General features: G+C 33.6%; 1 protein-coding gene across 1 annotated transcript in view; it reads right to left on the bottom strand.

The window, feature by feature from the left end:
• Positions 1-2,641, bottom strand: part of LOC139896691 (autophagy-related protein 13b) — a 4,178-nt gene extending 1,537 nt beyond the window's left edge. The window contains exons 1-3 of the mRNA XM_071879325.1: positions 2,328-2,641; positions 866-2,234; positions 1-167 (exon numbers count right to left, since the gene is read on the bottom strand). The exon at positions 1-167 is cut by the window's left edge and continues 18 nt beyond it. Of these exons, the coding sequence (XP_071735426.1) occupies positions 1-167; positions 866-2,221 (1,523 nt within the window). The 5' untranslated portion in view covers positions 2,222-2,234; positions 2,328-2,641. The remainder of the gene's footprint in view (positions 168-865; positions 2,235-2,327) is intronic.
• Between the last annotated feature and the right edge of the window lie 141,538 nt (positions 2,642-144,179).

Genomic DNA, 144,179 nt, shown 5'->3' with positions numbered 1-144,179 from the left:
ATGTCGTCGTAATCCACTACGAAGGGACCTGAAAAATCAGAGTCATCATAACTATCTTCAAACGATGGCCTACTAAAGCTTCTAGGAGAAGATTTAAGTGGAGGGCTGTTGGACGAAATCTTCATAGCAGATGGCCTTGGAATATCTTCTTCACGCAGGGATATCAACTATACCAAGTAAAAAACATAGTAAGCCCTTCTGATACATAATATCGTTACAGATTATTAAGATAACCAATTAAAAAAAGATAAGGCTTGAACAACGAAATATCCTTCATTTACCAAGCTCCTATATATGTGGCCTAGACAACTAACTTAATGACATGCATTTGAAATTTTGCATGTACACATGAAACTGATTGTGTGACAATACATAATCACCATCTTGTTATCAGCATGTTATAAAACAGGTAATAAGCATTCTTATATTTTAATGAAGCATTTGAGTTTGAACTATAAAAAATATATCTTTATCAACTGTAAAACAAGTCATTGTAAAACACTTGTCATAGCATTTCATAAACCATTGTTGTACGCAGTTAGAATAGGGTAGTGATATATCCACCATCCAAATTAATGAATCCACCAAAAACATGCATTAACATGTTGTACAGTGCAACTTGTGAATGCATATTTTTGGTGGATTTAACAATTAGGATGGTGGAAAAGATTATTTATAGTATCAGCAACAATGAAAATGTGAGCAAACAGGGTTAAATAAAGCATCTTTACAATTCTTAAATAAAGAGCGTTGATGCAGCAGGTGTGAAACTGATTATCCACAGTAGAAAGTAACATCATGACAAACAGAATTACACAACCATAAATATTTTGGTATCGAATCAAGAAATAGATTACTAAACTACCTTCCCAGAACTAGCAGCAGTCGGAGGCATATCCGGGTTTCTCTCAACTAAAGAAAGACTACGTCTTGTACTTTTATAAGGAGACGAATACGGTAAAATTGTCTTATTTGAAGATAAAGGCACATCCCCAAGCCTAGATGCAGGTATATGAACAGGAGCACTATCAGACCGTAACAGAACCTTCAACATATTGTTTCCAACAGGTGGTGAAGGCGATGGAGATGGTGAAAAGTTAGGGGAAGACAAATACTCATCATAACCCATATCTTTAGCATGAACTTGAGCCGGTTCTAATGGCGAGTAACGTGAACTAATAGGTGGACGCTGACTACCAAATTTCGAGTGCAAAGTACGCGACTCTGAATACGTAGGCGAAGGAGAAGGCAAAGCCGAAGGTGGAGACGCCCTGCTGACATCATAACTCCAACTATGACGTCGTCCAAACGGTGATGTAGATGGCGAATATTGTGGCATTGGAACTGATGGTAATCGTTTTAACGGATCAGCTAAAGGACTACCAACGTAATCTGGTATAAACTGTGGGGACATTGGTGTCGATGACTCGGAAGTTGTGTCTGAAATTGATGGAAGATACATTAATGAAATGCAAATCTTACCACATGAGGTATCCACAGGTGTGAACATATATGGCTGCATTTCAGCCTCGTCCCTACGTAAAAGTGGCTCAACATGAGATGACACCCTGTGAATTAAACTAAATGTTCGAATCTGCCCTGACGAGTTTATCTCACGAAAAATTTTGTAAGCAGGCAAAAGCCTAACGGTAACATACAACGACCTTAACAGTAAAATTGATTTCTTGTACAATGAATGCGAGCTCGTTGAACTAGACCTTTTACTCCCTGTAGATCCTTCCTTACAACCTTTCCTACTTTCATACTGCACAATCCATCTCTCAATAACTTTCTCACTTGTTCCATCACAATTAAACTCATCAGAATCTGATTTCCACACAATCGGAAACCGCTCTTTAGCCGATAAGTTTCGTTCAAGTGGTAATCTAGGTGAACCAGTCATGTATTCCCAATTAACAGGTCTCTGAACTAGCACAACATCAACAACCATCGGTTCGAGATTACTCTGCCGCCAGAAATCGATGTTTTCGAGGGCGGCAGGGCAGTCTCTTAGGGCTAAATTGAACCACTTATCTCTAGATCTCATACTAGAAGACGATGAAGCTGATGAAGACGGTGAATGCAACATTTGCTCACCGCTAAAATTCCTAGAAGACACAAAAGGACATCTAGATTCAAGTATTATATGTAAGCTTTTAGCAAAGAATTCAGTTATTATTTGTTCCATTTTTGCAGGTTCGGAGTGTGGATTACTCGCCATAATCACAAATTTTCTGTTAATAAAACAACAGATCAATCATTCGCATAAACTGATTATAACCTAAAATCAAACAAAGTGATGAAATAAAGTAAATGAATAGACGTACGTAACGGAAGGTTATTAGTATATGGATGAACAAACCCTAGATTATTGTAAAAAACAGTAAATTCAAGGGTTTAACGGAGTAGTAAAATAAGGAAGTTAGTTATAGAGATAGAAGTTGTATGTATATGTACAGATGATACGATGATTTAAGGCAAAAGCAGTTGTAGTATCTGGAGGAGGATCCAAAGATTCATCTGAAGGAGGAGAAGACTCCATGAGAGTAGAAAAGAAAGAAGATTGAATTTGGGGGTTGGGAGATCAGGGAAGTTAGTTGGGCCCACAGTTTGTGTGTAAATATCAGAATTGTGAATAATAATGTATCATTGTAATGTATGTATATCTCTATCCACTTAACGATTTTTTTTAATTTAAATTTCAATCATTGAGGTAAGATTTTGTGATTAAAAAAAAAAATATATGAAACTAAATCAAAAAGATCAGTATAATATAAGTATTATAGATATAGATATAGATATAGATAGATATATAACTAGTTGTTGAACCCTCGCTTCATGCTGGAGGTTCGGTTTTCAATGTATTTTATTGCGTTTAGTTTGTAAAATTATTTCGTGGCTAAAGAATGATGTCGTTGAAGCGCAACTCGAGTCGAACTAAAAGGTATAACCCGTGAAATATTTAAATGTTATTTTAAATTAATAATATATGTCCATCTCCGCGTTTAGCTATGTAATTATCGACTTTTAAAAATTTAACGCAAAATCAATGTGTATGAAAAGTACCCCAAATATTTAGCGTTTTTTAAAAAGCGTCCCTTTTGCTTATAGTTAGTGACATTGTGTTCCTAAAACTATTTCGAGTTTAACGATGGTGTTGGAAAAATTTAACTCGTTGCGAGCGAGAAGATATGACCCGTTGAATATTTGGGTGGAGTTTGTTTAAGATTTTTTATGAAAATAGTTATTTGACACTTTACCCCCCTGTTTGGGGGGTCGATTTGAATATTTGAAAAAGTGTGGGGGTGTTGTTGGTGAAGTGAAATATAATTAAAATTAAAAAAGGTGAAAGGACGAAAATGCCCTTAATTACTATTCACCATGTTTGTGTATTAGACAGTACAATAATAATAATAATAATAATATGGTGTGGACTTTATTACACAAACATAATTAATTTGCCATAAAATTATTCACAAAATACAACAACAAACAACGGAAAAAAAAGTGCAAAGGAAACAAACAAAGAATGATTGATAAAACAACTATTGAACAAGCTAAACATGAAACATATCGGTTTAGAACCAGAAAGTCCAAACATCACCTAACTAGACTTCATCCACAACGAATATCCAAAATCAACGGTAAACTCACCACACCTTTACACAACCCGAACCACGCAAACTACTTCTAAGAAACCATGTACACCATGACGTTTCTAATTAGCAGATAATAACAAATTAGAGGTAATCAGTTTGTGAGTTTTGACTGTTACAATTTAATGTATATATTATTTTCTGTAAGATATGACAATTACTTATCTTTTATTCTAGAGTAGATGAAGAATTATTTACATCCCTTTCATAAATTATATACGTGAGATTGATTATTGTTATTATTATAAGTTATGACATGAAATTATATGTGATATGAAAGTTTCTAGGTCCTTAATTTACTTTAATTTGATGATTTAATGAATATTTTTAATTCTTAATTTCAAATACTAACCATTAAGGCTAGATTTTTTGAATTATTTCTTTTTTAAATAACAAGATTAAATTAAAATAGATCTAATGATCTAGTTACCACACAATTGATATAAATCTAAGTGGATTTGTTTGAGTAGATTCCACGATTTACTCACAACAACTTATTGAGTAATTTCTTGATATCCATTTTTTATAATTGTAACATATAGAAGAACCGTAGTAATTAGAAATGAATGAAAATTAGAAATGAATGAAACTTCCTTTTTTGTGTATTTAACTATTAATTTGTTCTTGTATCTTTAGTTCATTGGTTGCGTAGTTGGTATTAAACGGTGTGGACATGATCACGCACGTGCAAATCAACATCCCAAATAAAATTAGTCTGTCTTTTCGTATGATTGGAACATCGAAACGAAGTTGAAAGACTTGCAAACAAGTACACACAATAGTTAAGTGACCAAGATACATATTTTAAAAAAGTATTTTGGCTTTTAGGAGCAAGTTGCAAGTTGTAACCACATCTTTATGATTTATGATCCAAATTATTCCAAAGAAAAATTAACTAAGGAATGGTAATGTATACATTTAAGCATATACACACACCTTTATAATAGTGAAATTATAACCGTTCGTTTATAATGTGAGAATGTTAGAAGATTTAATTATATATAATGAGTGACAAAGATATATTTAGAATTAAGATAGATGTTGAAGACCCCTCGCCTTCGTTGAGCGTATTTCAAAACCTCCCAAAAAGTGCACTTGAGGAGTTTAGTGGCCACGCTTGTACCTGTACGGCTCTTTCTTTCACCTTGAAAACCGAGTTGGAGTCTGGAGCGCTTCTGCCCCTCATCCTCTACTCCTAAACGAACAGTTAACATAATATGGTCATAGATCTTAGGTTGTAACTTGATCAGGCCCTGACCCTGCCAACCAAGTCAAAATAAAAAAGAAAGAAGAGAACGAAAAGAGAACTTCGTATTTTGGTCTTGTCGATATGCCACTGCCTGTTTACTAAGATCATCATAGATTATTAATGTGTGCATTCCATTATCGCGGAAATATTCCCCCATGGCACAGCCAGAATATGGGGCCAGAAATTGCAGAGGAGCAGGATCCGAAGCTGTGGCTGCTACAAGAATGGAATATTCCATAGCATTCGCTTCTGAAAGAATTAGTGCTGCAACAATGTTATAAACCGACACTTTGACATCCCAAAATTCTAAGTTATGTATATTGTTAAAAGGACTAGTCTTGCAAAGTCATGTATGTTGATGGTTAGTTAGAGAGAAGGACCACTTAAGCTAAGTAGTGATGGGGAGGGACCTATGTTGCTAACTTGTGAAAGTTAATATACATAAATTAGGTAGTTGAAGCTTCTAGCTCATGTGAGAAGTAAAAAAAAAAAAAAAAAAACTATAGAGCAGAAGGTAAGAACGAGGTTGATGAACAAGATGATATAGGGTTTCAAGATTTGGGTGATTTAGTCTCATGCAACCCGAATATAAGCAATTAGGAGTATGCTAGTCATGGTGGAAGCAAGGAAAAGACCTATCATCATCCTCTTTGTTCAATTTCAAGTTAAGCTTTTGAGGAAGAATTTAAGGTATGACTTGTATACTTGCATTTAAGCTATGTTTATGCTTAGTTCATATGTATTCCATGATTTATTGTGTAGTTCATGCTTGTATGGACTAAAATACGAATTCAAGGGTTAAGGTATATGTCAAAGTGGTTTTTTGGAAAGAAATGGAAGTATAATGTTGAATTATGATGGGTTTATAGTATGATTATGTATAAATACGATTTTATGATGTTGTAGCATATGATTATAAGCTTAAAGATGATGAATTATGGAAAAGATGATTAATTAGACTATGAAATGTGTTAATATGAACTTATGCACACCAAGTGTTTGTTTAAATGCTTGAATGAAAAAGTAATATGTGTTTAGAATAAAAGGTTAATAAAAAAAAATGAGACTAGTTGAATTATGTAAGTATAAAGAAGTTAAAGCGAAATTGGAGTAAATACTTAATGATGACTTGAAATTTTGTAAGTGTAAGAAATGAATTTTAACTATGAAGCTTGGATTATTGTGAGAAATTGTGTTTTGTTAAAGTGTGGTAATAAATTTTTAGTTGTATTATGATTAAATGTGTATAAGATGATTAATTTAAAAATAAGACTTTGATAGTAGTTATGTGAAGAGTATGATTATGTTGATATGGAATGAATTGAAAACGAGTAGATATGGTAATTGGTAAAAAGTGTATGTTTTGAGCTTGCAAATGGTTTTATGTACATAAGGTTTTTAATGAAATGTTTGAATGAAGAACCTTGGTTGTTAAAAGAAAATGGACATAAAGCCTAAATATTATGAACGAGGATGTAAATGGGTAGGCATTATGAGTTTGAGTTATGACGAGTTCATTATATAGGATTAACTTGATGTTGAAATGAATGCTTAGTAATAAGCATACGATTGTTCTAAGTAGCATATGTGATAGGTGCTAACTAAGGAAAGGATTTACACTTGGATGCAACTCTCCAATTGGAAAAGGTGAGTTTATAGGGGGTAACTTGGGCGGGTCAAGAGTGGCTTAGCGCACTCGAATTTGCATCCGTGCAAGAGGGTGATGACTAAGTGCAGTAGATGATTAGCTTAGACACGATTACTAGCTTTGCCTAGTAGTGGTGTCTATGATTTGATGATTAGCTTAGAAATAGTAATTAGGCGTGCCTAATGATTGTGTCTATGATTTGATGTAGCTTAGATATGATTGTTAAGTTGCTTAACAATCATATCTATGGATGTGTTTGTGACAACCCGAAAATTTCCGACCAAATTTAAACTTAATCTTTATATGGTTTCGACATGATAAGTAAGTCTATTAAACCGAGTCTCAAAATTTATGAACTGTTTACATTGATTCATTTAACCATTGACTACTCTCGATGATTCACGAATTATTGTCTGTAAATATATATATAAATATATATATAAATATATTTATAAATATAAATGTAAGAGTATATATAATACTTTACATAAATAAAAATACACTTTAATTAATTAGGATTAAAAATGTAAAATTAATAAACAGAATAATTAAGTAAAATTAAAATGATTATATATATATATATATATATATATATATATATATATATATAAACATGTATATGATATTATTATGAAACTATATGTATATATATGATTCCTATTAATATTAATAATTAGTACTATATTGTAATATATATAAAATATATAAAAATTCAATGTCTAATAAATGTTGTCATAGGATATATAATATAATTAATCAATTGTATTATATTAAAGTACAAGTTTGAATATAATTGTTATATTAATATTACTATCATTATTATTATTTTTAATATTGATATTAATATTATTAATATTATTATTTCTAAAATAAAATATTTATATGTGTATATATATATATATATATATATATATATATATATATATATATATATATATATATATATATAAAATTTGATATGTATAAGTGATTATGTTATTATTACAATTAATATTATTATTATCATTAATAATATTAATATAATTATAACTAATAAGATCATTATTATTTTTATTATTATTATCAATATTAGTAATTAAATTTATTAGAATTATCATTATTGATATTATCATGTTATTAATTATTATTAGTCACTTTATCAATAATATTAATAATATTATTATTAGCATTATTATTAATTGTATTAATATATTTACACTTATTAATTAACAACATTTAAGGATCAAATATATTTATACTGATATATATATATATATAAAAATGTACAGATATTTATATATAAATACATATTCAGATATATAATACTGGTATATATAGATAAATAGATATATAAATTGATATATAAAATCAAATATACATAAATATATATATAATATAGTTATATGTACAGTTATGTATATTATAGTTATAAACACATATACACAGATAATACGTATTTGTTTATACATCACAATCACATTTGGATTATTTATCTGATATGAAAATCTTAGAATTGTACGAATTAATTATAAAATTATATATCTGTTCTTAAATTCTTCATTCTCTGTTGCAAATTGTACAATTGGTCGACTCAATCAAGCTACAAAACAAAAAAAACTAATTGATCCGGTTACACTGTAATGATATTTATTAATCCCTATCTGATACTCTTCAAATGCAATTCGAACTGCATCTATAAAATCAAATAAAAGTTCAAGAAACAGACATCGTACCTCTGTTATTCATATTTTCAACCAAAATTCGAATTCGAGTTTTATCTCAAAATCTATTAATGCAATTCCATTAGAAATCCTTCATTTAAACATCCTGGAAAGTTTCAAATTCCAATTTCTAATATTGAGTAAGAAGTTTGAGGTCAAAGTTAATTTTTAAAAAGTCAACTGATTTGTTTTTTTAGAAATTCGAATTCATGTCGATGTATATGAATCAATTGATGATTCATAAAGTTTCTAGGAATGTTTTACAATCTAATTTGTGTTGAAACTTTAGTCTAAAAATGTCCAGATTTTAAAAATGCAAGTGGAGTTCTTGAAGTTCCAAAACGAAGCTGCTGCACATGTAATTTAAATTCGTTTTCTGTTTTTGTTGAACAAAAATACTCACAAAACCTTGTTTATGTTTCGGTTGTAAATTCAAAACGATATCAATGTATTTCTATTATAATGGTTTGAACTACAATTGATTTGTTTCTCGGATGAAGAAGATGATGAATATAGTAAATGGGCTAAATAGAATTATAGTGTAAATAAAATTAGAAAAACCGATGGCAGATGCGTGGTGTTGTGTGTTAGGGAGTTAGCGGGAGGTCACGGGTTCGAGCCCGGTTCGAGGCATTATTTTTAAAACAAGCTTGGAGGTAGTTTTTGTAGCGACCCGACCAAATCGTCATTGACGGCGCCGTCTACTTAGGTCCCGTTACGTGGTCATAAGTCTTTAAAACAACGTTTGACCAAAAGGTATGTCGCATTCATTTCAAATGTAAAGGTTGTTCAAGTTTACAAGAATAGTTCCACCACAAGTTGCGATACAAAGTTTTAAGTACAAATGAAACTTATGCGACACAATTTAAAAGTATCCAAAAGACACGACGAGGAGCCATTGTTCCTTCAAGACACAAGAATATCATTGATTAGTATTCTCAATAATACTAACCGTGATATAGAATAAAGATAAAGAGAAGTTTTTCCTCGACTCGCCTTAAATTCTTTATGTCATAATGTCGGAACGTTCATATGAGTCACCGTAATATAATCCCGGAAATTATATTACCCTGATTCATATGTGCATTCGACATCATTTCATATAGTCAAGGTGGCGCGTCAATCAAATTAAACAACGTGAGATTAAGATGAACTAAGAGTAGATATGAGTAGAAGCGTTCGAGTATAAATGCACAAGTAGTCAAGTAATTCCTACTTCAAGTCTATATGCCGGTTGTAGTCTAGACTCACCAATGTACCCTATGACTCGAGGTTGACACCAATGAACTCTAAATCCCTACAACCAACGCTCTGATACCATCTGTAGCGACCCGACCAAATCGTCATTGACGGCGCCGTCTACTTAGGTCCCGTTACGTGGTCATAAGTCTTTAAAACAACGTTTGACCAAAAGGTATGTCGCATTCATTTCAAATGTAAAGGTTGTTCAAGTTTACAAGAATAGTTCCACCACAAGTTACGATACAAAGTTTTAAGTACAAATGAAACTTATGCGACACAATTTAAAAGTATCCAAAAGACGCTCCATGTATGCATATATACTCGACATCCAATGCAAGTATCAAAATAATGAGCGGAAGCATGTATCATGTATCGTTCAAGGACCTGAGAAAAACATAGAAATCTGTCAACGAAAACGTTGGTGAAATCATAGGTTTAAGTAAGTAAGTACAAGTGAACCACAAGATTTGCATCAATGAAATAATAGTAATACATTCCAAAAGTTTGTTTCACGAGCACCCAATTATCAATGCTTAACATTTCTCCCATTGAACCCCATCACTTAGTGCTAGAACATACACTGTTTCTCGAAAATATATTTCATTCGTAAACGGTAGCGAACCGTTTGAATGAGGGTTTGTCAAACCCATATGGATCCATACAACATAAGTTCTCGCTTACACCCGGCAAGTGTAACTAATGATAATCGAATTGAGGATTTTGTTCTAAACTCGTATGTAGAATGTTTGTTTTCCTGTACTTGTGTTCACTTAGTAAAGAAATGTTTATGTTTTCTCATCCCAAATGTAAGTTCAAAAAGAGTAAAAGTGGGACTATGATCTCACCTTGAGTGCACGAGTAGTAAGGTACTTCGACAAGTAAACGTGTGCAAAGAACAATGCTAGTCTTGACCTAAACAATAGGTTTGTATCAATAACGGTAAACACAATAGGTCAAAGATGTTCAATTAGTCCTATGGCTCGTTAAGACTCGATCATAATAGCATGTGAATCAAATTGTCATGTTTCATGCAAGGTACAAGTATAAAAACATGTTAGAACGATTGCACAATTATTTGGTTAAGTTTGATTAAAAGTCAACTTGGTCGGGTCAAAGTCAACAGAAAAGTCAACGGGGTCGGGTTGGGTATCCGACAATTTTTCTAAGTTATATAATCATATATGAGCATGTTGGCCAAATTTCATGTTAATCGGAGGTCCGTAGCATAGCAAACATTTTTATGTCAAATGACCAAAGTAACAGCCAGTTTTAGCACAATGGGACGGCGTCCCAAATTGCTAGACGGCGTCCCGGTTTTAAGGTTGGGACGGCGTCCCGAGAAGCTAGACGGCGTCCCGGTTTTAAGGTTGGGACGGCGTCCTGAGTTTCTGGACGGCGTCCTGGTTGGTTTCCAGGCCCTGTTTGCTGCAACTCTAAGTGCACGAACCAACAATCAAACCAACCCAAATTACAAACCGCAAACAATTAGAACATGTATTTTATATCACCGGAAAGGTAATTTGACGAGGAAAACACCTAGACACATTTCATCAAGCAATTCAACACTTACACACCCCAAAACCTCATTTAAACGTCCATAATCAAAGTTCAAGTTCCAAATATGCATTTCATGATTCGGGCAACCGAATTACATGAACAATATGCCGTTTCGAAGGTAATTAAGCATACAACACAACCTAACACTTACAACTAACATTCCATGTCATTCAAATCATTAAAAGTCCATTTTAAGTTCGTGAAACCTTAACCTAAATTCACCAAATTTCATAATCAAGTTTAGGAGGTTTCATTAATCGAACTATACATCATAATGAAGCTAGTAACACTAGAAACACAATAAAACATGCACTTTAACAATCTAACAACATTTGATCATCCAAAATCAAGGATTTAGCAAGTAATTTTCATATTGAACTAGTTACACCAAAAACAACGAATCGAGCATACAAATTACATACACGACATCACAATGAGCCATAGACGCTAATTAACAACTTTATAAGTCAAGAACACGAATTTAAAGAAATCTAGTGTTTTAGAAATGTTACCCAAATGAGGTGAAGTTGGTACCAAAACGAAGAGGATGAAGAGAGGATCACGAATATGTAATTTATTTTGTTGTAAGCCTCCTAGATCGAATTTAGATGATGATTGAATGAATTTGGAAATTGGGTGTGTTCTTGCTAGAGAGAAAGAGAGAGAGAGAGAGAGAGAGATGGTTGAATGGTGGTGATTGGGGTAGACTAGGTGACCTAGTCAACTAGTTTGCCCCGTGTCAATTTTAGTCCCTCGAGTTTGTAGTCGGGTGCGGAAAATACCTAAACGGAATATTTTAAAACGCGTATTAACGGGAGATGTTATAGACATGTAACGGAGTTTAAATTAGTATAACGGAAAAGAAAACGGAAAAAGGCGGGATGTTACATTACCTACTCCTTAAAAGAAATTTCGTCCCGAAATTTAAGTAGGCGTAGTAATCGTTGTTTCTTTCTCGAGATCTTGCGTTTCCGAATTCACGAATAGATGAGGATACTTCCTTTGAATTTGATCTTGTCTTTCCCAAGTAAACTCGGGTCCTCTTTTGGCATTCCAACGAACCTTGACAATCGGGATTCGGCTTTGTTTCAATGTCTTGACGGAGGTGTCCACAATTTCAACCGGTTCCTCCACAAAATGAAGTTTGTCATCAATAGTAAGTTCTTCGAGAGGGATGACGATATCGGGTTCGGCAAGACACTTTTTCAAGTTAGATACATGGAAGGTAGGATGAACGGAACTCAGTTGAGGCGGAAGATCTAAACGATAAGCAACGGTTCCAATACGCTCCAAGATTTCGAAAGGACCAATATACCGCGGATTTAGCTTCCCGCGTTTCCCAAAACGGATTACACCCTTCCAAGGTGCGACTTTTAACATTACTCGGTCACCGACTTGAAATTCAAGATCGTTGCGTCGTTTGTCGGTATAGCTCTTTTGACGACTTCGGGCCGTCCTAAGCCTATCTCGGATTTGAACGATTTTCTCGGTGGTTTCGTGAATGAGTTCGGGTCCGGTGATTTGCACGTCGCCTACCTCGGCCCAACAAAGAGGTGAACGACATTTGCGGCCATATAGTGCTTCAAAAGGTGCGGCTTTAATACTCGCGTGATAACTATTGTTATAAGAGAACTCGGCGAGAGGTAAGTGCTTGTCCCAAGCTTTTCCGAAATCAACCACGCAAGCTCGTAACATGTCTTCTAAGGTTTGAATTGTACGTTCGCTTTGTCCATCGGTTTGAGGATGATATGCGGTGCTCATGTCTAAACGCGTTCCCAACGCTTCTTGCAATGTACGCCAAAATCTAGAAACGAAACGGCCATCTCGGTCAGAGATAATCGATAATGGTACACCGTGTCGGGCTATGATCTCCTTAATGTAAAGTTGTGCAAGTTTCTCCATTTTGTCCGTTTCTTTCATGGCAAGGAAGTGTGCGGATTTGGTGAGACGGTCAACAATAACCCAAATGGTATCATAACCGCCCGTCGTTTTTGGTAGCTTGGTGATAAAATCCATCGTTATCCTTTCCCACTTCCATTGCGGGATCTCGGGTTGTTGAAGTAATCCGGACGGTCTTTGGTGTTCGGCTTTGACTTTGGAACATGTCAAACACTTGGAAACATAAGTAGCTACGTCCCTTTTGATGTTCGGCCACCAATATAGTTGTTTAAGGTCGTGGTACATCTTATTGGCACCGGGGTGAATCGAGTATCGTGACTTATGGGCTTCATCTAAAATAAGGCTTCGTAGATCCCCATAACTAGGCACCCAAATTCTTCCGGCGAAATATCGGAGTCCGGTTTCTTTAACTTCGAATCGAGAGGTGAGGACGTTTAAGTGTTCGAGAGAGATGTTTTCATCCTTGAGAGCCTCATCTTGGGCTACCCGAATTTGGCTATTAAGGTTGGTGTGAATGGTGATGTTTAAAGCTCGGACACGGAGAGGCACCGCTCTTTCTTTTCGACTTAAGGCATCGGCCACTACATTTGCCTTCCCGGGATGGTAACGAAGCTCGCAATCGTAATCGTTTAAGGTTTCAATCCACCTTCGTTGTCTCATGTTTAGTTGCTTTTGATCGAAAATGTGTTGAAGGCTTTTGTGATCGGTGAAGATAGTACTCTTGGTTCCATAAAGATAGTGTCTCCACATTTTAAGTGCAAAGACAACGGCTCCGAGTTCGAGATCATGTGTCTTATAGTTTCGTTCATGAATTTTGAGTTGTCGAGAAGCATAAGCAATGACTTTCGTTCGTTGCATCAATACACACCCAAAACCATGTTTCGAGGCATCGCAATATACAACAAAGTCATCATTGCCTTCGGGAAGTGACAAGATAGGAGCGGTGGTTAGCTTCGTTTTCAAGATTTGAAACGCGGATTCTTGCTCGGTCGCCCAAATGAATTTCTTTCCCTTGTGAGTCAATGCGGTTAGAGGACGTGCAACCAAAGAGAAATTTTCGATGAATCTACGATAGTACCCGGACCCAAAAATTGACGAATGTGAGTAGGAGTAGTAGGAGTCTCCCATTTGCTAATGGCTTCGATTTTCGTTGGATCGACTTTAATACCTTGGTCACTTACAACATGACCAAGAAATTGAACTTCCTTCAACCAAAATTCACACTTGGAGAATTTGGCATAAAGTCGTTCTTGTCTCAAGAGTTCAAGCACAAGTCGGAGATGTTGTTCGTGCTCTTCTTCATTTTTAGAATAGATCAATATGTCATCGATGAACACAATAACGAATTTATCGAGATACGGTTTGCACACGCGGTTCATAAGATCCATGAACACCGCCGGTGCGTTAGTGAGACCAAATGGCATGACAAGGAATTCATAACTACCATAACGAGTTCGGAAAGCGGTTTTGGAGACATCTTCCCCCTTAACCCTCAATTGATGATAACCCGAGCGGAGATCGATTTTCGAATATACACAAGACCCTTGTAGTTGATCAAAGAGGTCATCGATGCGAGGAAGAGGATATCGGTTCTTAACCGTCAATTTATTTAGTTCACGATAATCAATGCACATTCGTAGGGATCCGTCTTTCTTTTTAACAAACAAAATCGGAGCGCCCCAAGGTGAATGGCTAGGTTGGATAAAACCTCGATCAAGTAGTTCTTGGATTTGACTTTGCAATTCTTGCATTTCAGATGGAGCGAGTCTATATGGTGCACGTGCTACGGGTGCGGCTCCCGGAATAAGATCGATTTGGAATTCAACCGGTCGATGAGGCGGAAGACCCGGCAATTCGTCGGGAAATACATCGGAATAGTTACTAACAATTGGCACATCATCGATGTGCTTCTCATCGGACTCGACTTTCTTAACGTGGGCAAGGATCGCAAAACAACCCTTACGGAGCAGTTTTCTAACTTTAAGGCACGAAACGAGGTTGAGTCTGTTGCAACTCTTATCGCCATAAACAATCAAAGGTTCACCATTCTCGATAGGAATTCGGATTGCGTTAAGATCACAAAGAATGTGAGATTTCGTTTTGACTAACCAATTCATACCGATTATTACATCAAAGCTTCCTAGTTCCATGGGTATCAAATCAATTTCAAATTCCTTACCCAAAATGTTTATCGTACACCCCCGGTAATATGTGTCGGCACTTAATAGTTTCCCGTTAGCCACTTCAATGGTATAAGTGGTATCTAATGGAAGAGGTGGAGTGCTAAAAGAATGAGCCAAAGTCTTGGATACAAAGCATTTATCGGCACCTGAATCGAATAAGCAAGAGACATAAGAATTGTTGAGAAGAAACGTACCCGTGACTAGTTCAGTGTCATCCCGGGCTTCCTCGGTGTTGATGTTGAAAGCTCGGCCGCGCGTGTTGGGGTTATCTTTCTTCTTTGGGCATGCATTTCTATAATGACCTGTTTGACCACATTCGTAACAAGTGCCCGTCTTTGGTGCATTGGGCCACTTTCGAGCAACGGGAGTGGCACTTTTACAATCGTTGGCCTTATGACCAACTCCTTAGCACCGGTGGCAAATTAACTTGCCACATTCACCAAAGTGATGTTTGTTGCATTTGTTGCAAAGAGGTAGATTCCCGGCATAACCCTTCTTGCCGTCGGAAGTGAAAGATTTCTTGGCAAAGTTGTTGTTGCTTGATTGGGGAGCTTCCCATTTTCTTTTGTTGCCGCCCGATTTATCCTCGGCCTTAGGTGCCGGAACTACGATTTCGTCAACCGTTTCAATTAGTTGGCGAGCCATGTTCATAGCGGCTTGATGAGTAGTGGGTTTGGATGACATCACCCCTTGTTTGATGCTTTTTGGAAGACCGAGCATGTAGAGCTCAATCCTTTGAGATTCGGGGTTAACAAGAGTAGGACACATCAAGGATAGTTCGGCGAAGCGTTGATTATAAGCTTTAAGATCGTTTCCGATCGCTTTCAAAGCTCTTAGTTCTTCCTCAAGCTTTCGAGTTTCTTCGCGCGGAAAATATTCAACAATCATCTTTTCCTTTAGATCGGCCCAAGAGAGGGCATGAGCTTCATCGGTACCCACCGATTGAACATAGGTGTTCCACCATGTTAGAGCAATTCCGGAGAAAGTGTGAGTGGAGTATTTGACCTTGTCTTGGTCCCGACAACCGCTTATGCTAAAGACGGCTTCCGTTTGCTCAAACCATCGGGTGAGCACGACCGGTCCCCCGGTTCCATCAAAAGTGTGAGGTTTGCACCCCATGAAAGCTTTATAGGAGCATCCCTCGTTTGAGTTTCCGGCTCCATTGTTGTTGTTGTTGTTGTTGTTGTTGTTGTTGTTGTTGTGGTTGTTATTATTATTGTTGTTGGATGAGTGACCGGCCATGGCCGCATCTACGGCGGTAGCTATCATCCATTCGAGAGCTTGTTCGGGAGTTTCATTGCGGCGTACACGACGAGGAGCCATTGTTCCTTCAAGACACAAGAATATCATTGATTAGTATTCTCAATAATACTAACCGTGATATAGAATAAAGATAAAGAGAAGTTTTTCCTCGACTCGCCTTAAATTCTTTATGTCATAATGTCGGAACGTTCATATGAGTCACCGTAATATAATCCCGGAAATTATATTACCCTGATTCATATGTGCATTCGACATCATTTCATATAGTCAAGGTGGCGCGTCAATCAAATTAAACAACGTGAGATTAAGATGAACTAAGAGTAGATATGAGTAGAAGCGTTCGAGTATAAATGCACAAGTAGTCAAGTAATTCCTACTTCAAGTCTATATGCCGGTTGTAGTCTAGACTCACCAATGTACCCTATGACTCGAGGTTGACACCAATGAACTCTAAATCCCTACAACCAACGCTCTGATACCATCTGTAGCGACCCGACCAAATCGTCATTGACGGCGCCGTCTACTTAGGTCCCGTTACGTGGTCATAAGTCTTTAAAACAACGTTTGACCAAAAGGTATGTAAAATTCATTTCAAATGTAAAGGTTGTTCAAGTTTACAAGAATAGTTCTACCACAAGTTACGATACAAAGTTTTAAGTACAAATGAAACTTATGCGACACAATTTAAAAGTATCCAAAAGACGCTCCATGTATGCATATATACTCGACATCCAATGCAAGTATCAAAATAATGAGCGGAAGCATGTATCATGTATCGTTCAAGGACCTGAGAAAAACATAGAAATCTGTCAACGAAAACGTTGGTGAAATCATAGGTTTAAGTAAGTAAGTACAAGTGAACCACAAGATTTGCATCAATGAAATAATAGTAATACATTCCAAAAGTTTGTTTCACGAGCACCCAATTATCAATGCTTAACATTTCTCCCATTGAACCCCATCACTTAGTGCTAGAACATACACTGTTTCTCGAAAATATATTTCATTCGTAAACGGTAGCGAACCGTTTGAATGAGGGTTTTTCAAACCCATATGGATCCATACAACATAAGTTCTCGCTTACACCCGGCAAGTGTAACTAATGATAATCGAATTGAGGATTTTGTTCTAAACTCGTATGTAGAATGTTTGTTTTCCTGTACTTGTGTTCACTTAGTAAAGAAATGTTTATGTTTTCTCATCCCAAATGTAAGTTCAAAAAGAGTAAAAGTGGGACTATGATCTCACCTTGAGTGCACGAGTAGTAAGGTACTTCGACAAGTAAACGTGTGCAAAGAACAATGCTAGTCTTGACCTAAACAATAGGTTTGTATCAATAACGGTAAACACAATAGGTCAAAGATGTTCAATTAGTCCTATGGCTCGTTAAGACTCGATCATAATAGCATGTGAATCAAATTGTCATGTTTCATGCAAGGTACAAGTATAAAAACATGTTAGAACGATTGCACAATTATTTGGTTAAGTTTGATTAAAAGTCAACTTGGTCGGGTCAAAGTCAACAGAAAAGTCAATGGGGTCGGGTTGGGTATCCGACAATTTTTCTAAGTTATATAATCATATATGAGCATGTTGGCCAAATTTCATGTTAATCGGAGGTCCGTAGCATAGCAAACATTTTTATGTCAAATGACCAAAGTAACAGCCAGTTTTAGCACAATGGGACGGCGTCCCAAATTGCTAGACGGCGTCCCGGTTTTAAGGTTGGGACGGCGTCCCGAGAAGCTAGACGGCGTCCCGGTTTTAAGGTTGGGACGGCGTCCTGAGTTTCTGGACGGCGTCCTGGTTGGTTTCCAGGCCCTGTTTGCTGCAACTCTAAGTGCACGAACCAACAATCAAACCAACCCAAATTACAAACCGCAAACAATTAGAACATGTATTTTATATCACCGGAAAGGTAATTTGACGAGGAAAACACCTAGACACATTTCATCAAGCAATTCAACACTTACACACCCCAAAACCTCATTTAAATGTCCATAATCAAAGTTCAAGTTCCAAATATGCATTTCATGATTCGGGCAACCGAATTACATGAACAATATGCCGTTTCGAAGGTAATTAAGCATACAACACAACCTAACACTTACAACTAACATTCCATGTCATTCAAATCATTAAAAGTCCATTTTAAGTTCGTGAAACCTTAACCTAAATTCACCAAATTTCATAATCAAGTTTAGGAGGTTTCATTAATCGAACTATACATCATAATGAAGCTAGTAACACTAGAAACACAATAAAACATGCACTTTAACAATCTAACAACATTTGATCATCCAAAATCAAGGATTTAGCAAGTAATTTTCATATTGAACTAGTTACACCAAAAACAACGAATCGAGCATACAAATTACATACACGACATCACAATGAGCCATAGACGCTAATTAACAACTTTATAAGTCAAGAACACGAATTTAAAGAAATCTAGTGTTTTAGGTGAAGTTGGTACCAAAACGAAGAGGATGAAGAGAGGATCACGAATATGTAATTTATTTTGTTGTAAGCCTCCTAGATCGAATTTAGATGATGATTGAATGAATTTGGAAATTGGGTGTGTTCTTGCTAGAGAGAAAGAGAGAGAGAGAGAGAGAGAGATGGTTGAATGGTGGTGATTGGGGTAGACTAGGTGACCTAGTCAACTAGTTTGCCCCGTGTCAATTTTAGTCCCTCGAGTTTGTAGTCGGGTGCGGAAAATACCTAAACGGAATATTTTAAAACGCGTATTAACGGGAGATGTTATAGACATGTAACGGAGTTTAAATTAGTATAACGGAAAAGAAAACGGAAAAAGGCGGGATGTTACAGTTTTCATTTTTTTATTGTTGTTGTTATTATTATTATTATTATTATTATTATTATTATTATTATTATTCTTATTATTATTATTATTATTATTATTATTATTATTATTATTATTATTGTTATTATTGTTATTGTTATGTTATTATTATTATTGTTATTATTAGTATTATAGTTATTATTACTTTATGTATAAGTATTATGAATTTTATCATTATTATTATTACTGATACATGTATTATTATTATTATGATTATGACTATTATTATTATTATTAACATAAGTATAATTATTAATAATATCATTATTATTATTAATATCCTTATAAGTATTGTTATTATTAGAATTTTTATCATTTTGATCAATTACTATTATTATTACGACTATAGTTACAAATAAGATTATCGTTAATATTAAGTATTAAAAGGTTATGAACTAAAGTCATATGATATTGAATAAGTAAGTATGTATATAACTATAAAATTTATATTAATTAGGATATGAATAACATAGCTATGATCATGAAAATTTATAAACGGAGTATTTATATATATGTACGTACAGACATAAAACCGTTAGAATCTTAGGATATTAGTATATTATGAAGAATGTTATGAAGTAAAAGTATTATAATTAAGTTACGATTTAGGTAATATAATTAAGCTTAAAAAAATTATGATTTAAAAAGTATTGTTACAAAGGTTAATTCGAAACTTCGAATATGAAAATTATATTTTGCTAAATAATATTAAGCGTATATATAAATTTATGGATTTAAAAACTATAGATAAAATTATGATTTAAATGAGCTATTAATACTACCGTTAATAATAATTAGTATTATTATTATTATCGTCACTTTTAATATTATTACTAGTATCATAATTATTATTAAAATAACTATTAGATATATAAAATCATATTTAAAAACAGATAACCTGTAACATCCCGCATTTTTCCGTTAAATTATTTTAACGCCCGTCTTTTTTCTTTTTAAATAATACCCTTCGTATCTAGATTCGTATCCTTTGTTATGTAACGTTTTAAATATTCTCGTTATCGGATTTCAATATCTCCCGTACTCCCGTGTAACTTAAAATAAATCGTTTGGTTATATCCCGCACCCGATTTGAACTCGAAGGACTAAAGTCGCCAAAGGGTCAAACTAGTGACTAGGTCAACTAGTCTACCCTTCTCCTCCATCCATTCATTTCACCTCCTTCTTCCTTTTTGATACTTTCAAACTCTCTCAACATTCAAACCTTAAATCATCATCCAAATCCGTTCAAGCGAGCTTCAATCCAAACAAACTACATATTCTTGATCCTCTCATCATCCTCTTCGATTTGATGCTAACCACTTCGATTTTGGGTAACATTTCTTAAACACTAGATTTCTTTAAATTCGTGTTCTTGACTTAAAAGTATGTTAATTGGTGTCTATGGCTCATTGTGATGTCGTGTATGTAATTTGTATGCTCGATTTGTTGTTTTTGGGAGTAACTAGTTCATTATGAAAATTGCTTGCTAAATCCTTGATTTTGGATGATCAAATGTTGTTAGATTGTTAAAGTGCATGTTTTAAAAGTGTTACTAGTATCTTTAGCTTCGTTTTGATGTATAGGTTGATTAAGGAAACATCAAACTCTTGACTATTGATTTTTGTGAATTTTCGTTAGAGTTTGATAGACTTTAAATGAACTTTTGATGATTTGAATGCCATGAAATGTTGTTAGTAAGTGTTTAGTTGTATTACATGTTTCATTACCTTCAAAACGGCATATCATATGTATAAATTGGATTCCCGAAACTTGAATTGCAATTGATGAACTTGAAACCTTGTTTTGGAACGTTTAACGAACTTTCGACGAGATTTTTGTTGTCTAAAATGATAAATTTGATTTAGGAAATGTATCTAGTTGTGTTCCTTGTCGAAAGAGCTTTCTGGTGATATAAAATACATGTCTTGATTGTTTGCGGATCATAAACTAGGATTGATTGAAGTTTGGCTCGTGCCTTGTGTTTTCTGCAAACAGGACCTGTAAGCCTTTTGGGACGCCCTCCCAACCACCTAGACGCCGTCCCACCCTTCATATTGGGACGCCGTCCTGACAATTGGGACGCCGTCCCACTCTTCATATCAGGACCCCGTCCTGATTTTTGGGACACCGTCCTGATACACTAAAATGGGCTGTTTGCTTTGATCTTTTGACGTAAAATGTTTGCTATGCTACGGACCTCCGATTAACATGAAACTTGGCCAACATGCTCATATATGATTATATAACTTAGAAAAATTGTCGGATACCCAACCCGACCCCGTTGACTTTTCCGTTGACTTTGACCCGACCAAGTTTGACTTTTTGTCAAACTTAACCAAATACTTATGCAACCTTTCTAACATGATTATTTACTTGTAACTTGCATGAAACTTGACTAGTTGATTCACATGTTAATATAATCGAGTCGTAACGAGCCATAGGACTAATTGAACATCTTTGACCGTTTGTGCTTACCGATATTGATATAACCTATATGTTTAGGTCAAGACTAGCTTTGTCTTTGCACGCGTTTACTTGTTGAAGTACTTTATTAACTCTCGCGCTCAAGGTGAGATCATAGTCCCACCTTTTCAACAACTTTTATACTTTTAAATCGTGGGCTGAGAAAACATATACTTTGTTACATCTTGTACTACTTACTTTTATGTTTTGAACACAAGTGTGAAAACAAACATTCCACGTGTGAGTTAGAACAAAAATGCCTCAATTCGATTATCATTAGTTACACTTGCAGGGTGTAAGCGAGAACTTATATTGTGTGGCCATACGGGTTTAACAAACCCTCATTCGGACGGTTCGCTACCGTTATGCGGATGAAATATATTTTTGTGTTTTAGTGTGGGTTCTAGCACTGTGTGATGGGGTAACGTTGGTTAAGTTTTGATAATTGAGTGCTCGCGTATAACAACACTTTTGGAATGCAAATGATTTGGATAATCTACGTTATGGAAATACAAAATCTTGTGGTTCAAAAACAACGTTTAATACTTACTAAACCTATGATTTCACCAACGTTTTCGTTGACAGATTCTTCTATGTTTTCTCAGGTTTTGAATGCTTAGTGATACATGCTTCCGCACTCTTTTGATACTTGCTTGGATGTCGAGTATACATGCATTTTGGAGCATCTTTTGAACTTATTTAAACTGGGTCGCATAGCTTTCATTTGTACTTAACGTTGTAACTTAACTTGTGGTCAATTATCTTTGTAAACTTTGAAATAATCTTTACACTTGAATGGATGCGACATATTTTGGGTCAAACGTCTGTTTTAAAGACTTATGACCAGGTAATGGGACCTACGTAGTCGACGCCGTCACTTGACGATTTGTCGGGGTCGCTACATAACCTAACTCTATTATTATATTTTTAATAAGTATTAAGTAATTATTCAAGATATATAAAATAAATATATCTAAGCTACTTATTAAACATGACATATGAATCATTAAATATAACAAGTATATTAATATTATTAATATCTGAACTTGTTATATGTTTTAATACATATATGAATGATATAGGTTCGTGAATCCGAGGCCAACCCTGCATTGTTCAGTTGTTCAATGCCGTCATATGTATTTTTACTACAAAATACAGTATTGTGAGTTTCATTTGCTCCCTTTTTAAATGCTTTTGCAATATATATTTTTGGGACTGAGAATACATGCCCTGCTTTATAAATGTTTGACGTAATAGACACAAGTACTTAAAACTACATTCTATGGCTGGATTATTAAACCGAGTATGCCCCTTTTTAGTCTGGTAATCTAAGAATTAGGGAACAGACACCCTAATTGACGCGAATCCTAAAGATAGATCTATCGGGCCCAACGAGCCCCATCCGGGTTACGGATGCTTTAGTACTTCGAATTTATCATGTCCGATGAGAGTCCCGGAATGATGGGGATATTTTATATGCATCTTGTTAAGGCCGGTTACCAGGTGTTCACCATATGAATGATTTTTATCTCTATGCAGTTTTTGCGAAATGCCTGATATGAGATGATGTTTATGAAAAATGGAAATAAAAATCTTGTGGTCTATTAAAATTATGGAAATGATTGATTACGATAAACTAATGAACTCACCAACCTTTTGATTGACACTTTAAAGCATGTTTATTCTCAGGTATGAAAGAAATCTTCCGCTGTGCATTTGCTCGTTTTAGAGATATTACTTGGAGTCATTCATGACATATTTCAAAAGACGTTGCATTCGAGTCGTTAAATTCATCAAGATTATTATTAAGTCAATTATAGTTTGATATATTATGAAATGGTATGCATGCCGTCAACTTTCGATGTGATGAAAGTTTGTCTTTTTAAAAATGAATGCAATGTTTGTAAAATGTATCATATAGAGGTCAAGTACCTCGCGATGTAACCAAATGTAATGTATTCGTCCAGATGGATTAGGACGGGTCCCTACAGTGTTAGCTTAGACATATATTTATATCTATGTATGATGTATGTTAGCTTAGACACGATTACTAGGTCGTACCTAGTAAGTTGTGTCTATGGAATGTTAAGATCGGATCTGAATAATCAAGTGATGAATGCTACAAGGGTGCTAGTTCCGAGAGAACTACACAATTGAAATGAGATATGATTGATTTAAGGTCATAAAGACAACCTTCGGGTTAAAAAGGACATGGTTATGTTCGTGTTATGTTTATGATTATGTTATGCCATTTTACTTTCCTTTAACTCACTAAGCACTGTGTGTGATAGGTTCTTATGCAACTAGAAGGTAAACGACCGACATGGGTTTAGAGGAGCTTTGGCATATAGTGAGTGGTATGCAAGTCTTTCCTTTGAACCTAGCTTTATGGTAATTGCTTAGTAACGCCTCGAGTATTTGAACATTTTGTATGATTATGTTAAATCATGTTATGGACCAAGCGGTGTGCTTAAGTTGTGTAAGGGGTATTATGTGACCGAGATCTACTTTAAGATCATTTTATGTATAAAAATGTTGTACTTACGTTTAAAAACGGGTCATGAATTGTTATGCTTTGGTCTTATGTTGCATAAGCTTAAATTGGTCAAAAAATGGGATTTTGAAGTGAAAATGTGATGGGCGTCGAAGTACACATAAAAAATGAATTAAATACTCTAGACTAGCTAGAATAAGTAGGATTCGTTCGGGAGATTGTGGTTAAAAGAAATCAATTCTTAGAGTTGACTAATTAAAAGACTTTAAATGACTAGACTTAAACTTATGAGGTTTAAGCAAAAAGCATGAAACTAGTAATTAATACTGATTGGCTGTGATTAATAGTAAAAAGCTTCATCCCTTTCAAATCCCAATCGGTACAATTCATTCAAACAAGTATTAAGCTTTATCAAGTTTTCATATAACTCACATAGACATACGTTCTTCAATTTATCAAAAACACTATCTTGGGCACTTTCATGTAAATCATATAACTTTTCTTTATCCCTAACTTAATCAAAACTAAATCGATGTAGAACAAATTATCAATTCACAATGATAAGTCTTACAATACTTGAATGAAATCATAAATACACCAATGGAAGGAATAAATAAGAACTTATCCGAACATATTGGTGATGATGAACATGATGAATGGATGATGAAGCATGATGAACAAGCCTTTGATCCTTGAAAAGATGTGAATTTTGGTGTTAAGTTTAGGTTTTGTAGCTCAAAAACTGATGGAAAAAGTGTCCAATTAGTATTCTAAGGTTCCCTTTATATAGGGATTGAAAAATTTGTTCCCAAAGCAAAAATCTCTCAAAATCCGGGTGCAGTAAAATTGCACTGACGTAATTTACGCTGGCCTGGCGTAAATTATGCCACCATGTGAAATCCGGGCGTAATTTTACGCTGCAAAGTGCACTTTTTTCTGATCTCATTCAAAGCCTGGCTTAAAAAGCTGGCATGATTTACTCTGGTGTGGCGTAAATTACTCCAGTGTTAAAATGCTATTTTTTTTCTACTTTTTGCGAAATCGTCTTCAATTACCATTATTCACCAAAAACTCATACATTTTTCCATTAGTTTCCAAATACCTCTAACTTTTGTCTTTTGTAAACCATAATACGCGTAAAATATGGAACGATCAACTCCCCCACACTTTCCTTTATTTGTCCTTAAACAAATCTTCAACTCAAAACAATCTCTACCAATTGATAAGTCTTCATAAGCATATGTAGAATCAAACAATACTTAAACTCAATATGAAACATAAAATCCACCAACATGGCTCCCACTTGCTATTTCCCAACTTTAAATCTTCAACTTACATAATGAATATGATAACAGCATCTCATCTTGAACAAATTACATCATAATAAGGAAGTCAAAGTACCTCAACCTCGTAGTCTTCAAATAAACCAAAAGACAAGTGGGGGCCATTCGTCATACGAACTAGAGTTTGTACATGACAAAAGAACCATGGCACAAGTTACATACTACGCTCTAGTTGTTATACTAGAAGCGTTACCGTTAATTCCATCTTTGTTGTAAAAAGTGGGAGTGCCGGGATATCCGAGGATATCCCTTTGGTTCTCCCTGTGTTTTAGGATGGTGACGCTCATCCCATGTCCCAACAACTTCTGCGGTGCCTCTCGGAGCAGGTTGGACAATCGAAGGAGGGTCGTGGAATTTAAGTCCTACGTGACTTATAATGAGAGAAAGTTTTATGGATTTGGCCCCATCGAGCTCTAGTTTTGTGGTATTATACGCCTCAAGTAAGGCTCTCGTTTAAGAATATTTACTCAACCCCAAAACTGGCTTTTTTTGTAGTAAACTGTGGGTTAAGGCTAAGTGTCACCCACAGCTATCCTGGTTTGGACAACGACACGAAACAACTTCAAGCACTAGCATTTGGTACCGGTATCGAAACAAGATGTGAATGAACAGGAAATGACATTTTGTACTCGCCAATTCATTGGTAAAAAGCTGCACTAAAAAGTGCTTTTGAAACATAAATCAGAAAACTTTACTTCCTCGTTTGGATGGACTTGAAACATCTGGCAGGTATAAAACACCTTGGTGAAATACAACTAAGAAGTCTTTACTTCTTAACTTTGAAATCCAACTTAAATCAAAATTTTGAAAATTTTTGCTCAAATTAGATGTTTTAGTTTTTTTAAGAACCGCATAACCGCCAAGTCGTTTTTCATAAATTTAATACCCATTAAAAATACATGCCACTTCACTAACTTTATAACTCTCTCAACAATGTCACGCTTGGTTTTTTATGAAATTATGATTAAAAATTTTTCATCTGTAATAATCATAATGTTTCACTCAATTTAAGTTCCAAACTAACATCATTTACCTCAAAAAAATTTAATTTCCCTCTCCCCCACACTTAAACCATGCTACGCTCTCGTATTCATATTTATGACCATTATAAGTATATGTGTGAAAATGAGAAAATAACAAAATATATTAACTGGGTATTACTCGTCCACCATTTAGTAGTCATATAATGCTCATTAGATCAACTCAGCATCTCAACTTTGAATTTCATTCCTTCCTTCCATTACAACTTATAAAAAGAAAACAAAAAGAAAACGTAAAATCCTAACTAGTCCACTTTCGTAGGGAACACGATTGAACTTAGCATGTGCAGCAAGCCTTTAAACCACCTGATTCCCTCGGGTGGACGAGTTTTATCTCGTGAAGTCTTGCAGTGAACATACCCAGAAAATTCATTTAACTAAAAATAAAATAGAAAAAAGTAAAAATAAAATAAATAAGACTTACAAACGCTATACATAGTTTGTGCAGTTTTTATTTCCGAGTCGTGCACGCGACTCTTTCTCCACTTCAGCTAATTCCAGGATTGTAGAAGGTTCCTCCTTTTCTCACTTTGTGAGAACCTTCACTATCTCTTTCCTCATCTCAGAATTCAACCAAACGTCATTCTTCTTAGCCACATGCATTAACTCAAACAATTTCCCTTTTTCTTTAGGAGACAAGTTACACACAAGACGGTTGGTTAAGCTTTCATCCCCCCTACTCCTAGCATCATGGACCCGTCTATGTAATTTCCTCATGGAACGATCAAGCACCGGTTCATCCACATATTCCTTACACTCACTATCATGCCTCAAAAAACTATGTGGCGGGTTTACACTATCTCCCCCACACTTAGGACTTTCAAGATCCTCTAAATTGGAAAACACCTCATAATCAACTTGAGAATTCACCTTTTCATTCTTATTCACTTTGATCTTGTGACCTCCAAACCGCTCAACAAGTTGTTCTACGGTTCTCCCCATTACTTTGACTACTTTTCCATCGGATTCTTCAGACTTTTCAAGTGTATCAACAGACACATTCCCAACACACATATCCTCCATTTTGTTACCACTAGATGCATGCTCATTTAATTTCCTCATGGATGGTGGTTGGTACTGCTCAAACATCTTCGGATACCAATGTTCCATCTTATAATCTTTCTCAATAAATGTGGACACTGCCATCACGGTTTCTTTCATCGGTAACAAACAAGTGGTGCTAATAGACGAACTCAACTTGGTTTCAAGAACTTGACTCAAAATTTTCAATTCCCGCTCAAGATTTTGTATTGACTTTTGTTGACTCATCAAAATTTCTGCATTAGTTCTTATTTACCCAAGAACTTTTAGCCACCGACTTTTCTCTTTCAAGATCTTACCCTAATTTCTTTCCGATCAAGAACATCTCGTTTTTTTACTTCTTATCTTGTGTTTTCTCTTTCCGTTGAAGATTTCATTACAAAAATTAGTATATGTTATATATATTTTTCTTTTCTCTCGAGATTATTATTCCATTCTAATTTATTTATTTCCTTTTATTTCCAAATCTTAATCATGATCATTATCATAATATAAATTTCACAAATCTTACTGTATCCTCTATTTTTCTTACTTCTATGTTTAATTTGATCCACAACTTTCCTTTTTTTACTAGTTGACAATTCCATTCTTTTATACGGAAAAAGAGTTATCAAGTCACAATCAAGACTTGTCCTCCACATGAATAAATTGGCTATATTTCGTTAATTTTTATGAGTGTTTGTATCATTACAATTTGAATTTGTGTTTGCATTTCATTTTGAGCTTCTACTTCTCTCATCGCTCCAACTGCAGGGGTGTATTAGCTAATATATTTCAATTAGGTTATTGTAAAGGACTTGACTTAATTGTATAATGGGCTCAGTCTATTAGTGTTTCAGCATTATGATTTATCTATCCGACGATTATTTATGAAATTTAAAAGATACATGTAAAATACATGTTCGTTCCAAATGTATAGAAAAATTTCAGTTTTAGCCACGGATTTTCAAAAAACTTTAAAATCATTTAGATAATAACTGAACTTCCCATGTCACTAACTTGGTTATTGGGATAAACTAGGTTGGGATCAAAATTAGGGTTGGGAGAATCATTATTGTTTATGGCATTTGAGAGTAGGTTGGGAGAATCATCATTGTTTATGGCATTTGTGAGTGGGTTGGTATTGCTCATTTTGATATCACGGTCAGCATATCTTCGTTGTTGGTCTGCTTTTCTCTTTTGTACTTCCCCACCAGCAGATCTCTTACTCGAGCCCGAGTAGTTGGACTCGACAGAGAATTTATTGTTTCGGTTGACTGTGCAACATGGAAAACCCCATGAATTTTTCTTTTTTAATGATTCTTTTTTCTTACTTCTGTTGTTTGAGATGGTTGTAGAACTCATGGTTAAGCTCTAGTAAAAAGAAAATGGAAATTTGGGTATCGAGTGAAGTGAATTGAAGAAGTTAGTGTACTACGTGAAGTTATTATCCATATATATATAGAAAAGAAAAGTTAATGTTTGGTCCTTCAACTTTACACAAAACAAATTTTGATGGTACCTAAAGTTTATATCAATTATAGTTGGTCCCAAAATTTTTAAAATAATACATGTCTGGTCCTAAACATTAACAACGTTACACACTACTAGAAAATCTGGAATTAGCTACGGCTTTTTGACGACCATTATTTTCGTCCCTATATACCGAATGATTTCCGACGACTTTTCAACAAAATACAAAAAAATTAATTTAACACACATTAGCGACAGTTTATCAACGGATTAACTATGTCATCGCATCCGTCAGCAATCCGTCCATAAATATAATGTTTTGTGACGGTTTACCGATAAATTATCTACGATCACACATCCTTCTATAAACATAAATATTAGGGACCGATTTCCGTCGATTATTTATGAAATTTAAAAGGTATGTAAAATACATGTTCATCCCAAATGTATAGAAATATTTCAGTATTAGCGAAGGATTTTTAACAAACTTTAAAATCATATATATATATATATATATATATATATATATATATATATATATATATATATACACACACACACACACACACACAAGAACTTTTGGTATCAGAGCTTTTCTTATTTACCCAAGAACTTTTAGCCACCGACTTTTCTCTTTCAAGATCTTACTCTAATTTATTTCCGATCAAGAACATCTCGTTTTTTTTACTTCTTATCTTGTGTTTTCTCTTTCCGTTGAAGATTTCGTTACAAAAATTAGTATATCTTATATATATTTTTCTTTTCTTTCAAGATTATTATTCCATTCTAATTTATTTCTTTCCTTTTATTTCCAAATCTTAATCATGATCATAATCATAATATAAATTTCACAAATCTTACTGTATCCTCTATTTTTCTTACTTCTATGTTTAATTTGATCCACAACTTTCATTTTTTTACTAGTTGACAATTCCATTTTTTTATACGAAAAAAGAGTTATCAAGTCACAATCAAGACTTATCCTCCACATGAATAAATTGGCTATATTTCATTTATTTTTATGAGTGTTTATATCATTACAATTTGAATTTGTGTTTACATTTCATTTTGAGCTTCTGCTTCTCTCATCGCTCCAACTGCGGGGGTGTATTAGCATATATATTTCAATTAGGTTATTGTATAGGACTTGACTCAATTGTATAATGGGCTCAGTCTATTAGTGTTTCAGCATTATGATTTATTTATCCGACGATTATTTATAAAATTTAAAAGATACATGTAAAATACATGTTCGTTTCAAATGTATAGAAAAATTTCAGTATTAGCCTCGGATTTTAAAAAAACTTTAAAATCATTTAGATAATAACTGAACTTCCCATGTCACTAACTTGGTTATTGGGGTAAACTTGGTTGGGATCAAAATTAGAGTTGGGAGAATCATCATCGTTTATGGCATTTGAGAGTGGGTTGGGAGAATCGTCATTGTTTATGGCATTTGTGAGTGGGTTGGTATTGCTCATTTTGATATCACGGTCAACATATCTTCGTTGTTGGTCTGCTTTTTTCTTTTGTGCTTTCCCAGTAGCAGATCTCTTACTTGAGCTTGAGTAGTTGGACTCGACAGAGAATGTATTGTTTCAGTTGACTGTGCAACATGGAAAACCCCATGAATTTTTCTTTTTTGATGATTCTTTTTTCTTACTTCTGTTGTTTGAGATGGTTATAAAACTCATGGTTAGGCTCTAGTAAAAAGAAAATGGAAATTTGGGTATGAAGTGAAGTGATTGAAGAAGCTAGTGTACTACGTGAAGTTATTATCCATATATATAGAAAAGAAAAGTTAATGTTTGGTCCTTCAACTTTACACAAAACAAATTTTGATGGCACCTAAAGATTATATCAATTATAGTTGGTCCCAAAAATTTTAAAATAATACATGCCTGGTCCTAAACATTAACAACGTTACACACTACTAGAAAATTTGGAATTAGCTACGGCTTTTCGACGACCATTATTTCCGTCCCTAAATACCGACTGATTTCCGATGACTTTTCAACAAAATACAAAAAATTAATTTAACACACATTTGCGACAGTTTATCGACGGATTAACTATGTCATCGCATCCGTCAGTAATCCGTCCATAAATATAATGTTTTGTGACGGTTTACCGACAAATAATCTAAGACCACACATCCTTCTATAAACATAAACATTAGGGACCGATTTTCGTCGATTATTTATGAAATTTAAAAGGTATATAAAATACATGTTCATCCCAAATATATAGAAATATTTCAGTATTAGCGACGAATTTTCAACAAACTTTAAAATCATATATATATATATATATATATATATATATATATATATATATATATATATATATATATACACACACACACACACACACACGCACGCACGCACACACAAGAACTTTTGGTATCAGAACTTTTCTTATTTACCCAAGAACTTTTAGCCACCGACTTTTTCACTTTCAAGATCTTACCCTAATTTCTTTCCGATCAAGAATATCTCGTTTTTTTTTACTTCTTATCTTGTGTTTTCTCTTTCTGTCAAAAATTTCATTACAAAAATTAGTATATCTTATATATATTTTTCTTTTCTTTCAAGATTATTATTCCATTCTAATTTATTTCTTTCCTTTTATTTCCAAATCTTAATCATGATCATAATCATAATATAAATTTCACAAATCTTACTGTATCCTCTGTTTTTCTTATTTCTATGTTTAATTTGATCCACAACTTTCCTTTTTTTACTAGTTGGCAATTCCATTCTTTTATACAAAAAAAGAGTTATCAAGTCACAATCAAGACTTGTCCTCCACATGAATAAATTGGCTATATTTCGTTTATTTTTATGAGTGTTTGTATCATTACAATTTGAATTTGTGTTTACATTTCATTTTGAGCTTCTGCTTCTCTCATCGCTCCAACTACGGGGGTGTATTAGCATATAGATTTCAATTAAGTTATTGTAAAGGACTTGACTCAATTGTATAATGGGCTCAGTCTATTAGTGTTTCAGCATTATGATTTATCTATTAAACGATTATTTATGAAATTTAAAAGATACATGTAAAATACATGTTCGTTTCAAATGTATAGAAAAATTTCAGTATTAGCCACGGATTTTCAAAAAACTTTAAAATCATTTAGATAATAACTGAACTTCCCATGTCACTAACTTGGTTGTTGGGATAAACTAGGTTGGGATCAAAATTAGAGTTGGGAGAATCATCATTGTTTATGGCATTTGAGAGTGGGTTGGGAGAATCGTCATTGTTTATGGCATTTGTGAGTGGGTTGGTATTGCTCATTTTGATATCAGGGTCAACATATCTTTGTTGTTGGTCTGCTTTTTTATTTTGTGCTTCCCCAGTAGCAGATCTCTTACTTGAGCTTGAGTAGTTGACTCGACAGAGAATTTATTGTTTCAGTTGACTGTGCAACATGGAAAACCCCATGAATTTTTCTTTTTTGATGATTCTTTTTTCTTACTTCTGTTGTTTGAGATGGTTGTAGAACTCATGGTTAGGCTCTAGTAAAAAGAAAATAGAAATTTGGGTATGAAGTGAAGTGAATTGAAGAAGCTAGTGTACTACGTGAAGTTATTATCCATATATATAGAAAAGAAAAGTTAATATTTGGTCCTTCAACTTTACACAAAACAAATTTTGATGGCACCTAAAGATTATATCAATTATAGTTGGTCCCAAAATTTTTAAAATAATACATGCCTGGTCCTAAACAATAACAACGTTACACACTACTAGAAAATTTGGAATTAGCTACGGCTTTTCGACGACCATTATTTATGTCCCTAAATACCGACTGATTTCCGACGACTTTCCAACAAAATACAAAAAATTAATTTAACATACATTTGCGACAGTTTATCGACGGATTAACTATGTCATCGCATCCGTCAGTAATCTGTCGATAAATATAATGTTTTGTGACGGTTTACCGACAAATTATCTACGACCACACCTCCTTCTATAAACATAAACATTAGGGACCGATTTCCGTCGATTATTTATGAAATTTAAAAGGTATATAAAATACATGTTCATCCCAAATATATAGAAATATTTCAGTATTAGCGACGGATTTTCAACAAACTTTAAAATCACATATATATATATATATAAATATATACACACACACACACAGAGACACACACACACATGCACGCACACACACAAGAACTTTTGGTATCAGAGCTTTTCTTATTTACCCAAGAACTTTTAGCCACCGACTTTTCTCTTTCAAGATCTTACCCTAATTTCTTTCCGATTAAGAACATCTCATTTTTTTTTACATCTTATCTTGTGTTTTCTCTTTCTGTTAAAAATTTCATTACAAAAATTAGTATATCTTTTATATATTTTTCTTTTCTCTCGAGATTATTATTCCATTCTAATTTATTTCTTTCCTTTTATTTCCAAATCTTAATCATGATCATAATCATAATATAAATTTCACAAATCTTACTGTATCCTCTATTTTTCTTACTTCTATGTTTAATTTGATCCACAACATTCCTTTTTTACTAGTTGACAATTCCATTCTTTTATACAAAAAAAAGTTATCAAGTCACAATCAAGACTTGTCATCCACATGAATAAATTGGCTATATTTCGTTTATTTTTATTAGTGTTTGTATCATTACAATTTGAATTTGTGTTTACATTTTAATTTTGAGCTTCTGCTTCTCTCATCGCTCCAACTGCGGGGTGTATTAGCATATATATTCCAATTATGTTATTGTAAAGGACTCGACTCAATTGTATAATGGGCTCAGTCTATTAATGTTTTAGCATTATGATTTATCTATCCGACGATTATTTATGAAATTTAAAAGATACGTGTAAAATACATGTTCGTTCCAAATGTATAGAAAATTTCAGTATTAGCAACGGATTTTCAAACTTTGAAATCATTTAAATAATAACTGAACTTACCATGTCACTAACTTGGTTGTTGGGATAAACTAGGTTGGGATCAAAATTAGGGTTGGGAGAATCATCATTGTTTATGGCATTTGAGAGTGGGTTGGGAGAATCGTCATTGTTTATGGCATTTGTGAGTGGGTTGGTATTGCTCATTTTGATATCACGATCAGCATATCTTCGTTTCTGGTCTGCCTTTTTCTTTTGTGCTTCCCCACCAGCAGATCTCTTACTTGAGCTTGAGTAGTTGGACTCGACAGAGAATGTATTGTTTTGGTTGACTGTGCAACATGGAAAACCCCATGAATTTTTCTTTTTTTGATGATTCTTTTTTCTTACTTCTGTTGTTTGAGATGGTTGTAGAACTCATGGTTAGGCTCTAGTAAAAAGAAAATGGAAATTTGGGTATGAAGTGAAGTGAATTGAAGAAGCTAGTGTACTACGTGAAATTATTATTCGTATATATAGAAAAGTTAATGTTTGGTCCTTCAACTTTACACAAAACAAATTTTGATGGTACCTAAAGTTTATATCAATTATAGTTGGTCCCAAATATTTTAAAATAATACATGCCTGGCTCTAAACATTAACAACGTTACACACTACTAGAAAATCTGGAATTAGCTACGGCTTTTCGACGACCATTATTTCCGTCCCTAAATACCGACTGATTTCCGACGACTTTTCAACAAAATACAAAAAATTAATTTAACACACATTTGCGACAGTTTATCAATAGATTAACTATGTCATCGCATCCGTCAGTAATCCGTCCATAAATATAATGTTTTGTGACGGTTTACCGACAAATTATCTACGACCACACATCCTTCTATAAACATAAACATTAGGGACCGATTTACGTCGATTATTTATGAAATTTAAAAGGTATGTAAAATACATGTTCGTCCCAAATGTATAGAAATAATTCAGTATTAGCGATGGATTTTCAACAAACTTTAAAATCATATTTATATATACACACACACACAAAAGAACTTTTGGTATCAGAGCTTTTCTTATTTACCCGAGATCTTTTAGCCACCGACTTTTCTCTTTTAAGATCTTACTCTAATTTCTTTCCGATCAAGAACATCTCGATTTTTTTACTTCTTATCTTGTGTTTTCTCTTTCCGTTGAAGATTTCAATACAAAAATTAGTATATCTTATATATATTTTTCTTCTCTCTCGAGATTATTATTCCATTCTAATTTATTTCTTTCCTTTTATTTCCAAATCTTAATCATGATCATAATCATAATATAAATTTCACAAATCTTACTGTATCCTCTATTTTTCTTACTTCTATGTTTAATTTGATCCACAACTTTCCTTTTTTTTACTAGTTAACAATTCATTCTTTTATACAAAAAAAAGAGTTATCAAGTCACAATCAAGACTTGTCCTCCACATGAATAGATTGGCTATATTTCGTTTATTTTTATGAGTGTTTGTATCATTACAATTTGAATTTGTGTTTACATTTCATTTTGAGCTTCTGCTTCTCTCATCGCTCCAACTGCGGGGGTGAATTAGCATATATATTTCAATTATGTTATTGTAAAGGACTTGACTCAATTGTATAATGGGCTCAGTCTATTAATGTTTCAGCATTTTGATTTATCTATCTGACGATTATTTATGAAATTTAAAAGATACATGTAAAATACATGTCCGTTCCAAATGTATAGAAAAATTTCAGTATTAGCCACGGATTTTCAAAAAACTTTAAAATCATTTAAATAATAACTGAACTTCCCATGTCACTAACTTGGTTGTTGTATCACCCCGTTTTTCTAAACATGACGTTTGTGACGTTATTTGATGTCCAAGGATGATTACTTAATAGTTTAGACGCATTGAGTTGACTGCGTTTGACTTTAAAGGTTTTTAAAAGTGAAATTGGGAGACATCAGGTCATTCATCGCGTTTTCACGGGATATATCGCGTTTTAGGTTGTCGCGATACGCGACAGAGTGGGCTGAAACGCGACTAGATGAAAATCCCCACTTCTGTTCTTTTATCGCGTATTAAAATTGTGTATCGCGTATTGGGCGTCGCATAACGCGATGAGGAGTCGCGAAACGCGATAATGACGCTGAATAGACATTTCTGCCCCGTTTTTAATGGGTATTTTGGGGGTATTTTGGTATTTTTGCATGGTGAACGGGTTTTAAGCCCCAAATCAGTTCCAAGCAAGGTTGTAAAAGTCACGAGTCGGGGACGCATCGGTCGAGACCTAAAAAAGACGCGTCGGCCGAGTCGGGGACGCATTGGGGATGCATCGGTCGTTGACCAACGTTGACTTTATTGATAATTTCTTAAATATATATTTATATATGTATAAAATAGTTGATTCTGTACCATAAATTTCTTAAATAAGAACTTGAAATTAAATACAATCAAACTTCAAACTTAATTAATGTTACCGAGTACATAATCAGTAAGGACACAGAGAAAAGAGCGGCTCAACAAATGAAAACGTACCCTAATTTTAAAACATATCACATCCTGACAAAAATTTGAATGATTTTGACCTTTTTGACCAACTTTGACCGTTTTTGACCGAACTTTTAGCTTTGACCGTCTTTTGAGTCGTTTTCAGAAAAAACGGGACGGAGAACCAAAAAAAAATGACGCATCGGCCGACGCGTCGACCAAGTCGGCCGACTTTTACAACACTGGTTCCAAGCATTATCTTATGTTCATTTCCACTCAAAAACACTCTTGATGTTATGCGAGGTGTATATAAAATAGCTTAAATTTTACTAGGAGATACTATTAAATACGATACAATTTTACACAAGATATTTATTTATTTAGAGAATGGATATACTTAAACCTTGCTACAACACTTATAGGTAGTGTACCTAATCGTACAGTAGTGTAGTTTTTAGTAAGTCCGGTTCGTTTCACAGGGAAAATATTTTAATCAAAGCTTAACGCTATATTAGTTTAATTTATAAAAATACAAATATATATATATAAGTAATATTATTATTATAAAGGGGGGTTTTTACCGTTTAATGACCGGTTTGTCGATTCTAAAACTTTAGTCGCAGTTAAAACCAAATGTAAAATATTAAATAAATAAAAGACTTAATTTAAAGTGTAAAGTAAATAACGATAATGAAATTGCGAATAATAAAAGTGCGATAAAATAAACTTGCGATAATTAAAAAGTACGATAATTAAAAGTGCAATTAAATACAATAATAATAAATAAAAATGCGATAATTAGAAGTGCAATTAAATATAAAATAAAGGAAATTAAATATGAAATAAAAGAATTATACTTATTTAAACTTCCGTAATCATGATGTTTGACGTGTTGATTTTAGTTTTATGCCCATGGGTTAATTGTCCTTTGTCCTGGATTATTTAATATGTCCGTCTGGTTTTTGTCCATAACAGTCCATCAGTCATAAATATAAAGTGCGAGTGTCCTCGTCAAATTATCCTTATACCCGAAGTCAAATATTCTAACTAATTGGGGACTTAAACTGTAACAAGGTTTTATTACTTTGTTTAATAATTACACCAGGATGTCGACTGAGTGTAACCCAAGGTTTTAATACTTTGTTATCAATTATGCCAAGTGTCCTTGTACATAATTTCACCCCTGTTTTAATAATTCTAGTGACTATTAATCCATTCCCGTGTCCGGTTAAATGAACGATTATTCGTACATATAAATACCCTGCCCATCGTATCCGATCGAGTGTATATGGTTATTTATAGGGACGTTCAATTGTAAATCTTTATATTAAAATTAACAAACTATCATTTAGTTAAACAAATATAAAGCCCATTAATAGCCCATAGTCTAATTTCCACAAGTGTCGTTCTTTTGTCCAAACACCAATTATGGTACAAAGCCCAATTACCCAATTTTAATATTTTTAGCCCAACATCATGATCACTTCGGATTAAATAAGCATAATAATAACTTAGCTACGAGACATTAATGTAAAAAGGTTGAACATAACTTACAATGATTAAAAATAGCGTAGCGTTACACGGACAGAATTTCGACTTACACCCTTACAACATTCGCTAACATACCCTTATTATTAGAATTAAAATTAAAATTAAAATATAAATATAAATATATACTACGTATATAGATAGAGAGATTGATATTATGGATGGAAAAATGGTGCACCAAAGCTCGATTTTTATAGGCCTGTGATCTGGAAAAGGGGCTCATGCGATCGCATGGATTTAAGCCTTCCAGGCCATGCGATCGCATGGCCAGCTGGGGAGAGCCACTTTTGGTTGTTTTCTTCTGCCGACATTTATTTAAATATAATATAATATATATATTAATTTTAAGAATTAATTATATATTATATTATATTCATATGCATAGTTGACTTGTAATTTTTAGTCCGTTGCGTCGAGCGTTGAGAGTTGATTCTGGTCCTGGTTCCGGATTTTCGAACGTCCTTGCGTACAATTTAATATCTTATACTTTTCGTTTTGAATCTTGTACTCTTGTAATTTTGAGACGTTTCTTATCAATAATTGGAACCTCATTGATTGTATTTTGTACTTTTGAGCTTTTTGGTCGTTTGCGTCTTCAATTCGTCGAATCTGTCTTTTGTCTTCTCCTTTTATTATTTAAACGAATATCACTTGTAAATAGGACAATTGCAACTAAAAGCTTGTCTTTCTTGAGGAATAATGCTATGAAATATATGTTCGTTTTTAGCATTATCAAATATTCCCACACTTGAGCGTTGCTTGTCCTCAAGCAATATAGTCTTGAAATACTAGAATCACTTCTTTATTCTTCACACTTTGTACATCAGTGATTTCTTTACGGCGGTATAAACAATGGTAGTAACGATGTGGTTTACAGTCCCACATGACTATAAAATTTAGATCCATTAAGGAAATTGGATCTTTATGAAAACATTTGATCTTTTGAAAATTAAATCTAGTTTTTACCCTAGATAAGTTTTCCGGAATAACCCTTCACCGGTGTTTGCAAAATATTTTTGTGGGCTTGGTGGGTTTCAGATTTGAAAATTTTAGCTCAAAACTTGTGGTTTTGTGTCACCCACTTGCTAACCTTGTATTAGGAAAGCAACACATCCAGTATACTTGCTCCGTATATTACCTTTCGGTAAACTACCGTCTGGTTATAAAGGAAAGCGTTGAACAAGCAACTGTTAAGGCAATGTCCCCTGACATGCTTTTAATTATGGTCTATAACGTGTCGGATGCAATTACTATCCTTTGTAGGAGCAATAGTAAAGCTCACCCTTATGATTTTTCGGTCTAGCACAAGGTCCTGTCTTTGACCATGCTATGCAACCACCGTTCTTACGGTTGACACCCGATTTGGTTCAGGTGACCTAATGAATTCCAGGTGAATTCCTAGGATTTTACGTTCAATGGTAATGAACGCATTGAAAATGGGTTTTCAGAAAACAAATCGGTTTATAATTTGATCAAAATATTTTCTCGTTCAAGCTCGAGTTTAGATATCATTGAATTCCATGAGTTTGAATTCTCAATCTTTAAGGTCAATCTCTAGGATTGAGTAATATCAGGCTTAAAAGCTGATTTTTGATCTTTTAAGGAGATTATCCTTTTTGGGGATCTGATTTATTAGTCTTATCAAGCTAATTTGCACGGTGCCCCCCATTGTATGAGATAAATCCTTCTCATAGTTAGGATAAATCTGACCACTTGGCGACCCTGTTTTATGCCGAGGTCCGTGGATTTCCTGCTGATTTTAGAGATGAATTTTCTAGATTTTTCATCAACCTACAGCTGGTCTGGACGACAACTTCATGACCTAAATCAAGAAGCGCGTGTCTTTTTCGAAAGACTTTACTTCCTTTTAACGATGGAATTGATTCATCGTGTAGATCCATCTCTTCTTTTCTTTCATCGGGAAAAACAGTTTAGTTTAGTCCAAAGCAAAAGTTTCTTCAATTATTTGTTACAGAAATATGTGACATATGTTTAAGATAACTTGGTAATTTTTCCCACACTTGGCTTTTATTTTCCTTTTTATTGTCCTCTATTCCATTTTAAATGAATTCTAACATTTTGGTTTGTTTCTCAATTTATGTCCTTTCCGAGGTAACAATAATTTCGGTGTTAACACCTAGTTTTATCGTTCATAAATATGTATAAACATGATTTTGAGTTCATTTAATTAAAAATTTTAAAAATTTTTACTAGAATTGGGTAGTCAGTATATAAGACTAGGGCTGTTCTTTATTATCAGAGAGCACTAGATTCTAATACAACTACTACTTTACTAGTATTTCTAATGGTAACCAAGTGTTTAAAGTAAAAAAAATTTAAAAATCCGAAAGAATTTAACCCCTTCCCACACTTAAGATCTTGCAATGCCCTCATTTGCAAGAATTCAGTAACAATTTAAATTATTGAGGGTGATTAGCGTAGAAATGATTAAATTTTACCAAAGTTTCCAAACATATTGGCGTTTGTTTGCTGAATGATAAATGGTGCATATCATTTGTTCATTCCGTCTGTTGTTACATCACATTTATTTGTCATCTTGTCGTCAAAATTAGTAGCTTTTGCTGAACTTAATGCCAGTCTTTGAAAATGCGCTGTTTTACCCTGTTTTGTACAATCTACAATATACATACATGCAAATATAAACATGCATGGCAATTTGAAATGAGACTTAATATCCCACTTTCAAATCCTAAATGTGAAATATTAGTACACAATAATAATAAAAATGATAAAGATTACATAAGTATATTCAATAACATAAGTTTAAACATGAATAAATAAAAAGATAAAAACATAAAAATCATATAAATAACCAAATAGAACTAAATCAGTCTGGATATGGGTTCCAGTTCATCTCGTCAGGTGGGTTCCATTGTTGGTTATAGGTGTTTTGATAGGCTTGATTATAGTCATACCGGTTAAAGGGTGGTCGGATATCGGGGCTGTGTGGTGGAAAATGAGCAGGTCGAGTAGGTACGTAATTATTTGGTACCTGATATGATAGCTGGCTCATGATTTGGTGCTGATGAACTAACCAGCTATCGTGTTGGCGTCGCCTATAATCCTCGTATACTCGCTCGGAGTTCCACTGCTCATACATACTATGTCTGGCCGCGTTCGTCATCGCTTCCTCATCTATACGAACGTGGACGTCAAGAATAGCATCTCGAAAGACATCCCTAATGTCTTCCGCCTCCTCCATTTCCTCGTCTGAGCCTCTCTCTACCTGTGGATGAGATCCCTCATAGGGTACTGCCTGGTTACGTCTACTTTTCAATACCTTAGTACCCACATAAACTTTCAATCCTAAGGGCTCAACCTGTTCTCTACAAAGCTGTAATGGACCCCCTTGGTTCCTATCAACACCTAAATAATCTCCAATGAGAGTAACAAAAATACCTCCTCCTATTATACTCCCTTCCTGCATTCCCTCTACCATTTTAGATAAATAAAAAGCAACACAGTAAGGGATATTGACAAAGCTTCTAGGATCCCGAATACACTTTAGGTAGAATAAATCATGTAAGGTAATTTTTTCTTTATTATGACCTCTCTGTGTAATCGAGTTAGCCAAAAATCTATGAATAATACGAAGCTCGGCTCTGTCAATATGTGTATAGGAGTGTCCTCCTGCTCGTGTAAAAACATCAAAATGTGACATACGCCTCCAAATGGCGTCAGCGTCAAAGTTACTATCTACCCTTTCACCATAATGAATCAAATTTGTACAATCGGGTAATAGCAACTCACCAGGAGTATATATCTGTAAGGCCCTGGCCATGTCCAGCATGGACATTCTGTACATCCTACCGCCAAGGATAAACCTAAGAAATCTTCTATCATCTATTCTAACTATATTTGTATCAAGTGATACAGTACTCATCAACTCAACACTCCATTCCTTATATACAGGTCTACGAATGGTGAAAAGACGTTCCCAATCTGTAAAAGAAGAACTGCCATACCTTTGAACTAAAAGCTGTCTAACACAGTCAGCTAGATGGACCGTTTCCAAAGGGGCCCAATCGATTACCCTTGGCACCTCTACATTTTTTGTTACCAATTTGAATTTGTTCCTTTGATATGTCTCGTAATCTCTCCATCTCCTATCAAATCTCAGATTAGGATGCAGAGTGTGCTCAGAAATCGTTGGGAATTCTACTGGCAGCCTCATTGGGAATACTATGAATTCATCAACAAACTGTACCAGATCATAATAAGGTACGTGCTGATCAGGCTGTTGTTGTTGTTGTTGTTGTTGTTGTTGTTCCTGTTGTGGTTCTTGTTCGTGTTGCATTTCTGGTTCTGGTTCTGGTGCTGGTCGTCTAGATGATGATGCTCTTGAACCTCCAGTATCGGCTTTCTGCAAAACACATTAAACACAAAATTTGTGCATCCAAATATGCATTAGTGTTAGCAAAATATCAATTTGTAACGACCCTGAAAATTTCGACTAATTTTAAACGAAACTTTCGATACGATTTTGTATTTTTGAGACAATAAGTAAAGTCTGTTAGGTTGAGTCTCTAAAAATTTGAACTGTTTCATGGATTCAATTGACCTCGACCAGTTTCGACGATTCACGAACAATTAATTGTATATAATTTGTGTGTATATATATATATATAAATAATAATTGAAAATGTAATTTGAAATATTAAATGTTGTTGTTATGTGTAATTATGTGATAAAAATATTTTTACCTTTTTAGATCAAATTTTAGTACTCCGTACATAGCATTTGGAACAGAAAATAAATAATTATTGAACCCTTTTTGATCAGGTTTTAAACAGGTAATGAGTGAAATAATTAAATATATTTAATCTAAAAATATGGGATTTTTCTGAACACTTTTATCCGTCATTAATTTATCAACGAAGTACGAAATATTATCCAATTTTATTGTCGGTAGATAAATCCACTGATGGCTTTACTGTGTGTTGTGGGATTTAGATTTAATATTATAATATTATTAATTATTATTCGTTCTTTTACTATATTTGTATGCATATAGGTGTGTTTTATGCATATATCTCTTGCATATCTGCATTCATGAACCAACAAAGAACACACACCCACCACTATTTGCTCTTCTCTTTCTTTTCCTAAGATACAACCACTTCCACCACTTCGAACCACAAACAACCACCACGGTCTTCTTTAGTTCGAAACCCAACAACAACCTTGCCACCACTCACATTCATTGTTATTCTAATTGATCAAGTTCCTAAACCATAAACTATCTTGAGCTACACGTTCGTGTAGACCATCGAACCATCATCACCAATTTACCCGTTTAAACACCAACGATCGAGCTAAAACCACACTACTCCATATCTCTGTTTCTATACTATTCGAACTCCACAACCTCCTCATAAGCTAGTTCCTTTTCGCAAAAACATGTACAACCTCATGGCCACCAACACCACACTAAAACCACCATAAACGACCATCACTTTCCGTCACCATTTTTTTTTATACCATCGACCACCCTTCTGCTATCACCACCACCATCTTTACATCGTTAAAAACCTACATCAATCAACAACCACTTCTCCCACTCGAACCCGTTGTTGCTCATTTTTGTTCGAAGAACACACAACAACACCATTAAAAATCACCTTGTTTTCTGTTTCTAATGATCGAACACCCAAACACCAAACACCGGTACTTCTGTTTCTTGCTTCTGCTATGAACCGTCACCTCAAACCTTCAATTAACTGCTTCTGTTATGTTGTTTTGCTGCTGCAATCATCGAACCACCCTCACTAAACCATGTTCATTAAACCACAAAACCACTACCTCATCACCTATCATTACCATCAAAAACACACATAAACCTACTATTGTTATGTTTACTACTTCTGCTTTAATGATAGAAAGATAGTTACGTATTTCGAAATTAATAAACCTTTTGAACAAAAGGTGATATTAACGTTAACAATAAAAAAATAATATGAAAGTGATAGTTGGTGGCCAGCATAATTATAGAAGATGGTGGACACAAGAGGGTAATGGAGACCCTACGCGTATGACCAAATTATTTAGACATCTTCAAATGCAATGATAAACTAATGAAACTTGGCCGTATATATTTTTTTCAGACTATTAAAGAAACGGGCCATTATTACAAGGGTGGGCTTTTAGATCAATTGGGCTTATGATGGACTAATTCTGGCCCGTACATATATAAGGTATAATTAGAGTTAGAGATTGATACTAAAAGAATGAGGTTGTTAACAATAATATCGTGAGGTATAGTCTTGATAAGATGATCTAATTTTTTTTATGGTTATGATTATGATTAAGATCATAAAGATGACGGATAAATAATAACCGATGATAATATGATCATGAGGTGGATGATGGTGGAAATGATGAACGAATATGATGAGGATGAGGATGATGATAGATGATTATGATTATAATAATGAGGTTATGATTATGATATTGATAATAATTTGAAGATGTTAATGATCATGAATTATGGAATAATGTTAATGGTGATGTTATGATCTTAAATTGAAGAAGAAAAAGGAAACTAAAATAATAAGAATTAAATAGAATTAAACCGGGTATAGATCAAGAAACGTAATGATTGGTGTTATACAAGAGGTCTCGAGTTCGAGCCTTAACAACGGTGTTTTATTTTTAGGAGTATTATCGGGTTAGCGGGACGTCGCGGGTTCGAGCCCGGGCGTGGGCATTATTTTAGGCCAAATTCTTTGAGGTAGTTATCTTTATTATTATTATTATTATTATTATTATTATTATTATTATTATTATTATTATTATTATTATTATTATTATTATTATTATTATTATTATTATTATTATCATTTTTATTAAAAGTATCATTATAATTAAAATTATCAAAATTATTTTTTTTTTATATTAAAACTATCATTATTATTATCCTTAATAGAATTATCAAACTTATTATCATTATTATTATTATGATTAGCATTATTATTTATTAACATCTATATTAATATAATAACAAAATATTATTATTATTATTTTCATATTAACAATATTATTATAACAAATAAATATTTTCTAAATAAGAATACATTTATTACAAATTAAATATATAAGATATATAAATTAAGAATTAATTTATCCGACTACAATTATATGTGTTAATATATATATATAAATGATATAGGTTCGTGAATCCGAGGCCAACCCTACATTTGTTAAATGTCGTCATATGTATTTTTACTACAAAATACAGTATGGTGAGTTTCATTTGCTCCCTTTTTAATTGCTTTTGCAATATATATTTTTGGGCTGAGAATACATGCGCTGCTTTTATAAATGTTTACGAAATAGACACAAGTACTTAAAAATATATTCTACGTTGAGTTGTACCACTGGCATACTTCCCTGTAGCTTGGTAACTACTATTTACATGGGTATTGTAAACGCGAATCCTGTTGATAGATCTATCGGGCCTGACAACCCCAACCGGACTGGACGACCAGTATTCAACGGTTGCACAGTACTTCGTTTCGTGACTACACTTGGTACGGTGTAGTGAGATTTCATAATAAAGGGAATATGCGATGTTGATTAAATGTTAAGTATGGTTACCAAGTGCTCAACCACTTAGAATGCTTTACATACACTTGCGAGTGTATTATGTTTATGAAAATGAAATCTTGTGGTCTATTAACATATTGACATGATTGTTATGATAAACCTATGAACTCACCAACCTTTTTGGTTGACACTTTTGAGCATGTTTATTCTCAGGTACGAATTACGTCTTCCGCTGTGCATTTGCTCATTTTAAGGATATTACTTGGAGTCGATCATCGCAATGGGACCAAATGTTGATGACTTCGTCCAGGTGGATAAGGACGGGTCCTCACATGTGGTATCAGAGCGTTGGTCTTAGTGAACCAGGTCTTGCATTAGTGTGTCTAACTGATAGTTGTTAGGATGCATTAGCGAGTCTGGACTTCGACCTTAGCTGCATATTATAAGTATTGTTTATCATTCCTAGTGGAAAATTACCTGCTTATTATTCCTAAGTCTAGACACGACTTCCTGCACTTATTTGATAGATAGTGTACAGATAAATTCATATCTTAGCGTATCTGTTACTATAGACTTTATCTGATACGTTTCCTTATTTTCCTTCGTAATCTACGCGATCTTCTGTACTAAATATAGGTATTCTATATAATTAGAATATCATCCGATATCCGAAAATCATTTCATATCGAAAAATCCTTTCTTCAATCGTACGCAATGGAACTCACCATTAGATCAAGTCCCTCAGATTCTGATATAGAGTCACACTCCAGCCCCAGAAGCAGCGTCACCAGAATGAATCAATCAGTCATCCCCGATTAATCTGATGAGTTCGTAGTCGATTTAACCAATGGAGACGCGAAGAAGGCGATCTTTTCCGTCAACCGAATTCATCTCTTGACGAAGAACCTGAAGAACTCACCGAAGAACTTGTTCGAAACACCATTTTTACCCTCATTTCCCGAATATCTCGCCACGATTATATTCCATCTAAAGTTCTAAACCTTATTCATCCGCTCGTTTCGACTGACAATCATCCCGGAGTAATAGAAGAAGTCAACGAGTTTCGCGCTCGAGTAGTGGATTTGGAGGATATGGTGCAAAGCTTACCAGCACCAGCAGCATCACCGACACCAACAGTACCACCAACAACCCATGTTTCAACATCACATGTCTCAACATCTCATTCTGTATCTCGAGCCTAATCATCGTTCTACGTATCGTTCTATCTACTTTATCTTCGTTCTACATATCATTCTACATCGATTATCTTCGCTCGACATGGCGATTATGTAATTTCTAAAGTTTTAGAGATTATGTAATCTAGTATTAACGATAAATCAAATGAGTTTAATATCTTATTGACTCATTAAATCCATGATTACATCTGAAGAAAATATATATGCAAGTATATTTTCATAAAGATTGTAATTAAATTTTTTTTTGTACCAACTGTTAATGATGAAAATATTTTAACGGGTAGGTAATACCCGAAGAATATTGGAGTTTCACATTAATAAGTTACACTGTACATTCTTCGAATCTGATTCAACAGTCATTTACTATCCTACTTACATTCATCGATATACAGATCCGTTCACCACAGAATAACCATTTTCATTCAATTTCATATTCGGATTTTGACCTATCAAAATTAAACAAGAGGCATAATGAAGAAAACATTGGACAAAAATAAAATTTGTTAGAAACAAACGAATTAACTAATTGAAATATTGTTAAGAATCCACGCTAACTGTTCCTAGCTAATTGTTTACATTTTTTTTACCGCAATTTAATTATCGCAATTTACATTCTCGCAATATACATTCTCGCAATTTTATTTATCGTCATTTAATTTCTTTATTTATTTTTCGCACTTTAAATAACGGGACACGTATACAAGGTTTCGACATATCATATTGACCCATCTATATATTTATCTTGGAACAACCATAGACACTCTATATGCAAATGACGGAGTTAGCTATACAGGGTTGAGGTTGATTCCAAAATATATGTATAGTTTGAGTTGTGATCAATACTGAGACCGGTACACGGGTCACGATACGTATTAAATAATTCGAATATTATATATTAAACTATATATGAACTATTGGACTATTGGACTCTTAGACTGCTAACTTTGGACAATTAAAATAAATTAAAATATTGATTATAACATATGAAACTAAACATTTCTTCAAGTTTGCCACTTGATTTCATCCTAAACATCCTTTGTAACTTGATTTCATTCTAAACCTCATTTGTATCTTGATGATTCCAATCTGCGTTAAAACACTTCATGATTCTTGAAAATACCTCAATCGAGGGGATGAACTAACCGCACTTCATCTACGTAAGGAAAGATTATGCATATAGTTATGCACCGGAAAACTCTCGGAAACTGAGTAAACGTTTAACACGTAGCTGTGCTAATTCCTTTAGTATCATTATTACCCAAAATAACTTTGCAATTCCTTTTCAAATTAGCCAAATTTTGTCACAGCTCCAGCAAGTCAACTTCGACTTTTCGTTCGAATCAACCTTATTATATCTTTGATATATACGTTTGCCATTGTTATTGTTACCAGGAAACCTTTTATATTCTACAATATTATCGACAGATGATTAAGTACCTAACGAAATCTCTAGCGGATATCTTGCTCCTTATTTATTCTAAATCATTGCGAAAAGCTTCGCAACATCCTTTGATTATAGATATTTTAAAACTTAAGATACCATCGTATCTTCCGTTATAAACATCTTCGATATTCTTGAGGATACCTTCACAGCTATTATTGTCCGAAATTATCTATCTCTTCGTGCTATCTGTGTTACATCCTAAAAGAAACTGTTTAAGTTTCTATATTCTTTAAAAATTCAAGTTAAATTATGAATGATTTCCCAGAGAAGTGTTGGGAATTGAAGCATGAATTAGTATAATATAATGACGTCGGGCCAATGTGGTTATATTACAGTAAGTTATGCTAAATTTATAATGTAACGTGATGATGATTCACAGATCTTACCCTCATCATGTGCCATGTTACACGACTCTTTCATTCTACTTAATCTTTAAACATATCACGGAATTATTTCCTTGATAATTCTGTTCTTCCGTAATTTCAACAGTTGCTAATAAATCGTGCTATCACATTTTCTTTATGATTAGAAGATTTCCTTAAATTCCCTGAATTCCGGGAATCCACCATGACTACGTCAAAAGTTAAGACACAACTTTTCACTCTTTTGTGGTAGCTTCGCTCGTACGCTTCGTATGATCGAATTGTTTTATCTATATTACTCAATGATGTTAAAACTTCATTATCACCTCATATTCGTCATAAAAACAATTTTATTGTTAGCCATGACGACCTCACTCAAATTTCGGGGACGAAATTTCTTTAACGGGTGGGTACTGTAACGACCCTGAAAATTTCGACTAATTTTAAACGAAACTTTCGATACGATTTTGTATTTTTGAGACAATAAGTAAAGTCTGTTAGGTTGAGTCTCTAAAAATTTGAACTGTTTCATGGATTCAATTGACCTCGACCAGTTTCGACGATTCACGAACAATTAATTGTATATAATTTGTGTGTATATATATATATAAATAATAATTGAAAATGTAATTTGAAATATTAAATGTTGTTGTTATGTGTAATTATGTGATAAAAATATTTTTACCTTTTTAGATCAAATTTTAGTACTCCGTACATAGCATTTGGAACAGAAAATAAATAATTATTGAACCATTTTTGATCAGGTTTTAAACAGGTAATGAGTGAAATAATTAAATATATTTAATCTAAAAATATGGGATTTTTCTGACACTTTTATCCGTCATTAATTTATCAACGAAGTACGAAATATTATCCAATTTTATTGTCGGTAGATAAATCCACTGATGGCTTTACTGTGTGTTGTGGGATTTAGATTTAATATTATAATATTATTAATTATTATTCGTTCTTTTACTATATTTGTATGCATATAGGTGTGTTTTATGCATATATCTCTTGCATATCTGCATTCATGAACCAACAAAGAACACACACCCACCACTATTTGCTCTTCTCTTTCTTTTCCTAAGATACAACCACTTCCACCACTTCGAACCACAAACAACCACCACGGTCTTCTTTAGTTCGAAACCCAACAACAACCTTGCCACCACTCACATTCATTGTTATTCTAATTGATCAAGTTCCTAAACCATAAACTATCTTGAGCTACACGTTCGTGTAGACCATCGAACCATCATCACCAATTTACCCGTTTAAACACCAACGATCGAGCTAAAACCACACTACTCCATATCTCTGTTTCTATACTATTCGAACTCCACAACCTCCTCATAAGCTAGTTCCTTTTCGCAAAAACATGTACAACCTCATGGCCACCAACACCACACTAAAACCACCATAAACGACCATCACTTTCCGTCACCATTTTTTTTATACCATCGACCACCCTTCGGCTATCACCACCACCATCTTTACATCGTTAAAAACCTACATCAATCAACAGCCACTTCTCCCACTCGAACCCGTTGTTGCTCATTTTTGTTCGAAGAACACACAACAACACCATTAAAAATCACCTTGTTTTCTGTTTCTAATGATCGAACACCCAAACACCAAACACCGGTACTTCTGTTTCTTGCTTCTGCTATGAACCGTCACCTCAAACCTTCAATTAACTGCTTCTGTTATGTTGTTTTGCTGCTGCAATCATCGAACCACCCTCACTAAACCATGTTCATTAAACCACAAAACCACTACCTCATCACCTATCATTACCATCAAAAACATACATAAACCTACTATTGTTATGTTTACTACTTCTGCTTTAATGATAGAAAGATAGTTACGTATTTCGAAATTAATAAACCTTTTGAACAAAAGGTGATATTAACGTTAACAATAAAAAAAAAATACGAAAGTGATAGTTGGTGGCCAGCATAATTATAGAAGATGGTGGACACAAGAGGGTAATGGAGACCCTACGCGTATGACCAAATTATTTAGACATCTTCAAATGCAATGATAAACTAATGAAACTTGGCCGTATATATTTTTTTCAGACTATTAAAGAAACGGGCCATTATTACAAGGGTGGGCTTTTAGATCAATTGGGCTTATGATGGACTAATTCTGGCCCGTACATATATAAGGTATAATTAGAGTTAGAGATTGATACTAAAAGAATGAGGTTGTTAACAATAATATCGTGAGGTATAGTCTTGATAAGATGATCTAATTTTTTTTTTATGGTTATGATTATGATTAAGATCATAAAGATGACGGATAAATAATAACCGATGATAATATGATCATGAGGTGGATGATGGTGGAAATGATGAACGAATATGATGAGGATGATGATAGATGATTATGATTATAATAATGAGGTTATGATTATGATATTGATAATAATTTGAAGATGTTAATGATCATGAATTATGGAATAATGTTAATGGTGATGTTATGATCTTAAATTGAAGAAGAAAAAGGAAACTAAAATAATAAGAATTAAATAGAATTAAACCGGGTATAGATCAAGAAACGTAATGATTGGTGTTATACAAGAGGTCTCGGGTTCGAGCCTTGACAACGGTGTTTTATTTTTAGGAGTATTATCGGGTTAGCGGGACGTCGCGGGTTCGAGCCCGGGCGTGGGCATTATTTTAGGCCAAATTCTTTGAGGTAGTTATCTTTATTATTATTATTTCATTATTATTATTATTATTATTATTATTATTATTATTATTATTATTATTATTATTATTATTATTATTATTATTATTATTATTATTATTATTATCATTTTTATTAAAAGTATCATTATAATTAAAATTATCAAAATTATTTTTTTTTATATTAAAACTATCATTATTATTATCCTTAATAGAATTATCAAACTTATTATCATTATTATTATTATGATTAGCATTATTATTTATTAACATCTATATTAATATAATAACAAAATATTATTATTATTATTTTCATATTAACAATATTATTATAACAAATAAATATTTTCTAAATAAGAATACATTTATTACAAATTAAATATATAAGATATATAAATTAAGAATTAATTTATCCGACTACAATTATATGTGTTAATATATATATAAATGATATAGGTTCGTGAATCCGAGGCCAACCCTACATTTGTTAAATGTCGTCATATGTATTTTTACTACAAAATACAGTATGGTGAGTTTCATTTGCTCCCTTTTTAATTGCTTTTGCAATATATATTTTTGGACTGAGAATACATGCGCTGCTTTTATAAATGTTTACGAAATAGACACAAGTACTTAAAAATATATTCTACGTTGAGTTGTACCACTGGCATACTTCCCTGTAGCTTGGTAACTACTATTTACATGGGTATTGTAAACGCGAATCCTGTTGATAGATCTATCGGGCCTGACAACCCCAACCGGACTGGACGACCAGTATTCAACGGTTGCACAGTACTTCGTTTCGTGACTACACTTGGTACGGTGTAGTGAGATTTCATAATAAAGGGAATATGCGACGTTGATTAAATGTTAAGTATGGTTACCAAGTGCTCAACCACTTAGAATGCTTTACATACACTTGCGAGTGTATTATGTTTATGAAAATGAAATCTTGTGGTCTATTAACATATTGACATGATTGTTATGATAAACCTATGAACTCACCAACCTTTTTGGTTGACACTTTTGAGCATATTTATTCTCAGGTACGAATTAAGTCTTCCGCTGTGCATTTGCTCATTTTAAGGATATTACTTGGAGTCGATCATCGCAATGGGACCAAATGTTGATGACTTCATCCAGGTGGATAAGGACGGGTCCTCACATGTGGTATCAGAGCGTTGGTCTTAGTGAACCAGGTCTTGCATTAGTGTGTCTAACTGATAGTTGTTAGGATGCATTAGCGAGTCTGGACTTTGACCTTAGCTGCATATTATAAGTATTGTTTATCATTCCTAGTGGAAAATTACCTGCTTATTATTCCTAAGTCTAGACACGACTTCCTGCACTTATTTGATAGATAGTGTACAGATAAATTCATATCTTAGCGTATCTGTTACTATAGACTTTATCTGATACGTTTCCTTATTTTCCTTCGTAATCTACGCGATCTTCTGTACTAAATATAGGTATTCTATATAATTAGAATATCATCCGATATCCGAAAATCATTTCATATCGAAAAATCCTTTCTTCAATCGTACGCAATGGAACTCACCATTAGATCAAGTCCCTCAGATTTTGATATAGAGTCACACTCCAGCCCCAGAAGCAGCGTCACCAGAATGAATCAATCAGTCATCCCCGATTAATCTGATGAGTTCGTAGTCGATTTAACCAATGGAGACGCGAAGAAGGCGATCTTTTCCGTCAACCGAATTCATCTCTTGACGAAGAACCTGAAGAACTCACCGACGAACTTGTTCGAAACACCATTTTTACCCTCATTTCCCGAATATCTCGCCACGATTATATTCCATCTAAAGTTCTAAACCTTATTCATCCGCTCGTTTCGACTGACAATCATCCCGGAGTAATAGAAGAAGTCAACGAGTTTCGCGCTCGAGTAGTGGATTTGGAGGATATGGTGCAAAGCTTACCAGCACCAGCAGCATCACCGACACCAACAGTACCACCAACAACCCATGTTTCAACATCACATGTCTCAACATCTCATTCTGTATCTCGAGCCTAATCATCGTTCTACGTATCGTTCTATCTACTTTATCTTCGTTCTACATATCATTCTACATCGATTATCTTCGCTCGACATGACGATTATGTAATTTCTAAAGTTTTAGAGATTATGTAATCTAGTATTAACGATAAATCAAATGAGTTTAATATCTTATTGACTCATTAAATCCATGATTACATCTGAAGAAAATATATATGCAAGTATATTTTCATAAAGATTGTAATTAAATTTTTTTTTGTACCAACTGTTAATGATGAAAATATTTTAACGGGTAGGTAATACCCGAAGAATATTGGAGTTTCACATTAATAAGTTACACTGTACATTCTTCGAATCTGATTCAACAGTCATTTACTATCCTACTTACATTCATCGATATACAGATCCGTTCACCACAGAATAACCATTTTCATTCAATTTCATATTCGGATTTTGACCTATCAAAATTAAACAAGAGGCATAATGAAGAAAACATTGGACAAAAATAAAATTTGTTAGAAACAAACGAATTAACTAATTGAAATATTGTTAAGAATCCACGCTAACTGTTCCTAGCTAATTGTTTACATTTTTTTTACCGCAATTTAATTATCGCAATTTACATTCTCGCAATATACATTCTCGCAATTTTTTAAATATTTACAATTTTAAATATATTGATTTTACAAAGTTCAAAATATTAATTTAATATTTATATATTAATTTTAAAAACATGGTAAAAAAATAAAATTAAAAATCTTTTTGGCTTTTATCCCACTTTAATCAATCAAATATTATCAAAAATATGCGCCCCTCTTTTCGGTAAAGTAATTTCGGTTCCATGACCTAATTTAACTCATGATGAATTTTTGAAATATTTTGGGTTGATTGATTAAAGATATTTATACCTTAAGAATAAACGTTAAATTTTGCAGTGATGTAATAAATTTTTGTATGATATCAATAATTTCGGTCGCCAAACCTAATTTTATTTAATACCAATTTAATACTTTATAGCGAACAAATTAGCGTTTATTATCAAAAGGTTAAAAATAAAAATAAAAAAATAAAAACTGTACAGACTTACCTGTGAGATAGTATTCTTAGTTATATGATCTATCCCATTCATAAGATAGTCGATTTAATTGGTTTTCCATAGCTACATAGGCGTAACCTCGAGCATTCAGTGTTTTTTCTTCTAAACATATGAACGGTCCGTCTCTGCATAAAGTAACAAATTCGGTATTTGAATAGGTTTGGTTATTTGAACATTTACCTCCATGTGACCATTTTCCGCATTTGTGACATCTTTCAAGGTGTCGTGCTCTTCTTTTCGCTGCGGATTTTGATTTTCCTTTACCAAATTGTAACTTATTATCTTCGCATCTGGATTCTTTTCTTACTCCGTCCAATCTTTCTCTGATTACTGATACTATTTCACTCGGAAGTGTGTCATTATTACGTTTAGTGATCAAAGCGTGTAGCATTAGACCATGGTTTAGTTCACAGGAAGTCTTCATTTCGTAAAAACCTAAAAAAAAATAAAAATTCAGAATGGGGGGAGAAGACTAGTTCTTTAGGGTCTGCTAGGGAAAGACCATTCGGGTTCCATTTTCGAGAACTACACGAAAACAGAAAATCTAACTCTAACAGAAATACATATTATCCTTTAAAGACTTGATTCTCCCCACACTTAGTTAGCTGTGGTATCGAAATTGTGATTAACTTCGTTGTCGACTTCCATCGGATTATCTATGTAATGTTTAACTCTGTGACCATTACTTTAAATTCAATTCCATTTGAATTTATTAATTCTATCGTTCCGTATGGGAAAACTCTTTTGACTATGAATGGTCCAGACCATCTTGATTTCAATTTTCCAGGAAATAGCTTGAATCGTGAATTGAAAAGAAGAACTCTGTCTCCTTCTTTAAATTCTTTTGAACTTCTGATTCTTTTATCATGCCATTTCTTCGTTCTTTCTTTATAGATTAACGAATTTTCGTATGCTTCATGTCTTAATTCTTCTAATTCGTTTAGTTGACTTAATCGTAGACGTCCAGCTTCATGTAAATCAAGATTACATGTCTTCAAAGCCCAAAATGCTTTGTGTTCAATTTCTACTGGAAGATGACATGCTTTTCCGTAGACGAGTTTAAAAGGTGTGGTTCCAATTGGAGTTTTGTAGGCTGTTCTAAAAGCCCAGAGTGCATCCTCCAATTTAATGGACCATTCCTTCAGATTTGATCCTACGGTTTTCTCTAGAATACGTTTTAAAGTTCCGTTGGTATTTTCAACTTGTCCACTTGTTTGTGGATGATATGCAGTGGAGATTTTATGAGTTACTCCATATCTTTTAAGAACTTTCTCAAGTTGATTATTACAGAAATGAGTACCCCGATCACTTATTAAAGCTTTCGGTGTTCCAAACCTTGCAAAAAGGCATTTTAAAAAGTTGACTACAACTCGTGCATCGTTAGTTGGGAGAGCTTGTGCTTCCGCCCATTTAGATACATAATCAATGGCTACGAGAATATAGAGATTAATATGAGATTTTGGAAATGGACCCATAAAGTCAATACCCCAAATGTCAAATACTTCACATACTTGGATGACATTTTGTGGCATTTCATCACGTTGACTTATTTTTCCGGCCCTTTCACAAGCATCACAGGATTTGCAAAGAAGGTGTGCGTCTTTGTAAATTGTAGGCCAATAGAATCCAGCATCATAAACTTTTCTTGCTGTTAGTTGAGGCCCATAATGCCCTCCTGTTGGTCCTGTGTGACAATGGTTTAAGATTTTACTAGCTTCATCTCCGAATACACATCGGCATATTATTCCATCGGGACAACTTTTAAACAAATGTGGATCTTCCCAGAAATAGTGTTTTATATCACTGAAGAATTTCTTTCGTTTTTGGTACGATAATCCCTTTTCAAGGAATTCACAAACTAAGTAGTTTGCATAATCTGCAAACCATGGAATTTCATTATAATCTATCTTCAATAGATATTCATCAGGAAAGTTGTCTTGTATGGCCGATTCATTTAGAACTTCTAATTCAGGATTTTCAAGATGAGAAAGATGATCAGCGGCGAGATTTTCTGCTCCTCTTTTATCTCGGATTTCAATATCGAATTCTTGTAAGAGTAAGATCCAACGGATTAATCTTGGTTTGACATCTTGTTTCGAAAATAGGTATCTAAGAGTAGAATGGTCGGTATAGACCACCGTTTTTGCTAGAACGAGATATGAACGAAATTTGTCAAAAGCAAAGACAATAGCAAGGAGTTTTTTTTCAGTAGTTGTGTAGTTCGTTTGTGCTCCTTATAATGTCTTACTAGCATAGGTTGAAATCGTTTTTCAATCCTTTGTCCTAAAACGGCTCCCATTGCAAAATCACTTGCATCGCACATTAGTTCAAACGGCAGATTCCAATTTGGTGTTATCATGATCGGCGCATTAGTGAGTTTCTCTTTAAGAATATTAAAAGATTTGATGCATTCATCTGAAAAGATGAATGGAGCATCCTTTTCTAGGAGTTTATTCATAGGAGTGGCAATTTTAGAAAAATCTTTTATGAAACGTCGGTAAAAACCGGCATGCCCTAGAAAACTCCTAATTCCTCTAACATTGGTGGGATGTGGAAGTTTAGCAATTACATCTACTTTAGCTCTATCCACTTCAATTCCTTCTTTTGAAATTTTATGTCCAAGAACGATGCCTTCTTTAACCATGAAATGTCATTTCTCCCAATTAAGTACTAGATTTGATTATTCGCATCTAATTAGCATTCGTTCAAGGTTAGCTAGACATGATTCAAATGTATCACCGAAGACTGAAAAGTCATCCATGAAAACTTCCATGCATTCTTCTATCATGTCGTGAAAAATCGCCATCATGCAGCTTTGAAAAGTTTCAGGGGCGTTGCAAAGTCCAAATGGCATGCGTTTGTAAGCAAAAGTACCATAAGGGCACGTGAATGTGGTTTTCTCTTGATATTCGGGTGCTATTGGAATTTGAAAATATCCGGAAAAACCATCAAGAAAACAATAGTAACTATTTCTGGCTAATCTTTCCAACATTTGATCAATAAAAGGTAAGGGAAAGTGATCTTTTCTGGTGGCGTCATTTAATTTTCTATAATCAATACATACAAGCCATCCTGTTACAGTCCTAGTAGGAATAAGCTCATTTTTTTCATTTGTAATGACAGTCATGCCACCCTTCTTAGGCACGCATTGAACTGGGCTTACCCATGGACTATCAAAAATTGGATAAATTAGACCTGCGTCTAGCAGTTTAATAATTTCTTTTTAACTACATCTTGCATATTCGGATTTAGTCTTCATTGGCGTTGCACATACATTTTATGACCTTCTTCCATAAGGATTTTATGTGTGCAATACGAAGGACTTATTCCTTTAATATCATGAATCTTCCATGCAATGGCTAGTTTATGAGCTTTCAACACAGAAATGAGTTGTGATTTCTCATTTTCAGTAAGAGAAGACGATATTATTACAGGTAATTCAGATTCACCATGTAAATAAGCGTATTCCAAATGGTTTGGAAGTGGCTTTAACTCTAATTTCGGAGGTTCTTCTATCGATGATTTGTATCGATATCTGTCTTCTTCTTTTAGCATTTGAATTTCTTCTGTTGTTGGTTCATATCCATTAGCTATAAGTGTAGCTAACATTTCAGCTTCATCAATTGGTTCATTACCTTCTCCTAAAGAACATTCTCATGTTCCTTGTAATTCTGGAAATTCCTCCAACAATTCTGCATGTGAATCTATAGTTTGAATATAATAACATGTATCATCTGCAGATTGCGGTTGTTGCATTGCTCTATCAACTGAAAAGGTAACACTCTCGTCCTCTATACTTAGGGTCAATTTCTTACCGAACACGTCTATCATTGCTTTAGCTGTGTTTAAGAATGGTCTTCCTAATATGAGAGGAACTTGAGAATCTTCTTCCATGTCCAGAACAACAAAATCTACTGGAAATACTAAAGTACCAACTTTAACTAGCATGTTCTCCATTATCCCTCTAGGATATTTTATTGATCGATCAGCTAGTTGTATACTTATTCTTGTTGGTTTCAATTCTCCAAGGTCTAGTTTAGCGTATAGTGAATACGGCATTAAATTTATACTAGCACCTAAGTCTGCCAATGCTTCTATTGAACTAAGACTACCCAGAAAACATGGAATTGTGAAACTTCCTGGATCAGATAATTTTTCTGGTATCTTATTCAACAGCACTGCTGAACAATTAGCATTCATAGTAATGGCCGAGAGCTTTTCCATTTTCTTTCTATTTGATATTAGATCTTTCAGAACTTTAGCATATCTAGGCATTCCTGAAATTACATCAATGAAAGGAAGATTTACATTTATCTGTTTAAACATATCCAAGAATTTGGATTGCTCAGCTTCAAGTTTCTCTTTCTTCATTTTACTCGGGTAAGGAAGTGGTGGTTGGTATGGTTTAACATAAGGTTTATCCTTAACTGTGTTATCTTCATTAACCTTTTCAACTGTAGTGACCCGAACTTTTCCATGTTTATATATATTAATTGAGATTGATATTTACATGATTAAATGTTTCCAACATGTTAAGCAATCAAACTTGTTAAGACTTGATTAATTGAAATATGTTTCATATAGACAATTGACCACCCAAGTTGACCGGTGATTCACGAACGTTAAAACTTGTAAAAACTATATGATGACATATATATGGATATATATATAGTTAACATGATACTATGATAAGTAAACATATCATTAAGTATATTAACAATGAACTACATATGTAAAAACAAGACTACTAACTTAATGATTTTTAAACGAGACATATATGTAACGATTATCGTTGTAAAGACATTTAATGTATATATATCATATTAAGAGATATTCATACATGATAATATCATGATAATATAATAATTTAAAATCTCATTTGATATTATAAACATTGGGTTAACAACATTTAACAAGATCGTTAACCTAAAGGTTTCAAAACAACACTTACATGTAACGACTAACGATGACTTAACGACTCAGTTAAAATGTATATACATGTAGTGTTTTAATATGTATTTATACACTTTTGAAAGACTTCAATACGATTATCAAAATACTTCTACTTAACAAAAATGCTTACAATTACATCCTCGTTCAGTTTCATCAACAATTCTACTCGTATGCACCCGTATTCGTACTCGTACAATACACAGCTTTTAGATGTATGTACTATTGGTATATACACTCCAATGATCAGCTCTTAGCAGCCCATGTGAGTCACCTAACACATGTGGGAACCATCATTTGGCAACTAGCATGAAATATCTCATAAAATTACAAAAATATGAGTAATCATTCATGACTTATTTACATGAAAACAAAATTACATATCCTTTATATCTAATCCATACACCAACGACCAAAAACACCTACAAACACTTTCATTCTTCAATTTTCTTCATCTAATTGATCGCTCTCAAGTTCTATCTTCAAGTTCTAAGTGTTCTTCATATATTCTACAAGTTCTAGTTACATAAAATCAAGAATACTTTCAAGTTTGCTAGCTCACTTCCAATCTTGTAAGGTGATCATCCAACCTCAAGAAATCTTTGTTTCTTACAGTAGGTTATCATTCTAATACAAGTTAATGATCATATTCAAACTTTGGTTCAATTTCTATAACTATAACAATCTTATTTCAAGTGATGATCTTACTTGAACTTGTTTTCGTGTCATGATTCTGCTTCAAGAACTTCGAGCCATCCAAGGATCCGTTGAAGCTAGATCCATTTTTCTATTTTCCAGTAGGTTTATCCAAGGAACTTAAGGTAGTAATGATGTTCATAACATCATTCGATTCATACATATAAAGCTATCTTATTCGAAGGTTTAAACTTGTAATCACTAGAACATAGTTTAGTTAATTCTAAACTTGTTCGCAAACAAAAGTTAATCCTTCTAACTTGACTTTTAAAATCAACTAAACACATGTTCTATATCTATATGATATGCTAACTTAATGATTTAAAACCTGGAAACACGAAAAACACCGTAAAACCGGATTTACGCCGTCGTAGTAACACCGCGGGCTGTTTTGGGTTAGTTAATTAAAAACTATGATAAACTTTGATTTAAAAGTTGTTATTTTGAGAAAATGATTTTTATTATGAACATGAAACTATATCCAAAAATTATGGTTAAGCTCAAAGTGGAAGTATGTTTTCTAAAATGGTCATCTAGACGTCGTTCTTTCGACTGAAATGACTACCTTTACAAAAACGACTTGTAACTTATTTTTCCGACTATAAACCTATAATTTTTCTGTTTAGATTCATAAAATAGAGTTCAATATGAAACCATAGCAATTTGATTCACTCAAAACGGATTTAAAATGAAGAAGTTATGGGTAAAACAAGATTGGATAATTTTTCTCATTTTAGCTACGTGAAAATTGGTAACAAATCTATTCCAACCATAACTTAATCAACTTGTATTGTATATTATGTAATCTTGAGATACCATAGACACGTATACAATGTTTCGACCTATCATGTCGACACATCGATATATATATTTCGGAACAACCATAGACACTCTATATGTGAATGTTGGAGTTAGCTATACAGGGTTGAGGTTGATTCCAAAATATATATAGTTTGAGTTGTGATCAATACTGAGATACGTATACACTGGGTCGTGGATTGATTCAAGATAATATTTATCGATTTATTTCTGTACATCTAACTGTGGACAACTAGTTGTAGGTTATTAACGAGGACAGCTGACTTAATAAACTTAAAACATCAAAATATATTAAAAGTGTTGTAAATATATTTTGAACATACTTTGATATATATGTATATATTGTTATAGGTTCGTGAATCAACAGTGGCCAAGTCTTACTTCTCGACGAAGTAAAAATCTGTGAAAGTGAGTTATAGTCCCACTTTTAAAATCTAATATTTTTGGGATGAGAATACATGCAGGTTTTATAAATGATTTACAAAATAGACACAAGTACGTGAAACTACATTCTATGGTTGAATTATCGAAATCGAATATGCCCCTTTTTATTAAGTCTGGTAATCTAAGAATTAGGGAACAGACACCCTAATTGACGCGAATCCTAAAGATAGATCTATTGGGCCTAACAAACCCCATCCAAAGTACCAGATGCTTTAGTACTTCGAAATTTATATCATATCCGAGGGGTGTCCCGGAATGATGGGGATATTCTTAATAATGCATCTTGTTATTGTCGGTTACCAGGTGTTCACCATATGAATGATTTTTATCTCTATGTATGGGATGTATATTGAAATATGAAATCTTGTGGTCTATTGTTACAATTTGATATATATAGGTTAAACCTATAACTCACCAACATTTTTGTTGACGTTTAAAGCATGTTTATTCTCAGGTGAATATTAAGAGCTTCCGCTGTTGCATACTAAAATAAGGACAAGATTTGGAGTCCATGTTTGTATGATATTGGGTAAAAACTGCATTCAAGAAACTGATTTCGATGTAACATATTTGTATTGTAAACCATTATGTAATGGTCGTGTGTAAACAGGATATTTTAGATTATCATTATTTGATAATCTACGTAAAGCTTTTTAAACCTTTATTTATGAAATAAAGGTTATGGTTTGTTTTAAAAATGAATGCAGTCTTTGAAAAACGTCTCATATAGAGGTCAAAACCTCGCAACGAAATCAATTAATATGGAACGTTTTTAATCAATAAGAACGGGACATTTCAGTTGGTATCCGAGCGTTGGTCTTAGAGAACCAGAATTTTGCATTAGTGTGTCTTATCGAGTTTGTTAGGATGCATTAGTGAGTCTGGACTTCGACCGTGTTTACTTGAAAAATGATTGCTTAACAAATTTTGTTGGAAACTATGTATTTTTAACATGTGAATATTATGTGATATATTAATCTCTTAACGCGTTTGATATTATGTGATAGATGTCTACCTCTAGAACAAGTCCCATTGACTCACCTAATAATAATGAAGAGTCAAATGTAAATTGGAATGATTCGTGGACTGATTCACAAGTTCCCGAAGAGGAACCGGAAGAAGAGTCGGAACCGGAAGAAGAATCGGAACCGGAAGAAGAATCGGAACCGGATGAAGAAATAGAACCGGTGGGGGAAATAATAAAACGGTTAAGTAAAAGAAAATCCTCAACCAACCGACCAAGGTTAATTATGGTCAATGGTGTTTCCGCCAAGGAAGCAAAATATTGGGAGGATTACCAATTCTCCGATGAATCGGATTCCGACGAGAATTCCGATGATGTTATAGAAATTACCCCAACTGAATTTAAAAAGTCAAAAGAAAATAATAAGGGAAAGGGCATAAAAATAGAGAAATCTAATTCCAACCCCGATGAACTTTATATGTATCGTCAACCCCCGAAGCCCTTAAGTTGTAACAATGACCCGGGAACCTCTAAACCACCAGGTTTTTCTAAACTAATGTGGATAACGACGGCTCGTATTAGGAGAACATCATATATCCCTAGAAACTTGGCAAAACGAACCAAAATCGAAGAAGAAGAAACAAGCGAGTCGGAATAAGATAGTTGTATTCGTGTGGTGTAATATAAGTAATATAGTGTGCTTATGCTTTATGATATATGTAAAAATTGCTTGTATTAATAAGTATTTTTTTTATGAATCTAACTCTTGTCTATTTTACAGTATAAAAACACAAAATGGATAGACAACCCAATATTTTAAGAGACCTACCCGGAAACATGATTGATGAAATCTTGTCTAGAGTCGGTCAGAATTCTTCGGCACAACTATTTAAGGCGAGATCAGTTTGTAAGACATTCGAAGAACGTTCCAAGAATGCCTTGGTTTATAAAAGGCTTTCGTTCGAAAGATGGGGGATATCACATTGGGAAATCCATAAGTTACGATGTGTTTACTTTGACGCATATATTGCGGGGAACCCAAATGCTATTTTATACAATGGGTTAAGAAATTATTTTGACTCAATATATCCGAATATTGGACTTCGTGATTTAGAAAAAGCGGCTAACATGCAACATAAAGAAGCATGTTATGCTTACGGATTAGTAATATTCGCTTCTCACCAAAGTGAGAACAAGAACATCGGGCTACAACTATTAAACAAAACGTTCCCACAAGTGACGGAGTCAGTAATTGGGGTAAGAAATGAGGTTTTTAGATTGTTACGGGACTGTTGGACATTACGTAACCCTCGTCCCTTTGACGACGTTACAACACGCTGTCTTATCAACGGCCATAACGGTTATGTTCCACAAGACCAAGGATGGGAAGTAGTCCTAGTAAAACCAGAATGCATGACTTGTTTCTGGACGTATGAATTACGTGTCTTTATTGCCTTTGCTGAACGACTTGTGTACTAGCTAGAATTATCTTCACAACTATCTTGTATCAAAGTTATTGTGTGCTATATTTCATGCTTTATGTAAAATAAGCGGTGTTGTAAGTTTGTAAAATATTGTATAAAAGTTTGAACGCGAAATATTATTATAATCAGTTTTTCATATAGAATTGTAGTAGTTGAATTGTATATTAGCTACTAAGTATGAACTTAACGGGTAGGTACTACCCGAATTTAAACTTATAAAACGCTAATATGAAGAAAAAGCTTTTATAAATGAGTTCATATTATGCTACGAAATACTATCAACTACTCTTAATATTCTGTATGATTAACTTGTTCCATTTGACTATTTTGAAGGAAATGGCACCGACTACTCGACACACCGTGAATATGAATGAAGAGGAATTCCGTATTTTTCTAGCTTCAAACATAGCCGCAGTACAGGCTGCGCTACATACCAACAATAACCTTGGATCTAGCAGTACAGGAAATCGTGTAGGATGCACCTACAAAGAATTCACTGCCTGCAAACCTTTGGAATTTGATGGAACCGAAGGACCGATCGGATTGAAACGGTGGACCGAGAAGGTCGAATCGGTGTTTGCCATAAGTAAGTGTACTGAAGAGGACAAAGTGAAGTACGCTACGCATACCTTCACAGGTTCTGCGTTAACATGGTGGAATACCTATCTAGAGCAAGTGGGACAAGACGATGCGTACGCACTACCGTGGTCAGCATTCAAGCACTTGATGAATGAGAAGTACCGTCCCAGAACCGAGGTCAATAAGCCCAAGACAGAACTTAGAGGGTTACGAACCCAAGGATTTGATATTACCACGTACGAAAGACGATTCACAGAATTGTGCCTATTGTGTCCGGGAGCATTCGAAGATGAGGAAGAGAAGATCGACGCGTTTGTGAAAGGATTACCGGAAAGAATCCAAGAAGATATAAGTTCACACGAGCCCGCCTCCATACAACAGGCATGTAGAATGGCTCACAAACTAGTGAACCAGATTGAAGAAAGAATTAAAGAACAGACTGCTGAAGAGGCCAATGTGAAGCAAGTCAAAAGAAAGTGGGAGGAAAACGGTGATAAGAATCACCAATACAACAACAACAGTAATTACAACAATAATCGCAACAATTATCCCAACAATCGCAACATCAATCGCAACTACAACAAACGGCCCAACAACAACAACAACAACAACAACAACAACAACAACAGCAACTACAACAATCATCCCAACAACAATAATAACCGCAACAACAATAACAATCAGAAGCAGCTATGCCAAAGGTGTGAAAAGTATCACTCGGGGTTCTGCACCAAATTTTGCAACAAGTGTAAAAGAAACGGTCATAGCGCGGCGAAGTGTGAGGTCTACAGACCAGGGGTTAATAGAACGAAAGGAACAAATGGTGTCGGAACGAGTAATGGCGGAGCAAGTAGTGTCGGAGCAAGTTATGCCAATGTAGTTTGTTATAAATATGGAAAACCGGGCCACATTATTAGAAATTGCCCGAACCAGGAGAACACGAATGGACAAGGCCGCGGAAGAGTTTTCAATATTAATGCGGCAGAGGCACAGGAAGACCCGGAGCTTGTTACAGGTACGTTTCTTATTGACAATAAATCTGCTTACGTTTTATTTGATTCGGGTGCGGATAGAAGCTATATGAGTAGAGATTTTTGTGCTAAATTAAGTTATCCATTGACGCCTTTGGATAGTAAATTTTTACTCGAATTAGCAAATGGTAAATTAATTTCAGCAGATAATATATGTCGGAATCGAGAAATTAAACTGGTTAGCGAAACATTTAAGATTGATTTGATACCAGTAGAGTTAGAGAGTTTTGATGTGATAATCGGTATGGACTGGTTGAAAGAAGTGAAAGCAGAGATCGTTTGTTACAAAAATGCAATTCGCATTATACGAGAAAAAGGAAAACCCTTAATGGTGTACGGAGAAAAGGGCAACACGAAGCTACATCTTATTAGTAATTTGAAGGCACAAAAACTAATAAGAAAAGGTTGCTATGCTGTTCTAGCACACGTCGAGAAAGTACAAACTGAAGAAAAGAGCATCAATGATGTTCCCGTCGCAAAAGAATTTCCCGATGTATTTCTGAAAGAATTACCGGGACTACCTCCACATCGATCCGTTGAATTTCAAATAGATCTTGTACCAGGAGCTGCACCAATAGTTCGTGCTCCTTACAGACTCGCACCCAGCGAGATGAAAGAACTGCAAAGCCAATTACAAGAACTTTTAGAGCGTGGTTTCATTCGACCAAGCACATCACCGTGGGGAGCTCCTGTTTTGTTTGTCAAGAAGAAAGATGGTACATTCAGGTTGTGTATCGACTACCGAGAGTTGAACAAACTTACCATCAAGAACCGCTACCCACTACCGAGAATTGACGACTTATTTGATCAACTACAAGGCTCGTCTGTTTATTCAAAGATTGACTTACGTTCCGGGTATCATCAAATGCGGGTGAAAGAAGATGATATTCCAAAGACTACTTTCAGAACACGTTACGGTCATTACGAGTTTATGGTCATGCCGTTTGGTTTAACTAATGCACCAGCTGTGTTCATGGACCTTATGAACCGAGTGTGTGGACCATACCTTGACAAGTTTTTCATTGTTTTCATTGATGACATACTTATTTACTCAAAGAATGACCAAGAACACGATGAACATTTGAGAAAGGTGTTAGAAGTATTGAGGAAGGAAGAATTGTACGCTAAGTTTTCAAAGTGTGCATTTTGGTTGGAAGTAGTTCAATTCCTCGGTCACATAGTGAACAAAGAAGGTATTAAGGTGGATCCGGCAAAGATAGAAACTGTTGAAAAGTGGGAAACCCCGAAAACTCCGAAACACATACGCCATTTTTTAGGACTAGCTGGTTACTACAGAAGGTTCATCCAAGATTTTTCCAGAATAGCAAAACCCTTGACTGCATTAACGCATAAAGGGAAGAAATTTGAATGGAATGATGACAAGAGAAAGCGTTTCAGTTATTGAAGAAAAAGCTAACTACGGCACCTATATTGTCATTGCCTGAAGGGAATGATGATTTTGTGATTTATTGTGACGCATCAAAGCAAGGTCTCGGTTGTGTATTAATGCAACGAACGAAAGTGATTGCTTATGCGTCTAGACAATTGAAGATTCACGAACAAAATTATACGACGCATGATTTGGAATTAGGCGCGGTTGTTTTTGCATTAAAGACTTGGAGGCACTACTTATATGGGGTCAAAAGTATTATATATACCGACCACAAAAGTCTTCAACACATATTTAATCAGAAACAACACATATTTAATCAGAAACATATTTAATCATAATAACCTTACTACTCAAATAAAGGAGGCGCAACAAGGAGTTTTAAAAGAGGGAAATTTAAAGGATGAAATACCCAAAGGATCGGAGAAGCATCTTAATATTCGGGAAGACGGAACCCGGTATAGGGCTGAAAGGATTTGGGTACCAAAATTTAGAGATATGAGAGAAATGGTACTTAGAGAAGCGCATAAAACCAGATACTCAATACATCCTGGAACGGGGAAGATGTACAAGGATCTCAAGAAACATTTTTGGTGGCCGGGTATGAAAGCCGATGTTGCTAAATATGTAGGAGAATGTTTGACGTGTTCTAAGGTCAAAGCTAAGCATCAGAAACCATCAGGTCTACTTCAACAACCCGAAATCCCAGAATGGAAATGGGAAAACATTACCATGGATTTCATCACTAAATTGCCAAGGACTGCAAGTGGTTTTGATACTATTTGGGTAATAGTTGATCGTCTCACCAAATCAGCACACTTCCTGCCAATAAGAGAAGATGACAAGATGGAGAAGTTAGCACGACTGTATTTGAAGGAAGTCATCTCCAGACATGGAATACCAATCTCTATTATCTCTGATAGGGATGGCAGATTTATTTCAAGATTCTGGCAGACATTACAACAAGCATTAGGAACTCGTCTAGACATGAGTACTGCCTATCATCCACAAACTGATGGGCAGAGCGAAAGGACGATACAAACGCTTGAAGACATGCTACGAGCATGTGTTATTGATTTCGGAAACAGTTGGGATCGACATCTACCGTTAGCAGAATTTTCCTACAACAACAGCTACCATTCAAGCATTGAGATGGCGCCGTTTGAAGCACTTTATGGTAGAAAGTGCAGGTCTCCGACTTGTTGGAATGAAGTGGGGGATAGACAGATTACGGGTCCGGAGATTATACAAGAAACTACCGAGAAGATCATCCAAATTCAACAACGGTTGAAAACCGCCCAAAGTCGACAAAAGAGCTACGCTGACATTAAAAGAAAAGATATAGAATTTGAAATTGGAGAGATGGTCATGCTTAAAGTTGCACCTTGGAAAGGCGTTGTTCGATTTGGTAAACGAGGGAAATTAAATCCAAGGTATATTGGACCATTCAAGATTATTGATCGTGTCGGACCAGTAGCTTACCGACTTGAGTTACCTCAACAACTCGCGGCTGTACATAACACTTTCCACGTCTCGAATTTGAAGAAATGTTTTGCTAAAGAAGATCTCACTATTCCGTTAGATGAAATCCAAATCAACGAAAAACTTCAATTCATCGAAGAACCCGTCGAAATAATGGATCGTGAGGTTAAAAGACTTAAGCAAAACAAGATACCAATTGTTAAGGTTCGATGGAATGCTCGTAGAGGACCCGAGTTCACTTGGGAGCGTGAAGATCAGATGAAGAAGAAATACCCTCATCTATTTCCAGAAGATTCGTCAACACCTTCAACAGCTTAAAATTTCGGGACGAAATTTATTTAACGGGTAGGTACTGTAGTGACCCGAACTTTTACATGTTTATATATATTAATTGAGATTGATATTTACATGATTAAATATTTCCAACATGTTAAGCAATCAAACTTGTTAAGACTTGATTAATTGAAATATGTTTCATATAGACAATTGACCACCCAAGTTGACCGGTGATTCACGAACGTTAAAACTTGTAAAAACTATATGATGACATATATATGGATATATATATAGTTAACATGATACTATGATAAGTAAACATATCATTAAGTATATTAACAATGAACTACATATGTAAAAACAAGACTACTAACTTAATGATTTTTAAACGAGACATATATGTAACGATTATCGTTGTAAAGACATTTAATGTATATATATCATATTAAGAGATATTCATACATGATAATATCATGATAATATAATAATTTAAAATCTCATTTGATATTATAAACATTGGGTTAACAACATTTAACAAGATCGTTAACCTAAAGGTTTCAAAACAACACTTACATGTAACGACTAACGATGAATTAACGACTCAGTTAAAATGTATATACATGTAGTGTTTTAATATGTATTTATACACTTTTGAAAGACTTCAATACACTTATCAAAATACTTCTACTTAACAAAAATGCTTACAATTACATCCTCGTTCAGTTTCATCAACAATTCTACTCGTATGCACCCGTATTCGTACTCGTACAATACACAGCTTTTAGATGTATGTACTATTGGTATATACACTCCAATGATCAGCTCTTAGCAGCCCATGTGAGTCACCTAACACATGTGGGAACCATCATTTGGGAACTAGCATGAAATATCTCATAAAATTACAAAAATATGAGTAATCATTCATGACTTATTTACATGAAAACAAAATTACATATCCTTTATATCTAATCCATACACCAACGACCAAAAACACCTACAAACACTTTCATTCTTCAATTTTCTTCATCTAATTGATCTCTCTCAAGTTCTATCTTCAAGTTCTAAGTGTTCTTCATATATTCTACAAGTTCTAGTTACATAAAATCAAGAATACTTTCAAGTTTGCTAGCTCACTTCCAATCTTGTAAGGTGATCATCCAACCTCAAGAAATCTTTGTTTCTTACAGTAGGTTATCATTCTAATACAAGGTAATGATCATATTCAAACTTTGGTTCAATTTCTATAACTATAACAATCTTATTTCAAGTGATGATCTTACTTGAACTTGTTTTCGTGTCATGATTCTGCTTCAAGAACTTCGAGCCATCCAAGGATCCGTTGAAGCTAGATCCATTTTTCTCTTTTCCAGTAGGTTTATCCAAGGAACTTAAGGTAGTAATGATGTTCATAACATCATTCGATTCATACATATAAAGCTATCTTATTCGAAGGTTTAAACTTGTAATCACTAGAACATAGTTTAGTTAATTCTAAACTTGTTCGCAAACAAAAGTTAATCCTTCTAACTTGACTTTTAAAATCAACTAAACACATGTTATATATCTATATGATATGCTAACTTAATGATTTAAAACCTGGAAACACGAAAAACATCGTAAAACCGGATTTACGCCGTCGTAGTAACACCGCGGGCTGTTTTGGGTTAGTTAATTAAAAACTATGATAAACTTTGATTTAAAAGTTGTTATTTTGAGAAAATGATTTTTATTATGAACATGAAACTATATCCAAAAATTATGGTTAAACTCAAAGTGGAAGTATGTTTTCTAAAATGGTCATCTAGACGTCGTTCTTTCGACTGAAATGACTACCTTTACAAAAACGACTTGTAACTTATTTTTCCGACTATAAACCTATACTTTTTATGTTTAGATTCATAAAATAGAGTTCAATATGAAACCATAGCAATTTGATTCACTCAAAACGGATTTAAAATGAAGAAGTTATGGGTAAAACAAGATTGGATAATTTTTCTCATTTTAGCTACGTGAAAATTGGTAACAAATCTATTCCAACCATAACTTAATCAACTTGTATTGTATATTATGTAATCTTGAGATACCATAGACACGTATACAATGTTTCGACCTATCATGTCGACACATCTATATATATTTCGGAACAACCATAGACACTCTATATGTGAATGTTGGAGTTAGCTATACAGGGTTGAGGTTGATTCCAAAATATATATAGTTTGAGTTGTGATCAATACTGAGATACGTATACACTGGGTCGTGGATTGATTCAAGATAATATTTATCGATTTATTTCTGTACATCTAACTGTGGACAACTAGTTGTAGGTTACTAACGAGGAAAGCTGACTTAATAAACTTAAAACATCAAAATATATTAAAAGTGTTGTAAATATATTTTGAACATACTTTGATATATATGTATATATTGTTATAGGTTCGTGAATCAACAGTGGACAAGTCTTACTTCTCGACGAAGTAAAAATCTGTGAAAGTGAGTTATAGTCCCACTTTTAAAATCTAATATTTTTGGGATGAGAATACATGCAGGTTTTATAAATGATTTACAAAATAGGCACAAGTACGTGAAACTACATTCTATGGTTGAATTATCGAAATCGAATATGCCCCTTTTTATTAAGTCTGGTAATCTAAGAATTAGGGAACAGACACCCTAATTGACGCGAATCCTAAAGATAGATCTATTGGGCCTAACAAACCCCATCCAAAGTACCAGATGCTTTAGTACTTCGAAATTTATATCATATCCGAAGGGTCTCCCGGAATGATGGGGATATTCTTAATAATGCATCTTGTTATTGTCGGTTACCAGGTGTTCACCATATGAATGATTTTTATCTCTATGTATGGGATGTATATTGAAATATGAAATCTTGTGGTCTATTGTTACAATTTGATATATATAGGTTAAACCTATAACTCACCAACATTTTTGTTGACGTTTAAAGCATGTTTATTCTCAGGTGAATATTAAGAGCTTCCGCTGTTGCATACTAAAATAAGGACAAGATTTGGAGTCCATGTTTGTATGATATTGTGTAAAAACTGCATTCAAGAAACTGATTTCGATGTAACATATTTGTATTGTAAACCATTATGTAATGGTCGTGTGTAAACAGGATATTTTAGATTATCATTATTTGATAATCTACGTAAAGCTTTTTAAACCTTTATTTATGAAATAAAGGTTATGGTTTGTTTTAAAAATGAATGCAGTCTTTGAAAAACGTCTCATATAGAGGTCAAAACCTCGCAACGAAATCAATTAATATGGAACGTTTTTAATCAATAAGAACGGGACATTTCATCAACTACCGGTTCTTTTTCCTTATCTTGTTCAGGTTGTGGTTCTTGTGGAGTAGGAATAGCTTCATCAGAAGTTACAGGTATTTCAGGTGGTTTAAGTATTGTACCACTTCTTGTGGTAATGGCTTTAGCTGTTTCATTTCGGGGGTTTGCATTTGTATCACTAGGTAGACTTCCCTGTTTTCTTTCACCTATTAACCTTGCTAGGTTACTTACTTCTTGTTCCAAGTTTTGAATAGAAGCTTGTTGATTTCTAAATGCTTGAGCATTTTGTTCATTAGTTTGTTTCTGAGATGTGAAAAACTGCGTTTGAGTTTCAACTAGCTTCGTCATCATATCTTCTAAATTCGGCTTTTTATCATCGGTTTGTGGTGGTTTGTTTTGAAAATTAGGTCTTTGCTGGTTGTAAGTATTGTTAGATACTTGTTGATTGCTAGGACCTTGTTGGTTGTTGTATGGAATATTTCGGTTATAATTCTGATTTTTATTATAGATCGGTCTTGGCGGTTGATAATTATTCTGATAATTATTTCCAGGCCTTTGGTTTATGTATGAAATATTCTCTCTTTGTTCCATTGTTAATTCAATACTGAGACAATCTTTTATCAAATGTGGTCCTCCACACTGCTCACAACTAATTCGTATTGAGTGGATATCTTTAGTCATCTTTTCCATTCGTCTCTCCACAGCATCTATCTTTGCGGAAATGAAATCTAAGTCATGGCTAGAATCGGCTCTAGCTGCTTTAGATGATCTAACGATATCTTTTTCTTGGTACCACTCATGTGAGTGGGAAGCAGTGTTATCAATAATTTTGTAAGCATCAGTTTCGGTTTTCTTCATAATGGAACCACCAGCTGCAATATCTATGTCTTTCCTTGTAGTGATGTAGCATCCTTGGTAGAATATTTGTACTATTTGACAGGTATCTAAACCATGTTGCGGACATCCTCTTAATAACTTTCCAAATCTTGTCCACGCCTGATATAGAGTTTCATTTGGCTTCTGTGTGAACGTAACAATTTCTCCTTGAAGTCTTACGGCTTTAGATGCCGGAAAGAATTGTTTAAGAAATTTTTCAACTAAAACGTCCCATGTATCGATCGCCCCTTCAGGTAACGATTCCAATCAATCTTTGGCTTCTCCCTTTAAAGTCCAGGGAAATAACATGAGATATATCTGTTCATCCTCAACTTCTCTTATTTTAAATAGTGTGCAGATCCTATTAAAGGTACGAAGATGTTCATTTGGATCTTCCTTCGGCGCACCACTAAATTGGCATTGATTAGTCACCATATGTAGAATTTGTCCTTTGATTTCATAATCTGGCGTATTAATGTCTGGATGAGTAATTGCGTGACCTTGGCCAGTGCGTTTAGCTCTCATCCGGTCTTCCATACTTAAAGGTTCCAGATTTTCCATGATTGAATTTGTTGAATCCGAATCACTAGAGGATTCTGATTTAATGGTTCGTTCCTCAACAATCTCTGTTTGAATGATTGGTGGTTCCGGAGGAAAATTTAATGGTTCAGGATCTATGAATCGTCCCTGAATATTCTCCGGATTCTCAATTGTGAGGTCGGGTTCAAAAAATGGATTATCGGAAATTTGAATTGGAGTACTTGGTCGACTGGATGACGATTCTAAAGAAAAATCAACGGCGGTAATATTTGCTAGATGTCTTGATCGAGTTACAGGTGGTGAACGTACAAAAGGTGGTGAACGTCTTGCTCGGTGCATTCACTGAATATCCTATTAGTTTTTAAAAGGAAAGAAAAATTATATAAGTTATCTAATTAATAGACTTTTCTAATTTTGCCCACGTTTCGAATAGCCAAAAGATGCAGCAGAGGGGCAGGATTCGTTTGGTCTCAATATAATTGAGGACTGTTTGGCTCCAATAACCCGGTCCACGTACAAATCCAACTATTACTACGAACCAGAAAATTTTGATGTCTATCAATTTAACCACTTAAAATAAATTTTCGTAATTTTAAGAAATTTAGACAAGAAGTAGAATAAAAATCTATGTCCTAAAACTAGAATGGCGAGAAATAAGAAAGAAAAAGAGCGCGTCGAAAAAGGTCGAAAAAGAAAAGATCGAAAAAATAAGAAAGAAAAAGAGTGACTTATAAAACTTAAAAATACTTGACTAACCCAACCTTATTACTATCACTAACTTAAAATTATAATCGCAAATTGAGATTACTAATTGGAATGATAATTGATACATAGGTAAAAGGCGTCTAAAAATATTAAAGCTTACAAGTAAAACTGTATCCCAAATGGCAATATCTTAAAAAGGAACTAAAATTTAAAAAGGCGTCGCAAAATTCTAAAGCACCTATATCTTAGTCTAAAGAAAAAGCACTTAAGGGATTTTACGGCAAAGCCTAAAAATCTAGAAATAAAAATAACTATGGCAAAAACTATGAATTAAAACTAAATACGAGCGAAAAATACAAATATTACGCTAAAAACAATTTAAAAAAATAAAATATAAAAATATACTAAAAGTTGTAAAAAGTACAATTTTATAAAAATATTATTTTTATATTATTTATTTTATAAAACTATTAATTTTAAAATTTAATTAAACTAATTAAACTAAATATATAAATTAAATCTAAAAACTAATAACTAATTAAATAATAAAACCTAATTAGGGTTTATTAAATAATAAAAATAATACCCGTAATTAATGCAGTTTTAGGGTTGCAGTTGGCGTGTCAGACACTCTCATGCGATCGCATGAGTTTATGCCTTCGGGCTCATGCGATCGCATGAGCTGAGGTTTTGGGCCAGGTTACGGGCTGCTACAGTAGCAAGCCCGAGTGTTTTTATTATTTTTTTTTTCTTTTTAGCGTTGCGCTTCCGGCTTTTAAGCAAGAAAGTTCCCCGGCAGCGGCGCCAAAAATACTTGATGTTATGCGAGGTGTATATAAAATAACATAAATTTTACTAGGAGATAATATTAAATACGATACAATTTTACACAAGATATTTATTTATTTAGAGAATGGATATACTTAAACCTTGCTACAACACTTATAGGCAGTGTACCTAATCGTACAGTAGTGTAGTTTTTAGTAAGTCCAGTTCGTTCCACAGGGAAAATCTTTTAATCAAAGCGTAACGCTATATTAGTTTAATTTATAAAAATACAAATATAAATATAAGTAATATTATTATTATAAAGGGGGGTTTTTACCGTTTAATGACCGGTTTGTCGATTTTAAAACTTTAGTCGCAGTTAAAACCAAATGTAAAATATTAAATAAATAAAAGACTTAATTTAAAGCGTAAAGTAAATAACGATAATGAAATTGCGAATAATAAAAGTGCGATAAAATAAACTTGCGATAATTAAAAAGTACGATAATTAAAAGTGCAATTAAATACAATAACAATAAATAAAAATGCGATAATTAGAAGTGCAATTAAATATAAAATAAAGGAAATTAAATATGAAATAAAAGAATTATGCTTATTTAAACTTCCGTAATCATGATGTTTGACGTGTTGATTTTAGTTTTATGCCCATTGGTTAATTGTCCTTTGTCCTGGATTATTTAATATGTCCGTCTGGTTTTTGTCCATAACAGTCCATCAGTCATAAATATAAAGTGCGAGTGTCCTCGTCAAATTATCCTTATACCCGAAGTCAAATATTCCAACTAATTGGGGACTTAAACTGTAACAAGGTTTTATTACTTTGTTTAATAATTACACCAGGATGTCGACTGAGTGTAACCCAAGGTTTTAATACTTTGTTATCAATTATGCCAAGTGTCCTTGTACATAATTTCACCCCTGTTTTAATAATTCTAGTGACTATTAATCCATTCCCGTGTCCGGTTAAATGAACGATTATTCGTACATATAAATACCCTGCCCATCGTATCCGATCGAGTGTATATGGTTATTTATAGGGACGTTCAATTGTAAATCTTTATATTAAAATTAACAAACTATCATTTAGTTAAACAAATATAAAGCCCATTAATAGCCCATAGTCTAATTTCCACAAGTGTCGTTCTTTTGTCCAAACACCAATTATGGTACAAAGCCCAATTACCCAATTTTAATATTTTTAGCCCAACATCATGATCACTTCGGATTAAATAAGCATAATAATAACTTAGCTACGAGACATTAATGTAAAAAGGTTGAACATAACTTACAATGATTAAAAATAGCATACCGTTACACGGACAGAATTTCGACTTACACTCTTACAACATTCGCTAACATACACTTATTATTAGAATTAAAATTAAAATTATAATATAAATATAAATATATACTACGTATATAGATAGAGAGATTGATATTATGGATGGAAAAATGGTGCACCAAAGCTCGATTTTTATAGGCCTATGATCTGGAAAAGGGGCTCATGCGATCGCATGGATTTATGCCTTCCAGGCCATGCGATCGCATGGCCAGATGGGGAGAGCCACTTTTGGTTGTTTTCTTCTACCGACGTTTATATAAATATAATATAATATATATATTAATTTTAAGAATTAATTATATATTATATTATATTCATATGCATAGTTGACTTGTAATTTTTAGTCCGTTGCGTCGAGCGTTGAGAGTTGATTCTGGTCCCGGTTCCGGATTTTCGAACGTCCTTGCGTACAATTTAATATCTTGTACTTTTCGTTTTGAATCTTGTACTCTTGTAATTTTGAGATGTTTCTTATCAATAATTGGAACCTCATTGATTGTATTTTGTACTTTTGAGCTTTTTGGTCGTTTGCGTCTTCAATTCGTCGAATCTGTCTTTTGTCTTCACCTTTTATTATTTAAACGAATATCACTTGTAAATAGGACAATTGCAACTAAAAGCTTGTCTTTCTTGAGGAATAATGCTATGAAATATATGTTCGTTTTTAGCATTATCAACTCTCATCTCCAAACCCTAGAGAGAGATTGAGTTTTAGAGAGAGAGAACTCCATTTGGAGAAGAAGGAGGTTGTTTTGGGTCAAACCTCAAGCGTTAAAGTTGTTCATCTCATCAACAGCATCCTTTTGGTGGTATTGGTAAGTCTCAACTCCGAATTACATTCTTGTGAATTGATATTCAAGTTTAGGGTTTTGAAGCTAGTTAGTTATAAAACCTATTTAGATGGTAAAATGGGTATTTGTAACTTGTTATTGTTGTTATTGGTGGGTTTAGGGTTGGTTAATGATTTAACCAGGTTTAAGGCTTGTATGTAGTGTGTAATCACTAGTATTAGTGATTATAGAAGTGTTGGAACCACTTTGGGTGAATTTGGTTTAATTGATTTTGAAATGGGTCAAAATTAGGGTTAAGGTGCCATATTGGGAAAGATTGGTGTTTAACGCCTATGCTCGGGTTTAATTGGCATATTAGGACCATTTTCACTTGTGTTAGTGATTATTGGCTAGTTTTGGCGCGGTTTGAGCTTGAAAGTGCAATTTGGGTCGAAATCGCACTAGATGTCAATTCGGGTTGATTTGTAAATCCACCCTAATTGTGTTATTGTATTTGTGATTAATGGAATAGGTACTTTCCATTGGCGTGTTGCAAATTTTGGATTTCACTTCATCGAGGCGTTTAAGGTGAGTGTAAATTTACTATGCACATTTGTATGTGTAGAATGGGTGCGTGTGTGTAGAGTGACCCTTGCTTGGGTTTACTATATGTTGTTGTGGTTGAATGGACTCCTCTTGTGCTTCGGGTCCATGTAATACACTTATGCGTTGGAGGTTTTTACCCATGGTGTTGTGAATTGGCTAGCGCTTTGGATAACCCTTTTTGGTGATGGGTTGCTAGCATTGTTGTTGAGGAAATGAATCTCGGTTAGTGCGGATTCATGATGACTCAGGTGGTTTCGGTCATCTTGTTGAAGTGGTGAATTTCGGGTTATGCGAATTCACTAAGGCTCGGGTAGTTCGGCCAACCTCGGTTATTGAAGTAGTAAAGGAAGTGAATCTCGGGTAGTGCGAATTCACTAAGGTCCGGGTAGTTCGGCCAACCTTCATGTGGTTTGGGTTAAGGGGTTAACCTTATCAATATTGTTGATTATATACTTATTGTTGTGTAGTAGCTAATCTTGTGGCATTAGCTTGGTGATTTCGTAGAGTGTAGCTACTTTGTTTATTGTACTCTTTTATAGTTGTTTACCATGCGGATACGGTATGTGTTATTTTGATGCTTGGTGATGCGTAGCCATTTTATGCATATGTATGTGTATAGTATCTTTACATTCACTAAGTATTAACTTACCCTCTCGTTGTTGATATTTTTATAGGTTCGCGTGATGACGGCTCGGGTAAGCATGGGGATTAGAGATCTTGGCTAGGTTACTTTAGAAGATCTTGCTTTTATACTCGATTAGGATTAGGGTAGCGTAGTCCCAAATCACCATGCTCGGTTTTGTGTAAATATAACTAGTCGGGTTATAATGATTATAACCGGTTTATGATTTAGCTAACGTATTATTGTATTAAGAATTTTAAATTATTGTCGTACGTCTTTAAGTTCATTGAACTTACTTTGATCAAAATATGTTTTGGAAACTGTGTAATGGGACCTAAAGTATTATTTAACGTGTATTAAAAGGAAAAAAAAATTATGGGCCGGTTTTAATATGGGTTGGGTTGTTTCAAGTGGTATCAGAGCATGGTCTAAGGGATTTAGGTGACTTGAGATAGGTGCCTAGACTTAGACTTTTGTGTGTGCTTATTTGTTGCGGGACTTGTAGGTAAACGGGTCGGAATGGGAACTTGGTTAGTGCCTTAGCGTGTAGGTGAACTAACTAGGGTATTGGCTTATGTTGTGACATTATTCTTGCGTGTGTTTATGTCGCGTAGAATAATTGATTGTGTTGTTTATATCATCAAGCGAGGCGGTCGTTGTACTAACGAGTCGATACAACATGTGTGCGTAATAAGGACTTGTAAACCTTATTACGGGTGCAAATCGTGTCTAACAAGTGATGTACGACGAGTGTTGAGCAAGATGGGGCGGTATTGTGCATGTGGTTTTATACGTTCGTGGACTAATTGTTTTTGCATTCTTTAGAATGACGACGCGAGACGAGATCGAGATGAATGACGAGGAGTTTAACGCTAGAGTTGCGAAGCAAATGGGTGCATTTCGAGAAGAAATGGATAAGAAGTATTCCGAACTTCAAAGTAGGGGTGAAATGGTGCGTTGTCATAAGAGCTTCATGAGGACTAAACCCCAGATGTATGACGGGAAACCGGATCCTTTGGTAAGCACAACATGGATCTCGGATGTCGAAGGGTGTTTTCGCACTATTGAATGCCCTCCCGAGAAGATGACAAGACTCGCTACTAGCTTATTGCGAGGTAGGGCGAAGGATTGGTTGGATGGTAAGATTGACCTTGTCGGTGGTGAAACGTTTATGGCGTTATCGTGGGACGAATTTAAGGAGGAATTCTTCGAGGAGTTCCGAACTTCAGCCGATTTGTCGGAATTGCGTAATGAGTTGTGAAATTTGCAACAGGGTTCTATGGATTTGAATACTCTCAAGACGACCTTTATGGCGAAGGCTCGTTTTTGCCCGGAGTATTTGGGGAATGATCGTTTGTTGATGGAGGATTTCTATCGAACTTTGAATGATGACTTGAAAAAAAATTAGCCGGGGTTACGCGAAGTTGTTTGCGGAGTTATTCGCGATGGCTAGAGGTATCGAGTCGTATACGCGATCAAAGATGTGTGAACCTTCAAGTAAAAGAAGGGTTGAATCGTACGGCGCCCCAAGTAATAAAAATAAGGGTGCAAGTGCGAGTGCGGGTAATGTGGGTAAAGGCTGAAAGGACCCATTCATATACATTATAAACGATTCAAAATAGTTGATTACATTGCGAGGTATTTGACCTCTATATGATACATTTTACAAACATTGCATTCGTTTTTAAAAGACAAAATTTCTTTACATCTAAAATTGACAGGCATGCATACCATTTCATAATATCCACTATCCAACTATAAGTTGATTTAATAATAATCTTTGATGAACTCAATGACTCGAATGCAACGTTCTTCAAAATATGCTATGAAAGACTCCAAGTAATATCTTTAAAATGAGCAAATGCACAGTGGAAGATTTCTTTAACACATGAGAATAAACATGCTTTAAAGTGTCAACCAAAAGGCTGGTGAGTTCATTAGTTTACCATAATCATTTATTTCCATCATTTTAATAGACCACAAGAATTTCATTTCCAGTTCTCATAAATATACGTCCCATGCATAGAGACAAAAATAATCATTCATATGGTGAACACCTAGTAACCGACATTAACTAGATACATATAAGAATATCCCCTATCATTCCGGGATCCTCCTTCGGACATGATATAAATTTCGAAGTACTAAAGCATCCGGTACTTTGGATGGGGTTTGTTAGGCCCAATAGATCTATCTTTAGGATTCGCATCAATTAGGGTGTCTGTTCCCTAATTCTTAGATTACCAGACTTTAATAAAAAGGGGCATATTCGATTTCGATAATTCAACCATAGAATGTAGTTTCAATTACTTGTGTCTATTTCGTCAAACATTAATAAAAGCGCATGTATTCTCAGTCCCAAAAATATAAAGGGTAAAAAGGCAAATGAAACTCACCATACTGTATTTCGTAGTAAAAATACATATAACGTCATTGAACAAGTGCAAGGTTGGCCTCGGATTCACGAACCTAAATTAATTATATATAATTATGTGTTGGTCAATATTTGTCTAACAAATTAGGCCAAGTCATAGTGTACCACAATCCTAATGCTCGAGACTAATATGCAAAAGTCAACAAAAGTAAATTTGACTCAAAATAATTTCCAAAAATCTAATGCTCGAGACTATATAGTTTAAATATCGTCGTTTTATATTTTTAAATATTTTTAAAAGATTTATTAGAGTAAATAATATAATTTATTTATTAATAAATAAAATTTTATATTTAATTTATATAATATAATATACTTTTATATATATTAAGTAATAAAATTTATAGGGTTCATTTAATATCATAAAGATAATATGATAGGTATTATTAAAGTAAGTTATTACACGTAGTAAAATGTGTTTGTATCACATATTTATTTGATAAAATAATATCTATAATGATAGTAAGTAAAAGTTGTATTATTTTGTAATAATAATAATTATTATAAAAATATCAATATTTATAATTACTAAGATGACATTATGATAAAACGATAATTCTAATTATGATAACTTTAATATTTACCATAATTTTTAATATTATCTTTAAAATAATAATTCTATTTAAAATAATAATAATAATGATATTTTATAGTAACAATGACATTTCTATTAAAATGATAATTTTTGTTAAAATGATAGTTTTAATACTAACGATATTTTTAATAATAATAGTAATGATAAAAATAATAAGAACGATAACTTTATCTAAATCAATATCTTATAATATTTTAATTTCATCATGATACTCTTACTCATTATTTCCTAATCGTTTCGTTTAATAGCTTTTAATCGTCTTTTATATCGTGTTCATAATAATGATAATAATAGTAATCAATATAATTAGGTGTTACAAATATTTGTTTTAATTACACTAATATTAATAATGATAGTTACTATAACATTTTTAACGATAATACTAATAATTATCTTAATGATAATATAGTAATAATAATAATAACAATGACAATATCCATTTTTAAATAATGATATATATATTAATAATGATAATAATAATAATAATACTAATAATAATAATAATAATAATAATAATAATAATTGGATAATAATAATAATACTAATTATAACTTTAACGATAATAACGATAGTAATAATAAAAAAAATAACAATTTTTAATGATAAATCCATTTTATTGATAAAGATAATAATAATGATAATGATAAGATAAAACTAGAACGGCGATAAAAACGACGATAATAATAATCATTTTTAATAAAAATATCGAAAATTCAATTGATTATAACTTCTAATCCGTTCATCGAAACCATTCGATATCTAAAGGAAAAGTCCTTAATTTTTCGCTAGCTTTCCAAGGACATGCATATCTTATACCTTATCTCAAAAGCAAGTGTAACTAATTCAATATTCAACCTAACCTGTCTAAGGACAATATCAAAAGTACAAGCATGCATAATCTTAAATACTCGAGCACTAGTCAGGGATACACTATTAGTATGTAAAAGTTAAATTATGAGTACTCACGTATCAATATTGAGATTCAATATTGCAGGAAAGGTACGTAGACGCAACGGAAATGATAAACACTATATTAACCTCACGAGCATACCCATGAACCATATTCAATCACCTCCATAGCTATAACCCATAATTTCCTTAATCCTATCCTACTCGAAAAACAATTTCGAAATCACTCGGACAGCACTCCGTCGTAATATTTTATGTATACTAATAATATCTTGAAATAATACGGAGTAAATATATATATGTAAATCGATTGAGAGAGTTTAGAGAAAAATATTTTCAAGTTTCTATGAAATAATGAAACATATTGTGAGAGTTTAGAGAAAAATATCTCAATGATTGACAATTTGTTCTTATTTATAAATCACTTTACCATTTTTCGAATATTGTTAAAACGGAAAGATTTCTCAAATCAACGTGGGCCTTTCAACAGAGACTTGTAATCATAATTCAATATATCTGATAATTCAATCATTTGATCTTATCTTCTAATTCCATTGATAAATATTTTGAAACAGATACAATCATATAAAGTATTTAATCTAATATTTTGTTTACGTTTCAAGTTATAATATATATACACATATACATATATAATCATATTCGTTTAATGGTTCATGAATCGTTGGAACTTGGTCGAGGTTGAATGAATGTATGAACATAGTTTAAAATTCTTGCAATTTAACTTAACAAATATTGCTTATCGTGTCGGAAACATATAAAGATTAAAGTTTAAATTTGGTTGGAAATTTTTGGGTTGTCACAGTACCTACCCGTTAAAGAAATTTCGTCTCGAAATTTGAGTGGAAAGGTCGTGAATGATAATAAGTATGTTTTCATGATGCATACGGGCTGAAAATTAGAGTTTTATCATCAGCGAATAATTTGGATAAACAATCCATTTATATGAAGAGTACGAATGAAGCTAACATAGAAGAGTGAAATGAGTAAGTGTAGATTCATCTTATCATTTGACGTAGATATGATTGATTCCCAGATTTCAAGGGATTTGAAGAAAATCTTCTTAATAAGATTTGACTCTCCGGTAATCAAGGGAATTAGGATCCGCTTTAAATGCGATCGTCCATTTTAATTGTTCTGTCGGAGATTTTCTTATAAATTCACCTCCTTCATTTCCTTACAACTCACACCTTCTGTTGATGCATTTTATGCAAGTCCCTAGACATCTACCCACGTCCAGTGTTGTAAATCTCCCGAGATCTCCCCGAGATCTCCCCCGAGATCTCGTTTTTAGAAGGCAACCGAGACGAGATGTTCATCTCCCGAGATTTCTTGGTCAACGGGGTCAAACTTCGTCAAAGTCACGATTTCTCGGATTTTCTTGCTAATTTGTAAGATTTTCTTGTAAAATTTGTAATTTCTAAGATTTTCTCGTTCATTTCTCGGATATTTTTGTAAAATCTCGTAAAAACGTATATAAATATACATATATTTATGTTTTTATGTATATTTTTATTAAAAAAACTATAAAGTCAACATAAGTCAACGTCCGAGATCTCCCCGAGATTATTCCGAGATGCCGAGATCTCCCTAAAAAAGTCCAAACGAGATCTCCCCGAGATCCGAATTCTCCAACCTTGCCCACGTCCATTGCAGGTACAACAGTTTACAGGCCACCATGATTGCTCGTTATTATCCTATCCGTGTTTGTATGTGGTTATAGGAACTGCAGGAACGAGATTTAGATGTTTGACTATGTTAGACTTAGTCAGACGTACGAGTGAAGCCTCACTAGTACAGCTGACAGGCTTATACGCATGGTTGATGCTGAGCTAAGTTACAATTACAACCTAAATGAGAAGACACGAGTGAGTGATCACCCGTACGACTGATGAAGCCAACTCGTACGTATGATGAATGAATCGTATAGGTGAGTCAACAGCAGGGGTATATAAAGTCTTATGTTCTTCATTTTAGGTTAAGCCTCTCATTTGTTACACACACTCAGATCTAGTGAGCTCCTCCGATTCTCTCTCAGTCCAAATCACCCAGGTGGTGAATAATAGCTCTAGGTGTTGATCTAATCACACTTGATTTAGTTGTGGTTTGACTAAATTAATCAAAAAAAAAAACTTAACCTATTCACTAGAGGGTTTGATTCACTTATTCCGCCATTGTGTGAGTTAAATCTGTTGATTTCTAAGTTCCTAGTCATGTTTCATAACCTTCTATTCTTTCCCCCTCAACTCATATTTTAAAGTATTCATCAATATGCTCCATCCAGTTCTGATTCTCGATATACTTCTAACTTTCATATCGGTCATTCTTCTTTTTCATCTACCGCCGGAAGAATCTATTTACTTCTACTATACTCTTGGGTTTATAGTGTTTCTAGTTCTCCCGTGTCTTTATATTGCTATATGCATCGATATATATGGTTTATAATTTCTGGTTTGTCGTTGGGATTTATATGTTCACTTATATTTCAAAGTCTCTGCTTCTGTCTTCTATAATCATTATCATTCACAGTTAATGCTCTCTTTTATTTGCTGCAATTTATACCCTAATTTCTATTTCGGAGTTTTGTCCTTTCGTTTCTTCTTCTTGCGATTAAGCACCGCTTGTAATGGTCCAGAATTCACAGATATGAATTTCGGAATGAACATTGTTAATGTTCTAGGAAGGAAATTGTGATGGCACGATCTTGACTTGTCAAATTACTAGAATACCTTGAAAAAGGCCGAATCATCAAGAAATATTTTCTTGATATTTTAGAGGTTAAATATGTCATACCCCTTCCAAATCCTTTTGAAAAATACAATAACATCTGGTACCATCGCAATGAACTGACTTCTATATGCCATAAACGACTCCATGTAAATGAGCAAATGCACAGCGGAAGGTTTCTTTCATACCTGAGATTAAACATGCTTTAAAGTGTCAACCAAAAGGTTGGTGAGTTCATAACTTTATCATAAAATAATAAAATTCATCATTTTGATAGACCACAAAATTTAAATCCTGCATGGTACAAATGGGCCCGAATCCTATACCCACCTGTAATGTACATGCGATATCTTTTAAATACAGCACACTTTTCTCGTGTACGAAACCATTTTTATAAATCATAGTAACCGTACACATATCTTGTGCACAAAAATAACATACACATAACCTGTGTATAAAATCATTCTCTCGATATATAACATTCACATCAACTGGTGGCAATTATCATGTCCACATAATTCAATGGTGGCAATTATCATGTCCACATAATTCAGTGGTGGCAATTATTATGTCCACATAATTCAATGGTGGCAATTATCATGTCCACATAATTCAATAATAATCCGCAGAACTTCTGTCTGCATAATAATTCATTCAAGGAATGTTTTGCTTGTGTCTATCTCGTCAAACATTTATAAAAACATTTCATGTGTTCGCAGTTCAAAATATATTTCAAAAGCATTTAATAAAGCAGTTGTAAAACAGTTATCAAGCAGCACATGTATTCTCAGTCCCAAAAATGTAAAGAGTAAAAGGGAATCAAATGAACTCACCTAATGTATTTTGTAGTAAAAATACATATGACTATATTGAACAATGCAGGGTTGGCCTCGGATTCACGAACCTATTCATATATGACAAATAATATTATAAACATATAATAGTACTTGCACACAAATATATATATTATTAATATTATACTTTTTATATTAATATGTCATATTAATAAATTAAATATTTTTTTATTCTTAATAATTAAATAATATCTAGTATTAATTTAAAGGATACATTATTAATCTTAACATAATAAATTTTTATTATAATAATTTAGTAATTTGTAATTATTATTTTATAATTATGATATATAATGTTTATTATGATATATTTATATTATCTATTAATGTTTATATGCATAACAAAATGTATTAATACCAATACACATAATCTAATGAATATTATATCCATATTTTATAATGTATATATAACTATGTTATGTTTCTTATATAATAAATACTTATGTACATATATAGAATGTTTATATTTATTATGGTTCGTATATATAAATTAATACGTATAATATTAATAATAATAAAGTAAAAAAATAATAAGTTTCGCTTTATTATTGTAGTGGTATAATAATAATAATAATCATAATAATAATAATAATAATATTAATAAATAATAATAATAACAACTTTTAGGATAATAACAATAATGATAATACTAATAAATATTAATATTAATATTAATAGTAGTAATAATAACAATAATAATAATAACAATTACGTTAATAATAATAATAATAATAATGATAATAATAATAATAACAATAATATTAACGTAAACTACAAAAAAAAAAATATAAAAATATGTCACCTACGAGTTTCGAACTCGTGACCTCCAGGATAACCCACTCCACCTCAAACCACTCGTCTACTTCAATTGTTCTGAAATAAACCGAACCAAAATATATAAAACCAGTTCTTCATGTTTCCTATCCGTTAACATCCACTTATAACTCGATCATCAACAAATTCATCTCATCATCGTACCATCATCATAACATAATCATCATGATCACCATCATCATGTCATCATCTTCAAATTATCATCATCATCACGATGATCATCATCATCGTGATATACATATCATCATTATCACATCCTACATGTATCATCATCATAATCGCGTCATCATCGTCTTTACTCAACATCATCATCGTTTATATCATCACCAATCTTCTCATAGTCAATCATCATCATCATCAATCGGTTTGCAATAGAATATAACGAAGTGTTATATAGTAAATGAAACAGATTAACAAGAGTATGAGTGTTGGGCTTATTCATATCGGGTCTTGGACTAACAACACAATTTTGTATGCAGCCCACTCATATTAACCCCACGGCCTTAGTAGAAACACGGCCCAATCATGCTGCCGTCCAAATTGTATCATATTTAGAAAGAGAATATCGGGTCATCCAATCTTTTCTTTGTATTATAATATCAATCAACACTTTAATCAAAGGTGTGGGATCATCACGTAGTGGTTGTCTCCCATTATCTTTTTTTTTTTATATATATACCGAATCCATTAGGTAGTGAGGTGCAATCATAACTCTAGAAACTTTACATTATCTTTAAATTATGGGTTTAGTTGTTTATGGTTTTGAAGAAATAAAAGCAGAAGATATGCAGTAGGCACGTGAGAATTTGGTTGTATGTTTGGGTTCTTCAAGGTGGTGGAAGGTGGTCGTGGTGTTGGGTGGTTTTCGAAGGTAATAGAAACAGAAACAAATGAATAACAAGAAGACATGGGGTGTTAGGCTTTCGTGGTACTTATTTCACGAAGGAAAATAGGAAAAGAAAAAGAAGTATTGTGTAGGGGTCGATAGTGGTGGTGTGTGGTTTCATCGAGCAGTAGACACAACCGAAGTGAAACAGAAAACTGTAGCAGCTTTTGGGTGTTGTTTTGGGTGGGTTTATGACTCGAAAGAAGGGTGGTTCTCGGCCTTCGATAAGTAGTTAAAGCGATCGAGTAGCAAAACAAGTGTAGATGGATTTTGATGTTTGGTTGATCAACAACAAACACAAGCAGGTTAGCATGGGTTGATGATCAAAGGACAACAGGGAAACAAAACGATGATGGTTCGATGGTAAATATAGAAGAAAGGTAGTTTTGTGGTGAGTTAAATAGCAAAACCAGTAGTCGTATTTGCTGTTTTTGGTTTGATCAAGTAGAAGAAATTAAAAAAAAAAAATTATGATGGTGATATGTTTGAACCAAGAGTAGAGAATTAAGGCAGTAGGAATGATATGCATGTATGTGCATGTAATAATGTATAAAGTTGAGATATACACTAGCAACCAAAAGTAATAATTTAGGAAAACAATTTTGTTTGAAAAGAAGGAAGATGCCACATGTTAAAATAATGAGAATATTAAGTCCGTGATTCTTGGTTATTATGTACGTAGTAATAAAGATATGGATGGATTGATTAGCACTCACAGCCAAAAAGAAAGATAAAGATGATGTTGATGTAAGGGGTTCATATATAGATGTAACTATATCTATATATCTATATATCTAATATCTATTCGTTTATGTAAAAAAAAAAAAGCAGAGAAAAGATCAAGTGGTGGGTTTTTGTCAAGTTATGGGTTTTGTCAAATTATAAATAGATTAAGTGGATGGATTTGCTTGATTGAGTACAGAGAAAGAAAAGAATTATACAAGTGGTGCAAGTTAGTCTTCATGATTTTAATATTAATAAATAAAATAAATGTGTAATGGATTTGGATTTTAATCTATCGAATTTTTAATATGGATAATATTTCGCTCTCTGTTGATAACCAGTGGCGGAATAAGGTCTTTGGAAAAAAATCCCAAATTTTTAGATTAACTATATTTATTTATTTTGGTCATTATGGTATAAAATTCAATCATAAATTGTTTAAATAAAAATTACATCAACTGTCCCTCTCATTTATGGGTAAAATATAAAAAGTGTTAAAATTAATTAATTAGATCCTAAATATACTTTTAATAAGCCTACAACTTATATAATTCATTTTTGTATCACCGATTAACTTAAAATTACATAAGTTTGAATTTAACTTGCTTAATATCCATCGAAATATCAAACGAGTATTACTATCATTTAATATTTATTTTTAATATATTTTATTTATATATAGAGATATATTTTAAATAATAATTATTATAATATCCTATTTTTATTTTATTAATTTTTAATAACAACAACATATAATACTTCAAATTATATTTTGAAATATTATTTATATATACATACACACATATCTATATACACTTAATTGTTTGTGAATCGTCGAGAGCAGTCAAAGGTTAATTGAATATACAGACATAGTTCCAAAATTTTCGAGACTTAACATTACAGACTTTGCTTATCGTGTCGGAATTATATAAAGATTAAGTTTAAATTTGATTGGAAATTTCCGGGTCGTCACAAAATAGAATACAAGAGTCGTATAACATGGCACATGATGATGTTATGATCTGTGAATCATCACGTTCCATTTAGAAACTCAGCATGACTTACTGTAATATAATCACATTGATCAAGTGTCATTATATTATACTAATTCATGCTTCAGTTCCCAACATTACTTCAAAATATTCCTATTTTAAACTTGAATGTTTCAGAATTTTGAAACTAAAATAGTTTCTTTTATGATGTAATACAGATAGTGCGAAGAGGTAAATGATTTCAAATAATAAAAATTAAGAAAATATCTTCAGAAATATGGAGGATATTTATAATGAAAGATATGATGATATTTTAGAATTTCTAATATAAGAGGATGATGAAGAATATTGTCCGCAGGGGTTTAGAGTCAGGAGCAAGGTATTCGTTAATGACTTCAGCAGGTACTGAATCATTTGGATCCTTTTTAGTCAGGTTCAGTCTTTGTAATTTGTCCACAGCCTCCTTCCTACTTTGCTCAATCCGTTTTCCAGTTCCAAAACTTCTCTTTTTCTGCGCTTTGCCAACACACTTCATCATTATCATCCAGCTTTTACCGTTTAAAGTCATTTATAGTTTTTGCTGCTTCATCAGCATTTTTTTTTTCATTTTCGGAGAACCAGTTCGGAGTGTTTTTCAGAAACTTCACATTTAAATTAAGTCCAGAAGATAGACGTTATATATACACATATAACTGTTGGCGTAGACATCCTGCGAGATTTCAAAATACTAATTGCTAATTCCCAATAATTCGTATGGCAATTCTTATTACAAGATGCGAATGAGTAAATGATGGGGTTTCAATGAATAATTATAATGACTTTTTGGAGAGGCTAAAGTCAAAGGGTAATGAAGTTGTTGGTACATCTGCTAATAATGTGGTGGAATGTAAAAGGTTCCCTGGTAACGAAGGTGCATATCTCAAGGTTATAATAAGGTTAGTCTGACTGAAAAGTTGAAGTTGACTTGTTGGAGCTGTGACAAAACTGGCTACTTTGAATAGGAGTCGCAAAGTTATTTTTGCTAATAAATGCCAAAGAATCTGACGCGGATACGTTGTTTAAACTTTTACTTTGGTTTCAAGAGTTTTTCGGGTACATAACTGTGGGTAACATGTGGTTGGATCATCATCTCGATTGCTCATCATTCGAAGTGTCTTCAGAAATTTTCGAAGGGTTTGAACACAGATTGTAATCGTTAACATACATTTGATGTTCTAACACAGTCTTGAAGTCAAAATATAGCTTGTGAAAGATATAAGGATCTAAGAGTGATGATTTTGGTCATATCTCAAGTTGAATTTTGAGATTTCAAAATCAGAATACGTAATTAAATTTTGAATGAGTATGGTTGTTTTGATTTCTATAAAAGAATGTATATTGTTGTGAAAGTAGGGAGTATAATGGATGATTTGCTGAATCAGATTCGAAGAATGTAACATATTAATTGTGAATTTATATATCTCTCGGGTATTACCTACCCGTTAAAAAAAATTCACAATTAATATTTTGTACAAAAGAATTTTATTACAGTCTTTATGAAAATATATATATATGTATATTTTCTTCAGATGTAACATAGATTTAATGAGTTAATGTTAAATTAAACTCATTTGATTTACGGTTGAAACTAGAATTGAATAATCCCTAAAGGCTTTAAAAAGTACATAGCTTTTATGCAGTATTTCTTTAATGACATTGAAATTATGAATCAATACTTCGTTATTTGTTGATGTATGATGTTCGGTTCGTGGAATTCTTGTTAATTTCGCAAAGTACGAATGATGTTATCTGAAAATTTCGGGTACATCGATGATGAAAGTGTAAAATCAAATATATACTTGATTTATTATGAATTGGAATTTGTTGAATTGCGACAGATATTTGTAATATGAATTAACCGAGTAGTTAAGATTCACACACAATAGCTTAGCACGGAAAGATTTATTTCAATATATATATATATATATATATATATATATATATATATATATATATAAAATATACATATAATTTCTTCAGAGAGAATGAGTTAATTCTTCAAAACTCGTTGATACAATATACACATTATTGATTCGTAATGATGTCCACAGTGATTCTTGAACTGACGGAGTTTGTGATGTTATCGGTGTTGTTGATTCGGATGTTGACTGTACTGACGATGCTGGTAACGCTGACGGTACTGTTGATGCTGTTGGTAAAGCAAGTTTAGCTTGTTAATCACACACCATTTTTGTCAGGGTTTCTACTCTTCCTTCTATCATTTTGGTTCGCTTAACTGATTTATGGTTAGGGCTAGATTAGATAATCTCTAAGACTTTAGAGATTACATAATCGCCGCGGAATGTTTCTCCAATGAAGTTTTGAATTAATACTTCGTCAGTTATTGTTGTTGGTACTCCTTGGTATCTATGGTGCGTATGACGTTGATGCTCGTGGGACATATTGTGAAGTTGAGGTTTACGACGCGGTTGTGGTTGGAGGTGGTAATGGTACTGTTGGCATTGATGATGGTGATACTGGTTATGCTGCTGCTGGTGTTTGTAATCTCTGCACCATATTCTCCAAAGCCACTACCCGAGCGTGAAGCTCGTTGACTTCTTCTATTACACCTGGGTGATTGTCGGTTCGGACGAGCGGATAAATAAAATCTAAAATTTGATGTAATATATAATCGTGACGAGATACTCTGAAAATGAGTGAGAAAATGGTGTTTCGGACAGGTTCGCCGGTAAGTGCTTCAGGTTCTTCGTCAAGAGGGCAATGTGGTGAATGGAAGGGATCACCTTCTTCTTGTCTCCAATGATTAAGGAGGCTACGAACCCATCCCCAATTCATCCAAAATAGGTGATGACTAATTGGTTGATCTATTCCGGTCACACTGCTTTCGGAGCTTGAATGGGATTCCATTTCGGAATCTGAGTGGCTTGAACTGATGACGAATTCCATTTCGTACGATTGGATAAAGGATTTTTTTTTCGATATGAAATGATTTTGGCTAACGGATGGTATTATAATTACATAGAATATATATATATATATATATATATATATATATATATATATATATATATATATATATATATATATATATATAGATCAAAAGATTTCGTAGATTACGGAGGACTTTGCGGGATATGTCAGGCAAAGTTTAAAGTAACCGATGCGATAAGATATGATTTAGCAGATATGCTAAGATATGAATTTTTGTCTATACACTATTCATGCAATCAATGCAGCAAGACGTGTCTTAGACTAAAAATGATAAGCAGGTAATTTCCTGAGGATGATAAGTAGTTAATTTTTGACACAAAATGATAAGCAAAACTTTTGACATGCAGACACGGTCGAAGTCCAGACTCACTAATGCATCCTATCGACTTATCAGTTAGACACACTAATGCAAACCTGGTTCGCTAAGACCACCGCTCTGATACCAACTGAAAGGACCCGTTCATATACATTATAAACGATTCACAATAGTTGATTACATTGCGAGGTATTTGACCTCTATATGATACATTTTACAAACATTGCATTCGTTTTTAAAAGACAAAATTTCTTTACATCGAAAATTGACACGCATGCATACCATTTCATAATATCCACTATCCAACTATAAGTTGATTTAATAATAATCTTTGATGAACTCAATGACTCGAATGCAACGTTCTTTGAAATATGCTATAAAAGACTCCAAGTAATATCTTTAAAATGAGCAAATGCACAGCGAAAGATTTCTTTAACACCTGAGAATAAACATGCTTTAAAGTGTCAACCAAAAGGTTGGTGAGTTCATTAGTTTATCATAATCATTTATTTCCATCATTTTAATAGACCACAAGAATTTCATTTCCAGTTCTCATAAATATACGTCTCATGCATAGAGAGAAAAATAATCATTCATATGGTGAACACCTGGTAACCGACATTAACTAGATACATATAAGAATATCCCCTATCATTCCGGGATCCTCCTTCGGACATGATATAAATTTCGAAGTACAAAAGCATCCGGTACTTTGGATGGGGTTTGTTAGGCCCAATAGATCTATCTTTAGGATTCGCGTCAATTAGGGTGTCTGTTCCCTAATTCTTAGATTACCAGACTTTTATAAAAAGGGGCATATTCGATTTCGATAATTCAACCATAGAATGTAGTTTCAATTACTTGTGTCTATTTCGTCAAACATTTATAAAGCGCATGTATTCTCAGTCCCAAAAATATAAAGGGTAAAAAGGCAAATGAAACTCACCATACTGTATTTCGTAGTAAAAATACATATAACGTCATTGAACAAGTGCAAGATTGGCCTCGAATTCACGAACCTAAATTAATTATATATAATTATGTGTTGGTCAATATTTGTCTAACAAATTAGGCCAAGTCATAGTGTACCACAATCCTAATGCTCGAGACTAATATGCAAAAGTCAACAAAAGTAAATTTGACTCAAAATAATTTCCAAAAATCTATACATGATTAATATATAGTTTAAATATCGTCATTTTATATTTTTAAATATTTTTAAAAGATTTATTAGAGTAAATAATATAATTTATTTATTAATAAATAAAATTTTATATTAAATTTTTATAATATAATATACTTTTATATATATTAAGTAATAAAATTTATAGGGTTCATTTAATATCATAAAGATAATATGATAGGTATTATTAAAGTAAGTTATTACACGTAGTAAAATATGTTTGTATCACATATTTATTTGATAAAATAATATCTATAATGATAGTAAGTAAAAGTTGTATTATTTTGTAATAATAATTATTATTATTATTATAAAAATATCAATATTTATAATTACTAAGATGACATTATGATAAAACGATAATTCTAATTATGATAACTTTAATATTTACGATAATTTTTAATATTATCTTTAAAATAATAATTCTATTTAAAATAATAATAATAATGATATTTTATAGTAACAATGACATTTCTATTAAAATGATAATTTTTGTTAAAATGATAGTTTTAATACTAACGATATTTTTAATAATAATAGTAATGATAAAAATAATAAGAACGATAATTTTATCTAAATCAATATCTTATAATATTTTAATTTCATCATGATACTCTTATTCATTATTTCCTAATCGTTTCGTTTAATAGCTTTTAATCGTCTTTTATATCGTGTTCATAATAATGATAATAATAGTAATCAAAATAATTAGGTGTTACAAATATTTGTTTTAATTACACTAATATTAATAATGATAGTTACTATAACATTTTTAACAATAATACTAATAATTATCTTAATGATAATATAGTAATAATAATAATAACAATGACAATATCCATTTTTAAATAATGATATATATATATATATATATATATATTAATAATGACAATAATAATAATAATACTAATAATAATAATAATAATAATAATAATAATAATAATAATAATAATAATAATAATAATTGGATAATAATAATAATACTAATTATAACTTTAACGATAATAACGATAGTAATAATAAAAAAAAATAATAATTTTTAATGATAAATCACTTTTATTGATAAAGATAATAATAATGATAATAATAAGATAAAACTAGAACGACGATAAAAACGACGATAATAATAATCATTTTTAATAAAAATATCGAAAATTCAATTGATTATAACTTCTAATCCGTTCATCGAAACCATTCGATATCTAAAGGAAAAGTCCTTAATTTTTCGCTAGCTTTCCAAGGACATGCATATCTTATACCTTATCTCAACTGCAGGTGTAACTAATTCAATATTCAACCTAACATGTCTAAGGGCAATATCAAAAGTACAAGCATGCATAATCCTAAATACTCGAGCACTAGTCAGGGATACACTATTAGTATTTAAAAGTTAAATTATGAGTACTCACGTATCAATATTGAGATTCAATATTGCAGGAAAGGTACGTAGACGCAACGAAAATGATAAACACTATATTAACCTCACGAGCATACCCATGAACCATACTCAATCACCTCCATAGCTATAACCCATAATTTCCTTAATCCTATCCTACTCGAAAAACAATTTCGAAATCACTCGGACAGCACTCCGTCGTAATATTTTATGTATACTAATAATATCTTGAAATAATACGGAGTAAATATATATATGTAAATCGATTGAGAGAGTTTAGAGAAAAATATTTTCAAGTTTCTATGAAATAATAAAACCTATTGAATTCTATTTATAATAGATTTTTGAATTATTAAAGTGAATTATTAAAGTATGAATTATTAAAGTATGAATTATTAAAGTGAATTATTAAAGTATGAATTATTAAAGTGAATTATTAAAGTTAAAGTAAAGTAAAAATAAAGTAAAGGTAAAGTTTAAGTATAGTAAAAGTATAAAATTATGTACGTATAATACGCGTATAAATATATATAATATTAATTTAAATCGTTATATATATTTAATAAAATAAAATATAAATATCGTTATCTTTATCATACTAGTTAAGTAATGAGTTGTCAAAAGTGGTTCTAGATATTTATAAAAGTTATATACGTTTTAATAATAAAGTTCTTTTTAAACTGAAAACGTTTTTGTACGTTTGAAACTAAATAGATCAATCGAGTCTTTATGAGATTCAATCTTCCACTATCATTTGTCTAGTTCTCAATGATTGACAATTTGTTCTTATTTATAAATCACTTTACCATTTTTCAAATATTATTAAAACGGAAAGATTTCTCAAATCAACGTGGGCCTTTCAACAGAGACTTGTAATCATAATTCAATATATCTGATAATTCAATCATTTGATCTTATCTTCTAATTCCATTGATAAATATTTTGAAACAGATACAATCATATAAAGTATTTAATCTAATATTTTGTTTACGTTTCAAGTTATAATATATATACACATATACATATATAATCATATTCGTTTAATGGTTCGTGAATCGTTCGAACTTGGTCGAGGTTGAATGAATGTATGAACATAGTTTAAAATTCTTGCAATTTAACTTAACAAATATTGCTTATCGTGTGTGAAACATATAAAGATTAAAGTTTAAATTTGGTTGGAAATTTCCGGGTTGTCACAAAGGCACAATGGATTCTCGTGCACCTAGATGTTTCAATTGTGGTATTAGGGGACACAAGTTATGGGAGTGCACAATGCCGAGAAGTGATGACGGGATGTGCTACTATTGTCATAAGGAGGGACATCGCAAGCCGAATTGTCCTGAGTTGGCGGCAGCGAATGCCGCAAGGAGACGTTGAGGTACGTTTCCTTTTAATAAATATGTCCTTTGAATATTTATCTATATGCCGATGCGTTCGGGTTTGTTGGTTGAATTGTGTTTTTGCATGTTATTGTTATGGGTGACATTCCTTATGGAATTACCTAGGGGTGTAAATGAGCCGAGCTACTCGCGAGCTACTCGAGCTCGACTCGTTAAAAGCTCAATTCGAGCCGAGCCTAAACGAGCACGAGCCCGAGTTCGAGCCTAACGTATGGCTCGTTTAGTTAACGAGCCCGAGCTCGAGCTTCATATCTCGAGCTCGAATAAGCTCGCGAGCCTAAACGAGCTTTCATATTTTTTTTATTTTTTTAATATTTTTTTAAAGCAAATAATGATTATAATTATTACATTTTATATTATATATGTATAATAACAATAACAATCAAATACAAAAAGTACAGCAAATTGAGAAGATAAACTAGCAAAGCCCATGAAAGGCATAATAGTCGTTTGACCAGGAAACTCTCCAAATGAAACATAAGGGAACTAAATACATGAAGAAAAATTGAAGTAGCAGATCAATGGAACTATAATATAAATTAAATGTTTGTTGATTAATTAATAAATATTATATTTTCTTATTTAATTACAGTAACACTTCATGGGACTTTTATTTGAATGCTACGGTGTACTACTTTTTCTTCTCCCACATCGAATGGGACTTAAATTATTACAGAGAAGAAGCCTTATAAAAAAGGTAGGAGAGTTAATAGCATCTTTGTGCTCATATTAAACTCATGAGGTGGTATAAATAGTTAATAATTTGCACCATATATGGTTTGAAGCTTGACATTTACGTTGGCTTTTATGTTACGAGTTGGTCTAAATTTATTTTTAGATAAATAATGAGCCGAGCTCGAGCTTCTCATATTAATCACGAGCAGAGCTCGAGCTCAAAAATTTAAGCTCGAATCGAGCCGAGCTCGAGCTTTCTGAAACCTAAACGAGCCGAGCTCGAACACTACCAAGCTCGGGCTCGACTCGGCTCGTTTACAGCCCTAAAATTACCCTATGGTGACGTTTTGGTTGTCGGGCGAAGGGCGTAAGACTTGGTGCAACCAAGCATTCCTTGGTATTTGGAAAATGTTTCTACCAAGCCATGTGTATGGGCTTTGGTGTTCGTTTGTTAAGCGCGCATTAGCTTTTGTGTTGAAGTTGATGAACCGTGAGGTTCGTCGGGTGAATGAAACCCTTGAGATCGAGTGTTTTGAATCTCGATGTACGATCGGTGAAGGAGTCTACGTGACGTAACGATAGGTGCCTCTTTTATACCTACTAGCGTGATGTTCGACTCCGATGGTGTTGTGGTTACATTGTACTAGGGTACCGGAGAGAAGCCCTTAGGTACATGAGTGACTAGGTGGAAATTTGACAAACGATAGCAATCGGATGATTGCGAGGGTAAAGTTTGTGTAAATTGTGGTGAACTCTTCGTTCGGAGTGTTTAAAGATTTGTTAAGATCCTTTATGTGCTCGAGATTGGAACAAGATGTAGTGATGGGTCGTGTAAACCCAATTGTTAGTAAAGTCTACCTTTGGTAGCATTGTACGGGTGTACAAGATGCGGTTATGGAACGTAGTTCCAAGTGGGGGAGTTACACTCCCGCACGAGGAGGTTTTAGTGTGAGATTTCGGATGACGCTTTTAGTAGATCCGAAACTTGTATCGGGACCTAGTTTTGGTCTATTGTGGTAGAGTACAATTTCGGTTAATTTGTACTTATGATTTTGGGTCTAAATTATCACCGAGGTGGTAATGTGGTAAATATCGTTGAGAGATAATGGACGTGCTTGACGAGCAAGGTGAGATCCCTCGGTTAAGGGACGTGTGTGTCGGATTCTCTTCTAGAGAAATTATTGTTTGTGCCTGTGTGTGAGATAGGTGGCTCTTGCTCGATTATGATAGCGATGTTCGCTTATGCGTATGATTCGTGTGTGTAAATTCCAGGCAGTGTGGAATGGTTATACGTATGCGTATATACTTTTGGTTGTGGTGATTGGTTAGTGTAATCCGTTAGGATTCACTATAGTGTAGCAGTGTGCGATGTTGCACTACTCATTGTTGAGGCCAAAAGAGCGTGTGTGATGAGTGGGTTAGTCGCGGTGTCCAAGACACCACTCGTTGGTTTGATTGGCATGTGGAATTGTCGCGGTGTTCAAGACACCATATTGTCATGGGGGTGAGTTAGTCGCGGTGTTTAAGACGTCACCCGGAGAAATAGTGTACGCTGTGTTAAGTATACTAATGGATATTTGTGATGGGAGTAGTGTTATATCGGCATGGTATAACATTATCGGGAAATGCAAGTACCGGTGGGAAATACGAGTACCATTCCTTGCGTGTTGTTTGGGACGTGAATATCGGGTTGTTCGTATTCACAATGTTTCGGGTTGTACGATTGTCACTGTTGGTTGGACTCATAGTTTGAGGTAGTGAATGTCGGGTAGTTAGGATTCACTAAGGCTCGGGTTGTACGGCCATCCTCGGTTATACTATGTGGTGGAGGTAGTGAATATCGGTTTGCGCGTATTCACGATGACTCGGGTTGTGCGGTCATTTTGTTGTGGGAAATATGGATTGGGTTGGTGAATTTCGGGTTGTTGCGAATTCACTAAGGTTCGAGTTGTTTCGACCATCCTCCATATGTGTTTAGGCTCGGGTTGTTTCGGCCATGTTGGGTGAACTATTGGTTGTTTTATACACCAATGGTGGGGTCGTAAGGACCATGTTGTGTGATTAGTGATACGATAGCCATTTTTCGCTTACATGTTGTGATGGGTGTGACATTGGTCGATTTTGTACACCTTGGGATGAGCGTTGCCATAGTCGTTTGGGCGCTAACGGTTTTTAGCCGTTGCTTGTGATGTTGCGGTAGTTGCGTAATAGACGTGTTTTCGCACTACAAGGGTTGTTAAGTGGTAAGTGTTATCCGTAAGGATTCACTTTTATTCGGTCTTCTTCGATTTGAGGGTTGACCTTATTTTAGTTTGTGGTTGTTACTAGCGACGTACTTGGTATGGTGCGCTAGGAGTTGATATCTCGGTACGAGATTGGTTGAGTTTTTCCCGATGTGAGGGATTGAGTTAGTGTTAGTGCTCAAAGTGGTGGATTCGATAACTCGCGGGTGATGATTTACTTGATACGGGTAACTCTTTGAGAAGAATTGCCTAGAAGGGTTGGAAGAGTACGTGGCGATTTCGCGTATTTTAAGTGATTGTTATAGACTTCAGTTGTTGCGTGTATTGCACGGCTCGAAATGCGTGCAAGTGTGTATCTTAGTTAATGGATTGGTCCTTGGGTTAATGAGTAATGTAATGGAAGTCAGATTGAAATGTTTGTTGAGAACCGTGGCGTGTCGGTTTGGATTGATTAAGTGATTAGGATCACGAGGACGTGATCGAATCTAAGTGGGGGAGAGTTGTAACACCCCGTTTTTCTAAACATGACGTTTGTGACGTCATTTAATGTCCAAGGATGATTACTTAATAGTTTAGACGCATTGAGTTGACCGCGTTTGACTTTGAAGGTTTTTAAAAGTGAAATTGGGAGACATCAGGTCATTCATCGCGTTTTGTAGGGATATATCGCGTTCTGGGTTGTCGCGATACGCGACAGAGTGGGCTGAAACGCGACTCCCCACTTCTGTTCTTTTATCGCGTATTAAAATTGTGTATCGCGTATTGGGCGTCGCGTAACGCGATGGGGAGTCGCGAAACGCGACAATGTCGCTGAACGGACATTTCTGCCCCGTTTTTAATGGGTATTTTGGGGGTATTTTGGTATTTTCGCATGGTGAACGGGTTTTAAGCAACAAATCAGTTCCAAGCATTATCTTATGTTCATTTCCACTCAAAAACACTCTCATCTCCAAACCCTAGAGAGAGATTGAGTTTTAGAGAGAGAGAACTCCATTTGGAGAAGAAGAAGGTTGTTTTGGGTCAAACCTCAAGTGTTAAAGTTGTTCATCTCGTCAACGGCATCCTTTTGGTGGTATTAGTAAGTCTCAACTCCGAATTTCATTCATGTGAATTGATATTCAAGTTTAGGGTTTTGAAGCTAGTTAGTTATAAAACCTATTTAGATGGTAAAATGGGTATTTGTAACTTGTTATTGGTGGGTTTAGGGTTGGTTAATGATTTAACCATGTTTAAGGCTTGTATGTAGTGTGTAATCACTAGTATTAGTGATTATAGAAGTGTTGGAACCACTTTGGGTGAATTTGGGTTAATTGATTTTGAAATGGGTCAAAATTAGGGTTAAGGTGCCATATTGGGCAAGATTGGTGTTTAACGCCTATGCTCGGGTTTAATTGGCATATTAGGACCATTTTCACTTATGTTAGTGATTATTGGCTAGTTTTGGCGCGGTTTGAGCTTGAAAGTGCAATATGGGACGAAATCGCACTAGTTGTCACTTGTGTTGTTGTATTTGTGATTAATGGAATAAGTACTTTCCATTGGCGTGTTGCGGATTTTGGATTTCACTTCATCGAGGCGTTTAAGGTGAGTGTAAATTTACTATGCACATGTGTATGTGTAGAATGGGTGCGTGTGTGTAGAGTGACCCTTGCTTGGGTTTACTCTATGTTGTTGTGGTTGAATGGACTCCTCTTGTGCTTCGGGTCCATGTGATACGCTTATGCGTTGGGGGTTTTTACCCATGGTGTTGTGAATTGGCTAGCGCTTTGGATAACCCTTTTTGGTGATGGGTTGCTAGCATTGTTGTTGAGGAAATGAATCTCGGTTAGTGCGGATTCATGATGACTCGGGTTGTTTCGGTCATCTTGTTGAAGTGGTGAATTTCGGGTTGTTCGAATTCACTAAGGCTCGGGTAGTTCGGCCAACCTCGGTTGTTGAAGTAGTGAAGGAAGTGAATCTCGGGTAGTGCGATTTCACTAAGGTCCGGGTAGTTCGGCCAACCTTAATGTGGTTTGGGTTAAGGGGTTAACCTTATCGATATTGTTGATTATATACTTATTGTTGTGTTGTAGCTAATCTTGTGGCGTTAGCTTGGTGATTTCGTAGCGTGTAGCTACTTTGTGTATTGTGCTCTTTTGTAGTTGTTTACCATGCGGATACAGTATGTGTTATTTTGATGCTTGGTGATGCGTAGCCATTTTATGCATATGTATGTGTATAGTATCTTTACATTCACTAAGCATTAGCTTACCCTCTCGTTGTTGATATTTTTATAGGTTCGCGTGATGGCGGCTCGGGTAAGCATGGGGATTAGAGATCTTGGGTAGGTTGCTTTAGAAGATCTTGCTTTTGTACTCGATTAGGATTTGGGTAGCGTAGTCCTAAATCACCATGCTCGGTTTTGTGTAAATGTAACTAGGCTGGTCAAAATGATTATAACCGGTTTATGATTTAGCTAACGTATTATTGTATTAAGAAGTTTAAATTATTGTCGTACGTCTTTAAGTTCGTTGAACTTACTTTGATCAAAATATGTTTTGGAAACTGTGTAATGGGACCTAAAGTATTATTTAACGTGTATTAAAAGGAAAAACATTTTATGGGCCGGTTTTAATACGGGTTGGGTTGTTTCAGTTGTTGGGATAAACTAGGTTGGGATCAAATTTAGGGTTGGGAGAATCATCATTGTTTATGGCATTTGAGAGTGGGTTGGGAGAATCGTCATTGTATATGGCATTTGTGAGTGGGTTGGTATTGCTCATTTTGATATCACGATCAGCATATCTTCATTGCTGGTCTGCTTTTTTCTTTTGTGCTTCCCCACCAGCAGATCTCTTACTTGAGCTTGAGTAGTTGGACTCGACAGAGAATGTATTGTTTCGGTTGACTGTGCAACATGGAAAACCCCATGAATTTTTCTTTTTTGATGATTCTTTTTTCTTACTTCTGTTTTTTGAGATGGTTGTAGAACTCATGGTTAGGCTCTAGTAAAAAGAAAATGGAAATTTGGGTATGAAGTGAAGTGAATTGAAGAAGCTAGTGTACTACGTGAAATTATTATCCATATATATAGAAAAGAAAAGTTAATGTTTGATCCTTCAACTTTACACAAAACAAATTTTGATGGTACCTAAAGTTTATATCAATTATAGTTGGTCCCAAAAATTTTAAAATAATACATGCCTAGTCCTAAACATTAACAACGTTACACACTACTAGAAAATCTGGAATTAGCTACGGCTTTTCGACGACCATTATTTCCGTCCCTAAATACCGACAGATTTCCGATGACTTTTCAACAAAATACAAAAAATTAATTTAACACACATTTGCGGCAGGTTATCGACGGATTAACTATGTCATCGCATCCGTCAGTAATCCGTCCATAAATATAATGTTTTGTGATGATTTACCGATAAATTATCTACGACCACACATCCTTCTATAAACATAAACATTAGGGACCGATTTTTGTCGATTATTTATGAAATTTAAAAGGTATGTAAAATACATGTTCGTCCCAAATGTATAGAAATATTTCAGTATTAGCGACGGATTTTCAACAAACTTTAAAATCATATATATATATATATATATATATATATATATATATATATATATATATATATATATATATATATATATATATATATATATATATATATATATATAAACACACACCCAAGAACTGTTGGTATCAGAGCTTTTCTTATTTACCCAAGAACTTTTAGCCACCGACTTTTCTCTTTCAAGATCTTACCCTAATTTCTTTCCGATCAAGAGCATCTCGTTTTTTTTACTTCTTATCTTGTGTTTTCTCTTTCCGTTGAAGATTTCATTACAAAAATTAGTATATCTTACATATACTTTTCTTTTCTCTCGAGATTATTATTCCATTCTAATTTATATCTTTCCTTTTATTTCCAAATCTTAATCATGATCATAATCATAATATAAATTTCACAAATCTTACTGTATCCTCTATTTTTCTTACTTCTATGTTTAATTTGATCCACAACTTTTCTTTTTTTACTAGTTGACAATTCCATTCTTTTATACGAAAAAAGAGTTATCAAGTCACAATCAAGACTTGTCCTCCACATGAATAAATTTGGCTATATTTCGTTTATTTTTATGAGTGTTTGTATCATTACAATTTGAATTTGTGTTTACATTTCATTTTGAGCTTCTGCTTCTCTCATCGCTCTAACTGCGGGGGTGTATTAGCATATATATTTCAATTAGGTTATTGTAAAGGACTTGACTCAATTGTATAATGGGCTTAGTCTATTAGTGTTTCAGCATTATGATTTATCTATCCGACGATTATTTATGAAATTTAAAAGATACATGTAAAATACATGTTCGTTTCAAATGTATAGAAAAATTTCAGTATTAGCCACAGATTTTCAAAAAACTTTAAAATCATTTAGATAATAACTGAACTTTCCATGTCATTAACTTGGTTGTTGGGATAAACTAGGTTGGGATCAAAATTAGAGTTGGGAGAATCATCATTGTTTATGGCATTTGAGAGTGGGTTGGGAGAATCGTCATTGTTTATGACATTTGTGAGTGGGTTGGTATTGCTCATTTTGATATCACGGTCAACATATCTTCATTGTTGGTCTGCTTTTTTCTTTTGTGCTTCCCCAGTAGCAAATCTCTTACTTGAGCTTGAGTAGTTGGACTCGACAGAGAATGTATTGTTTCGGTTGACTGTGCAACATGGAAAACCCCGTGAATTTTTCTTTTTTGATGATTCTTTTTTCTTACTTCTGTTGTTTGAGATGGTTGTAGAACTCATGGTTAGGCTCTAGTAAAATGAAAATGAAAATTGGGGTATGAAGTGAAGTGAATTGAAGAAGCTAGTGTACTACGTGAAGTTATTATCCATATATATAGAAAAGAAAAGTTAATGTTTGATTCTTCAACTTTACACAAAACAAATTTTGATGGTACCTAAAGTTTATATCAATTATAGTTGGTCCCAAAATTTTTAAAATAATACATGCCTGGTCCTAAACATTAACAACGTTACACACTACTAGAAAATCTGGAATTAGCTACGGCTTTTCGACGACCATTATTTCCGTCCCTAAATACTGACTGATTTCTGACGACTTTTCAACAAAATACAAAAAATTAATTTAACACACATTTGCAACAGTTTATCGACGGATTAACTATGTCATCGCATCCGTCAGTAATCCGTCCATAAATATAATATTTTTTGACGGTTTACCAACAAATTATCTACGACCACACATCCTTCTATAAACATAAACATTAGGAACCGATTTCCGTCGATTATTTATGAAATTTAAAAGGTATGTAAAATAAATGTTCGTCCCAAATGTATAGAAATATTTCAGTATTAGCGACGGATTTTCAACAAACTTTAAAATCATATATATATATATATATATATATATATATATATATATATATATATATATATATATATATATATATATATATATATATATATATATATATATATATATATATACACACACACATACACACACGCATACACACACCAAAAATCCATCCCAAACCCGTTGGGGTACATCAATATGTTGTACGTTTGTTGGATATTTAACTCAAACATAGTGTTTGTATATATAAGCCTTGTAATTGATCGATTTAGTGGATGTATGCATATTCGTACGCGCATTTGCATTTATATACTTTTTAGTATTTAAAAAAAATTGTTTACTCATATAGACATGTTTAGCAATGAGTGTGTAACACCGTACATTTTTTTTTAAATCATGGCGGAAGTATTATTACTAAACAAACCATAACTTATACGGAGTAATAAAATATAAATATAAATTGTTACAAATATTTTACAAACATATTAGAGAACTGGTGTTACTTGAATCCAAATAGATTTTACATAAATTATCAGATATTAGAGTTTCGCAATACCAAACATATCTTCACCAGTCCTCCTTTAACCAAAAAAAGCAGATAACAAAACATAAACCATGTGGATGAAAGTGTGGAGGATTAGTATAAAACTAAGTGAATGAAACTAACAACGAAAAAGCATAAAGCAACACATCAAGCAACTGTCATTCACAAAAAACACCACGAAAACATGGTCGGCGGCTTGTACGGGCCTGCAACCACTATCTGATCGGGCTAGAGCTTACCGATAGTTCTTGTCACCAAATCCTTCATATAATAATCTAGACGCAGGGGACGCGTCATTCATAACTATACTACACGAATAGTAATATTTGAACCCCAACATTTCTAACTTGGTTGACCTCTCATGCATTAAACCTTTCTGACTCAGTTGATCCCTTCCAACCTGTGACGCCCCGTACAAAACCATCATGTACGAATCGTCGACAACAGGTCCATTACACGGTATAATACTACATGCTGTTTTAAAACAAGTTTTACATTCATGAAAAGGTAACGTTTTACAAAAGATAACGTGACACAGAGGTCGTTACAAAGTCATTATTCAAAATAACGTAAGTTGCGAATGCAAAATAAAAGTTCCATGATTGAGACATCTCTAAGTAATGTGGCGGAAGTCTAACACAACGAGTCTGTAACAGCAAGTCTAACACCAATACTATAACAGCAAGTCTAACAGCGGAGGCAACAACGTCTAAGCACCTGAGAAATACATGCTTAAAAAGTCAGCACGAATGTTGGTGAACTATAGTTTGTTGGTAATCAGTAATGTAATGTAGACCACGAGATTTCAGTGCTTCAACCATCAATTCAAATCAATATGATAAAGTATATGCTTATCCGTGGGCACCCGGTAACTAACTTAACGTAAAGTAAATATCACCCCCTAAAAGTACACTTGGCGAGTGCGTATGTCCTCGAAGTATCAAACACCCATTAAATGCTAGCGCAACTAGCCCGAGTGGGGATGTCAAACCCTATGGATCCATATCTAATATTCGCGTTCACCGGTTCAAAAACCAATGATTAAACGTTACCGTGCTAAGGGGAATCTTTGTGCCGTTATATAACCCACACATATATAAAGTTTAAGTACTCGTGTCTAGTATGTAAAACATAAAAAGCGCATGTATTCTCAGTCCCAAAAATAGTAAAGTAAAAAGGGAAGCTATAACTCACAGTGAATGTGCGGTAAAATTGATACGACAATGTAAGCAAGTAGTAAGTCGGTCCAAGCAAGTAAGTTGGTCGATCCAAAAGGTCCTCAACCTAAGTCAAAGGTTACTAGGTCAGTGAATTGTCCCCAAAGGTTTAAAAGTGAATAAATTAAGTTTAAGTATCATCATCATCATCATCATCATTATTCGTAAAAGATAAAGAAAGTTTTCAACAAGAATAGAGATCGAAACAAAAGGCTAACTTCGGACAGCTGCTACGACCTCTATACAAACTGAAATGACACGCGGACAGTGGCCAAGGCTCCGTTTGTGAGTCCTCTAACTGCTGTCCAATTTTCAGATCCTAACTCGATGTCGTTTGACCGTGGCGACGGTTCAAGCGCGAGTAGGTCAGAATTTTCAACACGTCGTTACAAAGGCGTAGTGATTTTCGGAAGGCTATAAATCCTAAACCGTATATCGAATTTAGGCGAGTCCTAAACGAAAAGTCATATACTCGAAACGAACTATCTAAAAATCAATTTTCTAGAAGTCCAGGAGCCTGATCAGACCTCGAAAAACAGAAAATAAGTGCTCCGGTGGGTTTCTTGGTGCCTGATGCTCATCACGGTTCTCATCCTTGATGCGTGTAAGCTTCAAGTATACAACTCTTTGATGTTTTAGCATCACTTTGACCAAGTTTCAACCATCAACACACAACTAAGAGTAAAAGCTAACATTCTACAAGTTTTGATCATCAAGGTTGCCTCTTTATTGCATAAACTCAATAAAGCTTCAACCTTTGTCCTTTTTACACAAGTTTATGCATCTTCATCATATGAGATGATGAAGACTTGATCTTTATCATCACAACACTCAAAAAAAGGTTCCAAGTAAATGAGATCTACAATAATAACTTAGATCTCAAGTATTAAGAAAACCCTAAGCTAGAAAGCTTGGATCTTTACAAGATTAATGAGACTATAAACTAGAAAGCTAAGATCTAAAAAGCTAAGATCTTTAACAAAATAATTGTAGTGACCCGAACTTTTTCATGTTTATATATATTAATTGAGATTGATATTTACATGATTAAATGTTTCCAACATGTTAAGCAATCAAACTTGTTAAGACTTGATTAATTGAAATATGTTTCATATAGACAATTGACCACCCAAGTTGACCGGCGATTCACGAACGTTAAAACTTGTAAAAACGACATGACGATATATATATGGATATACATATGGTTAACATGAGATTATGATAAGTAAGTATCTCCATAAGTATATTAACAATGAGTTATATACATATAAACAAGACTACTAACTTAAGGATTTCGAAACGAGACATATATGTAACGATTATCGTTGTAACGACATTTAAATGTATATATATCATATTAAGATATATTAATATATCATAATATCATGATAATATAATAATTTAACATCTCATTAGATATAATAAACAATGGGTTAACAACATTAATTGAGATCGTTAACTTAAAGGTTTCAAAACAACACTTACATGTAACGACTAACGATGACTTAACGACTCAGTTAAAATGTATATATATGTAGTGTATTTAGATGTTTTAAAATACTTTTGGAAGACTTCAAGACATATATCAAAACACTCATACTTAATGAAAATGGTTACAGTTACTTTCCCATTCTTTTCTTTCATCAAGAATTCTAGTCGTATTCTTACCCGTATTATACACAGCTTCAAAACGTACTTACTATAGGTATAAACCAATAGGAACTAGCATGGGATTCCACTCTTGATTATGTCATGTATGACTAATCAATTTTAACTTCTACCATGAGCTAGTCAACTAACTAGAACTCCTTTTAACCCCACTCACCACTCACCAATTACCACTCATCATTCACTCCATTTCACTTCCAATTCTCTTTCTAATTCTCTCTCAACACACCCACACTATTATGAACGTATTTTTCCAGTAGTTAATCATCATCTTCATCAAAAATCACTTCAAGAATCAAGCTATAATCATCATAGGAAGAACACTTCAAGAACACTTCAAAAATCCCTTCAAGTTTACTAATTTACTTCCAAGCTTTCTAATCCATTCCAAGTAATCATCTAAGATCAAGAAACCTTTGTTATATACAGTAGGTTATCTTTCTTATTCAAGGTAATATTCATATTCAAACTTTGATTCAATTTCTATAACTATAAACTATCTTAATTCGAGTAAAAATCTTACTTGAACTTGTTTTTGTGTCATGATCCTACTTCAAGAACTTTCAAGCCATCCAAGATCCTTTGAAGCTAGATCATTTCTTGTCACTTCCAGTAGGTTTACCTACTAAACTTGAGGTAGTAATGATGTTCATAACATCATTCGATTCATATATATAAAACTATCTTATTCGAAGGTTTAAACTCGTAATCACTAGAACATAGTTTAGTTAATTCTAAACTTGTTCGCAAACAAAAGTTAATCCTTCTAACTTGACTTTTAAAATTAACTAAACACATGTTCTATATCTATATGATATGCTAACTTAATGATTTAAAACCTGGAAACACGAAAAACACCGTAAAACCGGATTTACGCCGTCGTAGTAACACCGCGGGCTGTTTTGGGTTAGTTAATTAAAAACTATGATAAACTTTGATTTAAAAGTTGTTATTCTGAAAAAATGATTTTTATTATGAACATGAAACTATATCCAAAAATTATGGTTAAACTCAAAGTGGAAGTATGTTTTCTAAAATGGTCATCTAGACGTCGTTCTTTCGACTGAAATGACTACCTTTACAAAAACGACTTGTAACTTATTTTTCTGACTATAAACCTATAATTTTTCTGTTTAGATTCATAAAATAGAGTTCAATATGAAACCATAGCAATTTGATTCACTCAAAACGGATTTAAAATGAAGAAGTTATGGGTAAAACAAGATTGGATAATTTTTCTCATTTTAGCTACGTGAAAATTGGTAACAAATCTATTCCAACCATAACTTAATCAACTTGTATTGTATATTATGTAATCTTGAGATACCATAGACACGTATACAATGTTTCGACCTATCATGTCGACACATCTATATATATTTCGGAACAACCATAGACACTCTATATGTGAATGTTGGAGTTAGCTATACAGGGTTGAGGTTGATTCCAAAATATATATAGTTTGAGTTGTGATCAATACTGAGATACGTATACACTAGGTCGTGGATTGATTCAAGATAATATTTATCGATTTATTTCTGTACATCTAACTGTGGACAACTAGTTGTAGGTTACTAACGAGGACAGCTGACTTAATAAACTTAAAACATCAAAATATATTAAAAGTGTTGTAAATATATTTTGAACATACTTTAATATACATGTATATATTGTTATAGGTTCGTGAATCAACAGTGGCCAAGTCTTACTTCTCGACGAAGTAAAAATCTGTGAAAGTGAGTTATAGTCCCACTTTTAAAATCTAATATTTTTGGGATGAGAATACATGCAGGTTTTATAAATGATTTACGAAATAGACACAAGTACGTGAAACTACATTCTATGGTTGAATTATCGAAATCGAATATGCCCCTTTTTATTAAGTCTGGTAATCTAAGAATTAGGGAACAGACACCCTAATTGACGCGAATCCTAAAGATAGATCTATTGGGCCTAACAAACCCCATCCAAAGTACCGGATGCTTTAGTACTTCGAAATTTATATCATATCCGAAGGGTGTCCCGGAATGATGGGGATATTCTTATATATATGCATCTTGTTAATGTCGGTTACCAGGTGTTCACCATATGAATGATTTTTATCTCTATGTATGGGATGTGTATTGAAATATGAAATCTTGTGGTCTATTGTTACGATTTGATATATATAGGTTAAACCTATAACTCACCAACATTTTTGTTGACGTTTTAAGCATGTTTATTCTCAGGTGATTATTAAGAGCTTCCGCTGTCACATACTTAAATAAGGACGAGATTTGGAGTCCATGCTTGTATGATATTGTGTAAAAACTGCATTCAAGAAACTTATTTTGTTGTAACATATTTGTATTGTAAACCATTATGTAATGGTCGTGTGTAAACAGGATATTTTAGATTATCATTATTTGATAATCTACGTAAAGCTTTTTAAACCTTTATTGATGAAATAAAGGTTATGGTTTGTTTTAAAATGAATGCAATCTTTGAAAAACGTCTCATATAGAGGTCAAAACCTCGCAACGAAATCAATTAATATGGAACGTTTTTAATCAATTAGAACGGGACATTTCAGTTGGTATCCGAGCGTTGGTCTTAGAGAACCAGAATTTTGCATTAGTGTGTCTTATCTAGTTTGTTAGGATGCATTAGTGAGTCTGGACTTCGACCGTGTTTACTTGAAAAATGATTGCTTAACAAATTTTGTTGGAAACTATATATTTTTAACATGTGAATATTATGTGATATATTAATCTCTTAACGTGTTTGATATTATGTGATAGATGTCTACCTCTAGAACAAGTCCCATTGACTCACCTAATAATAATGAAGAGTCAAATGTAAATTGGAATGATTCGTGGACTGATTCACAAGTTCCCGAAGAGGAACCGGAAGAAGAGTCGGAACTGGAAGAAGAATCGGAACCGGAAGAAGAATCGGAACCGGATGAAGAAATAGAATCGGTGGGGGAAATAATAAAACGGAAAAGTAAAAGAAAATCCTCAACCAACCGACCAAGGTTAATTATGGTCAATGGTGTTTCCGCCAAGGAAGCAAAATATTGGGAGGATTACCAATTCTCCGATGAATCGGATTCCGACGAGAATTCTGATGATGTTATAGAAATTACCCCAACTGAATTTAAAAAGGCAAAAGAAAATAATAAGGGAAAGGGCATAAAAATAGAGAAATCTAATTCCAACCCCGATGAACTTTATATGTATCGTCAACCCCCGAAGTCCTTAAGTTGTAACAATGACCCGGGAACCTCTAAACCACCAGGTTTTTCTAAACCAATGTGGATAACGACGGCTCGTATTAGGGGAACATCATATATCCCTAGAAACTTGGCAAAACGAACCAAAACCGAAGAAGAAGAAACAAGCGAGTCGGAATAAGATAGTTGTATTCGTGTGGTGTAATATAAGTAAAATAGTGTGCTTATGCTTTATGATATATATAAAAATTGCTTGTATTAATAAGTATTTTTTTTTATGAATCTAACTCTTGTCTATTTTACAGTATAAAAACACAAAATGGATAGACAACCCAATATTTTAAGAGACCTACCCGGAGACATGATTGATGAAATCTTGTCTAGAGTCGGTCAGAATTCTACGGCACAACTATTTAAGGCGAGATCAGTTTGTAAGACATTCGAAGAACGTTCCAAGAATGCCTTGGTTTATAAAAGGCTTTCGTTCGAAAGATGGGGGATATCACATTGGGAAATCCATAAGTTACGATGTGTTTACTTTGACGCATATATTGCGGGGAACCCAAATGCTATTTTACGCAATGGGTTAAGAAATTATTTTGACTCAATATATCCGAATTTTGGACTTCGTGATTTAGAAAAAGCGGCTAACGTGCAACATAAAGAAGCATGTTATGCTTACGGATTAGTAATGTTCGCTTCTCACCAAAGTGAGAACAAGAACATCGGCCTACAACTATTAAACAAAACGTTCCCACAAGTGACGGAGTCGGTAATTGGGGTAAGAAATGAGGTTTTTAGATTGTTACGGGACTGTTGGACATTACGTAACCCTCGTCCCTTTGACGACGTTACAACACGCTGTCTTATCAACGGCCATAACGGTTATGTTCCACAAGACTAAGGATGGGAAGTAATCCTAGTAAAACCAGAATGCATGACTTGTTTCTGGACGTATGAATTACGTGTCTTTATTGCCTTTGCTGAACGACTTGTGTACTAGCTAGAATTATCTTCACAACCATCTTGTATCAAATTTATTGTGTGCTATATTTCATGCTATATGTAAAATAAGCGGTATTGTAAGTTTGTAAAATATTGTGTAAAAGTTTGAACGCGAAATATTATTATAATCCGTTTTTCATATAGAATTGTAGTAGTTGAATTGTATATTAGCTACTAAGTATGAACTTAACAGGTAGGTACTACCCGAATTTAAACTTATAAAACGCTAATATGAAGAAAAAGCTTTTATAAATGAGTTCATATTATGCTACGAAATACTATTAACTACTCTTAATATTCTGTATGATTAACTTGTTCCATTTGACTATTTTGAAGGAAATGGCACCGACTACTCGACACACCGTGAATATGAATGAAGAGGAATTCCGTACTTTTCTAGCTTCAAACATAGCCGCAGTACAGGCTGCGCTACATACCAACAATAACCTTGGATCTAGCAGTACAGGAAATTGTGTAGGATGCACCTACAAAGAATTCACTGCCTGCAAACCTTTAGAATTTGATGGAACCGAAGGACCGATCGGATTGAAACGGTGGACCGAGAAGGTCGAATCCGTGTTTGCCATAAGTAAGTGTACTGAAAAGGACAAATTAAAGTACGCTACGCATACCTTCACAGGTTCTGCGTTAACATGGTGGAATACCTATCTAGAGCAAGTGGAACAAGACGATGCGTACGCACTACCGTGGTCAGCATTCAAGCACTTGATGAACGAGAAGTACCGTCCCAGAACCGAGGTCAATAAGCTCAAGACAGAACTTAGAGGGTTACGAACCCAAGGATTTGATATTACCACGTACGAAAGACGATTCACAGAATTATGCCTATTGTGTCCGGGAGCATTCGAAGATGAGGAAGAGAAGATCGACGCGTTTGTGAAAGGATTACCGGAAAGAATCCAAGAAGATATAAGTTCACACGAGCCCGCCTCCATACAACAGGCATGTAGAATGGCTCACAAACTAGTGAACCAGATTGAAGAAAGAATTAAAGAACAGATTGCTGAAGAGACCAATGTGAAGCAAGTCAAAAGAAAGTGGGAGGAAAACGGTGATAAGAATCACCAATACAACAACAACAGCAATTACAACAATAATCGCAACAATTATCCCAACAATCGCAACATCAATCGCAACTACAACAAACGGCCCAACAACAACAACAACAACAACAATAGCAACTACAACAATCATCCCAACAACAATAATAACCGCAACAACAACAACAATCAGAAGCAGCTATGCCAAAGGTGTGAAAAGTATCACTCGGGGTTCTGCACCAAATTTTGCAACAAGTGAAAAAGAAATGGTCATAGCGCGGCGAAGTGTGAGGTCTACGGACCAGAGGTTAATAGAACGAAAGTAACAAATGGTGTCGGAACGAGTAATGGCGGAGCAAGTAGTGTCGGAGCAAGTTATGCCAATGTAGTTTGTTATAAATGTGGAAAACCGGGCCACATTATTAGAAATTGCCCGAACCAGGAGAACATGAATGGACAAGGCCGCGGAAGAGTTTTCAATATTAATGCGGCAGAGGCACAGGAAGACCCGGAGCTTGTTACGGGTACGTTTCTTATTGACAATAAATCTACTTACGTTTTATTTGATTCGGGTGCGGATAGAAGCTATATGAGTAGAGATTTTTGTGCTAAATTAAGTTGTCCATTGACACCTTTGGATGGTAAATTTTTACTCGAATTAGCAAATTCTAAATTAATTTCAGCAGATAATATATGTCGGAATCGAGAAATTAAACTGGTTAGCGAAACATTTAAGATTGACTTGATACCAGTAGAGTTAGGGAGTTTTGATGTGATAATCGGTATGGACTGGTTGAAAGAAGTGAAAGCAGAGATCGTTTGTTACAAAAATGCAATTCGCATTATACGAGAAAAAGGAAAACCCTTAATGGTGTACGGAGAAAAGGGCAACACGAAGCTACATCTTATTAGTAATTTGAAGGCACAAAAACTAATAAGAAAAGGTTGCTATGATGTTCTAGCACACGTCGAGAAAGTACAAACTGAAGAAAAGAGCATCAATGATGTTCCCGTCGCAAAAGAATTTCCCGATGTATTTCCGAAAGAATTACCGGGATTACCCCCACATCGATCCGTTGAATTTCAAATAGATCTTGTACCAGGAGCTGCACCAATAGCTCGTGCTCCTTACAGACTCGCACCCAGCAAGATGAAAGAACTACAAAGCCAATTACAAGAACTTTTAGAGCGTGGTTTCATTCGACCAAGCACATCAACGTGGGGAGCTCCTGTTTTGTTTGTCAAGAAGAAAGATAGTACATTCAGGTTGTGTATCGAGTACCGAGAGTTGAACAAACTTACCATCAAGAACCGCTACCCACTACCGAGAATCGACGACTTATTTGATCAACTACAAGGCTCGTCTGTTTATTCAAAGATTGACTTACGTTCCGGGTATCATCAAATGCGGGTGAAAGAAGATGATATTCCAAAGACTGCTTTCAAAACACGTTACGGTCATTACGAGTTTATAGTCATGCCGTTTGGTTTAACTAATGCACCAACTGTGTTCATGGACCTTATGAACCGAGTGTGTGGACCATACCTTGACAAGTTTGTCATTGTTTTCATTGATGACATACTTATTTACTCAAAGAATGACCAAGAACACGGTGAACATTTGAGAAAGGTGTTAGAAGTATTGAGGAAGGAAGAATTGTACGCTAAGTTTTCAAAGTGTGCATTTTGGTTGGAAGAAGCTCAATTCCTCGGTCACATAGTGAACAAAGAAGGTATTAAGGTGGATCCGGCAAAGATAGAAACTGTTGAAAAGTGGGAAACCCCGAAAACTCCGAAACACATACGCCAGTTTTTAGGACTAGCTGGTTACTACAGAAGGTTCATCCAAGACTTTTCCAGAATAGCAAAACCCTTGACTGCATTAACTCATAAAGGGAAGAAATTTGAATGGAATGATGAACAAGAGAAAGCGTTTCAGTTATTGAAGAAAAAGCTAACTACGGCACCTATATTGTCATTGCCTGAAGGGAATGATGATTTTGTGATTTATTGTGATGCATCAAAGCAAGGTCTCAGTTGTGTATTAATGCAACGAACGAAGGTGATTGCTTATGCGTCTAGACAATTGAAGATTCACGAACAAAATTATACGACGCATGATTTGGAATTAGGCGCGGTTGTTTTTGCATTAAAGACTTGGAGGCACTACTTATATGGGGTCAAAAGTATTATCTATACCGACCACAAAAGTCTTCAACACATATTTAATCAGAAACAACTGAATATGAGGCAGCGTAGGTGGATTGAATTATTGAATGATTACGACTTTGAGATTCGTTACCACCCGGGGAAGGCAAATGTGGTAGCCGATGCCTTGAGCAGGAAGGACAGAGAACCCATTCGAGTAAAATCTATGAATATAATGATTCATAATAACATTACTACTCAAATAAAGGAGGCACAACAAGGAGTTTTAAAAGAGGGAAATTTAAAGGATGAAATACCCAAAGGATCGGAGAAGCATCTTAATATTCGGGAAGACGGAACCCGGTATAGGGCTGAAAGGATTTGGGTACCAAAATTTGGAGATATGAGAGAAATGGTACTTAGAGAAGCTCATAAAACCAGATACTCAATACATCCTGGAACGGGGAAGATGTACAAGGATCTCAAGAAACATTTTTGGTGGCCGGGTATGAAAGCCGATGTTGCTAAATACGTAGGAGAATGTTTGACGTGTTCTAAGGTCAAGCTGAGCATCAGAAACCATCAGGTCTACTTCAACAACCCGAAATCCCGGAATGGAAATGGGAAAACATTACCATGGATTTCATCACTAAATTGCCAAGGACTGCAAGTGGTTTTGATACTATTTGGGTAATAGTTGATCGTCTCACCAAATCAGCACACTTCCTGCCAATAAGAGAAGATGACAAGATGGAGAAGTTAGCACGACTGTATTTGAAGGAAGTCGTCTCCAGACATGGAATACCAATCTCTATTATCTCTGATAGGGATGGTAGATTTATTTCAAGATTCTGGCAGACATTACAGCAAGCATTAGGAACTCGTCTAGACATGAGTACTGCCTATCATCCACAAACTGATGGGCAGAGCGAAAGGACGATACAAACACCTGAATACATGATACGAGCATGTGTTATTGATTTCGGAAACAGTTGGGATCGACATCTACCGTTAGCAGAATTTTCCTACAACAACAGCTACCATTCAAGCATTGAGATTGCGCCGTTTGAAGCACTTTATGGTAGAAAGTGCAGGTCTCCGATTTGTTGGAGTGAAGTGGGGGATAGACAAATTACGGGTCCGGAGATTATACAAGAAACTACCGAGAAGATCATCCAAATTCAACAACGGTTGAAAACCGCCCAAAGTCGACAAAAGAGCTACGCTGACATTAAAAGAAAAGATATAGAATTTGAAATTGGAGAGATGGTCATGCTTAAAGTTGCACCTTGGAAAGGCGTTGTTCGATTTGGTAAACGAGGGAAATTAAATCCAAGGTATATTGGACCATTCAAGATTATTGATTGTGTCGGACCAGTAGCTTACCGACTTGAGTTACCTCAACAACTCGCGGCTGTACATAACACTTTCCACGTCTCGAATTTGAAGAAATGTTTTGCTAAAGAAGATCTCACTATTCCATTAGATGAAATCCAAATCAACGAAAAACTTCAATTCATCGAAGAACCCGTCGAAATAATGGATCGTGAGGTTAAAAGACTTAAGCAAAACAAGATACCAATTGTTAAGGTTCGATGGAATGCTCGTAGAGGACCCGAGTTCACCTGGGAGCGTGAAGATCAGATGAAGAAGAAATACCCGCATCTATTTCCAGAAGATTCGTCAACACCTTCAACAGCTTAAAATTTCGGGACGAAATTTATTTAACGGGTAGGTACTGTAGTGACCCGAACTTTTCCATGTTTATATATATTAATTGAGATTGATATTTACATGATTAAATGTTTCCAACATATTAAGCAATCAAACTTGTTAAGACTTGATTAATTGAAATATGTTTCATATAGACAATTGACCACCCAAGTTGACCGGCGATTCACGAACGTTAAAACTTGTAAAAACGACATGACGATATATATATGGATATACATATGGTTAACATGAGATTATGATAAGTAAGTATCTCCATAAGTATATTAACAATGAGTTATATACATATAAACAAGACTACTAACTTAAGGATTTCGAAACGAGACATATATGTAACGATTATCGTTGTAACGACATTTAAATGTATATATATCATATTAAGATATATTAATATATCATAATATCATGATAATATAATAATTTAACATCTCATTAGATATAATAAACAATGGGTTAACAACATTAATTGAGATCGTTAACTTAAAGGTTTCAAAACAACACTTACATGTAACGACTAACGATGACTTAACGACTCAGTTAAAATGTATATACATGTAGTGTATTTAGATGTATTAAAATACTTTTGGAAGACTTCAAGACATATATCAAAACACTCATACTTAACGAAAATGGTTACAGTTACTTTCCCATTCTTTTCTTTCATCAAGAATTCTAGTCGTATTCTTACCCGTATTATACACAGCTTCAAAACGTACTTACTATAGGTATATACCAATAGGAACTAGCATGAGATTCCACTCTTGATTATGTCATGTATGACTAATCAATTTTAACTTCTACCATGAGCTAGTCAACTAACTAGAACTCCTTTTAACCCCACTCACCACTCACCAATTACCACTCATCATTCACTCCATTTCACTTCCAATTCTCTTTCTAATTCTCTCTCAACACACCCACACTATTATGAACGTATTTTTCCAGTAGTTAATCATCATCTTCATCAAAAATCACTTCAAGAATCAAGCTATAATCATCATAGGAAGAACACTTCAAGAACACTTCAAAAATCCCTTCAAGTTTACTAATTTACTTCCAAGCTTTCTAATCCATTCCAAGTAATCATCTAAGATCAAGAAACCTTTGTTATATATAGTAGGTTATCTTTCTTATTCAAGGTAATATTCATATTCAAACTTTGATTCAATTTCTATAACTATAAACTATCTTAATTCGAGTAAAAATCTTACTTGAACTTGTTTTTGTGTCATGATCCTACTTCAAGAACTTTCAAGCCATCCAAGATCCTTTGAAGCCAGATCATTTCTTGTCACTTCCAGTAGGTTTACCTACTAAACTTGAGGTAGTAATGATGTTCATAACATCATTCGATTCATATATATAAAACTATCTTATTTGAAGGTTTAAACTCGTAATCACTAGAACATAGTTTAGTTAATTCTAAACTTGTTCGCAAACAAAAGTTAATCCTTCTAACTTGACTTTTAAAATTAACTAAACACATGTTCTATATCTATATGATATGCTAACTTAATGATTTAAAACCTGGAAACACGAAAAACACCGTAAAACCGGATTTACGCCGTCGTAGTAACACCGCGGGCTGTTTTGGGTTAGTTAATTAAAAACTATGATAAACTTTGATTTAAAAGTTTTTATTCTGAAAAAATGATTTTTATTATGAACATGAAACTATATCCAAAAATTATGGTTAAACTCAAAGTGGAAGTATGTTTTCTAAAATGGTCATCTAGACGTCGTTCTTTCGACTGAAATGACTACCTTTACAAAAATGACTTGTAACTTATTTTTCCGACTATAAACCTATACTTTTTCTGTTTAGATTCATAAAATAGAGTTCAATATGAAACCATAGCAATTTGATTCACTCAAAACGGATTTAAAATGAAGAAGTTATGGGTAAAACAAGATTGGATAATTTTTCTCATTTTAGCTACGTGAAAATTGGTAACAAATCTATTCCAACCATAACTTAATCGACTTGTATTGTATATTATGTAATCTTGAGATACCATAGACACGTATACAATGTTTCGACCTATCATGTCAACACATCTATATATATTTCGGAACAACCATAGACACTCTATATGTGAATGTTGGAGTTAGCTATACAGGGTTGAGGTTGATTCCAAAATATATATAGTTTGAGTTGTGATCAATACTGAGATACGTATACATTGGGTCGTGGATTGATTCAAGATAATATTTATCGATTTATTTCTGTACATCTAACTGTGGACAACTAGTTGTAGGTTACTAACGAGGACAGCTGACTTAATAAACTTAAAACATCAAAATATATTAAAAGTGTTGTAAATATATTTTGAACATACTTTAATATACATGTATATATTGTTATAGGTTCGTGAATCAACAGTGGCCAAGTCTTACTTCTCGACGAAGTAAAAATCTGTGAAAGTGAGTTATAGTCCCACTTTTAAAATCTAATATTTTTGGGATGAGAATACATGCAGGTTTTATAAATGATTTATGAAATAGATACAAGTACGTGAAACTACATTCTATGGTTGAATTATCGAAATCGAATATGCCCCTTTTTATTAAGTCTGGTAATCTAAGAATTAGGGAACAGACACCCTAATTGACGCGAATCCTAAAGATAGATCTATTGGGCCTAACAAACCCCATCCAAAGTACCGGATGCTTTAGTACTTCGAAATTTATATCATATCCGAAGGGTGTCCCGGAATGATGGGGATATTCTTATATATATGCATCTTGTTAATGTCGGTTACCAGGTGTTCACCATATGAATGATTTTTATCTCTATGTATGGGATGTGTATTGAAATATGAAATCTTGTGGTCTATTGTTACGATTTAATATATATAGGTTAAACCTATAACTCACCAACATTTTTGTTGACGTTTTAAGCATGTTTATTCTCAGGTGATTATTAAGAGCTTTTGCTGTCGCATACTTAAATAAGGACGAGATTTGGAGTCCATGCTTGTATGATATTGTGTAAAAACTGCATTCAAGAAACTTATTTTGTTGTAACATATTTGTATTGTAAACCATTATGTAATGGTCGTGTGTAAACAGGATATTTTAAATTATCATTATTTGATAATCTACGTAAAGCTTTTTAAACCTTTATTGATGAAATAAAGGTTATGGTTTGTTTTAAAATGAATGCAATCTTTGAAAAACGTCTCATATAGAGGTCAAAACCTCGCAACGAAATCAATTAATATGGAACGTTTTTAATCAATAAGAACGGGACATTTCAATAATGAAACCCTAAGCTAGAAAGTTTGGATCTTTAATGTTCTTGAAGATTCTTAAAGCAAAAGTCTAGATCTTCAAGTTACATGAAGTTCATAAACACAAGTTTTGATCTTTTTAACAAAATAAAGGAATCCTAAGCTAGAAAACCTAGATCCAACAAAGTAATGGAGATTCAAAGCTAGAAAGCTTGAATCTTTCATGTTCTTGAAGGATTCAAACCAAAGTTTGAATCTACAAGATATAACAAGATCAAAAGCTAAAAGCTTGATCCTTTAAATGATGATGATGATGTCGATTTTATGAAGAAGAAAAGAAGAAGATAAAAATTTAAAACTTACACTTTTTAGAGTGAGAAAGACTAGAGAGAGAATTAGAGAGTAAGTGTGTGTAAAATGTGAATGAGATTAAGTGTGAAATGGATGAGATTTGCTTGGTATTTATAGGGTGAATTGGGGGTGGTGACCGTGGGTATGGGGGGGACAAAGGGGACACCTTTTTTGCTTTTTGGTTAGTGTTGGTATAAAGGTGGTGCTTATGTTAGGATCCTATGCAACATTTGTGATTATGGTTAACAAAAATGCTAGTATGTTCCCTCTAATAAATGAGTATTTGTCTTACATTTATATGGGTCATAAACTTATTAAAATTGGGCTAATTAAATAGTCCATTAGCTAGAGTAGGGTGGGCTAAAGTCCAACAAGGTAGAAAGTCCAACAAGACTAACTAGTGAGCATAAGTAAATTACTAAGCGTAATTAAGCAACCAAAAGCCCAAGTAATTGTTATTAGGAAATAACAATTAGTATTACATAGTCATAATATTCCAATTATGACAAAAGTGAATCGTGTACCAAGTACATAGCTCGTTTCAAACGTCAAGTGACACCAACGGTCGTAAAAGCATTCGGGAATCAACTTAAGTGATTAAACACTTAATAGCACGTTGTAAGATGTTAACCAAAGTAATTATCATGAAATAAGATCCCAGAGCATAAATTCGCTCAGTACGCACGAATACGCAGTTTCGTGAAAGTAATAAGCACAAAAGTATAAGTCGAAAAGGTCGGTTCGTTACACAACCATTCTAACTCAGTTGGGCAATCCACAATGTGTACATACCAAATAATAAATACAATCATGCAAGCAATAGTCTAACATATGACAACCATAAAGTTATATAACCACAGTAGCATAATTTGCTACTTTATACTTTAACCATGAAAAGTTTCACTCACCGATTACCAGCACTAGAAGCCACTCAGACATAACAGAAATCCCTAAATCATATAATTAATCAAACATGTCATTCGTGCGAGGGAACATCATCTGTGCGGATGAGTCACCTCATTTGTGTGGATGGAAAGTGGGTCGCACGATGTAACGACCCGTCAAAATCGCTATTGACGCGGCACGTTAATCATTGATTCCACAGTGAGGTTTTGACCTCTATATGATACGTTTTGATAAAATATTGTATTCATTAAAATAAGTGACTTTCTAAACATAGAAAGTTATAAACATATGGGCGAGTGCTTAGGTATAAGCAAAACCCCAAAATACATAAGTCTTTAATTTACAGGTTGACATCACAGTCCAATTATTTATTACACAACGCAGTTTTATTTTGAATGCAATAAACTTTGTACAAAGTATGAGAGACTCCATGCATGCAACAAGCACATCACAGCGGAAGCAGTCTAAGGACCTGAGAATAAAACATGCTAAAAAGTCAACATGAATGTTGGTGAGATATAGGTTTAATTGCTCGAGTCATAAGTATATAAAGATAGACCACAAGATTTCATCAAAACTTTATCAATAGATTCTACGTAACAGAGCACCCTGGTAACTAAACTTAACGCTATAATGATAATTACCCCATTCGTTTTAATACACGCAAACCAACGTGTCATAAACTCAAATAACATACGTCCGTTAAAAGGGTAGCGCTCTAGCTCGGACGGGGATGTCAAGCCCTATGGATCCATATACAATTATTCGCGCCCACCAGTCCATATCCTATGTACTGGCAGCTACTAGTTACCAAAGATAAGGGATTTTCGGTTTAACTCAGTGTAGAATTTAGTATGTACTTGTGTCTTATTGCGTTTAAAATAAATTGCATGTATTCTCAGCCCAAAAATATTTAAAGTATTTAAAAAGGGATCTATAAACTCACAGTTCAATATTGAGACTCAATATTGTAGGAAAATTGCGTAGACGTAATAATGGTAGACGACTGTATGATTTAATGATGGTAGACGTAATGATGGTAGACGACTAGAAAAATAGTGTACTGTAGCAAATAGTGTTTACTGTAGCAAATAGTGTTTACTGCAGCAAACAGTGTTACTGTAGCAATTCACTGCAGCAAAGTCGTTTTTCACTGTAGCACTGTAGCAAAATACGGTTTACTGTAGCAAATAGTGTTTTACTGTAGCAAATAGTGTTTTACTGTAGCAAATAGTGTTTTACTGTAGCAAAATCGTTTTTACAGTAGCAATTAGTGTTTTACTTGTACATCTTATATATATATATATATATATATATATATATATATATATATATATACATAATATTAAATCATATAGAGAATTGGTTTAAATTAGTCAAAAAATTTCGGGTCATCACACACGAGCAGGCAAACTTGATCAACAGGACCACACCCACTGAATTGCACGACCTACACAACATTCACATGGACAACAAATCCTTCGTACGAACAAACTCAACGGTCGGGTTTGGTTAGCTGGAACCCCTTCACACAAACCATCAACCCGTTCGCACGAAAGGCAAGACTTAGTAAATCGAAACATGTTCCAGCCCTTGTCTGCATGAACCAGCAGGTGGTTCGCACGATCCACCCATCAGTTCACACGAACGAACTGTCATTCACACGGAGCTGAAGAACATCATACCATCAACAGTTTTGATGGGTAATCGACCCCAAATCACGATTTTAGACAGTTTCTGGTCATTAAAGGTTCAGGAAGATGCACAAGCGTACATACATCAATTATCTAACAACAAACATCTCAAACAAACACTTAACCACAAGATTCAAGCATGAATTTAGCTAAACCCATATAAAAACAAACCCTAAATTAAAACAAGATTAAACCAGAGAATCGAAACACAAAACTTGTTAAAGATCACAAATAGTACATGAAATTAGGTATTGAACTCGATTTAATCCAACAACACTTCAAGAATCAATTAGGGTTTAACAAGATAAAAAGTTAGGTGTGTGTGTGTTTCCAATTTAGGAAATGAACCAAATGAGCAGATTAAAACACATAAATGGGTATAAAACTCATACCCATAACACACATATATTTATCAGTTTTTAGAAACTTACGCACCCCATTAGGCAGCCCTAACGGGGTCCAAATCAGATAAACAAATAAGTTCTGTGATTCTTGTAACAAAAAACTCCCGTAACTTGAACCCACAACCATTCAGTACATAGCTAACCATGGATTCGAACCGAACCGAAACCGAAACTTCTGGAACTGAACCATGCCAAACCAAAATTATATGGTACGATCCTCGGTATGACTTTCTTTATTAATTTTGGATTCAGGACGAAACCGAAACGACTTAGTTTGGTCCCACTTGTATTCATAAATTTATATTTATATTACACATTTCACTTAAAACCTTTATTTATGTTTCTTTAGTTGTTATTTTTTACCTAACATATTACATTACATTACATTAAATTTAAAGATATAGAAATTATAAAAATATTTGATACCGTTATCTTTGAGTAGTTTTCTTATTTTACTTTTTTCGTTTTTGATATACATTATATTATTTGTAGTTCGTTTTATTTACTAATTGATTTCCAACGTGAATTGTTGTGCTGTTGTTTAGTTGCTCTCCGCCTCTCAGATTTTGAGCTCTTTTTTTTTACATTATAATTATTCGATTCTATTATTATTAATTCGCCCAACATCTTCAGATACCTGGTTTAACATCATTATGGCAGGTAACAAATTAGATGAGGCAAATGTTAACTTCAAGAACTCATTCTCAAGACAAATCGGCGATGGATCTTCTACATCTTTCTGTAATGAACATTAGATCGGCAACAACACTCTTCGGGTTATGTATCCTAGATTATTCAGATTGGAAAAGCAGCATACCAACGGGATGCACCAAAAACAAATTAACGAGTCTCGTCAGGCTTCTAGAAGGTTTTGAGCTAGATAGTGTAACAACCCTCACTTTTCGACTTCTAAATTTACTGAATTAACCCTAGAGTTATATGTCTGACTACATGTATTAAGGGTTGTTATATACAATTAAATATTGACCGAATAGTAATTTTTAGTCAACAATGTACGCTTAAATAAATAATATATTATTAATTTATATAATTTGACATAATTTAACTAAGTATATAAACTTTGTATCACTTTTATTATTTAGTTAATGTATTATATATTTAACTATATAATAAATCTAATTATATATAAATGTAATAATATTTACAAACTTACTAAAACTATAGTTTAATAATTAAAATCATAATTATTATTAAAAATACAAAATACCGAATTATTTATTATTTTTATGCAAAATTTGTATTTATTAATTAAATAAAAAATAAAATAAAATATTATTGACAAATATTCTTGGAAAAGCATTAAATCAATTTGTTTATTTATATAAAAAAAATCCTTAAAATAAATGAAAAAAATAAATAAATAAATAAATTACTTTTTAATTAAAAATTGTAATGGAAAAACTACTTTTATTATTTTATTTTGTGCATTATCCCATGCCCGAACATTTAATACTTTTTAATTTTAAAATCCCATTAAGAATTAAAATATTTCTTTTTCTTTTAATTGTTTTATTCTTTTTACCTAATTTTTTCAAGTATAAATACCCCTCATTTCTCATTCAAACTCACACCAAAATTTCTCTCATTCTCTCTTTGAAGAATTACTACTAGTAAGTATTCTTTTCTTACTTTTTTTTTTTTACTTTTTACTTTTTACTTTTTACTTTTTACTTTTTACTTCGGTTATTATTTTTACCGAAACTTGTAAATAATGTTATAAATTATATGCAATTAAAAATAAAATAAATAACATGTATACACTATTACTATTACTAGCACCTATAACCTACTACTTATATTGTAACATAAAAACATTTTGGGATATGTATTAGAGATGTATAGATCTTCGAACTTTCTTGACGAATGGTTTCTATGAGATTCTAGGCAGAGGGTTTGGATTTCCGATTTAAAGGGTCCTATAGCTCAAGCCCTTAGATCTAAATTAGCCATTCGAAGGGAAAGGGGTGATTGGAAGCTTATCTAATACGGCAAGTATCCTAAAATGGAAAACACTGATAAAAGTAGAAACTCTCTAGTCATAGAAACTTAGTAAAATAAGAAACTTTCTAAAAATGGAAACTTTATAAAAATAGTAACTTACTAGGAATAGAAACTTAGTAAAACAAACACATACTTAAACTTAAACATGGGCAAAACACTTAACTACTCTTAAATGTCAATAGGTTGACTTTCCTACTCACTCGTTCAACTCTTTATTCCGAGGAATAACTCTCTATCTACTTACTAAGGTGAATTCATAGCCCCTCTTTATTGCTAGCAAACTTACTTACTTTACTTGGGGTGAGACACATGCTGTTTTTACTTTTTACAATTTAGACACAAGTACCAAACTGTTAAACTATGCTATACCCGGCTATGTCCGACTAAGTCCCTACAGTGATATTTTTAATTGCTGCTGCATGCTTAATTATTGGGGGTAGGCCTATCGGGAGTAACGTCCCCGATACATTTGACTAAGTCTTTGTATTACTTGATAATGAAATTAAACCGACAAGGACAGACACAACTTGTCATGGGGCAAACTTGAACGTTTAGTCTAAATATCACGCTTTGGCATAACTTTTTGATCCTGCGGGAGATCAACTTTACAAACTAAATCTTGTGGTCTAAAACAACGACAAACTTTTTGTTAAACCTATGAACTTCACTCAACCTTTTTGGTTGACACTTTAGCATGTTTTGTCTCAGGTGCTGTTTGATTCAAGCTCTTATACTTACCGCTTATGTGATGCTACTTGGACATAGGATCAAGAGATATCGCATTTATTACTTCTGCATGTGAACATTTACGATATTGTTATTCCTGTCATTGTAACGACATTTCATTTTCCGCTGCGTACTCATTAAAGTTAAATTCATCATTTAGTATTGTTCTCGTTTATTATAATATGTTGGTATGTTTTGATTTTCGTGACGTTCCTTCCAGACCCTATTGGGAGGACGTTACAGATTGGTATCAGAGCATAACCAGGCTGTTATAGAGAACCAGGATTGCATTTTTATGTGTGCCTTACTTGTTAGCTAGGGTGCCTTAGCAATCTAGGAAACTATAACCTTTCCTGCCTTAGACTTTAAAGCACTTCGGATTGCCCTATAATCTTAACATTTATGCTTTCCTAAACTTGACAAAAAAAATTCTAATCAAAGTCTCCTTCCTAATGATAGGATGTCAAGCCCAAGCGTTAACAAGCCTACCAAGGCAACTCACAACCCTACTACCGAAGTAGGTGTGGGACACTCTGAAACATTAAGACCTGTTCGAAGTCCTTCTTACAGTCCTGCTTCACAAAACTATAGCCCAGATACACTACCTACTTATCCTGAACTTCACCCAACTCAAGGATCTGAAAGCGAAGGAGAAAGCCCTACTGATTCTGCTAACTCTGGCTCTTTTCACTCATTGGTACATAAACCGATGAGTACTCCTGAATGGGATGCTCTTCAAAACCCCCTAACTACAACAGCGACTTCTCCAATTATGAACCCAAAGAAGAGCCTATGGAAGAATCGTCTGAAAACCCAATTCTAAAGAGAAAGCAACCCGAACCCGCTACCAGTCCATTATTCTGTAATAACGAGAAGCATGTAAGGGTGAAGACTGATATCATCAACCTTCAGAGTAGCTGTGAGAAGAATAGGGAGTTTAGTAGACGTCATGTTGCTCGAATAGAAGTGCGTCTAAACAACCTAGAAAAAGAAAACAAAATCTTGAAGGAAATTATCCAAGAGTCCCTCGACTCTCACACCGAAAGGCTAGAGAAACTTGTGAAGGATAACATGGAAAAAGTGATGAAGCAGTTTGAGGACGAGAAGAAGAAATATGAAGATTATTTCAATCTTAATATTCTTTAGTTATCTTTCCTATTTTTCCATCTATGTAAAGGCTATGCCTTAAACTATTTCTATTTCCGAATCATGTAATAAAAGGCTTATTTAATGCCTCGTTCCTTAATAATATAAAGTGTTTTATATATATCATGTGTTACGATAAAACTTTTAATGTTTATTGGGAAATGGAGAGACTCTCATCATCTAAGGTGAAAAGAGTGGTTCCAATCTCAACATCATCTCCTGTATTAAAACTCGCAAATACCTTAAGAAAGGTTATCCAGCTATTTTAGCTCACGTTAAGATGATTGAATCGAAAGAGAAGCATATTAAAGATGTACCAGTGGTTAAAGACTTTTCCGATGTGTTTCCCGAAGATCTTCCTGGTCTTCTACCTCCTCGACAAGTTGAATTTCAAATTGATTTAACTCCCGGTGCTACTCCTATTGCTAAAGCGCCGTATCGTTTAGCACCCTCCGAGATGAAGGAATTATCCAACCAGCTCCAAGAACTATTGGATAAAGGTTTCATTCGTCCTAGCTCGTCCCCATGGGGAGCTCCTATTCTATTTGTTAAAAAGAAGGATGGTACGTTAAGGATGTGCATTGATTACCGCGAACTTAACAAGCTTACTATCAAGAACCGTTATCCGTTGCCACGTATTGATGATCTATTCGACCAACTTCAAGGGTCAAGTGTTTATTCAAAGATTGATTTGAGGTCCGGATATCACCAACTTAGAGTCAAGGAATCTGATATTCCTAAGACTACTTTTCGCACTAGTTATGGGCACTATGAATTCTGTGTCATGCCTTTTGGTTTGACCAATGCTCCTGCCGTTTTCATGGATCTCATGAACCGTGTCTGCAAACCTTATCTCAATAAATTCGTCATTATTTTCATTGATGACATTTTGATCTACTCCAAGAGTGAGAAGGAACATGAGCAACATCTGCGCGTGATTCTTGAACTCTTATGAAAGGAACAACTCTACGCTAAGTTTTCTAAGTGCGAGTTTTGGCTCAAAACCGTACAATTCCTCGGACACGTTGTTGATAGTAATGGAATACATGTCGATCCAGCTAAGATTACCGCTATCCAGAACTGGGAGATACCAAAGACTGCGAAGCATATTCGTCAATTTTTGGGACTTGCTGGTTATTATCGGAGATTCATAAAGGATTTTTCCCTTATTGCCAAACCTCTTACGAAGCTAACTCAAAAAGGAAAGAAGTTTGAGTGGTCCGAAGAACATGAATCTGCTTTCAAGATTCTGAAAGAAAAGTTGACCACAGCCCCGATTCTATCTTTACCTAAAGGTACTGACGATTTTGTTGTTTACTGCGATGCCTCAAAGAAAGGCTTTGGTTGTGTTTTAATGCAACTTGAAAAGGTTATTGCCTACGCATCTAGAAAGTTGAAGAAACACGAGGAGAACTATACCACACACGACCTTGAGTTAGGTGCCGTGGTATTTGCATTAAAGATATGGAGACATTATCTATATGGTACCCAGTTTACGGTGTACACTGACCATAAAAGTCTTCGACACATCTTTGATCAAGAACAGCTGAATATGAGGCAAAACCGATGGCTCGAGTTATTGAACGATTATGACTGTAAGATGGAATATCATCCTGGCAAGGCAAACGTAGTTGCTGATGCCCTTAGTCGAAAAGACGATGTTAAACGTGTTCATGCCTTAAACCTGAAAAACAAATCAAATCTTATATCATGAATCTGCGAAGCTCAACTGGAAGCTATTAAACCAACACTTATCGAAGGTGAAGGACCTATCAGTTTCGAGAACTAACTCCAAGTGAAAGCTAATGGTACACGGTACTTTGGCAACAGAATTTGGGTTCCTCGCTTCGGTAATCTCCGTGAACTAGTCTTGGATGAAGCGCATAAGACTAGGTATTCTATTCATCCGGGTTACAGTAAGATGTACCACGATGTGAAGGAATTCTACTGGTGGCCTAATATGAAAGCTGACATTGCTACTTATGTTAGTAAGTGTCTCACTTGTTTGAAAGTCAAGGCTGAACATCAAAGGCCTTCTGGTCTGTTGACACAACCCGATATTCCGCAGTGGAAGTGGGAATGTATTGCTATGGACTTTATTACTAAATTGCCCAAGACTTCTAGTGGCAATGATACTATATGGGTCATAGTAGATCATCTTACTAAATCTGCTCATTTCTTACCGATCAAAGAGACCGACAAGATGGAGAGATTGTCACAACTGTATATCAAAGAAATTGTCTCTCGTCATGGTGTTCCTATATCAATCATATCCGATCGCGACAGTAGATTCACTTCCAGATTCTGGAAATCCTTACAAACTGCTCTTGGAACTCAACTAGACATGAGTACTGCTTATCATCCGCAAACCGATGGTCAAAGTGAACGAACCATTCAAACATTGGAAGATATGCTTCGCGCTTGTGTTATCGACTTCGGCAAAGTCTGAGATAGACATTTGCCTTTGGTTGAATTCTCTTACAATAATAGTTACCACTCAAGTATTAAGGCTGCACCTTTTGAGGCTTTATACGGACGAAAATGTAGATCCCCACTGTTCTGGGATGAATTAGAGGACAGACAGTTAACTGGTCCTGAAATCATACACGAGACAACCGAAAAGATAGTTCAGATTAAGAAACGAATAGAAACTGCCCGCAGCCGACAGAAGAGCTATGCTAATAAAGGTCGGAAAGATTTGGAATTCCAAGTTGGTGACAAAGTCATGTTGAAAGTATCCCCTTGGAAAGGCGTCGTTCGTTTTGGTAAACGAAGCAAACTAAGTTCGCGTTTTGTTGGACCCTTCAAGATTACTGAAAGGATCGGACCCGTGGCTTATCGATTAGAATTACCTGCTGAACTTAGCAGCGTACACAACGTATTTCATGTCTCGAATCTTAAAAAGTGTCTCGCTGATGACACTCTCGTTATTCCTTTGGATGACATTCGCAATGATGATAAAATGCACTTCATAGAGGAACCCGTAGAAGTCATGGACCGATCTTCTAAACACTTAAAACAAAGCACCATACCTATTGTTAAGATCCGTTGGAATTCACGACGTGGCCCCGAGTATACCTGGGAACGTGAAGACCAAATGAAACAGAAATATCCCCATCTCTTCTCAACCGCTGATGCATCCGAGAAGTCTACCTAAAACTTCGGGACGAAGTTATTATTAACGGGGAGGTACTGTAACAACCCTCACTTTTCGACTTCTAAATTTACTGAATTAACCCTAGGGTTATATGTCTGACTACATGTATTAAGGGTTGTTATATACAATTAAATATTGACCGAATAGTAATTTTTAGTCAATAATGTACGCTTAAATAAATAATATATTATTAATTTATATAATTTGACATAATTTAACTAAGTATATAAACTTTGTATCACTTTTATTATTTAGTTAATGTATTAAATATTTAACTATATAATAAATCTAATTATATATAAATGTAATAATATTTACAAACTTACTAAAACTATAGTTTAATAATTAAAATCATAATTATTATTAAAAATACAAAATATAGAATTATTTATTATTTTTATGCAAAATTTGTTTTTATTAATTAAATAAAAAAATAAAATAAAATAAAATAAAATATTATTGACAAATATTCTTGGAAAAGCATTAAATCAATTTGTTTATTTATATAAAAAAATCCTTAAAATAAATGAAAAAAATAAATAAATAAATAAATAAATAAATTACTTTTTAATTAAAAATTGTAATGGAAAAACTACTTTTATTATTTTATTTTGTGCATTATCCCATGACCTAACATTTAATACTTTTTAATTTTAAAATCCCATTAAGAATTAAAATATTTCTTTTTCTTTTAATTGTTTTATTCTTTTTACCTAATTTTTTCAAGTATAAATACCCCTCATTTCTCATTCAAACTCACACCAAAATTTCTCTCATTCTCTCTTTGAAGAATTACTACTAGTAAGTATTCTTTTCTTACTTTTTATTTTTTTACTTTTTACTTTTTACTTTTTACTTTTTACTTCGGTTATTATTTTTACCGAAACATGTAAATAATGTTATAAATTATATGCAATTAAAAATAAAATAAATAACATGTATACACTATTACTATTACTAGCACCTATAACCTACTACTTATATTGTAACATAAAAACATTTTGGGATATGTATTAGAGATGTATAGATCTTCGAACTTTCTTGACGAATGGTTTCTATGAGATTCTAGGCAGAGGGTTTGGATTTCCGATTTAAAGGGTCCTATGGCTCAAGCCCCTAGATCTAAATTAGCCATTCGAAGGGAAAGGGGTGATTGGAAGATTATCTAATACGGCAAGTATCCTAAAATGGAAAACACTGATAAAAGTAGAAACTCTCTAGTCATAGAAACTTAGTAAAATAAGAAACTTTCTAAAAATGAAAACTTTATAAAAATAGTAACTTACTAGGAATAGAAACTTAGTAAAACAAACACATACTTAAACTTAAACATGGGCAAAACACTTAACTACTCTTAAATGTCAATAGGTTGACTTTCCTGCTCACTCGTTCAACTCTTTATTCCGAGGAATAACTCTCTCTCTACTTACTAAGGTGAATTCATAGCCCCTCTTTATTGCTAGCAAACTTACTTACTTTACTTGGGGTGAGACACATGCTGTTTTTATTTTTTACAATTTAGACACAAGTACCAAACTGTTAAACTATGCTATACCCGGCTATGTCCGACTAAGTCCCTACAGTGATATTTTTAATTGCTGCTGCATGCTTAATTATTGGGGGTAGGCCTATCGGGAGTAACGTCCCCGATACATTTAACTAAGTCTTTGTATTACTTGATAATGAAATTAAACCGACAAGGACAGACACAACTTGTCATGGGGCAAACTTGGACGTTTAGTCTAAATATCACGCTTTGGCATAACTTTTTGATCCTGCGGGACATCAACTTTACAAACTAAATCTTGTGGTCTAAAACAACGACAAACTTTTTGTTAAACCTATGAACTTCACTCAACCTTTTTGGTTGACACTTTAGCATGTTTTGTCTCAGGTGCTGTTTGATTCAAGCTCTTATACTTACCGCTTATGTGATGCTACTTGGACATAGGATCAAGAGATATCGCATTTATTACTTCTGCATGTGAACATTTACGATATTGTTATTCCTGTCATTGTAACGATATTTCATTTTTCGCTGCGTACTCATTAAAGTTAAATTCATCATTTAGTATTGTTCTCGTTTATTATAATATGTTGGTATGTTTTGATTTTCGTGACGTTCCTTCCAGACCCTATTGGGAGGACGTTACAGATAGCAGGCGTGCTGATACGTGGAGCTGGTCACTAGCGCCGAATGGAGCTTTATCTATTAACAGGTTAACCAACTTGATCTACGAACAGAATGCGAGCAGCAACACTATATCTGAAACTATCCTCAACAATTTAATTCCGAAAAAACTGAAAGTTTTTGTGTGGAGACTTTTAAAAAGGCGCTTACCGGTACGGGTTTAATTAGATAAAAGGGGAATCGATTTTTATTTTGTTAGGTGCCCGCTATGTGACGAAGGGTTAAAGATGTTGGAGCATACATTTATTTTTTGTAGACATCCATCGGATGTTTGGAATCGGGTCTTCGGGTGGTGGAATTTGGGTCATTTCAACAACCTAAGCTTAAGTGAAATACTTTGAGGCAAGACTTCAATTTCGACATCATCATTCGGGAAGAAAGTATGGCAAGCAGTTGAATGGGTTTGTACGTATTACATTTGAAAAAACCGGAACAATTTGGTTTTCCGCGGCAAAAGTTGGAATATTTCGATTGCCCTAAATGAAATACAAATCAAATCATTCGAATGGATATCCCACAGATAGGAGGAAAACAATTCGATTGGCATATTTGGTCGAGTAATCCTAGTTATTATCTCACCATTTAATAACTATCTCGTGTATCTTAAGGAACTTTTTGTTAGTTTTGCCCGCTTTTTGTTAGTTTTGCCTTCTTTGCAATTTGACAAGCTGTAATCTTCGTTGTATTCTTGATTGTGGCTATAATAATGCCTTGAGCCTTTGTGTATTTTATATCAATGAATCTTTGGTTTTCAAAAAATATATGAATTTTTCTAGTGATAACCCTTAGGGTTGTCATTAAGAAATAAACATGTGCTTTAAGTAATAGTACATTTGGGGTTAGTTATTTTCATGGAGTGATGGTTATTAAAGTATACAAACAAAATTAGCATGTCTTAATTTTTTAATGACAACTCTTGGAGTTGTTATTAGAAAATTTCAAAATAAAAATAAAAATTGACCTCAAATAATATTACTTTGTTACCCACATGTTATTTTTGGGATTTGCACTCATCTACACGTGTTCCGACTCAACAACTAATTACGACTTCCATTTTTTATACTTTTGGGTGTAACAAAATCTGCCATCCTCATCTTTGTTAGTATGAAGCTTGGGGCACCCAAATGGACACTATCACTAGCGTATGTTTTATATTTTTATGTTTATTGTTTGATAAAAACAATTTATATATTCGTGAATCTTTAAAGAAAAGGCAAGCATAGGTTTTTGTGAGTTGACAACGACATTGAGCATTGACCACTAACGACGAATAAATGGAGAGGAGCGATGAGTGAATTGATCGTTGTGTTATGGATTGTATTTTTTTTTTCTTATAAAAAAAATAAAAAATTATAGAGTTATTAATAAAACTAGAATATCATAAATGTTTAATGAAGTACATATTACTATATTAACTATTAGAAAAAAATAATAAATAGTACCGAGAGTATTTTGAACTTTTCACCTTTTTTTTATTTTTTCCCTTTTAACCAATTTCCATTTCACCACAAACACCCCCAAACTTTGTTCAAAAATTAAAATCGACCCCCAAAACAAGGGGTAAAGTGTCAAAACAACATTTTCATTAAAAATCTTAAATAAACTTCACTCAAATATTTAATGGGTCATATCTTCTCGCTCGCAACGAATTAAATTTTTCCGACACCATCGTTAAACTTGAAATAAATTTACGAACACAATGTCACTAACTATACGCAAAACGGACAATTTTTAAAAAACGCTAAATATTTGGGGTACTTTTCATACACGTTGATTTTTCACTCGCAGACTCCATAACTATTTTCATCTATTAACAACAAACGCATATGAGTCTTATTATTATTTTTTTAATTATTTAGTATTTTTTAGATATATCTCAGTAAATCTTCTGCTCTTAAATCATACGAAGTGTTAATATAAGATAACGACTTAATTGCGTTATATTTTGAAAAGTCAACAATTCCATAGCGAAATGCGGAGATGCACATATATTGTTATTTTAAAATAACATTTAAATCTTTGACGGGTTATACTTTTTAGTTCGACTCGAGTTGTGCTTCAACGACATGATCGTTAGCCACGAAATAATTTTACAAACTAAACACAAAAAATATATTGAAAACCGAGCCCCGACGCGAAGCGAGGGTTTGAAAACTAGTTTTCTCTAAATATGTTCTAAACGTACAACCCTTGGTTAAAAAAAACTCTTGAAGATGCATTTAAACATATTGGAGAAAGATCTTAGCTAAAAAAAATTAAATTTGCTGTTTACTTAGACTTAATCCAAAATATATCTCTTTTTGTGGAGGGGGTCAAAAATGATTGTCCTTTCAAAACAGAGGTAAATACAGTGGAAATTTTACATTTACACCCTCTTAATTAACACCATTTCCCCAATAAAAAATAAAAAATAAAATCAATGCTCTCTTTCCTCTTTCTCTTTAAGTAACCATGAACATTCCCTTTGATTTCTTATCATGAACAAATAACATATCACGAAAAATGGGACTTTTCTTTTGGGATAAACACTCTTGATTTTAGGGTGTTTTTTTTTTGGATGAACATTACCCATTCGATTTTTTGGGATGAACACCCATTTGACTTTAGGGTTTCGTTTAAATGAACACTCATTCGTAAAACTCTAATTCGATTTTGTCACACATTCGATTTTTTGGGATGAACACCCATTTGCTTTTTTATGATGAACACCTATTTGCTTTTGGGGTAGTCTACCGGACTTTTCTACTTGATATAACGGTCAACTGCATCTTTTTTACATTTTCAATATAAACTTACATGATACACCTATTTATTATACATCTATATATTACTCCGTCCGATTGTAATCATTACATTATTATTAATTATTACCATTACTATTATTTTATTTTATAATTATTATATTACTTAATCAATAAATATTTTTAAATATTAATGAGATAATGGTAATGACTTTTATATAATATCTATTTTTTTAGTTATTTTTAAGGTGCTTTCAACTAGGGATGGCATCGGGCTGGGTTTGAGCCGGGTATAGGTAATCCCAGTCCCAAACCCGATTAAGAAATCTTGTCCCAAACTCGGTCCCATACCCGGCGGGTCCCTATTTAATTACTAACTATCGGGTTTCCCAACAGGTATTCGGGTCCCCATTTACTTACTAATTATCGGATAAACGAGTGTCCTCCCTAGTATCCGAGTCTCCGTTTTTAATAAATTTATATATTTAACAATCGACAAATTAAATGAATCATATAAGATTTAAACAATCATAATATGTTCATTAATTACGAAAAGATTATATGATGATACACACACCAATGGTTAGTCCCACAAGTACTACTTTCAGTTCATGCTCATTTGCTAGTGTAGACGTACTTATTTGAACTATTGATTGTGAATATGCATAAAAATATGTTCAATAAATGTGATTATTGTAAAATGTAAAATGTGTGGGACAAAAATTTTGAAATTATCAAAAAGGTAAAATTGTATTGTGAAGTCAAGGTAAAAAACATAATTAATATTGTATGGTATCACATAAAACTGAAAGAGGAGAGAGAGAGAGTGTCTCGTTGATCGGATAGATTTAGCAGTACCCTTGCTTTTTTAAGATGAATACCCATTTCATTTGTCCTGATATGCTTTTATTGATAAGCACAGAAGCTAAAAAGGGTATAATGGTCAATTTTTAATATTAAGATGGTTATTAAGGACCTAAAAAGAAACATCATTTAATTAAACACTATACTTGTTGTAGACAGAAAACTATATTGAAACAGATCTTAATCAAAACATCACTTAGGGCCAGTTTACTATTTTTTTCATAAATCTCTATATGGGTATAGATTGCAGAATGGATAATGAAAAGTGATATGTAGAAAGAAGATAATATAATTTATTGTTTACTTTTTATGCTGAATGAACTTGCTGAATGATAGTAAATGACTTTATTACCCTTCAAAACTAATAAAATTGGAGTATATTTTTACATTAAAAACTACCTCGTAACAACTGTTACGTCACTTTTTTTTTTATGTAGAATAACATAAAAGTAATAATCCATACACTTCTTTATTCGTTGAAGCTTCAAATTAAAAAAAAAAAATTTACACAACATATAAAATTGTTGAGTACTATCTATTACTGTATCCGACTTTAATTTTTATCTAGGTTTTTGTCAAATTACAAATTTAATACAAATATACAGTTTATGTATTTACTTGAAGAAAATTAGGATCTTGGAAACAAATCAAGTTTTGTTGTTGTCGAATGCAAATGGAAGTGAGCACCTGTGATGACCCAGAAATTTCTGACCAAATTTAAACTTTATCTTTAAATGATTTAACGTTTCCGACACGATAAGCAAAGTCTGTAAAACCGAATCTCAAAATTTTTGAACTATTCAAGTACCCTTCGGTTGTTCTCAACGATTCGCGAACCATTACATGTAAATAGATACATATATATACTATAACTTGAAAACGTAATAAAGTTTTAATTGTTTAATACCGTACATTAAACTTATTGGTTTAAATATTTATTTGAATATATATGATAAGTTGGAATATTAATTGTATGAATAACTTGCGACGTATATTTAAAACGTGTTTATGAATGTTGAAAATATATATTAACTTGGTCATAAAACGATTTGTTATTATATATATATATATATATATATCAACAAATAGCGAGACAATGATTTATAGAAGTAAATGACCAAAACACTCGAAAGTTTAAGATACACTTTGAATGATATAGTTTATTGATAATTTAAGACTATATTTTGACAAAGGTACGAGTCACAAAACGTAAATTGCGAGTTTTCTAAGCGTACAAAAATGCGTTCGAGAAACCGGAACCGGGACATAAGTCGAGTGACAACGTACGGGTCATCGGAACGAAAATTACAAGTCAACTATGCACATGAATTTAATATAATATATAATTAATTATTTAAATTATATATATTATATATATTATATAATAATATGTCGACAAACAAGAAAACAAAAACATTTTGAGCTGGATCAGGCGGCCATGCGATCGCATGGCAAATACACTAAAAACCCATGCAATCGCATGGGCGTCACATTTCAAAAAGTTGCCTATAAAAGTCCAGTTTCTGCTCGAGTTCTTACACATATATTACTCCATGTGTAATATTATTATTATTTATTATTTATATTAATTATTATTATTATTATTATTATTATTATTATTATTATTATTATTAATCTTAATATTTTTAGTAATATTATACATAAAATACTACGACGAGGTCATGAGCTTGTCACTTTCAAAATGGTTTTTCGAGCGGGATAGAGCTAAGGAAATTATGAGTTATAGCTATGGAGGTTATGGGTATGATTTGGGGATTATGCTCGTAAAGTCAAACCTAGTGTTTATCATCTCCGTTACGTTTACGTACTTTTCTACAATATTGAATCTCAATATTGATACGTAAGCACTCATATTTTATCTTTTATATATTAATTGTGTATCCATGTTCAGTGCTCGAGTATATATATTTATACATGCTTGTATGCTAAATTTCGTCGTTAAACAGTTATAATGAATCACGAATTAAATACATATATTACTGGTAAAAGGTATATGATATACATGTTTTTGGAAAGCTGGCAAAAAAATCAATAACTTTTCATTTAGATATCGAATAGCTTCGATGAACGGATTAAAAGATATGATCAACTGAATTATGATTGACGTTAATTGAAATTGCTTTTGAATCTGCAATTAAGATATAAACAACTTGTTTACGAGATTGATAAAATGGATTTTTAAATATTACCAACCGAGTAACTGAAATCTTATATAAGGCACGTCTCGTTTTATTGAACAATTGTCAAAACTGATTGTTTTATCATATTTTAAAGCCTTATAAAAACTATAGTTTAATTTTACAAGAATTGGAAAACTATGTGAAATATTAAAATGATTCGATTGCCATGATCATTCAACTATTGTATGGAGTCAGATTGACTTTTTGAAATAACTATTGATAACTATTGTATGTCGATCTCGAGCATTAGGATTATGATACACTATGACCTGACCTAGCTTGATAAACAATTATTGACCAACATATGTTCTCTAGGTTGAGATCTATGGTTATTTGGTAATCTGAGTTTCGGTCACATTTTGGTGAACGACTTTTTATGCGGCTAAGGTGAGTTTCATAAGATCCCTTTTACTCCCTACATTTTTGGGCTGAGAATACATGCAAATGCTTTATTAACCGATATACAATATTTATATGCGTGAGTTTCATAAGATCCCTTTTACTCTCTACATTTTTTTTGGGCTGAGAATACATGCAAATGTTTTATTAACCTATATACAATATTTATATGCGTGAGTTTCATTTGCTCCCTTTTAATTGCTTTTGCAATATATATTTTTGGGCTGAGAATACATGCACTTTATTTTAAATACAATGGATACAAGTACATACTAAATTCTACACTGAGTTTGAACCAAAAATCCCTTAGCTTTGGTAACTAGTAACTGCCAGTTATAAGAACTGGTGGGCGCGAGTAGTAGTATATGGATCCATAGGGCTTGATATCCCCGTCCGAGCTAGAACACTAGCCTTTTAACGGACGTATGTTATTTGAGAAGCGTACACGTTAGTTTGCGTGTATTATTAAGATGATTATACAAAGGGTACAAATTATATATACGTTAAGTTTAGTTACCAGGGTGCTCAATTTCGTAGAATATTTTGATAAACGTTTCTGGATTGATCAACTGAAATCTTGTGATCCACCTTTATATACAGATTATGCGAAACACTAAAACTATGAACTCACCAACCTTTGTGTTGACACTTGTTAACATGTTTATTCTCAGGTTCCTAGAAGTCTTCCGCTGTTTGCTTATATGTTAGACAAGCTATGTGCATGGAGTCTTACATGGCATATTTATCAAGGAAACGTTGCATTCACCAAATCATCACCATGTATCTTATTTTGACTGCATTGTCAATGGAAGTACTATTGTAAACTATTATTTACGGTGATTGTCTATATGTAGAAATCATCAGATGTCGAAAACCTTTGATTTAAATATTCATTTATGGTGTGCCTTTTCAAAAGAATGCAATGTTTACAAAACGTATCATATAGAGGTCAAATACCTCGCAATGAAATGGATGAATGACGTGTTCGTCCATATGGATTTGGAGCGATCGTCACAGTTGGTATCAGAGCGTTGGTCCTAGTGAACCAGGTCTTGCACGAGTGTGTCTAACTGATAGTTGTTAGGATGCATTAGTAAGTCTGGACTTCGACCGTGTCTGCATGTTAAAAGTTTTGCTTATCATTTCTTGTCGGATATTACATGCTTATCATTCTTAAGTCTAGATACGTTTTCCTGCATTTATTGCATAAATAGTGTATAGACAAAAATTCATATCTTAGCGTATCTGTTACTGTAAACTTTTCCTGACATCTTCCGAAAATTTCTCCGTGATTTATGGAATTTGGTATTATATATACATATGTAAATTATGTATTGAAGAATACCAAACTAAATTCTATAATATAATTCATATCAAAAATCAGCTCCCTAATTATACAAGATGGATCCCGTATCTAGTTCAAATTCCTTAAACTTTGACAGCTATTCCGATATGGATATTCATCTGAATTCCGAAGACAGTGTAACCAGAATGGATCAACCAATCAGCCATCACCTATTCTGGATGAATTGGGGATGGGTTCGTAGCCTGCTTAGTCATTGAAGAAAAGAAGAAGGTGATCCCTTCCATTCACCACATTTCCCTCTTGGCGAAGAACCTGAAGCACTTACCGGCGAACCTGTTCGAGGCACTATTTTCTCTCTCATTTCCAGAGTATCTCGTCACGATAATATACTATCTCAAATTCTGAATCTTATTCATCCGCTCGTCCGAACCGACAATCATCCCGGTATAGTAGAAGAAGTCAACGAGCTTCGCACTCGGGTAGTGGCTTTGGAGAATATGGTGCAAAGGTTATAAGCACCAGCAGAATCACCGGCATCAACAATACCACCGACAACAACACCAACAGTACCATTACCACCACCAACAACATCCGCACCGCAAGCCTCAACATCATAATATGTACCTTGAACATCAACGTCATACGCACCATGGATACCAAGGAATACCAACAACAACAAACGATGAAGTATTGATTCATAACTTCATCGAAGAAATATTTTGCAGAGAATATGTAGTTTCTAAAAGTTTTAGAGATTATATATTCTAGTCCTAGTCAAAAACCAGATGAGATTAATATTATGTTAACTCATTAAATCCATGATTACATCTAAGGAAAATATATATGTAGGTATATTTTCATGAAGATTGTAATTAAGAAAATTCTTTTATACAAACTGTTAATGGTGAGAATATTTTAACGGGTAGGTAATACCCGAGAGATATATAAATTCACAATTAATATGTTACATTCTTCGATTCTGATTCAACAAATCATCAACTATACTCACTACTTTCACAACAATATATATTCTTTTATAAAAATCAAAGCAATCATTCTCATCCAAATTTGATTACATATTCTGACAGAACAGAATCCAAGTCATAACTCTGAACTAGTAACATCATTCTTAGATCTCTACATCTTTCAAAGCTATACTTTGACTTCAAAACTTTGCAAGATCCTTTAGCGTTGTTTTTACCGAAAATAATCTTGCAATCTCTTTTCAAAGTATCCAGTTTTATCACACTTCCAACTAGTCAACTTCGACTTTTCAGATTAGCCTTATTATAACCTTGACATATACGTTCTTGTTACCGGGAAACCTTTCATGTTCCACCACATTAGCAGTAAATTTATCAACAACTTTATTAATCCTTGACCTTTCAAAAAATCCTTATACTCATTGAAACCCTATCATGTACTCATCCACATCTTGTAACAATAAATGCCATACCAACCACCGAGAATTAGCAATCAGTATTTTGAATCTCGCAGCATTTTCTACGACAACAGTTATATATAGATAACATCTGTCTTCTAGACTTACATACTTCGAATGTGAAGTTTCTGAAAAACACTCCAAACTACGAAACTAGTTCTCCTTATTTTGGAAAAATGCTGATGAAGCAGCAAAAACTGTAAACGACCTTAACAGTCAAAAGTTTGATGATAAAGAATAGTATGGTGGTAAAGCTGAGAAAAGAGAAGGTTTGGAACTGGAAAACGGATTGAGCAGACCATGAAGGAGGCTGTGGACAAATCACAAAAACGAAATCTACCTTCAAAGAATACAAATGATTCAGTGTCTGCTGAAATCCTTAGCAAATACCTTGCTCCTTACTCTAAAACCTTTACGGACAATATTCTTCATCATCATCTTATCTTAAATATTCTAAGATATCATCGTATCTTCCATTATAAATATCCTCCATATTTCTGAAGATATTTTTTTTATAATCATTCTTATCTGAAATCATTCATCTCTTCGCGCTATCTTTGTTACATCATAAAAGAAACTATTTTAGTTTCTAAAATCTGAAAAATTCGAAAAATAGATGTTTTAAAGTAATGTTGGGAATTGAAGCATGAGTTAGTATAATATAATGACACTTGATCAACGTGATTATATTACAGTAAGTCATGCTGAGTTTCTAATGGAACTTGATAAAGGTTCACAGATCCCACCCTCATCATAAACCATGTTACATAACTCTTTCATTCCATATAATCTCTAAATATATCAAGAAAATATATTTCTTGATGATTCGGTCTTTTCCGGATATTCTGGTAATTTGACAAGTCAGATTGTGCCATTTCCGTTTCTTTCTTAGAACATTAACTATGTTTATCCAAAACTCCATAACTACGAATTCTGGATCATTACAAGAGATGCCTAATCGCAAGAAGAAGAAACGAAGGGACAAAGCTCCGAAATAGAAATTGGAGTATAAATTGCAGCAAATAAGAGGGAGTATTAACCGTGAATGACAATGATTATAGAAGACAGAAGTAGGGACATTGAAATATAAGGGGAGATATAAAGCCCGATAACAAACATGAAATTACAAACCGTGTATATCAATGCGTATAGCAATATAAAGACACGGGAGAATGAAAAACACTATAACCCCAAGGTAATAGTAGAAGAAAATAACCTCCTCTGGTGGCAGATGAAAAAGAAGAATGAAGGATACGATAGCAAAGAAAATATCAAGAATCAGAACTGGATTAAGAATTTTCACAATCTATTGGGATGTATGAAATAAGAAAGAAGATGTAGGAGTGGTGAAAGAAATGAAACGGAAGAGGTCAATTTATAGCGAAATATCAGACATAGCAATCGAGGCAGATTACGCATTTAATCAAAGAAAATCCTAATTTCCACAAATTCCGAAGAATTAAATCTTATATAGATTATGAAGATTTTCTATTCCTTTAATTCCGGAAATCAATCGTTAATACGTCAAAAGTTAAGATGAATCTCTATTCTCCATTTCACTTTATTACGACGGCTTCTCTCATACGCTTCAAGTAATTGGATTGTTTTATCCATATTATTCAACGGTGATAAAACTCTATTTATCGACTCATATTCGTCATAAAAATATTTTTATTGTTAGCCATGACAACCTCACTCAAATTTCGGGACGAAATTTCTTTAACGGGTAGGTACTGTGATGACCCAGAAATTTCTGACCAAATTTAAACTTTATCTTTAAATGATTTAACGTTTCCGACACGATAAGCAAAGTCTGTAAAACCAAATCTCAAAATTTTTGAACTATTCAAGTACCCTTCGGTTGTTCTCAACGATTCGCGAACCATTACATGTAAATAGATACATATATATACTATAACTTGAAAACGTAATAAAGTTTTAATTGTTTAATACCGTACATTAAACTTATTGGTTTAAATATTTATTTGAATATATATGATAAGTTGGAATATTAATTGTATGAATAACTTGCGACGTATATTTAAAACGTGTTTATGAATGTTGAAAATATATATTAACTTGGTCATAAAACGATTTGTTATTATATATATATATATATATATATATATATATATATATATATATATATATATATATATATATATATATATATATCA

The sequence above is a fragment of the Rutidosis leptorrhynchoides genome, chromosome 3 (genome assembly GCF_046630445.1).
Source record: "Rutidosis leptorrhynchoides isolate AG116_Rl617_1_P2 chromosome 3, CSIRO_AGI_Rlap_v1, whole genome shotgun sequence".
NCBI classification, from domain to species: domain Eukaryota; kingdom Viridiplantae; phylum Streptophyta; class Magnoliopsida; order Asterales; family Asteraceae; genus Rutidosis; species Rutidosis leptorrhynchoides.
This window is presented reverse-complemented; position numbering and strand designations above follow the sequence as displayed.